The 144,179-nt window shown below is 47.4% G+C and overlaps 1 protein-coding gene across 2 annotated transcripts; it reads left to right on the top strand.

The window, feature by feature from the left end:
• The first annotated feature begins 36,258 nt into the window (after window positions 1–36,258).
• On the top strand, window positions 36,259–117,737 carry PTGES (prostaglandin E synthase). 2 transcript variants are annotated; one of them, XM_063936464.1, is made up of 4 exons: window positions 36,259–36,457; window positions 47,549–47,631; window positions 108,075–108,135; window positions 113,244–113,325. In XM_063936464.1, the coding sequence occupies exons 1-4, from the start codon at window positions 36,353–36,355 to the stop codon at window positions 113,256–113,258; spliced, it is 264 nt and encodes an 87-aa protein (XP_063792534.1). In that variant the 5' UTR covers window positions 36,259–36,352; the 3' UTR covers window positions 113,259–113,325. The 2 variants fall into 2 exon arrangements, with proteins under 2 accessions (XP_063792534.1, XP_063792533.1); XM_063936463.1 differs by lacking the exon at window positions 108,075–108,135 and having other exon boundaries at window positions 36,267–36,457; window positions 113,244–117,737.
• Window positions 117,738–144,179: the final 26,442 nt, after the last annotated feature.

The following is a 144,179-nucleotide window of genomic DNA, read 5'->3' on the forward strand; positions in this document are numbered from 1 at the left end:
ATGACGCAAAGAAAAAAAGAGGCGCAATGAGGTAGCTGTGTGAGTAAGATAAGCGACCCTAGTGGCCGACACAAACACCGGGCCCATCTAGGAGTGGCACTGCAGTGTCACGCAGGATGTCCCTTCCAAAAAACCCTCCCCAAACAGCACATGACGCAAAGAAAAAAAGAGGCGCAATGAGGTAGCTGTGTGAGTAAGATAAGCGACCCTAGTGGCCGACACAAACACCGGGCCCATCTAGGAGTGGCACTGCAGTGTCACGCAGGATGTCCCTTCCAAAAAACCCTCCCCAAACAGCATATGACGCAAAGAAAAAAAGAGGCGCAATGAGGTAGCTGTGTGAGTAAGATAAGCGACCCTAGTGGCCGACACAAACACCGGGCCCATCTAGGAGTGGCACTGCAGTGTCACGCAGGATGTCCCTTCCAAAAAACCCTCCCCAAACAGCACATGACGCAAAGAAAAAAAGAGGCGCAATGAGGTAGCTGTGTGAGTAAGATAAGCGACCCTAGTGGCCGACACAAACACCGGGCCCATCTAGGAGTGTCACTGCAGTGTCACGCAGGATGTCCCTTCCAAAAAACCCTCCCCAAACAGCACATGACGCAAAGAAAAAAAGAGGCGCAATGAGGTAGCTGTGTGAGTAAGATAAGCGACCCTAGTGGCCGACACAAACACCGGGCCCATCTAGGAGTGGCACTGCAGTGTCACGCAGGATGTCCCTTCCAAAAAACCCTCCCCAAACAGCACATGACGCAAAGAAAAAAAGAGGCGCAATGAGGTAGCTGTGTGAGTAAGATAAGCGACCCTAGTGGCCGACACAAACACCGGGCCCATCTAGGAGTGGCACTGCAGTGTCACGCAGGATGTCCCTTCCAAAAAACCCTCCCCAAACAGCACATGACGCAAAGAAAAAAAGAGGCGCAATGAGGTAGCTGTGTGAGTAAGATAAGCGACCCTAGTGGCCGACACAAACACCGGGCCCATCTAGGAGTGGCACTGCAGTGTCACGCAGGATGTCCCTTCCAAAAAACCCTCCCCAAACAGCACATGACGCAAAGAAAAAAAGAGGCGCAATGAGGTAGCTGTGTGAGTAAGATAAGCGACCCTAGTGGCCGACACAAACACCGTGCCCATCTAGGAGTGGCACTGCAGTGTCACGCAGGATGGCCCTTCCAAAAAACATTCCCCAAACAGCACATGACGCAAAGAAAAATTAAAGAAAAAAGAGGTGCAAGATGGAATTGTCCTTGGGCCCTCCCACCCACCCTTATGTTGTATAAACAGGACATGCACACTTTAACCAACCCATCATTTCAGTGACAGGGTCTGCCACACGACTGTGACTGAAATGACGGGTTGGTTTGGACCCCCACCAAAAAAGAAGCAATTAATCTCTCCTTGCACAAACTGGCTCTACAGAGGCAAGATGTCCACCTCATCATCATCCTCCGATATATCACCGTGTACATCCCCCTCCTCACAGATTATCAATTCGTCCCCACTGGAATCCACCATCTCAGCTCCCTGTGTACTTTGTGGAGGCAATTGCTGCTGGTCAATGTCTCCACGGAGGAATTGATTATAATTCATTTTAATGAACATCATCTTCTCCACATTTTCTGGATGTAACCTTGTACGCCGATTGCTGACAAGGTGAGCGGCGGCACTAAACACTCTTTCGGAGTACACACTTGTGGGAGGGCAACTTAGGTAGAATAAAGCCAGTTTGTGCAAGGGCCTCCAAATTGCCTCTTTTTCCTGCCAGTATAAGTACGGACTGTGTGACGTGCCTACTTGGATGCGGTCACTCATATAATCCTCCACCATTCTTTCAATGGTGAGAGAATCATATGCAGTGACAGTAGACGACATGTCCGTAATCGTTGTCAGGTCCTTCAGTCCGGACCAGATGTCAGCATCAGCAGTCGCTCCAGACTGCCCTGCATCACCGCCAGCGGGTGGGCTCGGAATTCTGAGCCTTTTCCTCGCACCCCCAGTTGCGGGAGAATGTGAAGGAGGAGATGTTGACAGGTCGCGTTCCGCTTGACTTGACAATTTTCTCACCAGCAGGTCTTTCAACCCCAGCAGACTTGTGTCTGCCGGAAAGAGAGATCCAAGGTAGGCTTTAAATCTAGGATCGAGCACGGTGGCCAAAATGTAGTGCTCTGATTTCAACAGATTGACCACCCGTGAATCCTTGTTAAGCGAATTAAGGGCTCCATCCACAAGTCCCACATGCCTAGCGGAATCGCTCCGTGTTAGCTCCTCCTTCAATGTCTCCGGCTTCTTCTGCAAAAGCCTGATGAGGGGAATGACCTGACTCAGGCTGGCAGTGTCTGAACTGACTTCACGTGTGGCAAGTTCAAAGGGCATCAGAACCTTGCACAACGTTGAAATCATTCTCCACTGCACTTGAGACAGGTGCATTCCACCTCCTATATCGTGCTCAATTGTATAGGCTTGAATGGCCTTTTGCTGCTCCTCCAACCTCTGAAGCATATAGAGGGTTGAATTCCACCTCGTTACCACTTCTTGCTTCAGATGATGGCAGGGCAGGTTCAGTAGTTTTTGGTGGTGCTCCAGTCTTCTGTACGTGGTGCCTGTACGCCGAAAGTGTCCCGCAATTCTTCTGGCCACCGACAGCATCTCTTGCACGCCCCTGTCGTTTTTTAAAAAATTCTGCACCACCAAATTCAAGGTATGTGCAAAACATGGGACGTGCTGGAATTTGCCCATATTTAATGCACACACAATATTGCTGGCGTTGTCCGATGCCACAAATCCACAGGAGAGTCCAATTGGGGTAAGCCATTCCGCGATGATCTTCCTCAGTTGCCGTAAGAGGTTTTCAGCTGTGTGCGTATTCTGGAAAGCGGTGATACAAAGCGTAGCCTGCCTAGGAAAGAGTTGGCGTTTGCGAGATGCTGCTACTGGTGCCGCCGCTGCTGTTCTTGCGGCGGGAGTCCATACATCTACCCAGTGGGCTGTCACAGTCATATAATCCTGACCCTGCCCTGCTCCACTTGTCCACATGTCCGTGGTTAAGTGGACATTGGGTACAGCTGCATTTTTTAGGACACTGGTGAGTCTTTTTCTGAGGTCTGTGTACATTTTCGGTATCGCCTGCCTAGAGAAGTGGAACCTAGATGGTATTTGGTAACGGGGGCACACTACCTCAAGAAATTGTCTAGTTCCCTGTGAACTAACGGCGGATACCGGACGCACGTCTAACACCAACATAGTTGTCAAGGCCTCAGTTATCCGCTTTGCAGCAGGATGACTGCTGTGATATTTCATCTTCCTCGCAAAGGACTGTTGGACAGTCAATTGCTTACTGGAAGTAGTACAAGTGGTCTTCCGACTTCCCCTCTGGGATGACCATCGACTCCCAGCAGCAACAACAGCAGCGCCAGCAGCAGTAGGCGTTACACGCAAGGATACATCGGAGGAATCCCAGGCAGGAGATGACTCGTCAGAATTGCCAGTGACATGGCCTGCAGGACTATTGGCATTCCTGGGGAAGGAGGAAATTGACACTGAGGGAGTTGGTGGGGTGGTTTGCGTGAGCTTGGTTACAAGAGGAAGGGATTTACTGGTCAGTGGACTGCTTCCGCTGTCACCCAAAGTTTTTGAACTTGTCACTGACTTATTATGAATGCGCTGCAGGTGACGTATAAGGGAGGATGTTCCGAGGTGGTTAACGTCCTTACCCCTACTTATTATAGCTTGACAAAGGCAACACACGGCTTGACACCTGTTGTCCGCATTTCTGTTGAAATACCTCCACACTGAAGAGCTGATTTTTTTGGTATTTTCACCAGGCATGTCAACGGCCATATTCCTCCCACGGACAACAGGTGTCTCCCCGGGTGCCTGACTTAAACAAACCACCTCACCATCAGAATCCTCCTGGTCAATTTCCTCCCCAGCGCCAGCAACACCCATATCCTCCTCATCCTGGTGTACTTCAACACTGACATCTTCAATCTGACTATCAGGAACTGGACTGCGGGTGCTCCTTCCAGCACTTGCAGGGGGCGTGCAAATGGTGGAAGGCGCATGCTCTTCACGTCCAGTGTTGGGAAGGTCAGGCATCGCAACCGACACAATTGGACTCTCCTTGTGGATTTGGGATTTCGAAGAACGCACAGTTCTTTGCGGTGCTTTTGCCAGCTTGAGTCTTTTCAGTTTTCTAGCGAGAGGCTGAGTGCTTCCATCCTCATGTGAAGCTGAACCACTAGCCATGAACATAGGCCAGGGCCTCAGCCGTTCCTTGCCACTCCGTGTGGTAAATGGCATATTGGCAAGTTTACGCTTCTCCTCCGACAATTTTATTTTAGGTTTTGGAGTCCTTTTTTTACTGATATTTGGTGTTTTGGATTTGACATGCTCTGTACTATGACATTGGGCATCGGCCTTGGCAGACGACGTTGCTGGCATTTCATCGTCTCGGCCATGACTAGTGGCAGCAGCTTCAGCACGAGGTGGAAGTGGATCTTGATCTTTCCCTAATTTTGGAACCTCAACATTTTTGTTCTCCATATTTTAATAGGCACAACTAAAAGGCACCTCAGGTAAACAATGGAGATGGATGGATACTAGTATACTTATGGATGGACTGCCGAGTGCCGACACAGAGGTAGCTACAGCCGTGGACTACCGTACTGTGTCTGCTGCTAATATAGACTGGATGATAATGAGATGAAATCAATATATATATGTATGTATATATAATATCACTAGTACTGCAGCCGGACAGGTAGATAATATATTTATTAGGTAATGATGACTGATGACGGACCTGCTGGACACTGTCAGCTCAGCAGCACCGCAGACTGCTACAGTAAGCTACTATACTATAGTAGTATGTACAAAGAAGAAAGAAAAAAAAAACCACGGGTAGGTGGTATACAATTATGGATGGACTGCCGAGTGCCGACACAGAGGTAGCTACAGCCGTGGACTACCGTACTGTGTCTACTGCTAATATAGACTGGATGATAATGAGATGAAATCAATATATATATGTATGTATATATAATATCACTAGTACTGCAGCCGGACAGGTAGATAATATATTTATTAGGTAATGATGACTGATGACGGACCTGCTGGACACTGTCAGCTCAGCAGCACCGCAGACTGCTACAGTAAGCTACTATACTATAGTAGTATGTACAAAGAAGAAAGAAAAGAAAAAAACCACGGGTAGGTGGTATACAATTATGGATGGACTGCCGAGTGCCGACACAGAGGTAGCTACAGCCGTGGACTACCGTACTGTGTCTGCTGCTAATATAGACTGGATGATAATGAGATGAAATCAATATATATATGTATGTATATATAATATCACTAGTACTGCAGCCGGACAGGTAGATAATATATTTATTAGGTAATGATGACTGATGACGGACCTGCTGGACACTGTCAGCTCAGCAGCACCGCAGACTGCTACAGTAAGCTACTATACTATAGTAGTATGTACAAAGAAGAAAGAAAAAAAAAAACCACTGGTAGGTGGTATACAATTATGGATGGACTGCCGAGTGCCGACACAGAGGTAGCTACAGCCGTGGACTAACGTACTGTGTCTGCTGCTAATATAGACTGGATGATTGATAATGAGATGAAATCAATATATATATGTATGTATATATAATATCACTAGTACTGCAGCCGGACAGGTAGATAATATATTTATTAGGTAATGATGACTGATGACGGACCTGCTGGACACTGTCAGCTCAGCAGCACCGCAGACTGCTACAGTAAGCTACTATACTATAGTAGTATGTACAAAGAAGAAAGAAAAAAAAAAACCACGGGTAGGTGGTATACAATTATGGATGGACTGCCGAGTGCCGACACAGAGGTAGCTACAGCCGTGGACTACCGTACTGTGTCTACTGCTAATATAGACTGGATGATAATGAGATGAAATCAATATATATATGTATGTATATATAATATCACTAGTACTGCAGCCGGACAGGTAGATAATATATTTATTAGGTAATGATGACTGATGACGGACCTGCTGGACACTGTCAGCTCAGCAGCACCGCAGACTGCTACAGTAAGCTACTATACTATAGTAGTATGTACAAAGAAGAAAGAAAAAAAAAAAAACACGGGTAGGTGGTATACAATTATGGATGGACTGCCGAGTGCCGACACAGAGGTAGCTACAGCCGTGGACTAACGTACTGTGTCTGCTGCTAATATAGAGTGTAGACTGGATGATAAATTATTGATAATGAGATGAAATCAATATAATATCACTAGTACTGCAGCCGGACAGGTACTATATATATTTATTATGTAATGACTGATGACGGACCTGCTGGACACTGTCAGGTCAGCAGCACCGCAGACTGCTACAGTAAGCTACTATAGTAGTATGTATAAAGAAGAATGAAAAAAAAAACCACGGGTAGGTGGTATACAATATTATATATAAACAGAGGTCCAACGATGTGGAGGTGCACTCTTCCAGTTCAATGATTTGTCACACGTTCATCTTTCACAATAGCTTTATTGCAGTCAAATCTAGGCTTATTTAATCGACGTTTCGATCCTCAATTTAGGATCTTTATCAAGATAAGCTTCCAGTTTATGAGAGCATCATATATTGATTACTGGAAAAACATAAAATAAAATATACACACATATTAAACAAACACAATACAACAAGAGAACAAACAAATAGAACATTAGTGGACCACCACGCCCTTTTTGGTCGATTATAGAAAAGATTCATTAATCACCAGCGTGAATCGTGTGTATTGACCAGTGTCTATATAGGTTATAGTCGTGTGTGGGCAAATCTAGACCGCAGATATATATCACACCATATGTGGATACCAGGTGCCACCAACCTATAAGATAGGAAAACACTAGCTTCAAAATGTCGCTAGCCCTGGACACTTACTCACACTAATCAATATGTCAGGTTCAGACAATGCCAGGTCTGTAGGGTTAATAAGGTCATATTCAAGCAGAATTTCTGTAGATAAATAAACCAATACATATAACTGAAAAAACACTCAAACTAATTAACATGTGTATAATACACATTTTCACCTGTTCAGTGAACGCACACCCAGGTACTTACTATTAGGTTCATTAGAGTTCACTTCTTATGGGACGACTGAGACAACCAAAGTAATCACTGTAAGCAAATACACAATAGGCCAACCTCTTAGTCCTAAAAACCTCCAGTGCAATTGCTGTCATACCACACATACATAAAAAAGCTGCAATACTCACGAAGGGTGTTCGCGTCCTCACCACCTCTACAGCCACACAGCTGAGGGGCTGATGGGCTGTCCTTAAATACCATTCAGACCGGAAGTGTATGGTGCACCCTATCTAATCCATCCCTGGACGCTCTCATGGTGCACAAAAGTCATACCCGCGGAGGCCGCCGTCCTCACTGGCGTCCATCCAATACCCCCACCACCTGGGGGCCGTCCCGCTACCGAGCACGCCACCGCACAGGGGAAAAGCAACAGTCGCGACTTCAGTGGAACGCAAATGCGTTCCACGACCCGGAAGTCGGAAACCGGAAGCGTCGTACGCTCCGGTCTCTACGATGGCCTAATAGGTTCAGACAGCTGATTCACAATACTGACAGGCGAAACTTCAGTTTGCAGAAGGGAAACATACACACTGGAGGGGGGAATACACACAATCCACTAGGGAATCTAAACATGGATCTAAGACATGCTCACAACTTAAATCATCAAAGAGACGCAGTGGTCACTGTGTACAGACATATTACGAAAATCATATACATCCAATAAAAGCTCGATGTGCTACAGTGTGAGACCGTAAACAGAAACCTCCAAAACTAATTATCATGCATCAGAGTAATCTTTCTCAGTAATTAATACCATCAATGTTTATTAAACACGTAATTAGTTAATACATGTGAAGAAACTCAATTTTATTTATATCTAAAAAAATGTTTTAAAAAAATGTTTTCAACAGAGGTTTACAGGTTATGTCTCAAACCATAGCACTCGCATTAAACATTTTTTCATGGTCAGGTTAACTCATAAATGCCACAGAATCCCTCAGGTTTATACCCATGTTGACATCTATAGGAGTATCTGCTAATTAATTCACAAGAAAACATTCATAGCGGCATGTTCATTTAGGCCTTTGGGTGAGACCGTGTTGAGGTGAGCAATCCAGAAGCTCTCCCTTTGGCGTAAAACTTGGGTGCGGTCCCCACCGTGACTCAACGGTGGAACCCAATCGATGAGTCTGCATTTCAAATTTGCTACCTGATGTCCTCGTTGCAGGTAATGTCTGGCAACAGGCTTATCACTGGTACCTGTTTGTAATGCAGTCCTAATAGATAACCGATGGTTTGCCATCCGTTCCCTAAAACAACGGGTGGTAAGCCCCACGTAACATAAACCGCAGGGGCATGTTAAGGTATACACCACAAAGTCGAGTCTACAATGTAGATGGTACCTGATTTTGATATTCCTACCGGAATGTGGATGGGGAAAGGTAGAACCAGTCTGCAGGGATCTGCACGTTGTGCATTTCCCACATGAAAAGCAGCCAGGCTTTTTACTCATAATCTGAAGAAAATTCAATTTAGTCTCAGGTACTGATGTAGGCCTCATCAGCATCTGTCGTAGGTTAGGCCCTCGTTTGTAAGCCATCATCGGTGGGTTTGTGTGTGTAAATGGTAACCCTTGATCAGATTTTAGGATTGGCCAATGCTTCCGCAGTGTTTTACATGTAAAATGTGCATAATTGTCAAACTTCGTAGTGTAGATCATACGATTATCATTAGCAACAACCTTAGGTAATTTTTTGCTGAATAAGTTCCTGGCTCTACGCAAACTATTACTGATCACTTTGGTAGAGTAACCTCTTTCTCTAAACCTTTGTTTCATTTCCACCAATTGTTTCTCCCTAATTTCTTCGTCGTTATTGATTCGCATTACTCGTAGAAATTGTGAGATGGGTAGATTGTTTTTTAACGAGGGGGGATGGAAACTACTGGTCAATAAGGTGGTGTTTCTATCTGTGGACTTCCTGTATAGGGAAGTAACAAAAGCTCCATTTTGTATGGACACATTCACATCTAAAAAATGCACTGAATGTTGTGAGCTCTCGTGTGTAAATTTAACCGGGCTATTAAGCATGTTGATATTGTTAACCATTTCAATAAAGGATTCCTGTGTGTCCTCCCACAGTAGGAAGACATCGTCAATGAATCGTTTATAGAAGGAGATTTTCGATCCATAGATGGGCAAAATATGCGTTTCCTCGAAGTTCGACATATACAAATTAGCATATGCAGGCGCCAGATTGGAGCCCATGGCTGTCCCTGAACATTGGAGGAAATATGAATCCTTGTATTTGAAGTGGTTTAAACTCAAAACTAGATTGGTTAGTTCTAGAATAAATTCAGTAGGTACATTACCAACTATATTACCAGTGAGTACATCCCTTATTGTTTCCAATCCTTCATTGTGTGGTATAATGGTGTACAATGATTGTACATCCATAGTACATAAGAGGCAATTGCCCCTCGGTACCTCAATCAGTCCTAATTGATGAAGAAAATCGCTAGTGTCGCGTATGTAGCTGCGGCACTTGTTAACATGCGGCTGTAGTATAGAATCCACCCACCTAGCTATCGGTTGTAGTAATGAGCCTTCGGCTGCGATGATCGGTCGCCCAGGCGGATTAGTCATCGTTTTATGAATTTTAGGGAGTGTATAGATAATGGGACATTTTGGCTCATCTACACTCAAAAAATCAAAAAGATCCTGATCTATCCAATTACTTTCTAGTCCTCTCCTCAAACTTAGATCAATGGTCTTTTTAATGGAGGGTATAGGATTGGTCGCTACCCTTCGGTATGTGTTGGTGTCCGCCAATTGGCGACTCACCTCTGAATCGTAATCAGTCCAGTCCTGGACTACCACGGCGCCACCTTTGTCGGCTGGTCTTATAACGACTGAGGTATCATCCCTCAGCCTCTTGAGTGCCTTTCTTTCACCCGGAGTGAGATTATCAAAAATACGTGGTGGCTTGAAATGTTGTATATCGTCATTGACCAGTCGGAGGAATGTCTTCATGCTAGGATTGTATGAAACAGGATCAAATTTAGAACTTTTTCTGAAAAACTTTTTTTCGGCCTGCTTGGGCTGACCCGAAAAGTATTCCCTAAGTCTGAGATTTCTCCCAAACCGGTACTGATCAACTGTGCCCTGGAAGACTTGATGAGGAAAAGTGGGTACAAATGACAATCCTCTCGCAAGAAGACTCAATTCAGACTGATCAAGACTACGTTCAGATAGATTGAATACTAAATCTAGTTTTGTTTCCTGCGACCCCTCCTTTTTATAACCACCTCTCCTGGTGGTTGTTCGGTGTTTCGCGAGTCTCCGCGGGCCGGTGGAAGGCCCTTGGGTCCAGTTGTTTTTTCTAAAAAACGGGCAGTATTGCCCCGCTGAGCGTCGGATAAATCAGTATCAGACGTGGATATAGATGAAGCAGTCTCACGTGGAAAGGGGTTATGTCTATGCTTCCTAAAAAATCGTCCGGTCCGATTGCCTTGATGCGGATTACTGTTGCCCAACAGCCATCGGTATACGGTGTGATTTTGATAGTCCGCTGTTACAGTGGACAATTTTTTTCTTTTAAATGAGGTTAATTCATTCCTGTATGTGTCCACCTGCGTCTGCAATCTATCTACCCAGTTATTGTTCTTATCGTCCCGTAGGGTGGACAACGAACTGGCCTCCAATTGCTCAATCTCTACCTTGACCTTCTTCAGTTCACTTCCTACTTCCTCTACAACCAATATCAACAGATCAAGCGAACATTTGTTGAGAATGGAGCACCATCTACTACAGAAAACTGGGTTATTTCGGCCCAGGGTTGGTACATTATTGACCCTAAAGCCACGAGGTATCAGTTTCCGTCTGTGATATTCAGACAGAAACTGTCCATGTAATAATAGATCCACCTCTCTGCGTTTTAGTCTCAATATCTTGTAAAATATGTCTGCAGATGATTCAGCAGGCAAGGTGTCGAAATCTAATTTATCGAACAGGACTTTTTCAATATCGTCGTCAGTAAATGAAATAATACCTTGCTCGGCTCTGGATAACAACCCTTCATCAAATGGACATGTGCCTCCCTGGGCCATGTTATGGCGATATCTGTGGTATATGAGGAAAACCTACCCAACAGTCTACAAACAACAACAACAGAAAAACATACAGTTGTATCACAAATTAAAAGGTAATAAAAACAGTCTGACCACTTGAGTATTCTATTTTTTGTAACTCAATTAATACACAATATAGTGATGGGTGTCAGAAAATATGGAGGTTCACAACCAACCATAAAACATAACAAGTATATTCCTGCACTCGCATCAGAATGTTATAACAACAATGGGGTGCTCCTAGTGGAAGTCTCCATATACATGGGAGACCCACAATATTTAAACAGAGGTCCAACGATGTGGAGGTGCACTCTTCCAGTTCAATGATTTGTCACACGTTCATCTTTCACAATAGCTTTATTGCAGTCAAATCTAGGCTTATTTAATCGACGTTTCGATCCTCAATTTAGGATCTTTATCAAGATAAGCTTCCAGTTTATGAGAGCATCATATATTGATTACTGGAAAAACATAAAATAAAATATACACACATATTAAACAAATATATATATAAACATATATACAATTTTATATATATATATATATATATATATATATATTAAACTGGTGGTGATTGATTATTAAACTGGTGGTCAGGTCACGTTGCAACTTGCAACTAGTACTCCGAGTCCTAAGCAGATAATCACAAAATATATTATTATACTGGTGGTCAGTGTGGTCACAACAATGGCAGTGTGGCACTGACTCTGGCAGCAAAAGTGTGCACTGTACGTTATATGTACTCCTGAGTCCTGCTCTCAGACTCTAACTGCTCCCCACTGTCAGTGTCTCCCCCACAAGTCAGATAATTAATACAATACACAGTCACACTATCTAATCTATATCACTTCAGCAAATAGTATAGTAGTATAGTAGTACTCCTCCTAATAGTAATAATGCTCCCCAAAATACTGTGTCTCTCTCGTCTCTACTGTGTCTCTCTCTTCTCTAAACGGAGAGGACGCCAGCCACGTCCTCTCCCTATGACTCTCAATGCACGTGTGAAAATGGCGGCGACGCGCGGCTCCTTATATAGAATCCGAGTCTCGCGAGAATCCGACAGCGGGATGATGACGTTCGGGCGCGCTCGGGTTAACCGAGCAAGGCGGGAAGATCCGAGTCGCTCGGACCCGTGAAGAAAAAACTGAAGTTCGGGCGGGTTCGGATTCAGAGGAACCGAACCCGCTCATCACTAGTAATAAGCCCGTGGTATGACGTGTGAGTAGAGATAGGTAAGTATGATGGTGAATATTCCAAAACACTTCAGTATAAATACTAAAAAGGAGGAAACATTTTACAAAAGCAACTTAACTCCCAAACAGCCTATCAACAGATTGCTGTGGAAAGTATATAGTCCAATATCTCAGCCCTGAATTCCATAATAATAACAGTTAGGAGCTGATTGCTTGGTACTTTATCTCTCTCCATGTTATCTCTCGCCAAGGCTTGATACATTTCGTCCTAACTCCCTTAGAAACAAGTAGTAAAGGGATAAAGCTTTCTTATCAGGCTTTGGGGTTAAAAGGAGATGATCAAGTGAGTTGCACCAGTCCAGGGACAGAATGTAATGCTGTACGAGTTGGCCGGAGTTGCGGGTTGCCGAACGAACTCGGATGGTTTTTTAAAGCGGCAATCATTTACAAGGCATGGTTTTGCCTTGTAAATGATTGACGCTTTAAAAATATTCTGACTTTGGCCAGCAACCCGCACTTCCGGTCAACATGGATGGCGTTACATCCGGCCCCAGATCAGCGAATTGTGCCACAACAGTGCAGGCATAGCACTGTGCTTGCAAAAAGGCCACTGGAGATGAATACTGCCATTACAGTAGAGCAGCCATAGTTTATCCATGCCAATACGTGCTTGTGTCGCATTGCAAATAAACCGTTGGAAAAGAAAATCAATGTTTTTCATTCCTCTGTGATTAAAGTAAAGTAAGCAATTGCAGGAGGTACAAAGGGTGAGGGAAAGATACAATTTTTAGTAAATTGGCACTATCTGTATAGAATACCTTCTACCGCATCTGGTGAACTCCAGTTCCAAAGAAGACCGATATTAAAAGCATATAACCAAACAGACAGAGAGGGGGGTTGCAAATCCCACCCCTAAATTTCCATTCGGCACACTAAAAATTACCTGTAACCATACCTGAACCTATCTGGTAATAGAAATTCAGAGAATTAGTCACACATGTTTGCAAACGCATGTTTAAGCTGCTGAGCCACTTCACGGATTCTCTGATATCAGCAGTCCTAACACTACATAATAGCAGTGCCCACATAGGGCCATGTAATTTGTCACAGTAGGCCTCATGATAAAGGCTATTACTAAAACACATCCAGACAGAGAGCTAACTTACCCAGGGGCCACCCCCAGGATCTCCCATTGGCACTACAAGGAACAGCAGCCTTCCAAATACTGCTCCCATTCAATGCCTCTTGCACACAAGCAGACAAACAATGGTAGTTGCTCGATCATTCGTGGAGATAATATAACCAACACAGAATTTTAGGAATCTGAGATCCTAAATTAGAAAATTGCTTCCAGGCCCACTGTAGTTGAATATTCATCAGCAACGGTAATAAAGTCACCACAATAATGGGTCCTGAACATTACTGCGCCAATGTCTGATTCAATTCTCTCCTACAATTCTAGGGATGGCCATCGGTGTGTTCGCCATCGATGGTAAAAACTGAGAGTGGCCATCGATAGTCACTAACTATGCTATGGGAGACCATCAATGGTTTCTCTAATCGATGGCCATTCCTCTTATATCTATTTAGACCTGCGGGCCAATTGCAGCCCAGGGGCGGGGCTTCACTGGTGCCAGGGGTGGAGCTATGCTCCGTGTCCCAGCATCTTGTAAAAAAAAAATATATATATACTCATCTAGGCCTAGCCATCTTTGGAGGGAAACCATCTGGTTCTCCCTCATCGATGGTAAAAGTATGCAACATCGGCCACAGACCATGATTTTGAATCATCGATGGTCGATGGCCATCCCTATACAATTCCCTCTGTTGGGGGCAAAGTTCTTATGAAATCACAAGATTTTACCTTCACATGAGAAAGCATCACATAGAATTCACTTTGGAATATTACTGAGCCCCTCCCCTTTCTGCATTCTGAGAGCAGGACTGCCCCATTGAGCATAGGGTAATGGTTGGTTCTAAGGGGGTTAATTCCGAGTTGATCATAGCTGACATGCGGGGAGACGCCCAGCACAGGGCTAGTCCACCCCGCATGTCAGTCCGGCCTCTTCTTCCCCCCCGTACAAGTACAAGAGCATCGCACAGCGGCGATGCTTTTGTACTTGTGGAGTAACTCCCGGCCATTGCAGCTCCTGCGGCTGGCCGGGAGATGGTCGGCGCGGCCCCTGGTCGCAGCAGCTGCGTGTGATGTCACGCAGCTGCTGCGGCCCGCCCCCCGCACGGTCCGGCCACGCCTGCGTTGGCCGGTCCGCGCCCCCATAACGGTGGCCAAACGTCGCCGTGCCGCCCCCTCCCACCCAGCGATCGCCCCTGCCTGTCAATCAGGCAGAGGCGATCGCTATGGAACAACTGCCTTCGGCCGTCCGGCATGCGCCGGCGCACTGCGGCACCGGTATATGCGCAGTTCCAACCAGGTCGCTGCACTGCGATAAACCGCAGCGAGCGATCGGGTCGGAATGACCCCCTAAATCCGAGTGGGAGAAGGGACCTTCTGATGTAACTAGGGGAGGAAACACCAGGACGTCACCAGGGGGAGGAGCTACGGCCGAACAGGATACCCGAAAAGTACCCTTGCGGGCTCGCTTCGCTCGCCACACTTCGGGCTCTGTGGCTCGCTTTGCTCCCCGCCGGGTTACTAGAGGTAATAGTTGGTGCCGTGGATAGTAGAGGAACTATCCCGCTGTCCTAGCTCTTCCCCCTTCTGTTGTGGCTCCTCCCCCTGACGTAAAAAGTCCCTTAGGCCACTTAGATCTAACATCTACCGTAGGGTAATGCATAATGTAAACCTTGTGGGAACCACCTGTCTTCCAAACACAGTGGATCTAGGAACTAGTACCTGCAACTTGAGATATAGGAGCTGAGGAGGGGCGGACATCTTTATTCTGTCACAGCATGTTTAATGTGTTGGTGTCAGTTCTGCTTTAAATAATATTATCTTAACCTAAATGCTTAATTATTCTACTCGTATTGGTGTGTGTGTGAACATACAATTATCAGATTTCATACAGAAAAGAAATACAAGATGCTCCCATCTTCTGCATAAAATTGTGCCACCCTTTTAATGGGAACTGTGTAAATTCAATGCAACATTTCCCAATTAAAATGCAATTATTTCCCAGCCTGATTCGGAGTTGAGAATAAAGGGCCTAACTCAGACCTGATCACAAAGGCAAAATCTTTCTCTAATGGCCAAAACCATGTGCACTGCAGGGGGGGCAGATGTAACATGTGCAGAGAGAGTTAGATTTGGGTGGGTTATTTAGTTTCTGTGCAGGGTAAATACTGGCTACTTTATTTTTACACTGCAATTTAGATTTCAGTTTGAACACACCACACCCAAATCTAAATCTCTCTGCACATGTTATATCTGCCCCACCTGCAGTGCACATAGGGGGTCATTTAGATCTGACCGCTGCTGTGTATTCTCGCACAGCTGGCGATAAGATCCGAACTACGCATGCGTATGCACCAGACTGTGCCGGCGTGTCACACGGCTGCAACAGGCATCGGCGCCCTGCGGCGGGATTGTACGAAGGATCTATTCACACGTTCATTCGCAAGGAGATTGACAGGAAGAGGCCGTTTATGAGTGGCAACTGACCGTTTTCAGGAAGTGTCCAGAAAAACGCTGGCGGGCTCAGTCATTTTCAGGGAGGGTGTCTGATGTCAGCTCTGGCCCCAATCAGCAGGATTACATTGAACAGGAAGAGTAAGTCCTGGGCTGCACAGAGACTGCACAAAATCAGTTTGTGCAGCTCTGCTACACATGCCATCGCACACTTGCACGACGAAAATACACTCCCCCTGATCACAGAACTGCAAAAATCGCTGCCCAGGGATCAGATCTGAATGACCCCCCATGGTTTTCCATTAGGGAAAAAGTTTGCTGTTGCGATCAGGTCTGAATTAGGCCCAAAGTACGAAAGAGCAAGTAACACATACAAACACTGTGATGCACTGATAAAGGGGGAGTGTCATATTCCACCCAAGGGGCGTGCTACACACTGACATCACAGCTACATTACGCGGCAGTGCTACACACTGACATCACAGCTACATTACGCGGCAGTGCTACACACTGACATCACAGCTATATTACACGGCAGGGCTACACACTGACATCACAGCTACATTACGCGGCAGTGCTACACACTGACATCACAGCTACATTACGCGGCAGTGCTACACACTGACATCACAGCTACATTACGCGGCAGGGCTACACACTGACATCACAGCTACATTAAGCGGCAGTGCTACGCACTGACATCACAGCTACATTACGCGGCAGTGCTACACACTGACATCACAGCTACATTACGCGGCAGTGCTACACACTGACCTCACAGCTATATTACACGGCAGGGCTACACACTGACATCACAGCTACATTACGCGGCAGTGCTACACACTGACATCACAGCTACATTACGCGGCAGTGCTACACAATGACATCACAGTTACATTACGCTGCAGTGTTATACACTGACATCACATCTACATTACGCGACAGTGCTACACACTGACACCACAGGTACATTATGCGGCAGTGCTACACACTGACATCACAGCTACATTACGCGGCAGTGCTACACAATGACATCACAGTTACATTACGCTGCAGTGTTATACACTGACATCACATCTACATTACGCGACAGTGCTACACACTGACACCACAGGTACATTATGCGGCAGTGCTACACACTGACATCACAGCTACATTACGCTGCAGTGTTATACACTGACATCACATCTACATTACGCGGCAGGGCTACAAACTGACATCACAGCTATATTACACAGCAGGGCTACACACTGACATCACAGCTATATTACACAGCAGGGCTACACACTGACATCACAGCTATATTACACAGCAGTGCTACACACTGACATCACAGCTACATTACGCGGCAGTGCTACACACTGACATCACAGCTACATTACGCGGCAGGGCTACACACTGACATCACAGCTACATTACGCGGCAGTGCTACAAACTGACATCACAGCTATATTACACAGCAGGGCTACACACTGACATCACAGCTATATTACACAGCAGGGCTACACACTGACATCACAGCTATATTACGCAGCAGGGCTACACACACACATCACAGCTATATTACCGGCAGGGCTACACACTGATATCACATCTACATTATGCGGCAGTGTTATACACTGACATCACAGCTTTATTATGCAGCAGTGCTACACACTGGCATCACAGCTATATTACGCATCAGGGCTACACACTGACATCACATCTACATTACACGGCAGGGCTACACACTGACATTACATCTACATTACACGGCAGGGCTACACACTGACATCACAGCTATATTACGCAGCAGGGCTACACACTGATATCACATCTACATCATGCGGCAGTTCTACACACTGACATCACAGCTACATTACGTGACAGTGCTACACACTGACATCACATCTACATTACGCGGCAGGGCTACACACTGACATCACAGCTAAATTACGTGGCAGGGCTACACACTGACATCACAGCTATATTACGCGGCAGGGCTACAAACTGACATTACAGCTATATTACACGGCAGGGCTACACACTGATATTACAGCTATATTACGCGGCAGGGCTACACACAAACATCACAGCTATATTACGCAGCAGGGCTACACACTGACATCACAGCTATATTATGCGGCAGGGCAACACACTGACATCCCAACTATATTACGCGGCAGGGCTACACACTGACATCACAGCTATATGACGCGGCAGTGCTACATACCGACATCACAGAGAGAGATTTAGGGACGGGGCGTGTTCAAATTCAAATCTGAATTGCTGTGTTTTATAATTTGTGGGCTACATGCAAAAGCAGGCCATATTTATCCAGCATGCAAAAATATTGTATGGATTTTCACCCCTTAACATGGTGTGGCAAGATGCAACGTTACTTGTTCTTTCTTACTTTACTCCCAGCTCAGAATCAAGGCCTCAATGTGGAGAATATGTTTGTCCAACTATTTGCTTTTTATCCTTCATTCAGTGGTAGTGCAGACTTACCTGTCTAAGGGCTGTATTTATTATTGGTCATGATGGGGAGATAATACCCGGAATCGCAGGTCTGTATGGAGCGGGGCATCATGAGTTCCACTCCCGGAAAGGAGCAACAAAAAGTAGGCAAGTATTCCAAAAGGTGAATTCTCTCACCAACAGGGGCGCATCCACAATTTACTAATAAATCACATAACGGTCATAAAAATATTTAACATTTATTCAAGCATATTCAAGACATAAATAAACATATATTACAATAAAACAAATTAATTAAAAAAATCATTAAAATTGTAAAAAAGTGTAATTAATCAATCCCAATAAGGTATATATGTCACAACATTATAATTATAGCTATAATCCCTTCTTGAGTACAATATATCACTTTTACGAAAGCTCTCAATCACAGGAGGCATTCAGTGTGCAGAAATGGTGCTAATATTCTATTTCCAGATCCACTTGGGGGGTAATTCAGACCTGATTGCTCGCTAGCGTTTTTTGCAGCACTGCAATCAGGTCAGAACTGCGCATGCCTATGCACCGCAATGCACAGGCGCGTCACACAGGTACAAAGCAGATCCGTGCTGTGCGATGGGTTTATGAAGAATCCAATCACACACCCGATCGCAAGGTGATTGACAGGAAGAAGGCATTTGTGGGGGGCAACTGACCGTTTTCTGGGAGTGGTTGGGGAAACGCAGGTGTGTCCAAGCGTTTGCAGGGCGGGTGTCTGACGTCAGTTCCAGCCCCGGACAGGCTGAAGTGATCGCATCGGCTGAGTAAGTCCTGGGCAACTCAGAAAGTGCACAAAGTTTTTTTGTACCGCTCGGCTGCACATGCGATCGCACACTTGCACAGCTAAAATACAGTGGGACGTGCGGTGAGCTAAATGGCTAAGGAGGCAATGGCTATCCCCAGAGCCAGATTTACATGCAATATATGAGCCAAAGGGTACATCTGGGCATTATACATAAGTGCAGCATTATAAACTCCTGGAAATCTGGAGAGTTTTGACTAGAGATGTGTGGAAAGGATACACAGGTGAGGCACTGCCACACCTGCCATAGACTTTTTACTCCAGAGTTTGGGCTATAAAAATTATTAGAATAATGCAAAGAAAATATTTCAAACAAATTATCAGTATTTTTCATATATTTTATTCAGTCAAAACTCTGGTTTATACGTAAGTATGACAGGAAAGGCTCTGCCTCACCTGCCTCACCCCACCGCACGTCACTGGGTGGCGACTATCTGATCGCTAGACTGCAAAAAAAACCCTAGCGAGCGATCAACTTTGAATGAGGGCCTGGGTCCACAATCTCCAGCCTGATCGTGAGTAAACGTTACCAAGAGGCAGGCAACGTTAAAATGACACCAAAGTGTCTACGGCCACTTCACACATGTAAAAACATGGAACTTAACAGTAGGAAAAGATTTACAATCGCTGGTCTAGTCTGGAAATTGTTCAATTGTTTTTTTTTTCTATTGTGTGTTTATGTATTTTAGGTTGTTTTGTGTCTTTTTAGAAGTGATAACAACAGCCTGATATTTTTTTTCTTAAGGGGCAATCATTTACAAGGCTAAACCATGCCTTGTAAATTATTGCCCCTTTAAAATAAAAATGTCCAAGTTCAACCGGCGTCCTGCATGGCAGCTGAATTCGGACTTTATTACATCCTGGCCTTATTCTACAAGTAAATGGATAGCGCTAAATGGTCATAGATGAGATGATGAGCAAGTCAATATCAAACATATTTAATTCAACATGTAAAACAATAAAACATCCATATGAATATAGATAAAATGAATTAAGAAACCCTTAAAAAGGGTGAAAAGCATTACTCCCAATCACATAAATCTGAAACTGGAGAGGATGATAGGACCTGTTCCTAGAATACAGTCCCCTTCTGGGTCCAGATGGACCAAATTTGTAATCAAACGTAGGCAATAATTACCACAGATGTACCCAAGGTTTGTTAAGCGGCTCAGCACTCCGCAATATTGCAGTTCCTTGGTGAGGTGATGAAGCAACAATGTCCTCAGTTCAAGTGGTGTACCTCCAGCAAAGGTCCATGAAGTTCAGTAGTGGGGGCTTGGTTCAGGTCCTCAAATCTCCAAATAATGTGTCCAGGGAGTGAAGCAGGGGAGCAGCTCACACCAACGCGTTTCGTTGTGTTCACACAACCTTGAAAAAGTTAATAAACATTGGTTAAACATCAATGGTCGAAAAATATTGGTCCAGTGGATTCTCCCAGCAGCTGCTTCTCTCTGCGCCCCTGGTGTACACAAGCAAGGTAAGGGGGGCTCTATTACATTTCCCCAGTGGCTACTAATGCCTGCAGCCGCTGCGTGGGGGGTGCCTCAGGGCTGCCCGATCAGCAGTGGGAAGGTACTGGGGGAGGGAACCAGGAAGCAGGGGGGTCGGGAGGTCCCTCTGATATCGGCAGCTGCTGGAAGATTCTCTTCCACCAGCTGCACTCTGGGCATTTCTGAATAGTCGCATCTGATGTGACCACACCAGGCAAGTGGTTAATGATAAGATGTTCCTGAAACCACAGAACAACTAACAGTCCTTGTGGTTTTGTCAACGTTTGTTGCTGATTGAAACTGCTCTAACCTTAGAATATTAATATTAATGCTGTGGAAGGGGTGCGGTCAAAATACCAGCAGATCTGAGACCGACAGTGGAATCCTGATGGCCAGAATCCCAACACATCCCACAGGTAAGTACTGGGGTTGGGGTTAGGCACTAGGGGGGTTACGTTTAGGCTGAAAAAGGGGGAGGAGGTGGTTAGGGTTATAGGCTGCAGGATGGGGAGGTTAGGGCTAGGCTGCTGGAGGGGTCGGTTAGTTTTAGGAGTAGGGTAAAAATGGTTACCGGAATGTGTCGGGATTCTGGCCATTGGGATCCCGCTGTCAGTCTTCTGCCTGTCCATGGGGATCCTGACTGCTGGGATTTCCCAACCCCTGTGGAAACAGAACTGCTGTGCGGGAAATTGATTTTGTTTGTATATGGCAAAACTATGCATGTATTCAGAACATCAAATAAAGTTTAGTCTAGATTTGTTTGTTTTGCAAAGACATTAATGGGGCTGTCCACCTTCTCAGATCTTTAATTTATTGGTTTATACATGTTCTAAGTACCTATGCGTCATGTTTCTGGTTCCTGGTGCATTCATAGGATGGATTCCAATGCATCTTTTGTTTAACCCAACAAATGTCTAACATCCCTCATTGCAGGCAAAACAAAAAAACTAAAATAAAAAACCTGACTTAAATTGTAATATAATAATACAACATATATTTAAACTCTACACATCCTTATAAGTGACAAAAGCCTGGTTTTCAATTAAATGTAAAAATTAACTATTGCATGCATGTAAAAGTACATCTGTATACTTCCCACTGCTGGATCCCTTACTCAACATTTGGTAGATGTGTCTGTTAGCCTGCAGGCAGACAGAGGATACTGACTGAATGCCAGGGCTGTTTCTAGCCAATTTGGCTCCCAGTGCGAGATTTAAAAATGCGCCCCCCCATGACATAAAAAATGTGCCCCCCACAGACACACCTAGATAAAAAACAACAACGTGCGCCCGCGCCTGGCAAGGGGGCGTGGCCTCATCTAAATGGGTGTGGTCTCATTTAAATGGGCATGGCCTCGTCTGAAAAGACTACCTCACAATCCAGTTTTTGACCCTGCTCCAACAGATCACGACCACCACAGGAAAAACAAATCTACCATATTAAGCCCCACACAGTAATGCCCCCTGCACCATATTATGCCACACACCTCAATGCCCTTGATACATTAAATCCCCACACTACGGCAGGCAAAAGTCCCCATTTCACACATTACGGCAGGTCTCCCCATTTTACACATTGAGAGGGAGAGAGAGAATACTTACAGAGGCGATTACCGCTCTTCGGCTCGCCTCACCAGTCGCTCCTCGCGCCGGCCTTTCCCTCTTCCTAACCTGGATCCCCTCTGTACTCCGCTCGGGGAGGGGGGGGGGGGGGGGGGAGTTTCACGGAGTGACGGGGGTTGCTTCGTGACGTAACGACGAGGGTTACTCGGGGAGAAATAGGAGGGGGAAGCAGGGAGCCACAGTTAGTGCCGCGGCGGGCGCCCAGTGCGGTTGCACTGCTCGCCTGCCCCAAGAATCGGCCCTGCTGAATGCATGATACTCCGTCTGACTCACATGCATGCAGTGTGCAGTCCCAACAGCTCACTGATTTGTGGGTGGTGATTGTCATTCACGAATCAGAGTAAAACTGTCCCCCATCATCCATCATCCCTTCTTAATCTGCCACTGTCACATTTCTGTCACATTGGTTGAATTTTGAAATGCACAGTGTCACAACTGAGGGCCTGAGCTGACGGGAGGCAGCCTCAGTTGTAGGGGCTGAGATGTAACGGAACCTGGGAGGTTGTATCAGACCCCTAGACATGTAAGTAACATGTAGAATAACTGCCCGAAGGCGTGACCACGACAACCAGGATAAAAGTCAATGATGTTTATTATGACAAACTCCGTAACACAGCAGCAGTAAAAGGAAACATAAAAGTCAACAGAGGATAAATACAATTCCTGGGTACTACAGGGTGGCAAGGGCCACAGGCACTGGTAGTGTGAGACAGTTCTTATAATCTTCTAGTTGGAAAGTCCTTACCAGGCCTGACTGTAGCAATGGAGAGAACCCAGGATCGTACCAGCTGATGTTCCAGGAAAGGCTGGGCTGCTGAAGGTAAAACGGCTGCTGTGGATACTGGCTGGAACCAGACTGTTGTTGGTACGGAGTGGATACTGGCTGGAACCAGTTAAATAATAAACGAACTTGAGAGCGATGAAATAATAATGAAGTTTGGAGTTTGAGAACGGTGAAATAATAATACCGGTGGAGAGTGGTAAACTGCAGAAAAGGACACCGGCCCTTTAAGAGAAGCTGTACACTGATGGAAGCTGGGCTGGAAGCAGGTGATTGTTTGAGAGCGGTGAAATAATAATACCGGTGGAGAGTGGTAAACTGCAGAAAAGGACACCGGCCCTTTAAGAGAAGCTGTACACTGCTGGAAGCTGGGCTGGAAGCAGGTGATTGTTGTAGCTGGAAACAGGTGAGTCCAGAATGGATCGGAGAGTCAGGCTACACCGCAGATGGAATGCTGGTGCGGGTCTCTATAGCAGAAGTCTGGAGACAGGAGTTGGAACCTGGAAGACAACCACAGGAGAGAGACAAACTGGAACTAGGTTAGACAACCAAAGCACTGACGCCTTCCTTGCTCAGGCACAGCATACTTATACCTGCAGCAAGGAAGGGGTTGGCTAGGCAATTATGCAAATCAACAATACAGACAGCAGATTGGTGGAAATAATCAGATGACAAAATCCAAGATGGCTGCGCCCATGCAGACACTTGGAGGGAAGTTTGGTTTGTAATCCATGTGAGAATTGAAACAGTAATGGCGACGCCGGCCACAGGAGACAGGAGACGCCAGACTGACAAGCGCACATTTAACCACGCGGGCACAGCGGAGGCCGCGGCTGATGAAATTACCACTCTGACATTCTGCATGTGGAAACTCAGGAACAGCGGGATCCGGTCCTGGAACGCTGAGCCAGCCTTAGGAGGCATCTGAAGGGTAAGTAATGGCGTCCAGATACCCGGATCGTGACAGCACCCCCCCCTTTAGGAGTGGCCCCAGGACACTTCTTAGGCTTTAAAGGAAACTTTGCGTGGAAATTTCGGACCAAGGCAGGAGCATGGACGTCTGAGGCATTGGTCCAAGAGCGTTCTTCAGGACCATAGCCCTTCCAGTCAATGAGGTATTGTAACTGACCGTAACGGAAACGTGAGTCCAAAATCTTGGCCACCTCGTACTCGACTCCCCGTTGAGTCTGAACTTTGGGAGCTGGAGGAAGTGCGGAATGAAACCGATTCAGGATCAGCGGTTTCAACAAAGAAACATGAAATGTCCAGGGTATTTTCAAGAAGGATGGTAACTGTAACCTGTAGGCAACAGGATTGATGACTTGTTCAATCTTGAAGGGTCCGATGTAGCGAGGTGCAAATTTCATGCTGGGAACTCTCAACCTCAAATTCTTCGTGGACAGCCACACACGATCACCCACCTTGAGAGCAGGAACCGCTCTACGCTTCCTATCGGCAAACTTCTTATACCTGAATGAGGCTTTAAGCAGGGCTGCGCGGACGTTCCTCCAGTTATTTGAAAACTGACGCAAGGTGACATCCACTGCTGGAACAGAAGTTGCGGGAAGCGGTTGGAATTCTGGGACTTTAGGGTGGAATCCATAATTAATGAAGAATGGTGTAGAAGAAGATGAGGAATGGTATTGATTGTTGTGGCTGAACTCGGCCCAAGGAAGGAGTTGAACCCAGTCATCTTGAGAGGAAGACACATATATACGGAGGAAGGCCTCCAAGTCCTGATTCACCCTCTCGGTTTGACCATTGGTCTGAGGATGGTAAGCCGTGGAAAACTTTAACTTGACTTGGAGGGCTTGACACAAACTTCGCCAAAATTTGGCTACAAATTGTACTCCACGATCCGAGATGATCTCTTCAGGAAGACCGTGAAGTCGGAAGATCTCTTGTATAAACACTTGAGCCAACTTGGAAGCTGACGGAAGACCGGTGAGAGGGATGAAATGTGCCATCTTGGTGAACCGGTCAACTACCACCCAGATGGTATTAAACTTGTTGCAGATAGGTAAATCGGAAACGAAGTCCATCGACAAATGGGTCCAAGGTCGACGGGGAACAGATAATGGAACCAGTTGCCCCGCAGGCGACTGGCGGGAGACTTTGTGTTGGGCACACTTTGGGCAGGAGGCAATAAATTCCATAACGTCCTTCTTCAGAGTTGGCCACCAGTAGGACCTAGAAATAAATTCAAGGGTTTTCTGAATGCCTGTATGTCCAGCAAAACGGGAAGCATGGGCCCAATGCATGAGCTTCTTCCTTAGAACTGGCTTAACAAAACTTTTCCCTGGTGGAGGCGTAGAGTCCATCCCTACCGTGGAGAATGCCAACGGATTAATAATAGGATGCTTGTCTGCAGACTCGGACTCATTTTCTTGCTCCCATGAGCGGGAAAGGGCATCGGCCTTACGATTCTGAGAACCCGGACAGAACTGGAGTTTAAAGTCAAACCTAGAGAAGAAAAGTGCCCATCTGGCTTGACGAGGATTCAGACATTGTGCGCCTTTGAGATATAAAAGATTTTTGTGGTCGGTAAGTATGGTGATTGAGTGGGAAGCTCCCTCCAACAGGTATCTCCACTCCTCCAGAGCGAGCTTGATGGCTAGCAACTCCTGATCGCCAATGGCATAGTTGCGCTCAGCTGGGGAGAACTTCCAGGAGAAGAAACTGCAAGGATGTAGATGTCCATCTTTGGCCCTCTGGGATAACACTGCTCCTACTCCAACGGAGGAGGCATCTACCTCTAAGATAAAAGGAGAGTCGGTGTCGGGCTGTTTCAGAACTGGTGCAGAGATGAACCGTTGCTTCAGAAGGTGAAAGGCCTGTGTAGCTTCCTCGGACCACTTGGACGGATTAGCACCTTTCTTGGTTAATGCAGTGATAGGCGCCACAATGGTGGAAAAGTCTCGTATAAATTTTCTATAATAATTGGCGAACCCTAAGAACCTCTGGACCTCTTTGAGGCTTAAGGGTATAGGCCAATTCTGGATTGCTTGGAGTTTCTCAGGATCCATCTCTAGTCCGGAACCGGACACAATGTAACCTAGAAACGGAATGGTTTTAACTTCAAACACACACTTCTCCAATTTACAATAGAGGTGATTGACACGGAGACGGGAAAGAACCTCTTTTACCCAGAAACGATGATCTTCGAGATTATTAGCAAAGATGAGGATGTCGTCTAGATAAACCACGACATGGCGGTACAAGATGTCCCTGAAAATCTCATTCACGAAGTGCTGGAAGACTGCTGGAGCGTTGCTCAATCCGAAGGGCATGACGAGGTACTCATAATGTCCGTCACGGGTGTTAAAGGCGGTCTTCCACTCGTCACCCTCACGGATTCGGATGAGATTGTAGGCACCCCTCAAGTCCAGCTTTGTGAAAATAGTTGCACCACTAACTCTATCAAAGAGCTCGGTAATCAGGGGTAAAGGGTATCGGTTCTTGACGGTAATGTCGTTCAGACCTCTGTAGTCGATGCACGGACGCAGACCACCGTCTTTCTTCTTAACGAAGAAGAAGCCTGCGCCGGCTGGAGAAGAAGATGGTCGGATGAAACCCTTCGCCAGGTTCTCTTTGATGTACTCTTCCATGGAGTGTGTCTCAGGCAGAGACAACGGATAAGTTCGGCCTCGCGGTGGAACCTTCCCTGGAATGAGGTCGATTGGGCAGTCCCATTCTCTATGAGGAGGAAGGATATCAGCAGAGGCTTTACTGAACACGTCCGTGAAGTCTTGATATGGAGGAGGCGGAACATCAGATGACCTGGGGAAGGAAGAACAAACAGGAAGAACTTTGGCTAAACAAGTCTCAGCACAGGAGGGACCCCATGCCAGTATTTGCGTAGTCGTCCAGTCAATTGATGGGTTGTGGAGACGGAGCCATGGAAGGCCTAAAACCACTGGATGTGTGGCTCTTGGAATCACTAAAAAAGAAATATACTCAGAATGAAGAACTCCCACTCTCAGACGAACTGGAAGAGTCCTTAAGGAAATGACTGCGTCAAAAATCTTGCTGCCATCCACGGCAGTCAAAGAGATGGACGAGGACAGTCTCTCGGTGGGTAGGGACCACCGTTTAACATAAGCTTCGGTTATGAAATTCCCAGCTGCTCCGGAATCAAGGAGGGCAATGACGTTCCTGTAACGTTGAGCAATTTGGAGCGACACTGGGAGGTTACAGTCATGAGGAGATGGAGAGGAGATCATTACTCCTAGCCGGCCCTCTCCTTGGCGAGCTAGGATCTGGAGTTTCCCGGACGTTTGGGACAGGCATTGATAGTGTGCGACGGAGCTGCACAGTAGAGACAGAGAGACTCAGAGAGACGTCTTCGGCGCTCAGCGGGAGATAGACGGGAACGACTAATTTGCATAGGCTCATCCTTGGATGGAGATGGTTGACGAGGAGGAGGAGCAGAAGATTTAGGAGTAGATGATCTTCCTCGCTCGGTTGCTCTCTCTCTGAAACGTAGATCAACCTTCGTGCAAAGAGAAATTAGCTCATCCAACTTAGAGGGCAAGTCTCTGGTAGCTAACTCATCCTTGATGCGTTCTGATAAGCCATGCCAGAATGCAGCATACAGGGCCTCGTCGTTCCATGCCAGTTCGGATGCCAGGATTTTAAACTGTATAAGATACTGTCCCACAGTACGTGTTCCCTGGCGTAAACGGAGAATCTCAGATGAAGCAGATGTTATCCGGCCTGGCTCGTCGAAGATGCGCCTGAATGTAGCTACAAAGTCAGTATAGGAGGATAGCAGGGGATCAGACTTCTCCCATAAAGGTGATGCCCAGTCAAGGGCCGAGCCACTGAGAAGGGAGATGATATAGGCAATTTTGGTACGGTCACTGAAGAAATTGCCAGGTAGAAGCTCAAAGTGGATTTCACATTGATTGAGAAATCCCCTGCAGAACCTTGGAGATCCATCAAATTTTGCTGGCGTTGGAAGATGAAGATGTGGACTGGAAATGGGTAAGGTGGGTGGGGTTACAGCTGGTGTCACTGTAGTGGACGCACCGGACGTGCCAGGTCCACGGAGGGTCGTTTGAATCCCATCCAGCCGTGTAGAGAGATCCTGGAGACAGCGGATGATGTGGCCCTGTGCAGCCTCCTGATGTTCAAGTCGGGCTGCCAGTTCTTGCATCGGCCTGGCCGCTTGATCCTGGTCTCCGGCTGGATTCATTAGGTCAGTGCTTACTGTCACAACTGAGGGCCTGAGCTGACGGGAGGCAGCCTCAGTTGTAAGGGCTGAGATGTAACGGAACCTGGGAGGTTGTATCAGACCCCTAGACATGTAAGTAACATGTAGAATAACTGCCCGAAGGCGTGACCACGACAACCAGGATAAAAGTCAATGATGTTTATTATGACAAACTCCGTAACACAGCAGCAGTAAAAGGAAACATAAAAGTCAACAGAGGATAAATACAATTCCTGGGTACTACAGGGTGACAAGGGCCACAGGCACTGGTAGTGTGAGACAGTTCTTATAATCTTCTAGTTGGAAAGTCCTTACCAGGCCTGACTGTAGCAATGGAGAGAACCCAGGATCGTACCAGCTGATGTTCCAGGAAAGGCTGGGCTGCTGAAGGTAAAACGGCTGCTGTGGATACTGGCTGGAACCAGACTGTTGTTGGTACGGAGTGGATACTGGCTGGAACCAGTTAAATAATAAACGAACTTGAGAGCGATGAAATAATAATGAAGTTTGGAGTTTGAGAGCGGTGAAATAATAATACCGGTGGAGAGTGGTAAACTGCAGAAAAGGACACCGGCCCTTTAAGAGAAGCTGTACACTGCTGGAAGCTGGGCTGGAAGCAGGTGATTGTTTGAGAGCGGTGAAATAATAATACCGGTGGAGAGTGGTAAACTGCAGAAAAGGACACCGGCCCTTTAAGAGAAGCTGTACACTGCTGGAAGCTGGGCTGGAAGCAGGTGATTGTTGTAGCTGGAAACAGGTGAGTCCAGAATGGATCGGAGAGTCAGGCTACACCGCAGATGGAATGCTGGTGCGGGTCTCTATAGCAGAAGTCTGGAGACAGGAGTTGGAACCTGGAAGACAACCACAGGAGAGAGACAAACTGGAACTAGGTTAGACAACCAAAGCACTGACGCCTTCCTTGCTCAGGCACAGCATACTTATACCTGCAGCAAGGAAGGGGTTGGCTAGGCAATTATGCAAATCAACAATACAGACAGCAGATTGGTGGAAATAATCAGATGACAAAATCCAAGATGGCTGCGCCCATGCAGACACTTGGAGGGAAGTTTGGTTTGTAATCCATGTGAGAATTGAAACAGTAATGGCGACGCCGGCCACAGGAGACAGGAGACGCCAGACTGACAAGCGCACATTTAACCACACGGGCACAGCGGAGGCCGCGGCTGATGAAATCACCACTCTGACATTCTGCATGTGGAAACTCAGGAACAGCGGGATCCGGTCCTGGAACGCTGAGCCAGCCTTAGGAGGCATCTGAAGGGTAAGTAATGGCGTCCAGATACCCGGATCGTGACACACAGATCTTAAGATGTGTGTAACTTTAAATCTAGTTTATGTGACAAGATCACTTGAATAGTGATGGAAGGCAGGTATATTTGCCCCAGGTTTCTTACCTATATGTTTTAAATCCCCAGGAATATTGTGGTGGTTCTGTTGAGAGCTTTTGGTAAGAACCGGATAAGGGGTCCTGGGGTTGGATGTGAGAAGAGAGGGCGGGTCTCCGTCCATTTAGGCCCAGTTTGGGTCATAGGGGTTCGAACCTTACAGAAGGCTAATTAGGGCTTTCATTTGTATGGGTCTGTTAAAATGGCTGTTAGCCTGATCATCTGTCTCTCACACTGTATTTTACTAGAAGTATGGTGCGAATCACCTCAAGTATGCCCTGGGGCAAGGGCGTATCTACCATAGGTGCATGGGGTGCAGCTGCTATGGGGCCCAGTGTTTAGAGGGGCCCACATTCCCTTTCAAAGTTACACGTGTTATATACAAGGGCGTTGCTACCATAGGTGCAGGGAGTGCAGCTGATAAAGGGGCCCAGAGCTGATAGTGGGCCACCATCCCTGTCAATGTAAAATTTCTTAGGGATGCGGTTATGTGACCGGCGAGTCACAATACCGACGTCGGGATACCCGAACGCTAAATAGCCCACTGGTTGGCATGCCGACCAACAGGGATTATTCCACAAGCCCAGCGAGCCACAAGCCTGCTGTGTGGTGAGCACAGCACAGAAAATAAATGAGGGCACAGTTATGGGTCATAACATGAACAACTGCTGCGGAGAGGTGTCTCTTTAGAACCATTGGGAAAGAGGATCCTTCAAAATGTTGCTAATGGACCCACAAAATCCTGGCTACACCTGAGCACAGCACAGCATATAACGTTGTGTGCCCTAATAATATCACTGCTTGTAGAGTCAGCTTTACAGCAATACATTCTATTACACCAGGGGTGGGGAACCTTTTTTCTACCGAGGGCCATTTGGATATTTATAAAATCCTTCGGGGGCCATACAAAAATTCTCAACTTAAAAAATTACCCTGCCCCCCAGTAGGTCTGCCCCTCAGAGGTACTGTGTGTGCGCGCCGGAGGCGCGCACGTGCCAAAAAAATGGGTGTGGCCAGTTAAAATGGGACGTGATACACATATGCCCCCAATAGTGCGGTGCCAGATCCACAATTGCCCCCACAGTGCCAGGTATACAAATGCCCCCACAGTGCCAGGTATACAAATGCCCCTCACAGTGCCAGGTATACAAATGCCCCTCACAGTGCCAGGTATACAGATGCCCCCACAGTGCCAGGTATACAAATGCCCCTCACAGTGCCAGTTATACAGATGCCCCCACAGTGCCAGGTATACAAATGCCCCCCACAGTGCCAGGTATACAAATGCCCCCCACAGTGCCAGGTATACAGATGTCCCCACAGTGCCAGGTATACAAATGCCCCCCACAGTGCCAGGTATACAGATGCCCCCACAGTGCCAGGTATACAAATGCCCCCCACAGTGCCAGGTATACAGATGTCCCCACAGTGCCAGGTATACAAATGCCCCCCACAGTGCCAGGTATACAGATGCCCCCACAGTGCCAGGTATACAGATGCCCCCACAGTGCCAGGTATACAAATGCCCCCCACAGTGCCAGGTATACAGATGCCCCCACAGTGCCAGGTATACAGATGCCCTCCCCTCTCCCCTCCGTGCTGCTTACCGTGGGACACGGAGGAGAGCGCGGCTGTCGGGTGGGAGCGGCGGCATGTAGTACTTCAAACCAGCCGCCGGTTCGAGAGCCAATCAGAGCTCGCGGACCGGCAGCCGCGGCTCCTGATTGGCTGCCGGTCCGCGAGCTCTGATTGGCTCACGGACCGGCGGCTGGTTTGCAGTGCTACACGCCGCCGCTCCCACTCGACAGCCGCGCTCTCCTCCGTGTCTCCCTGTTCTGACAGCTGAGACGCTGCCGCCGGACTGAGCGGCAGCGTGTCTCACTGACACAAGCTGGTGGGCCGGACCAAACGGCTTTGCGGGCCGTATACGGCCCGCTGGCCGGAGGTTCCCCACCCCTGTATTACACCATCACACTGACAGCAACGGGTTTACAACACACAATTTACCACAATACCCCCCCCCCCTCAGATCACTTCCTTTAAATTTTCAGTAATTCCTTTCATAATTTTGCACCTCTCATTCCTCAGTTTATTTTATTGACTTTTCCACACATTAAAAATACTGGCTAAATTTGTAATTAAGATGGATAACATTGTGTATACTACTGAGATCTATCATTTTACTGATATCAAAGTAAACCTTGAGCTTGCTGGAGTTGCAATCTCATACACCTGGACACTTTTTAAATTGAGACATCGCACACACAAAAAAAAAAAATATCATATGGTCACCGTATCATACTAGGCCCAGATTTATCAAGTGCAGAGTGTTAAATTGCAGGTGATAAAGTACCAATCAATCATGTCCTAACTGCCATGTTTTTGAAAAATGACAGGTAGGAGCTGATTGGTTGGTACTTTATCACCGTGCTATTTATCACTCTCCAAGGCTTAGTAAATCTCGGCCTAATGAACAGAAAATAATGAATGATAAAGGCTTTATTATTTCAATAAAACATTTTTTCACATGGAAATAATGGCCCAGATTTATCAAGCCTTGGAGAGTGATAAATAGCACAGTGATAAAATTCCAGCCAATCAGCTCCTAACGGTCATTTTTCAAACACAGCCTGTGACATGGTAGTTAGGAGCTGACTGGTTGGTACTTTATCACCGTGCTATTTATCACTCTCCAAGGCTTGATAATTGGGGGCCAATATTAAATTGTTAATTTCATTTCAAGTGGAAGTGAAAGCCAAATGTTTCCAGTTTTACTGTACACGTGTGAGCGGCTAGCCTGGCCACATAGTGTGTATTCCCAGGCCCTCCAACATGACCCGCCCCACTAGGTACAAAATGCTTTATTTCTGGTCTTCCCTCTTAATTTATGATTTCCATCACCTGTGTTGAACTAGTTAAATGATAAGAAAGCTGTTTCTTCACAGGTGATGGCAATAATAAATTAAGAGGGAAGTCCAGAAACAGAGCATTTTGTACCTAGTGGGGCGGGTCATGTTGGAGGGTATGTATTCCTGGAGACTGGCCCTTGCTTCTGCTGGTCAGAATCACTCACCTGCTCTATCAACATTTCATAGATACATTTTGGCAATAACCAGGGCCGTCTTAACAGTAGTGTAGGCCCTTGGGCACAGCAATGCACTGGGCCCCTTACCCATCCTCCAGCGGTAGGGGTGGAGGGTACTATTAGCGACAGCTTTGATGTCCTGTGGGCGGTAGGGGAGTTCTATCTTCCGCTCAGCATTTAGGACCTGGAGCAGTAATTTCTGCTAATTACTCCTTTACTACACAGATGGGGTGGGAGGGAGAACACTAAACTGTAGAAGGGGCATTGGGCTGAATGAAGGGGCCCTGGTACATGACTTCCAGGGTGCTATGGGGTGTTTAATACGTAGGGTAGGATAGTGGAATGGCTTAATATTTATCATTTTCTGGTTGGTGGGCATCTTGTTTGACTGCAGACTCATATCTCAAGTTCCTGGAAATTGATTTCGTAGCTTTGAATGGGATAAAAAAAAAAGCTATAGAGCTCCCCTTTCAGGAGGTACTGGGGACTTGGGGATCAGAGTTCAGGAGCCAGAGCAATCCACCAATAAAAATATAAAACTGCATACCAGGCGTGTGGATCTGGGGCAGTGTCCACCTGCTTGATTGCTGATATCTCTGGTTCTAGGCATAGTAGAGACAAGCTGCCAGTGTCCACTGAAAGAGGAGAGCCCCAACTTTTGCAGTATACCATCAGAAACACTCAAAGTTAGACAGAACCTGAGATATCTGGCTGGGAAGAGCAATTAACAGTCTTGGATGGGGACCACTGCTTTGAAGTCAGATATCTCCGGTTCCCCAGGGCCGATTTTCAAAAATCTGGTACCCCTGGAAAGAGGGGACCCTCAGCTATCAGCCTAGGGCCCTTATACTCCTGGGGCCCTTGGGCAAGAGCCCATTGAGCCCATACGAAAAGACGGCCCTGGCAATAACAGGTTTTCTATTGCTATATAAGCGGTGATATGAAACACATGTACCATCTATTGTTAATAAATAAGTCGTAAAACTCAATATTGACAGCAAAACTCCTGAGGGCATAATGTTGAATTGGAGCTTAAGATGGCTTGTGTAGCATAAATCATGCATGTAGGATGCAGTTAATTTGCCGGCTGTCGGGATCCTGGCAGTTAGGATACCAACGCCGGAATCCTGACCACCAACAATGCCGACAGACGGAATTCCGGCAAACAGGGGCTATTCCCACTCGTGGATGTCCACGACACCGGTAGAGTGGGAATAGAACCTGTGGTGAGCGCAGCGAGCCACTGGGCCCACAAGGGGCTCTTTGCGCTCACCCCGCTGCCTGCATATTGGCTGCCAGGATGCTGATGTCGGTATACTGACGGCCGGCATCCCGGCCGCCGGCAAATCATACTGAACCCATGCATGCTTACTTTTTTTATCCCTTCTCCAGGAAATCTTGGTCCAAATCCATGCGGGAAGTGTGGTAGCGTCATCATGTATATTATTAATATTTACTTACATAGCATCAGCATATTTGCATATTCCATCGAGCTTTACAAATAGGAACAAAGAGTAATAAACAAGACTGGCTAATAACAGACAGACATAGAGGTAGGAGGGCCCTGCTCGCAAGCTTACACTCTATAGGGAAATAGGCACAAGGATAAGTGCGCTATATTGGATACTGGCCCAGACAGATTGCAGAGGTTCTAGTATGATCCAGTCACACAGCAACGTTGGCCTGAGGTCAGTGGGACGTGTGATTGTAGAAAGAGAAAATAGGTAAAGTGTGGTCTGTGTAAAAGTAACTGGGTAGACTAGCTCATGGAGGTTATGTGGGCGGGTCTGGAATGTGATGAGCTTGCCTGAAGCAATGAGTTTTCAGGGAACGCTTGAAGGTTTGAAGACTAGAGGAAACTCGCTCTCACCCGCTGCTCTGCTTAGTAACGCAAGTAGTGAATAAATTCCATGCGCATGTGCGTGGTGTCTGCTTGTGGGACTGGGCGCATTGCCAGCAGCTCCCACAGTGACGAAAACAGAAGGTGTGGCTCACGGGCACAGCATTTCCCACAAAGCCATACCCCCTTTGCAGGCGCAGTGGTGCCGATTTCAATTATCAAGAAGGCGGAAGGTAGGCCAATGCAGACTTGTGTGTATCCCGCATTTACACCTCCTTATAACTGAAAAGATGGAACCCTGGAGATATAGGGGGTTATTCCGAGTTGATCGCACGTAGCAACTTTTTGCTGCTCATGCAATCAACTTGACGCCGCCTATGGGGGAGTGTATTTTAGCATAGCAGGGCTGCGATCGCTTGTGCAGCCCTGCTATGCTAAAAAAGTTTCCTACAAAACAAGACCAGCCCTGCAGCTACTTACCAATGTTGACGGATCCAGCGATGAAGGTCCCGGCTGTGACGTCAGACATCCGCCCTCCAAACACCTGGACACGCCTGCGTTCGCCTTACCACATCCAGGAAACAGTGAGTAGACGCCCCGATCCTCCTTCCCGCTATCAATCTTCTTGCGAACGGGCCTGCGATCGCTTTCTACTGTACTGGCGTCATTGCCCGGCAACTGCCGTCGCTGGGCAATGACGCATGTGCACAATGAGAGCACCGAGCAGCCGCGGTTCCAACCCGTTCGCACCGCAGCGAAGAACCGGAATGACCCCCAAAGTGCATGTAAATACAGCATGAGCACAGTAGGTGTGTGTTCATGCAAATGCAGGTAAGGGTGGGTTCATGCAAAGGAGACGCCTGTATACCTGCAGAAACGTGTATACGGCTGTAAGGCACCATATCTATTGCACCTGCTACAGGGCAGGCACAAATACAAGCTAATGTTGATAACTTTGAGTAAACCGAGCATAAATGTGCTGCAGAAGTGGCGTCAGACCCATCTCGGGTGTAAAGTAAACCGTTCTGCATACGGGCGACAGGAAATATGCTATTTTTAAATGACGTGCATTTTTCTGAGCAGTTTAAGCCCATCTGTGACTAACTCAGCATAGATCGTAAGAGAAATGCTGAGTACTGCTAAAGAGAAGTTGTACTGTGCTCGTGTTATTTGAAAACTAACGGGCATTCTCCGGAACAGATCTTTAGCTATCAGACTCCCCAGGAAATCAAGGGCAGATGGATAATACTGAGAGATGCCGGATGATCAGGCACCTGGCTGCTGTTTGTATAAGTGCTGCTGACATCAGGAATTCCTGGAAAACTTAGCATAGCACATTACAGCGGGGATGTCTCATATACTACTGAATGGTAACTTGAAAATGTGAATTTATTCCGATAGGTCGACTTGTAATCAGTAATATTTCCAGCCTACAGTAGATTAGTTTATAGATCTTTTTTTTAGACATAATCTTGGTTTGTTCTGTGGTCACAGCTGAATTTACTCTTTTTCTTTGGTCAATAAACCACTCCTTCTGTTTCCTCTCTTCCCTCCCTCTACTGCTGTCTGAGATTCACATTCACACTACTGTGTGGCTGCTGCACTCATTCCGGCTAGCAAGATGGAAAATGAGGTCTTTCTGTCCTTCGTGTTCTACAGTACTCTCCTGATCCTGAAAATGTACATCTTGGCTATAATCACTGGTCAGATCCGGCTGCGGAAAAAAGTAAGTGGCACATTCTTTTTCATGATCCAAATGTAGTGTCGTGTGTCTGTGGTGAGGCAGGTAACTGAGAACCGCTTCATCGCAAGGGGTTAAACTTTCTCTGAAAAGTTTATAACACTTGTAATTCCCCCAGGGCTGACACTGAAGCCAGGACTGCATAGTTCTAGTTGATCAGCTTAGTCTCAGGAGTTAAAACATTCCTTACTGTGACTATCTTTCTTATGGTAAAAATAAAAGTTAATATAATGCCCACCAATACATAGTGTTCTATGTGACCGTTTCCCTTGGAAAGCAATTGGTTAAAAATATATCAACAACAAATTGGTGAAACCGTGAGGTGTGTATGTGTGGGCTGAATTGTGGAAATTATACAGGTGTTAACTCTTTAGTAACCAGCCGTCTACAAATCATTTAATTCGGAGATGCCTGTGGTACCCAATGTATGACGATTATATTGTCTGTGTGCTGATTCTGAAACGATTGCAACATAAGTGACAAGCAGATATTGCTGCCTGCTGTACCACATGCATGACCTAGATCTTTATTGCAACTGTCCTTGAGGAGATGTCAGTTTTGCAGCCATCCTCTACTGCAATCTTGGTACTCTGAAACGTTCTCCAATCCTGTGCGCTGCTGTGTGATATGTATGTACCGTAAGTGTCCTTGATTCGTCCCACTTCCAGTAAGCCACAGCATGTTTTCTGGATACACTTGTTTATTGCCTCACGATTTAATCTTGGAAACAGGAATATGCAGGATATCTTAAATTTAATTGGCATTTGAGTGCCTACATGTAGAAATACTAGCCTACATAGCTTCTGCCACAAATCTCTGACCCCAGATAACTTGAGAATTCCACAATCAGATGATCAAATGAAAGCACCTATGCAGGTCACTCGCTCACCTGTGTTATACTGTGCTCACTCCTGTGGGTTCCCCAAGAGCTGGATGTGATCGTAGCTTGCAGAAGACGGTGCTGACTCTGTGCAGGTGATAGAGAGGCGGGGGACATGTTGGTGGCTGCAGGCTCTTCATGCATCACCTGTTGTCATGCGTTATTCCGCCTCTCATGTGCTGACATTCTAATCTCTGGCTCCCAGGCCTTTGGTTCACATATTACAACAAAAGGTCAGATTACATTCTCTGGGAGGTAAAGTGGGGCGTAGTGTATGGAGTTATGGGGTTGAGACGGGAGATTCTATTCAGCCTTAAGCAAGGTCATAGCAACATCCAGTGCTGTAACTAAGCATTTTAGCGCTGTGTGCAAGAAACAACATTGGCGCCCCCCCCCCCCCCCCCCCCCCATGGAAGATAGGAGCAGTGCGCGCGGAAAATATATAGGGGCGTGGCTTCATGGGGAAGGGGCGTGGCCACAAATGAATAGCAATTCATACTACGGTGCACAGTAGTCTCCATTATTCAAATTACGCTGCACAGTAGCGCCACTACACCAGGTAGAGCCCCTTTTATACATTACAGCAGACAGCGTCCCCCTTTTTACACATTACAGCAGACAGTCCCCCTTTTTACACATTGCGGCAGATGGTCCCCCTTTTTACACATTGCGGCAGATGGTCCCCCTTTTTACACATTGCGGCAGCCGGTCCCCCTTTTTACACATTGCGGCAGCTAGGCCCCCTTTTTACACATTGCGGCAGCCTGTCCCCCTTTTTACACATTGCAGCAGCCAGGCCCCCTTTTTACACATTGCGGCAGCCAGTCCTCCTTTTTACACATTGCGGCAGCCAGGCCCCCTTTTTACACATTGCGGCAGACGGTGTCCCCCAGAGAGAGAGAGAGAGAGAGAGAGAGAGAGATATACTTACCTTCTCCCCGCTGACAGGCTCCTCGTGCTGCATCTCCCTCTGTGCAGTGTGCAGGCATCGGACAAGGAGGAGGAGGAGGGAGGGGGGCTGGAGCCGCAGCAGCGATATGTCATTGGTAGTAAGCGCCGCTGCAGCATCCCCCTCTCCTTCCGTATTGGTTGGCTGGCGCTGCTGTGGATGCTGGGATGGAGGAACCGCATCCCAGCATCCACAGCAGCGCCGGGCAGCCTATACGGAAGGAGAGGGGGATGCTGCAGCGGCGCTTACTACCAATGAAATAGCGCTGCTGCGGCTCCAGTCCCCCTCCCTCCTCCTCCTTCTCACCTGCCTCCGGCGCTGCTCTCTCCTCCAGCTGCGCTGTGTGCCAAGCCCACTTGGCACACACGTAGTTACGGCCCTGGCAACATCTCTCACAGACTAGTATAACTAAAGAGGAATCAATCACAATCTAGTTATTTGTCTAACGTGTGTTTAAGTATACATATAGCGCCTCTCAGATAATATGCCCTTTTGTAGTTAATAATAATAAATAAAATTATTATTATTAGGCGCTTATCTTCAGGAGGACTCTTGATCGACCTTTTCTGGACTGACTGAATCCATTTTTGGTCTCCGTTATATTAATTCACTGTCAAAAAGTGATCTACAAATAGCTGTGCATTGGCTCCTGCCTTTCTGCACCAGTCCAGCATACAGATGGTATCTTATATATGATTTATTATTACATCACATGTATGATGACTGGTTACATACTCACTGGTCGTAAGATGAGACCGCTGTTCTCGCTACCAGCTACGGGTCATACTCTATACTTGATGACTTTCTGCCTGCTCCCTTCCCCGCTAAACAATGCCCACATTGTAAAGTGACGATTCTGCGCGAATCTTGTCATCACCCTGACTAATTTTGATCTGGTGGCCGGCGGCCGCAGAAGCGAGTGGGGAACATCATGGGGGGTTTGTGGTAGGGTGGGTGTAGGCTGACTGCAGGAGACTTGCACACTTTTCCGGAGGGCTGGGAGTGGCACCTGATTTTCATGGATGTGTATGAAATTTGGGTTCTTTGAACACTTTGATGAAAATCGAGACTTTGGTTTTCACAGGTTGTGGCGTAACCAGGGCCGGCGACAGGAGCGGCCCCAAGGATATGCCGCTTAGTGCCCGGCATTTATGCGAGCTGTCTTGTCCAAATAGGGCAGTGAGCTGTAGGTGGTGTGGGTCTAGCCTCAGAGTGACGGTAACCTCTCACACAAAGTGACTCTGGCCAGGATTCCCGTGCCCTGTGACGGCTTCTTCAGAGGGGTTATGAGGGCCACATGGTTCCTGTTGTGCGGTGTTCAGGTTTGGATACTTTGGAGCGCAGCGCAAGTGAGTCTCTCCTCAGGGAAAGTGTATGGGTGAGGGGATACAGGCCTTTGGGATAGGATGGGGAGCTGGGAATGCAGCATGGAGTCATTGGGGAGAGACAAACTGTGGGGTGTATATAAGGAAGGAGAGAGGGAGCCACATATATATTTATATATGTGTGTGTGTGTGTGTGTGTGTGTGTGTGTGTGTGTGTGTGTGTATGTATGTGTATATGTATGTATATATATATATATATATATATATATATATATATATATATACACACACACATTTATTTATTAACAGTATCTTTTATAGTGCAGCAAATTCCATTGCGCATTTATATATACAGATATATATATAGCGTTTGCCTCTGGGGCACCAGCAAGTGATGACATCTAAAGTATACCGTGGACCAGGGCCGGATTGCCTATCTGGCACCATCTTCCCGGTGATCTCTTTGGGAAGATAGTGCCGCGCATACTGTAGAAAGGAAAGACTCTGGCACTGTGCTCCTTGCTCTCTAGTGGCCAGAGTCATCTTCCCAAATATCACTAGGAAGACGGCACTGGCCGGGGAGGAGGGACCGCCTTCCTGTTCAAGTATGGTAGAAAGTGGTGGAATCCCCCCCCCCCCCTTCCCCCCGTGTTAAAATGATTGCACCCCCCTGGCCCCACAATTATTTTATTTATAGAAGTATTTTTATAGTGGGTGTGGTATGGTATGCCGGCGGTCGGGCTCCCGGCGACCAGCATACCGGCGCCGGGAGCCCAACCGCCGGCTTACCAACAGTGTGGCGAGCGCAAATGAGCCCCTTGCGGGCTCGCTACGCTCGCCACGCTGCGGGCACAGTTATTTTATTCTCTCTCCAGGGGGGTCGTGGACCCCCACAAGGGAGAATAAGTGTTGGTATGCCGGCTGTCAGGATTCCAGCGCCGGTATACTGTGCGCCGGAATCCCGACAGCCGGCTTACTGAAGACCACCCTTTATAGTAACAGACATTGGTGCAGATGTATTAAGCCTGGAGAAGTGATAAGTGCAAGGTGATAATGCACCAGCCAATCAGCTCCAATATGTAAATTAACCGTTAGGAGGTGATTGGCTGGTGCATTATCATCTTCCACTTATCACTGCTTTATCACTACTCCAGGCTTAATACATCTGTCCCCCTTTTTAATAGTGATGAGCGGATTCGGTTTTTAAGACACCCCCCCTTTACAGGGTCCCGGCGTGGATCTCTACGCCCCTGCCTGCAGTAGCACAAATAACCATCAGGTTAGTCTGGCATGCATAGTAACCAAAGGGCTGGGGTATCTATTAGAGATCATGTGCCACAGATGACATCCCACCACTGTATGCTTAAGTGATCTCTGAGACTCCAAGGCATTCTTTGGGCGCAAGGCTGCATGACGTTAGGACAGGGCTGCATGTGACAAGGACAGTATTATAATATGAGGAGACAAGCAGAAGGCCAGTGACTGAGAACTGAGATCATGGAAAGCGCAGGGTCCTCCAACAGCACAAAGTTATGATACTGTCTAATCTATATATAACACTTGTTCGAAAAACAGTTGCAAGCTGTAATTTGTGTCTCCTGGGAAGTCCCAGAAATAGACTTTCAGAGCTTCCTTCCACATATACCAGGCTGTGGTTGTCCCTTATTGCCGCAACGAATGCAGGTTTTAAAGATTTGTCCCTGAAAATTGTTATCTCTGGATAAGTCCCAATTTTTAGTCATGACCATCTGCATGGTCCAATGTTCCCGTATTTGTACATCAGATTATATTCTCACTCTTGCTGTTCACCTTTGTATGGGATTCACAAGTTTATATACTGTACTGTATATTTACAATGTGATATTATAACCAAATTCAGTTTTGTGATCTCCATAGACCGCAAAGTGTCTTTGGGAACTATAATAATTTATTTATATAATAATGTTATTTATATAGCGCTCTTTCTCCAATAAGACTCAAGGCGCTTAACAGATCCATAGCATAATATAGTACAGAAAATAATAAAGTACATTTTCATAAAATACAGAAGCATGAAGATACTAAAAGGGACACTATGGAAATGCTTGAGTAAACAGGAAAGTCTTGAGTCTACTTTTGAAGGATTCTATAGTTGGCGCCTCTCGCACTGTGCGGGGAAGTGAGTTCCATAGAGTCGGAGCCGCATGACTAAAAGCTCGACCCCCAGATGAATTATGGGAGATTCTAGGTACTGCTAAAAGTCCTTCATCTACAGATCGCAGTAATCGAGTGGGGCAGTATGGGGTCAGAAGCTGCTTCAAGTACTTTGTGCCCTGGTTATGTAATGCTTTGAAGCTCAATAAGCCAATCTTGAAGATGATTCGCCATCTTACAGGCAGCCAGTGAAGGGAGTAGAGGATGGGTGTTATGTGGCTAGAACGGGGCTGGTCGGTTCACAGCCTGGCAGCTGCATTTTGTAACATCAGCAGGTGGTGTCATTCTTTTGCTGGGAGACCAAGGTAGAGGGCATTACAGTAGTCTAATCGAGATGATACAAATGCATGGATGACTTTTGGCAGATCATTTGAGGGAATTAAGTACTTTGGGGGTGATTCTGACCTGATCGTAGATGTGCTAAATTTAGCACATCTACAATCAGTTTCACTGACATGCGGGGGGCCGCCCAGCACAGGGCAAGTCTGCCTCACATGTCAGGCCATAACACCCCCCCTTTCCCGGACGGATACGAAAGCAATGCTTTTGCACCCGCCAAGTAACTCCCTACCTGCGGCAGGTGGCTACCCACCGCGTTCTGGGTCACAGCAACTGCGTGACTTCATGCTGCCGCCACGGCCCACCCCCGCTACAGTCCGGACACACCTGTGTTGTCCGGACCGCGGCCAACCAACGGCGTTCTAACCAGTGGCTTCACAAGGTAGGTGCGGGGGGTGTGGCCCGCACCCAGGTATCACCCTCCGAGGGGTGACACCAAAGTGCCAGCTCCTGCTCAGTGACAGAAGCCGGGCGCTGCACTGTAACATTACGTGCAGCAACCCAGCTTCTGTCACCGTGTATGAGCAGGCAACAGAGACACGCTAGTCTTCGGGGGCAGCACACAACTCCCGGAGTGACGAAAACGCGGGTTGGGGTGCTTAGCCACGCCCCTCCAGTGAAGTCACACCCCTCACACGGGTCACCCATTTAACCACACCCCATTTTGTGAAGCCACACTCCTTTCACGGCCGCACCAGGTGAAAAAAGAGGTGAGTGACGCCTCTGGTTCTAATGCTGTTGGCACGCCCCCTCCCGCCCCATGACTCTGCCTGCCAATCAGCAATTAGCAACCGGATGTGAATGCGCAGTGTGGTCACTGCGTGTACGCACAACGCTTAGGGATTCAGAGTGCGATCGCTGTCAGTGCAGCGATCGGCTCTGAATTAGGTCCTATATTTAGTTGTTTGCAACTGTTGACACTGATGCATTTACTACATGTGCCTATTTGAGCAGATCCAGAAAACATGTACTGTTTGCAAAGGAGTGGGGATCACTTCGGGCAGATTTGAGAACCCCCGTGTGAGGGCAAGTTATATTTGTGATGTTATTATCATGCATGGACAATGCTGTAGAAAATTATAGAAAATAGGTAGATTGGTCGTTCCTACCTATCCTGATGTTTCTGGTTTATTGCACATTCCAAATGTTGCCGGTGTTTGCAAGGTTGTCCTAATTTATGTCCCCCGATAGGTCTTGGTGTGTGGCTTGGTCACATACGGGATATCTGGGCAGATTACAGACATGTGGTGTTCAGATTGGGCCCATCCAAATTTTGTAATAACATAATTACTCACAGAGCAGTAATACTTTGTTCCTGTCCTGCAGATGACCCCTTCTATCTGCAGGATTAGGCACAGGGGAATTTTTGGTTAATTAAAGTGATTATTTTATCGTGGAAAAAAAAAACTGCAGTGAAGCTTTGTGTACTGAATCAAAAGCTATTACGTTTGCATGATAACACAAGCAGTGCAAGTAAGCTGTGTTTAATGTTATCTGCAAGAGAACTGATTAGAAATTGTGTGTGGCTGTGATGAAGTGAAAGAAAACAGATGTGCAGGGAGGACTGGATTTTCCTCACACCCTCTACGCTCATAAAAAAATAAAAAAAATAAAACACTGGTGGCCAATCTCCACACCTTCTCCATCTTTGCTGGTTTCCAGTTACTGATGTGCCATGGTCTTGTGTAAGGGAAGCTCCACAGGAAGCTGAACTGTGGGGGATCCCGTCTGAAGATCGACACTGCCTAGGCCGACAATGTGTAGGTCAACCACTATAGGTCGACAGTCACTAGGTCATCAGGGTTTCTAGGTCGACAGGTCAAAAGGTCGACATGAGTTTTTCACGTTTTTCCCCCCCTTTTTTTTAACTTTTTCATACTTAACGATCCACGTGGACTACGATTGGAACGGTAATCTGTGCCGAGCGAAGCGGTAGCGATGCGAGGCTCCTTGCCCAAAGCATGGCGAGCGAAGCGGTGCACTAATTGGGGTTCGTCACCGTACACAGAAAACGACGCAAAAAAACAAACAAACAAAACCCCTTATGTCGACATTTTAACCTGTCGACCTAGAAACCCTGTCGACCTTCAAACCCTGTCGACCTATAGTGGTCGACCTAAACATTGTCGACCTGATGATCCACATCCCCCCTAGAAGGCTCATTGCAATGCAGACAGTGGTGTGTCTGTATCTTATGGAGGGTATCCGGTCTCTAGGTCAACCACTATTGGTCGACATGCATTAGGTTGACATGGTTACTAGGTCTTCATGTTCCAGGTTGACATGACAAAAGGTTGACATGAGTTTTTTTTTCAATTTTTTTTTTTTTTACTTTTTCATACTTTACGATCCACGTGGACTACAATTGGGAACGATAACCTGTGCCGAGCGCAGTGGTAGTGGAGCGAGCGCACCTTGCCCGAAAGCGAGCCATGCAAGGGGACACAATGTACTAATTCGGGTTCCCCGTCACTCTACGAAGAAAACGACACCAAATGCCCCCCCCCCCCCCCCCAAAAAAAAACCATGACGACCTTTTGTCATGTCGACATTGTTCATGTCGACCTAATGCGTGCGTCGACATATCTCAGGTGCCGACCTAGTTACTGTCGACCAATAGTGGTTGACCCTATAATCCACACCCCTTATGGAGATGCGTAGGGGTGACAGCATCACACAGTTTCTGAGAATATTAGGTATCTAGTTATGCAGATGATGCGCTAAAACCGGTATTGTCACTTATTGGCTGCTGGCAATGGGTTGTAGCAGAGCCATAGAGAGGAACGCAGGGCTCGGTACTGCATGTGGGCGTGGTCTAAATAAGGGGTATGTCCACATCCCCTAGACTTGGTCCCACCGAAGTTGTCAGTGGAAAGATGTGGAGGAGGAGCAGTTACCTGCTTCCTAGATCAAGGTAAGGTGGACACTGGCCCCCACCAGGCCCCTCCAGAAAGCCCGGGTAATCAGTACCTCCTCCCTCAGCCACCCCCTCCCAGTGCCAATGTGTTGTAGTAAAATCTATTGGCTACACATGCACACCATAGTTGGAACCAGTAAGAACAGAGGAAAGCTGGCCTGGTGCTGTGAATGAGTCACAATTCTGGAAAACTTGGTTGAATATCTGTGTTATTATGCGTCTCAAAATATGATTGCCCACTACCAGGGCCGCCAAGAACAGCCACGGGTCTCGGTACTGACGGGGCATGGCCAAATCAGGTAGAGGTGGGCCACGCCCCCTAAAAATGCAGAAATAGTTTTTGCTGTGCTGGGGGCCACACAGGTGGACTATGTCCCCCTTAGCAGCTAACGGGTAGGGCCCCCACCTGACCCTCCAACAAGCCTAGGCATGGATAATTAGTACCTCCCCCCTCGTGGTATCCCAGACGGCTATATCCTGCATTTTTTCATATAGCAGAAAATTGTTAGTAGAACTCATTATTCTGTTCCATGTGTCTGCATGAATTAATAACTCATAAACTCAGAAAACTGGGTATGTTAGGAAATAAAGGCTTGATGGTGCGTGAAAATGACATTACAGAGTTACTGTATAATACCTAGTAAATCTTTACTCATATCCTGGAGGTATTACAAAACAGTTAATTGCTTTAGTCAATTTATTTACCTGGATATAGAAAGGCAATATCAACGGAAATATTTGACACTTATATCCCCCAGTTAGCAATGTGATTTTGCAATCAGTTTTATTTGTTGTTGTTTTTTTTTTTATAACTTGTGGTTATATCATTGAAATCTGTCATCATCTCTGTAGCACTATTGCAAACTGCAGCAACACTGTTTCAACAAAGTTATTATTATTTATAATGTAGGGGATAGTGAAAGGATGTGTATTCAGAGTTCACATCATTCTCAACCTGTTTTTGTTTCAGCAGAAGGCACAAAAAACGTAATCCTAATTTGCAAGTAATTTTATTATTGACTCGGGCATTTTAATCATTACAAAACAAAATGTGTAGGGTTCCCTTTTAGACAATTTCAATGCAGCTGTGCTTACGGCTTTTAAACTGTATATGTGTGTGTGTGTGTGTGTGTGTGTGTGTGTGTGTGTGTGTATGTATGTGTGTATATATATATATATATATATATATATATTCAGAAGAAATTAACCTGTCATTGCTAAACATCCACCATGTTGTCTTTCCATAGACCCTCCCAGGGGCAAACGCAGGATTTACTGGGAGAGGTTTCTGCATGGCTGGGAACCCAGAAACCCCCTCTGCGTGCGCTAATGCCTCCAAATAAAAAGGGTATCCGGATGATAGGTAGACACCATATGGCAAACCTGCATTAGGTCAAGAGGTACAAATTGTCAACATGCATTAAGGTTGACAGGTACAAAAGGCCAACGCGACAATGGTCAACACAAACGGTCAACACAAGTTTTTGGGATTTTTATGTACATGCTTTACATGTTTTCCCAATGTTTGACTTGTATACAGAACAAGGGCAAGGTGAATAAACATTGCTGCATTAGGAGTCCTAAGCACCAAATCAGCAGCGGGACGGCTGAACCCAAAGGTTTTGTGCTGTTGCTGGAAGTGGGAAGGTGATACTATAAGTGTAGGAAGGAAAAGCCCAAGAGGGAAAGGGCCCTGCTCGTGAGAGCTTACAATCTATAGTCCAATGGTAAGTGAGTTAGGAGCTAGCTATCAAGCTCTATGCTGTACAAGGTCCTGACATAATTTCTGGTTTGCTAAAAAGTCATACGGGGTCATTCCGAGTTGCTCGCTGGCTAGTTTTAGCAGCCGTGCAAACGCTATGCCGCCGCCCACTGGGGAGTGTACTTTAGCTTAGCAGAAGTGCGAACGCATGTGCAGCCGAGCTCTGCAAAAACAGTTTGTGCGGTTTCAGAGTAACTCTGAACCTACTCAGCGCTTGCGATCACTTCAGCCTATTCGTGTCTGGATTTGACGTCATACACCCTCCCAGCCACGCCTGCATTTTTTTCAGACACGCCTGTGTTTTTCCAAACCCTCCCTGAACATGGTCAGTTGACACCCAGAAACGCCCCCTACCTGTCAATCTTCTTGCGGCCGTCAGTGCAACTGAAAACTTTGCTAGAACCTGTGCACAACCACAACGGGCTTTGTACCCAAATGTGTCGCTCGTGCGCATTGCGGGGCATACGCAGAAATGCCATTTTTTAGCCTGATCGCTGCGCTGTGAACAACGGCAGCTAGCGATCAACTCGGAATGACCCCAATAGTTGTAACAACCTAAAACAAGAAGCGGAACTTTGAGGTTATGTGGTGTATGAGCTCACTCAGTAATGGCTGCAAGACACACATGTGCCAACAACCTGTATCTGATAAGGATGGAGTCCTAAATTCTGTCATAACTAATCTGTTGTATCGCAACGTTCTCTTCAACAGGCTTTTGCCAACCCGGAAGATGCTCTGAGACATGGAAGCATTGAATACTTCCGCGAGGATCCAGACGTAGAGCGATATCGGAGGTATGTCCGTCACACACCGGTTATATATTATAGATTTACCATCTTCTGCAATGTTTTGTTATTTTTTTATATATATATATATATATATATATATATATATATACACACACAGACGCTCACTTTTGCAAAAGAAAAGAGACCAGCACTCACGTTTTGATGATGAAAAGAAAAAAGGGGTTTATTCCTTACAGAAGAAACATCTGGACATGATCTTAGTACTAGTGCAAAAGTGAGTGTCTGTCTGTATCAATTTCCAGGACCCTGCACCACCAACATTTCAATTTTATTTTATTTTTACTGAGTGCTGTCATTCTGCTGTTTTAGATTTATTTATATATATATATATATATATATATATATAATATATATATATATAAAATATTAGTCTTTTTTCTTTTTTTTATAATCCTCTGAATTTATTGAGATTTCACTTATAAATTAGGGCACAAAATGGATAAGTGGAAGAGAACATACTGGTAAGGGGTGGGCAAACATGGGAGGCGTGGTCACGGGGTGGTCTTCAGGTTGCCGACTGTCGGGATCCCGGCGTACAGTATACCGGCGCCGGAATCCCGACAGCCGGCATACCGACAGATATTCTCCCTCGTGGGGGTCCACGACCCCCCTGGAGGGAGAATAAATAGCGTAGTGCGCCACCGTGCCCGCAGCGCGGCGAGTGCAGCGAGCCTGCAAGGGGCTCATTTGCGCTCGCCACGCTGTCGGTATGCCGGCATTCGGGCTCCCGGCGCCGGTATGCTGGTCGCTGGGAGCCCGGTCGCCGACATACCATACTACACCCGTGGTCACGTCCTTTCAGAAAAATGTATGATAAATTCTAAGTGCAAAGGGGGGCTTTTATCCCCCCCCCCCAATAAATGGCTCAGGATCCTGTTGGTCCCCTCAAAGAAGTCCAGGCCCAAGTAATTAATGTCAATTGCCTCCCCCCACCCGTGGTACAAAAGTGTCTCAGGTGACATCAATCACAACTGGGCGACAAATTGTGATGTCTGGCCCGACATATCGAGCAGCCGATTAGTACAGTAATTGTGTATAGCTTACTGAAGGGGACATGTACTAAGCAGTGATAAAAGTGGAAAAGTGAGCCAGTGGAGATGTTGCCCATGGCAACCAATCAGCACTGGCGTAACATTTATAATTTGCATACTATAAAAGTATACAGAGCAGCTGATTGGTTCCCTTTTGCAGCTTCTCCACTGGCTCACTTCTCCACTTTTATCACTGCTTAGTACATGTCCCCCTTATAATCGGCTCCTCGGATAGATGTTTTAAGTGTGTACCCAGGTGAGAGACTTGCAGTGAGGGAGACTGCTTACAAACTCTGAAGCATCATGGGTTGAATGCGAATGAGCGTAACAGAAGACTGTGTGGAAGGAAGGGATCTAAATAACAATAGGTGACGGTGTGACTAATACCCCTTTTCCACTTACGAGCACGGGTCGCAGCCGGGAGCCTGACACGGGAGCTGCCCCCTGCTGCGACCCGTGCTCGGCCCCTTTCCCATCAGCAGTCACAACCCGGCATATGCCGGGTTGGTGACGCGGCAGGGGTGGCGCAGGGAGATCACATGATCTCCCAGCGCCGCCCTTCCATACAGTGTAAACGGGAGCCGTGTCGCATCGACACGGCTCCCGTTTACACTACAACCCTACCCGGATCATTCCCGTGTCCTACCCAGGTAAATAGCCGGGTAGGATTCACGGGTCACTTGATCCGGGTTTACCCTTTTCCACTTGCAAAAAACACGGATAAATGCGCGCCCCCGTGCATTTACCCGTGTTTTTTGAGCTAGTGGAAAAGGGGTATTGGCACTATTTATGTCCAGCTGTAATACTCCATTGTTTAGGAATACAATAACTGCCAAAGTATCTAATTCTTCCTGTAAATTTATATTCATTTATAATTATTGCAATTTTTTTTGCTTTTTGGTGCTTGCCTTTAAAAATATTGAGATATTTTATCCCCTCTGTACAGTGCAGTGGCTTATCTACAATGGGTGCAATGCACCATTGGCATTTTTATAATGGGTGCAGTGGGTGCTGTGCACACGGGCCCCTGGGGGGGTTCCAGGGGGGCCCACACCGCACCTTTTGCACCCATTTTAATACTTACCTTTCCGGAGTCCAGCGCCGGGAGCTGCGATCGCGGTGAAAATCGTCGCCAAAATTGCTACAGCGCCGTGCAGAGGAGGGGGCCCACCCGGAGGTGCACACGGGCCCCCTCCTCTGTAGAAACGCCCCTGCAATGCACCCATCTTTTTAATATTCCTGCATGTGGCGGCTGCCATTTTCCTGGTGTCTTGTGCTTGTGCAGTAGAAAAATCTCAGGGAAAATGGCCACCGAAGACGGGTGGCACTGTTTATTAGTTCTCCTAGCGCTGAGTCTTTTGCACTGCCTACTACAGAGGAGGGGGTACGGTCGGAGACTGAACACAGGCCCCTTCCTTTATTAGTACGCCCCTGGTGCAGCGTGTGTTTTGTTAAGGCACATGGGGGAGTAAAAGGTATAAACTGTTGCCTACTTTTTCAATCTATGCCAGCCAGCAGGCCATTCTTATTTAATCCTCCAATCATCTAGTCAAATTGTTCCCTCCCCCAGAACACAGAGCACTTAGACCATAGTACTTCATTACACAGAGAAACTCAATATCCCACCATGTCTGAGAAGAATTACTTCCTGGCAAGCATAAATGTTAAACGCAATGCCAACACCCACAGCATGAAGCAATCTGCAGTGAAATGTTATTTTTCCAAAAGCTATAGTGTAATCTAATATTCCACTCCCCTGGCTTCATTGTTACACTTACTGGCATTACTGTAATATTAACAGCAGACTAGTGCATCTTAATTGTAACAAACTTGGTGACTCTCTGGACAATGGTCAGTATTACACTATGGGGGGTATTCAATTAGTAACGTTTCTTCGATCAGTTGAAAAAACTGCACTTTCCGCCCGTTTGTAGGTGGTCTAATTCACATTCAACCTATTCAAAGCCTGTTCTGATTTTTTCGACTTGTTGAAAAATTTGGCCGGGCGATAAACCATGTGGATCGGCAAATTTGCCGCCAATCCACGTGCTTTGATGAAATTGCAGGTGTTTTCGGCAATTTATTTTTTTTGTCCATTTTCGCCCATGCCGATTTCGGAAAAAAAAATCAAAAAGGCATGGCGAAACGGAGCACAAAACTGTTGAAAACGCCCGCTATTGAATACGATACATTCAAATTAGTACCGATTTTCCGACTGTCGGAAAACTCGGCACTGATTGAATATCCCCCTATGTGCTTATATTAGCAGGTATTTTTTGTTTTTATTTAATTAAGGCAGTGTAAACTTTGCAAGGGAACATGTGAGAGACATCAAAGTCCTCTGAATACGTTTACATCTCTCTTATTGAAAAGCCACCTATACCTAATGTAAAAGCAGTTGACTATCAGAGATGCTGACCACGCCCCTGCCAGGCAGCACCATAGGTTCACACTGAATCAGAGGATGTAGTCGTGCCCCCTCCTGTGCCACACACCCAGCACCAAGGGCCGCATCACTGATCTGCCACCTCCACAGAGCACCTTTTTCCCAGCGCCCAACGTTTATGTCTCAGCTGTGGTGTATTATTTCATGGCGGTTATGGTGTTAGTCTCCTTAGCAGTATTATATAACATATTATTGCTGGCTCAGGTGTGATTCACTGTGTAGTATTGCAAGGTAGAATAGAGCTATATTTGATATGATTTCTCTCTGTAGTATTACAAGGCAAGGTATTGCTTGCATTGGTGTGATTCACTCTATAGTATAACAAGGCAGGGTACCACTGGTATTGGTGTGATTCACTTTATAGTATAACAAGGTAGGGTACTGCTGGTATTGGTGTGATTCACTCTATAGTATAACAAGGCAGGGTACCACTGGTATTGGTGTGATTCACTTTATAGTATAACAAGGCAGGGTACCGCTGGCATTGGTGTGATTCACTCTATAGTATACCAAGGCAGGGTACCACTGGTATTGGTGTGATTCACTTTATAGTATAACAAGGTAGGGTACTGCTGGTATTGGTGTGATTCACTCTATAGTATAACAAGGCAGGGTACCACTGGTATTGGTGTGATTCACTTTATAGTATAACAAGGCAGGGTACCGCTGGCATTGGTGTGATTCACTCTATAGTATACCAAGGCAGGGTACTGCTGGTATTGGTGTGATTCACTCTATAGTATAACAAGGCAGGGTATTGCTTGCATTGGTGTGATTCACTCTATAGTATAACAAGGCAGGGTACCACTGGTATTGGTGTGATTCAGTTTATAGTATAACAAGGCAGGGTACAGAGGCAGAACTCTGGGAGGCAACGGAGTCATCTGCCGCCGGGCTCCTGCTCTGAAGGGGGGCACCTCTCCTCCCATTCTGTGACACCATTGAATTAAGTTAATTGATAGCGGTCGCTGTCTTTTCAGTGGCCGACTTCCTCACTGGTCCCTGCACCTTGCAAATCACACCCTCTTTATTATACTGAATATACACATTTTACAAGTGTCATACCCAGGATTAGAAACCACAACCTATTATACTGGAAGCAGACGCCTTGCTGATGAAGCTGTTTGCTCCTGTGTAGGAAATATGAGAATTTTAACTATATGAAGATACTTCTCTGACAATTACACGTAACTTCATATAGTTAGAATTCTCATGCTTCCTCTACAGGAGCAAATACCTCCATCAGTAAAGGGTCTGCTGTCAGTGTAACAGGTCATGGGATCTAATCCTGGGTATGACTGCTAAGAAATGTGTGATTTAAAATAAAAGACAATCAAATGTTTAAATACAGTATATACATTTTTTTTTCAGAACACTCCATACACACACTATTTATATATGTATGTGTGTGTGTGTGTGTGTGTGTGTGTATATATATATATATATATATATATATATATATATATATATATATATATATAAAGAATTTACTTACCGATAATTCTATTTCTCATAGTCCGTAGTGGATGCTGGGGACTCCGAAAAGACCATGGGGAATAGCGGCTCCGCAGGAGACTGGGCACAAAAGTAAAAAGCTTTAGGACTACCTGGTGTGCACTGGCTCCTCCCCCTATGACCCTCCTCCAAGCCTCAGTTAGGATACTGTGCCCGGACGAGCGTACACAATAAGGAAGGATTTTGAATCCCGGGTAAGACTCATACCAGCCACACCAATCACACCGTACAACTTGTGATCTGAACCCAGTTAACAGCATGATAACAGAAGGAGCCTCTGAAAAGATGGCTCACAACAACAATAACCCGATTTTTGTAACAATAACTATGTACAAGTAATGCAGACAATCCGCACTTGGGATGGGCGCCCAGCATCCACTACGGACTATGAGAAATAGAATTATCGGTAAGTAAATTCTTATTTTCTCTAACGTCCTAGTGGATGCTGGGGACTCCGAAAGGACCATGGGGATTATACCAAAGCTCCCAAACGGGCGGGAGAGTGCGGATGACTCTGCAGCACCGAATGAGAGAACTCCAGGTCCTCCTCAGCCAGGGTATCAAATTTGTAGAATTTAGCAAACGTGTTTGCCCCTGACCAAGTAGCTGCTCGGCAAAGTTGTAAAGCCGAGACCCCTCGGGCAGCCGCCCAAGATGAGCCCACCTTCCTTGTGGAATGGGCTTTTACAGATTTTGGCTGTGGCAGGCCTGCCACAGAATGTGCAAGCTGAATTGTACTACAAATCCAACGAGCAATCGTCTGCTTAGAAGCAGGAGCACCCAGCTTGTTGGGTGCATACAGGATAAACAGCGAGTCAGATTTTCTGACTCCAGCCGTCCTGGAAACATATATTTTCAGGGCCCTGACTACGTCCAGCAACTTGGAATCCTCCAAGTCCCTAGTAGCCGCAGGCACCACAATAGGCTGGTTTAAGTGAAATGCTGAAACCACCTTAGGGAGAAATTGAGGACGAGTCCTCAATTCTGCCCTGTCCGTATGAAAGATTAGGTAAGGGCTTTTATAGGATAAAGCCGCCAATTCTGAGACACGCCTGGCTGAAGCCAGGGCTAACAGCATTACCACTTTCCATGTGAGATATTTTAAGTCCACAGTGGTGAGTGGTTCAAACCAATGTGATTTTAGGAATCCCAAAACTACATTGAGATCCCAAGGTGCCACTGGAGGCACAAAAGGAGGCTGTATATGCAGTACTCCCTTGACAAACGTCTGAACTTCAGGAACTGAAGCTAGTTCTTTTTGGAAGAATATTGACAGGGCCGAAATTTGAACCTTAATGGACCCTAATTTTAGGCCCATAGACAGTCCTGTTTGCAGGAAATGCAGGAATCGACCCAGTTGAAATTCCTCTGTAGGGGCCTTCCTGGCCTCGCACCACGCAACATATTTACGCCAAATACGGTGATAATGTTGTACGGTTACATCCTTCCTGGCTTTGATCAGGGTAGGGATGACTTCATCCGGAATGCCTTTTTCCTTCAGGATCCGGCGTTCAACCGCCATGCCGTCAAACGCAGCCGCGGTAAGTCTTGGAACAGACATGGTCCCTGCTGGAGCAGGTCCTTTCTTAGAGGTAGAGGCCACGGGTCTTCCGTGAGCATCTCTTGAATTTCCGGGTACCAAGTCCTTCTTGGCCAATCCGGAGCCACGAGTATAGTCTTTACTCCTCTCCTTCTTATGATTCTCAGTACCTTGGGTATGAGAGGCAGAGGAGGGAACACATACACTGACTGGTACACCCACGGTGTTACCAGAGCGTCCACAGCTATTGCCTGAGGGTCCCTTGACCTGGCGCAATATCTGTCCAGTTTTTTGTTGAGGCGGGACGCCATCATGTCCACCTTTTGGTTTTTCCCAACGGTTCACAATCATGTGGAAGACTTCTGGGTGAAGTCCCCACTCCCCCGGGTGAAGATCGTGCCTGCTGAGGAAGTCTGCTTCCCAGTTGTCCACTCCCGGAATGAACACTGCTGACAGTGCTATCACATGATTTTCCGCCCAGCGAAGAATCCTTGCCACTTCCGTCATTGCCCTCCTGCTTCTTGTGCCGCCCTGTCTGTTTACGTGGGCGACTGCCGTGATGTTGTCCGACTGGATCAACACCGGCTGACCCTGAAGCAGAGGCCTTGCCTGACTTAGGGCATTGTAAATGGCCCTTAGTTCCAGGATATTTATGTGAAGTGACGTTTCCATGCTTGACCACAAGCCCTGGAAATTTCTTCCCTGTATGACTGCTCCCCAGCCTCTCAGGCTGGCATCCGTGGTCACCAGGACCCAATCCTGAATGCCGAATCTGCGGCCCTCTAGGAGATGAGCACTCTGTAACCACCACAGGAGAGACACCCTTGTCCTTGGGGACAGGGTTATCCGCTGATGCATTTGAAGATGCGATCCGGACCATTTGTCCAGCAGATCCCACTGAAAAGTTCTTGCGTGGAATCTGCCGAATGGAATCGCTTCGTAAGAAGCCACCATCTTTCCCAGGACCCTTGTGCATTGATGTACTGACACTTGGCCTGGTCTTAGGAGGTTCCTGACTAGGTAGGATAACTCCCTGGCTTTCTCTTCCGGGAGAAACACCTTTTTCTGTACTGTGTCCAGAATCATTTCTAGGAACAGCAGACGTGTCGTCGGAATCAGCTGCGATTTTGGAATATTTAGAATCCATCCGTGCTGTCGTAGTACTACTTGAGATAGTGCTACTCCGACCTCTAACTGTTCTCTGGACCTTGCCCTTATCAGGAGATCGTCCAAGTAAGGGATAATTAAGACGCCTTTTCTTCGAAGAATCATCATCATTTCGGCCATTACCTTGGTAAAGACCCGGGGTGCCGTGGACAATCCAAACGGCAGCGTCTGAAACTGATAGTGACAGTTCTGTACCACAAACCTGAGGTACCCTTGGTGAGAAGGGCAAATTGGGACATGGGAGGTAAGCATCCTTGATGTCCAGAGATACCATATAGTCCCCTTCTTCCAGGTTCGCTATCACTGCTCTGAGTGACTCCATCTTGAACTTGAACCTTTTTATGTAAGTGTTCAAGGATTTCAGATTTAAAATGGGTCTCACCGAGCCGTCCGGCTTCGGTACCACAAACAGCGTGGAATAATACCCCTTTCCCTGTTGTAGGAGGGGTACCTTGATTATCACTTGCTGGGAATACAGCTTGTGAATGGCTTCCAATACCGCCTCCCTGTCGGGGGGCGATGTTGGTAAAGCAGACTTCAGGAACCGGCGAGGGGGAGACGTCTCGAATTCCAATTTGTACCCCTGAGATACTACCTGCAGGATCCAGGGGTCCACTTGCGAGTGAGCCCACTGCGCGCTGAAATTCTTGAGACGGGCCCCCACCGTGCCTGAGTCCGCTTGTACGGCCCCAGCGTCATGCTGAGGACTTGGCAGAAGCGGGGGAGGGCTTCTGTTTGTGGGAAGAGGCTGTCTGCTGCAGTCTTTTTCCCCTTCCTCTGCCCCGGGGCAGATATGAGTGGCCTTTTGCCCGCTTGCCCTTATGGGGACGAAAGGACTGAGCCTGAAAAGACGGTATCTTTTTCTGCTGCGAGGTGACTTGGGGTAAAAAGGTGGATTTCCCAGCCGTTGCCGTGGCCACCAGGTCCGATAGACCGACCCCAAATAACTCCTCCCCTTTATACGGCAATACTTCCATATGCCGTTTGGAATCCGCATCCCCTGACCACTGTCGCGTCCATAATCCTCTTCTGGCAGAAATGGACATCGCACTTACTCTTGATGCCAGAGTGCAAATATCCCTCTGTGCATCTCGCATATATAGAAATGCATCCTTTAAATGCTCTATAGTCAATAATATATTGTCCAAAGGGAGAGAATAAGGAATATATATTCCTATATATCGGGCGCTAGGATTATCAAGAGTTTAAAAAGCACACCTGATTAACAATTAATTAATAAAATATGATAGCAGCTCCTAAAGGGCACCTGGATGCCAATTACAAGAATATACTAATTAATGTTCTATACAAACCATTAAAGGAGCGCTGTTTACAGATAAAAAATCATTTATTAATAGATATGGTGGAAAAACCACCTAGATAATAAAAGTGAATTTAGGAAAAACACACAGTGCAAATATAGTTGCATATACGATAATCACATACACAATTGGCAGTAAATTAGCTATGATCGGCCTAAACGCCAAATTGATGTAAAAGTCCACAGTATGTTAGGCTGGTATCATCCGTACTGATAAGGCGTATGAAAAAATGTTTCAGCAGGTTAAAAAACTGTTGCTAGAATTTATAGGCAGTGAGGTTTTAGTGTTTGCTATATCTCACCCCTCACATTCAGGACCGTTCTCACCCGTAGTAGTAATGCTGATTCCCGTCTATAGCAATTAGCGGAGGTGACTCACGGCAGCCGTCAGCGGCTATAACAGATTGTCCAGCAGCGGAATCGTGGTTACTGCATAACACCTCAGCAGAACGGGGCTTTTCAAGCACAGCAAGAGGAGTGTGATTGCGGTGTGTCCGGTTAATGGAGGTGGTGAAAAAAGCGTCTCAATCGCTCAATATCATTAGCGGAAGGTCCATAAAGTCTCCAGCAGTGGACAAGTTTGTACGGTGACCCTCTACGCGTTTCTCCGCCCACAACACCGGCGGTTTCTTCAGGAAGTGTGAATACCCATTTTGGCAGGTGTGGGTGTATTTAAATGGACAGCAGCCAATCAGCTATCAGGTCTCTCTCTTCACACCTGAGAGTTGTAATTAGGTTTTCACACTATGATAGGTCCTTTGCACATGTGTCCTTCACTTGTTTTTGATCTTTAATCAGGTGTATAGGCTACTTAGATTACAAGTAATAATACAGATACAAAAATATATAAAAAATAATAAGATATAAAAAACAAACACATTATATTGCCGCAATCGGTAAAAAGAATGCCGAATAAATAGATATAGGTGATCCCGTAATTTACATGGTATATATAAAGATACAATGCATAATAAGATCTAATTCGAATAAATGAATTTAGATCACCTGCAGTATAAATTATAATAAGTTTAGCATCAAGCATAATATATCCTTGATACTTAACCACATTCGGTGTATCATTATTAGAATTATTTAAATATTTTTATTTTTATTTATATTTTCATTATATAGTGATCAACATTATTTCACCATTCTTCTACCTAGAGCGGCAATTAACATATCTATGTTAATGGATATGTTAATTGCCGCTCTTGGTAGAAGAATGGTGAAATAATGTTGATCACTATATAATGAAAATATAAATAAAAATAAAAATATTTAAATAATTCTAATAATGATACACCGAATGTGGTTAAGTATCAAGGATATATTATGCTTGATGCTAAACTTATTATAATTTATACTGCAGGTGATCTAAATTCATTTATTCGAATTAGATCTTATTATGCATTGTATCTTTATATATACCATGTAAATTACGGGATCACCTATATCTATTTATTCGGCATTCTTTTTACCGATTGCGGCAATATAATGTGTTTGTTTTTTATATCTTATTATTTTTTATATATTTTTGTATCTGTATTATTACTTGTAATCTAAGTAGCCTATACACCTGATTAAAGATCAAAAACAAGTGAAGGACACATGTGCAAAGGACCTATCATAGTGTGAAAACCTAATTACAACTCTCAGGTGTGAAGAGAGAGACCTGATAGCTGATTGGCTGCTGTCCATTTAAATACACCCACACCTGCCAAAATGGATATTCACACTTCCTGAAGAAACCGCCGGTGTTGTGGGCGGAGAAACGCGTAGAGGGTCACCGTACAAACTTGTCCACTGCTGGAGACTTTATGGACCTTCCGCTAATGATATTGAGCGATTGAGACGCTTTTTTCACCACCTCCATTAACCGGACACACCGCAATCACACTCCTCTTGCTGTGCTTGAAAAGCCCCGTTCTGCTGAGGTGTTATGCAGTAACCACGATTCCGCTGCTGGACAATCTGTTATAGCCGCTGACGGCTGCCGTGAGTCACCTCCGCTAATTGCTATAGACGGGAATCAGCATTACTACTACGGGTGAGAACGGTCCTGAATGTGAGGGGTGAGATATAGCAAACACTAAAACCTCACTGCCTATAAATTCTAGCAACAGTTTTTTAACCTGCTGAAACATTTTTTCATACGCCTTATCAGTACGGATGATACCAGCCTAACATACTGTGGACTTTTACATCAATTTGGCGTTTAGGCCGATCATAGCTAATTTACTGCCAATTGTGTATGTGATTATCGTATATGCAACTATATTTGCACTGTGTGTTTTTCCTAAATTCACTTTTATTATCTAGGTGGTTTTTCCACCATATCTATTAATAAATGATTTTTTATCTGTAAACAGCGCTCCTTTAATGGTTTGTATAGAACATTAATAATATATTGTCCCTGCCCAGGGTATCAATATTTTCAGTCAGGGAATCCGACCAAGCCACCCCAGCACTGCACATCCAGGCTGAGGCGATTGCTGGTCGCAGTATAATACCAGTATGTGTGTATATACTTTTTAGGATATTTTCCAGCTTCCTATCAGCTGGTTCCTTGAGGGCGGCCGTATCAGGAGACGGTAACGCCACTTGTTTTGATAAGCGTGTGAGCGCCTTATCTACCCTAGGGGGTGTTTCCCAACGTGCCCTAACCTCTGGCGGGAAAGGGTATAATGCCAATAATTTTTTAGAAATTAGCAGTTTTTTTATCGGGGGAAACCCACGCTTCATCACACACCTCATTTAATTCATCTGATTCGGGAAAAACTACGGGTAGTTTTTTCACACCCCACATAATACCCTTTTTTGTGGTACTTGTAGTATCAGAAATGTTCAAAACCTCCTTCATTGCCGTGATCATGTAACGTGTGGCCCTACTGGAAAATACGTTTGTTTCCTCACCGTCGACACTGGAGTCAGTGTCCGTGTCTGTGTCTGTATCGACCTGAGGTAACGGGCGCTTTAGAGCCCCTGACGGTGTTTGAGACGCCTGTACAGGTATTAACTGATTTGCCAGCTGTCTCATGTCGTCAACAGTCTTTTGTAAAGTGCTGACACTATCACGTAATTCTTTCCATAAGACCATCCAGTCAGGTGTCGACTCCCTAGGGGGTGACATCACTAACACAGGCAATTGCTCCGCCTCCACACCATTTTCCTCCTCATACATGTCGACACAACGTACCGACACACAGCACACACACAGGGAATGCTCTGATAGAGGACAGGACCCCACTAGCCCTTTGGGGAGACAGAGGGAGAGTTTGCCAGCACACACCAGAGCGCTATATATATATATATAGGGATAACCTTATATAAGTGTTTTTCCCTAATATAGCTGCTGTATATATTTATATGCCAATTTAGTGCCCCCCCTCTCTTGTTTTACCCTGTTTCTGTAGTGCAGGACTGCAGGGGAGAGTCAGGGAGCCTTCCTCCAACGGAGCTGTGAGGAAAAAATGGCGCCAGTGTGCTGAGGAGATAGGCTCCGCCCCCTTCTCGGCTGCCTTTCTCCCGCTTTTTTATGGAAAAATTGGCAGGGGTTTAATGCATCCATATAGCCCAGGAGCTATATGTGATGTATTTTTTGCCAAAAAGGTGTTTTTATTGCGTCTCAGGGCGCCCCCCCCAGCGCCCTGCACCCTCAGTGACCGGAGTGTGAAGTGTGCTGAGAGCAATACCTTATTGAAGACAGGACGTCTTCTGCCGCCGATTTTCCGGACCTCTTCAGTCTTCTGGCTCTGTAAGGGGGCCGGCGGCGCGGCTCTGGGACCCATCCATGGCTGGGCCTGTGATCGTCCCTCTGGAGCTAATGTCCAGTAGCCTAAGAAGCCCAATCCACTCTGCACGCAGGTGAGTTCGCTTCTTCTCCCCTTAGTCCCTCGGTGCAGTGAGCCTGTTGCCAGCAGGTCTCACTGAAAATAAAAAACCTACTTTAAACTTTTACACTAAGCAGCTCAGGAGAGCCCCTTAGCCTGCACCCGTCTCGTTCGGGCACAAAAATCTAACTGAGGCTTGGAGGAGGGTCATAGGGGGAGGAGCCAGTGCACACCAGGTAGTCCTAAAGCTTTTTACTTTTGTGCCCAGTCTCCTGCGGAGCCGCTATTCCCCATGGTCCTTTCGGAGTCCCCAGCATCCACTAGGACGTTATATATATATATATATATATATATATATATATATATATATATATATATATATATATATATTTCTCTATGTGTGTGTGTGTGTGTATATATATATATATATATATATATATATATATATATATACACACATACACACATACACATACACACACACACATTTATCTTAATATAGGAAATGGGGGTGGGGGGCACCAATATTTATCTTGCCTCCGGGCAACTGTGACGAACTTACGCCACTGGCAGGGTACCGCTGGTATTGGTGTGATTCACTTTATAGTATAACAAGGCAGGGTACCGCTGGTATTGGTGTGATTCACTCTATAGTATAACAAGGCAGGGTACTGCTGGTATTGGTGTGATTCACTCTATAGTATAACAAGGCAGGGTACCACTGGTATTGGTGTGATTCACTCTATAGTATAACAAGGCAGGGTACCACTGGTATTGGTGTGATTCACTTTATAGTATAACAAGGCAGGGTACCGCTGGTATTGGTGTGATTCACTCTATAGTATAACAAGGCAGGGTACTGCTGGTATTGGTGTGATTCACTCTATAGTATAACAAGGCAGGGTACCACTGGTATTGGTGTGATTCACTTTATAGTATAACAAGGCAGGGTACCGCTGGCATTGGTGTGATTCACTCTATAGTATAACAAGGCAGGGTACCGCTGGTATTGGTGTGATTCACTCTATAGTATAACAAGGCAGGGTATTGCTTGCATTGGTGTGATTCCCTCTATAGTGTAACAAGGCAGGGTACTGCTGGTATTGGTGTTGTTCACTCTATAGTATAACAAGGTAGGGTGTTGTTGCCTCTGGTATGATTTACTCTAGGGATGGCCATCGGTGTGTTTGCCATTGATGGCGAAACTGAGAGTGGCCATCTATGGTCACTAACTATGCTATGGGAGACCATCGATGGTTTCTCTCATCGATGGCCATCCCTCTTATTTCTGTGAAAGACCCACGGGCCAATCACAGCCCGGGGGTGAGTCTTCGTGGGTGTCAGGGGCGGAGCTATGCTCTGTGTCCTGGCATCTTGTAAAAAAAAAAATTAGTTTAGGCCTAGCCATCGATGGAGAGAAACCATTTGGTTCTCCCCCATCGATGCTAAAAGTATGCAACATCGGTCACAGACCATCAATGTTTTTGAATCATCGATGGTCGATGGCCATCCCTAATTTACTCTATAGTATTACAAGGCAGAGTATTGCTATATTTGGTATGAATCCTTCAGTAGTATAACAAGGCAGAGTATTGTTATATTTGGTGTAATTGCCATCTGCAGTATTATATGCAGAGTATTGCTATTTTTGGTGTGATTCTTTATGGTGGTATTACAGGGCAGGGTAATGCTATCTTTGGTGTGATTCCCCTCTGTAGTATAATAATGCAGGGTAATGCTATCTTTGGTGTGATTCTCCTCTGTAGTATAATAATGCAGGTAATGCTATCTTTGGTGTGATTCCCCTCTGTAGTATTACAAGGGAGAGTATTGCTATCTTTGGTGTGATTCCCCTCTGTAGTATAATAATGCAGGGTAATGCTATCTTTGGTGTGATTCTCCTCTGTAGTATAATAGTGCAGGAAATGCTATCTTTGGTGTGATTCCCCTCTGTAGTATTACAAGGGAGAGTATTGCTATCTTTGGTGTGATTCCCCTCAATAACATCACACAAACATTTATGCACTGGTTCAGTACGTATAATTTATAATAATCAAACAATATTATAGGCTTGTGAATTTTATATTGCATTAGAGAGGAAGATGGAATAATCAGCCTGTTCTTGGTCAGGCCGTATAAGGGTTTATGACTGGAAGGAGAGATCGCAGATGGCTCTGTGGAATGGAACCATTAGCATTGGCTGTTGCCTCGTCTCGTTACTCATCTGCTGTAAGTCTTGCAGCATCAGTGAAAGCTGTTTTTCCTCAGCTGTAGCCATTGCAGGCCCAGCCAAGTTTAACCACATTATTGCTCTTTGCCTGTAACAAAAGCAAACGTCTGGCGTAAACAGGAGAGTTAACTCCCCATCTTCTTCACACTTAAAGAAAACAGAAGTCACATGAAACATTTTGATATAACAGTGAGTAAGTCTCATTTTCAAAAGTAAAAAAATATCTACTCCACAGGAGTTGGAAAATGACTATCAATAACTAAGGGTCTAGCAAAACCATCCAGAGGGAGAGTATAGCAAAACCATCCAGAGGGAGAGTATAGTAAAACCCTCCAGAGGGAGAGTATAGTAAAACCCTCCAGAGGGAGAGTATAGTAAAACCCTCCAGAGGGAGAGTATAGTAAAACCCTCCAGAGGGAGAGTATAGTAAAACCCTCCAGAGGGAGAGTATAGCAAAACCCTCCAGAGGGAGAGTATAGCAAAACCCTCCAGAGGGAGAGTATAGCAAAACCCTCCAGAGGGAGAGTATAGCAAAACCCTCCAGAGGGAGAGTATAGCAAAACCCTCCAGAGGGAGAGTATAGCAAAACCCTCCAGAGGGAGAGTATAGCAAAACCCTCCAGAGGGAGAGTATAGTAAAACCCCCCAGAGGGAGAGTATAGTAAAACCCTCCAGAGGGAGAGTATAGTAAAACCCTCCAGAGGGAGAGTATAGTAAAACCCTCCAGAGGGAGAGTATAGTAAAACCCTCCAGAGGGAGAGTATAGTAAAACCCTCCAGAGGGAGAGTATAGCAAAACCCTCCAGAGGGAGAGTATAGCAAAACCCTCCAGAGGGAGAGTATAGCAAAACCCTCCAGAGGGAGAGTATAGCAAAACCCTCCAGAGGGAGAGTATAGCAAAACCCTCCAGAGGGAGAGTATAGCAAAACCCTCCAGAGGGAGAGTATAGCAAAACCCTCCAATTACAACAGTCCACAGATCCGGGTGGGATCAATCTTCCCTGTATCCAGGATTATTGCTATGGCTGCGAATTACCGCGATGCCCTGGATTGGATTGGTGGAAGTGACGATTTTGTTACTAGGGCTATTGAACAAGAGTTTAGTCCTCTAATTCATTTAGTCAGTTTACTCCATAAACAACCCCCCAAATTTCCATCCGGTTTAGCTCATGATCCCTTAATCCCTACAGGTTGCAGTGTGTGGCTAATGTTATGCCAAATACTTCATTTTACCATGGCTCACAATCTTTTCCTTCCAATAATTGCTAACCCAAATTTCCAAGAAGGTGATGTATCTAATACTATGCAGTCTTACATGTCCTTCCCCATGTTCTCTTACTTTCAGGTTCGTAGCTATGCCACCCAGGAGTAATCCCGACTGACACTTTAAGATAAAACATGTTTCCTGTACAATACAGTATTTTCCACAAAACATTACATGGGTCCCATTCTACCGCTTTCATTTATACGCACACTAGAGGGAAACTAGAGTTGGCCACCTTATGTAGTGGCATGAAAAAGTGGCACACCAACTTTCCAAAAACTGAAATACAGAATATACTCCAGTCCTGTGTATGTCTGAACAGGCAGCTGGTTTCCTGCTCGTATACTAGGATGCACGTCAGATTAGTACACAGGGTGTATTACACCCTGAAGTTGAGATGCGTGATGGGCGCCTCCTCAGATTCAAATTGTTTCAAATGGGCTCGGCCTGATGCAGACCTCCTGCATTGCAAATGGTCATGCGCTGTGGTTCTGTCTGGTTGTTCGGACCTATTTAACCCAGGACATGAATATCCTTTTTTGAACAGGAGATGGGTTGGGCAATGTGAGCTCTCCACTCTTCTTCCCATCCATGATCCTACTTGAAGGGCACTGCAGTACCTTTAGCTAAAATACCAATCCTATCTCAGTGGATATTTAGGGATAATATCCCATTAGCTTTGCTATTGCCTAGGTTAACGTATCTTTATCAAATGGACTAGATGGAATGTTCCCTAGACGTAGTCAACAGCCAGCACATTTTTCTTGATCTGGCTTCCATCCTTCCATACATTACCTCTCCATGTGAAGGAATTAATGAGAAAAATCATAACTTCCTGGTTCAATTTAGAGGTGTTATCCAAAGTCTCCCTTTTAAGGTTAAACATGTTTAATGACCGTCTTTGTTCTTGTCACTGGTTGTGTCTTCCTTTTCCTGTCGTTACACTTGGGCCATTTCCTGAAACTAATTTAGGTGCTTTTGAGCCCCAAATGGCAGAGAGCCTCCCTTTGTTTCTATTCCCTACAGGCTGTTCTGTTATGGGTCACAGCCATGGCACATTGTTACCGTCAACGTTAACGGTTTTCTTCATTCTATCTTAATTATACCACATGACCTTTAACCTTGGCTGTTGGATTGATTAGCATGCCTGGTTTGTTACTTGATTTCACTATGCTCGTGTGCTTGTATGGCATGACACTCTTCTCAATAAAAATATATAAAAAAAAAAAAAACAGAAGTGGAAAAGCACAGAGAGTGGTTAGAGGAGTTATGGAAACAGTAGGTTTGGAATAATACAGACGAAGCCTCGCTCATCTAGCCTTCTCTGCTGCGCCTAGGTGCACCAAGGCTTATTAGCATAAGTATTTCATCTATTGTTCTCAGCTGCAGTACAATACAGAGAGATCAATACAGCAGGGGATTAAGTCTGACAGCACTGGCTCAACTAATCCTATTATAGGGACAGATGAACAGGGCTCCATCAGTAGGTCCAGGAATTGGTTGTATCTTGACAGATGGTGTTGATTCTTGTCTTTTATGTTGAAAGTGGAGTTATCTACCATGTTGCTACTCCAGGGCAGCTTCATTCCCTGTACCAAAATGGCCACCAAGGCTACTGCTGAGCATTAGCGGAGCCATCTTGGGACAGTATGAGAGTACCACAGTGGAAGACATTACCCTTCCACTTACAGGCTGGTGAGCGGTATGACAACCCGCTCGTCTCCATCTATCAGTGAATATAACCGTGAGTACGGCTATACCTGCTTTCTCTTCAATAAAACCACTCTACTGTTTAAGTAACTGGGCTATTCATAGTTGTAAGGCATCCGCTGGTGTGTACAGATACTCTGCTACATCATTAAGCCTGTACACCCATATCTCCAACATTTTACGTAATTGTCAAGTCCTAAACATGAATGAAAGAGGTGGGTGGTGGGAATACATAGAGAAGTGAATGACGATAGCAAAGAGACAACAAGGCTTGGTAAACTACATATGTATTAGGGCCTTAATGTAGGTGTGCTTGGTGAGAGAGGGCCGTACATATGGGAAGTAGTGGCCATCCCAGCGGATGAGATCCCGGTGGACAGATGCCGGAATCCCGAATGTAAGTATTACTTAGGATGAGGGTAAGCTGCAGGTGGGGGGGTTAGAGTTAGGCTGTGGGGGAGGGTAAGGGTTCAGCGCACTAGATGGGATTTTAGGCAGTCAGAATGCCGGTGTCACAGAAAATTGGATAGACATTTATTTCTAGAATCCATTACAAAAGTGTATCCAGTGGTGCCGAGAGAGGTGGCTAGAGGGTACAAATTACCCAGGCCCAGGTCTGATGGAGGGGCTCAGGCCATACTTGCCTACCCTCCCGGAATGGGCGGGAGGCTCCTGAGAATCAGTTGACCCTCCCGGCCCCCCGGAAGAGCAGGCAAGTCTCCCGATTTCAGGGGTCACCCCCTGCCCGGCCGCCCACTTAGCGAGTAAAGTGGGCGGTCCGAGCAGGCGATGACGCGATTCTTGTTGAATCGCATCATCATAGCCACGCCCCCTGCTGTATAATGCCGGTAATAGCGGCATTACACAGTGGGGGGCATGGCTTACATGACTCTATCCAGCAGCCACACCCTCGTTCCGCCTCTGGCCCGCCCCGTTCCGCCTCTGCCCCCTCCCTCCCCCCTCTGGACGTCACCTCACTGCCCGCCTGCACTGATGAGCCGACCGGCTGCTCTCTCCCGGAGAGATCAGCACAGAAGTCGGCAAGTATGGCCCAGGCCCCCTCCCCCTATCCTGGCAGCAGCTGCAGCTCTTCTCCTCAGCCCAGCACTCTCTGCTGTATACTGGCTGCAGTGTGGCCATGGAGGTGCTTAAAATACAATTTATTTTTTTCAGTATTTTTTTCTAAGGGTACTTGACACCTCCTATGATTAGGCCACGGCCCTTGAAAAGTACCTGGGCCCATCCCGGCTCTCGACTGCCCTGAGTGTATCCATGAACATGTTGAGCATATTAGACTTGCTATGCCTGCTATTTTAAACTGACAACAGTATACAGGCAATGCGGTCAGTAAGTACTGGCTTGGGGTTAGGGTTGGGCACCAAGGGGTGGTTTAGGGTTACGCTGTGTGGGTGGTTGGAGGTTAGGGTCAGGCTGCGGAGGCTATGAGAGGGGATGGTTAGGATGAGGCTACAGGAGTGGGAAGGTTAGGGTTAGACTTCGGAAGGGGTGGGTAGGGAATAGTTAGTATTCTAAATGTTGGGATCCTGACTGCCAGGAATCTCGTACCCAACCCATATACAGTACTGGTGTCTGTGTACTTTATATGCCATTGTATTTTCAAACTTAGCCTAAGGGGTCTAGTTAACAAATATTGCCTCCAAGCCCCAGTGTGATTTGGAATTTACTTTCGGGGCTATGTTTGATGGTTGACATGCCAGACTGAATGCTAAAAACTAAAGTGAAGACTTAAGTGATTACTCCGGGTTTGGACCTGGCCTAGCTACTGCACAAGCACAACTATCTGGCTGCACATGTGAAAGCAAACAAATTGGGAAGGTGAAGCCCATGGGCTACGATGGCCTAACGCCAACTAAAGCTGAGAACAGGCCAAGCCTTGAAATCTGGGTGAATAGACGGCGATGGGGACTGCTTTTTTTGTGTGTATTACCTAGGGGGACTGCAGAAGATATTGTAGATATTTGCTGCAGTACTCCCTGATTAAATAACCCTAATACTAGAATATTTTCTAATCTTGCTTACACACAAGTACCCACTGCTATAACAATACAAACAGACAGTCACACAAAATTACACATTGGGGGTCATTCTGACCCGATTGCACGCTGCAGTTTATCGCAGCGCAGCGATCAGGTCAGAACTGCGCATGCGGCGGCACCGCAGTGCGCTGGCGCATGTCAGACGGCTGACGGCCGTCGCTGAGCTACGATCGCCTCTGCCTGATTGACATGCAGAGGTGGTCGCTGGGCGGGGGTGCGGAACGGTGGCATTTGGCCGCCGTTTCGTGGGTGCAGTCCGGCCAACACAGGCGTTGCCGGACCATGTGGGGGGCGGGCCGCAGCGGCTGCGTGACGTCACACGCAGCCGTTGCGGACGGAGAGCGACGAGTAGCTCCCGGCCAGCACGCTAAAGCTGTGCTGGCCGGGAACTACTCCTAAAGTGCAAAGGCATTGCCGCTGTGCGATGCTTTTGCACTTCTGCAGGGGGGGCGGCACTGACATGCGGGGCAGGATAACCCTTTGCTGGGCGTCCCACCGCATGTCTATGGACATGATCGTAGCCCTGCAAAATTTTGCAGGGCTACGATCAACTCGAAATTACCCCCATTATCTGTATCCATTAGACTGCATCCATTGAGGAGTTTGGTTGCCTTTCCACCTGTCCATTCCCATGTTATCAAGATGTGCTTATTATTATTTATTATTATTATTATTTATTATTATAATTGTTTAATTAGTTCTTTTATGTTGCTTGTTCGGTTATGTTTTATGTATTATTTATAAACCCAATACACAGCTCTGTGGAATATTGTGTCGCCCTAAAAATAAGCAATAATAGCAATACGACAGACACATGTACGGGATGCGTTCAGCATCTCGGCGGTCGGGACTGACGCCGGAATCCCGACAACACTCAGGAGACCGGCTCTGAAACACCAACAGCCGACATCCCTAAGGTAAGTATCTGAGAATTAACCCTAGCTGCCACCCCTGGAGGGTTATGGTTAGGGTAGTGGAAGGTAAAAATACTTACCCCCTGCAATGTCAGTATCCTCATTGTCGTGATGCCACTGTCGGTCATGTGACTGCCGGGATGTCATACCGAAATGGCACGTGTACTGTACAAAAAGAAAAATGCTGATATGAATGTGCATTTAACTTTTAAATACAAGAAAATAAAAATTGGGCAACAGAAGGTCACTTTTGTCAGTACTAAATGATAACATGTCTGTAACAGATTATCATACACTGAACACACATCTGGTAAAGCTGAGCTATACGTGTAGTATTGTATATAGATTACTGCGTGAATATTAATTAAGAGGAGCTGTCATTAATAATAATAATAATAATAATAATAATAATAATAATAATAATAATGTCCTTTATTTATATGGCGCCACAAGGGTTCCACAGCACCCAATTACAGAGTACATATGCACATAATCAAAACAGGAAAACAGTGACTTACAGTTGAAGACAATATAGGACAAGAACATGGTAACTAAGAATAACTACACCAGTAGACGACATAGAGATAAGTATTAAGGTGGCCAAAAAACTGCAGGATTTGGGCAGTTGAGGATTATTAAAGTAAGAAAAGGATAAGCACAAGGGAAGAGAGCCCTGCTCGTGAGAGCTTACATTCTAATCTAAAGGGGACGGTCAGACAGACAGGGGTGACACAGAAGGGGTAGACTGAGCATGGGATAGAGGGTTAGGATGAGAGTTGGCTGGGTTTGGTAAAGAAGTGGGTCTTGAGAGCCCGTTTGAAGTTTTGTAGAAAGGTGGAGAGTCTGAGAGGGAGAGGTAGAGTATTCCGGGGTAAGGGAGCAGCACGTGAAAAATCTTGGCGATAGGAGTGGGAGGAATTAATCAGAAGACAGGAGAGTCGGCGTGCATTAGCAGAGCGAAGAGGACGTGTGGGAGTGTAAAGGGAGATAAGATCAGAGATGTAAATGGGAGAGGAGTGGGTGAGGGCTTTGTAAGTGAGTGTGAGAAGTTTGAAATGAATTCTGAAAGGGAAGGGAAGCCAGTGAAGGGCTTGTAGGAGAGGGGAGGTGGACGTAGTGCGTTTGGTGAGGAAGATGAGCCGGGCAGCAGCATTGAGGATAGATTGGAGTGGAGAGAGGTATTTGTCAGGAATGCCAGTCAGGAGGAGATTACAGTAATCCAGTCTGGAAATAATCAGTGAGTGAATAATGATTTTAGTGGTATCCTGGGTGAGAAAGGGTCTGATCCTGGAAATGTTTTAGAGATGAAAATGACAAGTTTGTGCGATGTGCTGAATGTGTGGTTTGAAGGAGAGGGAGGAGTCAAGGATTACGCCAAGACAGCATACTTGGGGGCTAGAGGAGATAGTCGTGCCATCAATGGATAATGAGATTGTGGGAGGTGAGGTTGTGCGGGAGGGTGGGAAGATGATCAGCTCGGTCTTGGACATGTTGAGTTATTATATTAGAATAGTCATTTATAAAATCTCATATCCTCCAATTTGTACTGAAATGACCCCATCCCCCTTATATGTAGTTGTTTATGTGAATTTTGTCAAAACTGTGCATCAGGGCCATTTTATTAAAGCAGTTTCCTCATAATAATAGAGACCAATTAGAGTGGCCCTAAAAGGGCTTCTGCCAGTTCCACTGGCGTAAGCGAGATGAGAATTACATTGTTTTACTATTCTGCTTTAAGGAGAGACTTACAAATATAAAGGCCGGGATGTAATGAAGTCTGAATTCGGCAGCAGTGCGAAATGCTAAATCATGCCCCTTTAAAAAAAATGTCAGAGTTTGGCCAGCATCATGCACGGCCACCGAATTCGGACTTCATTACATCCCGGCCAAGAAGCCAGTTGTGTGTGATACCCCTATCACACAGAGCTGAGAATCCAGGTTATTGCCAGCACAGCCTGGGTCTAAGCCCTGTGTGAAAGGGTCAACCCAGCTCATGCATCCCAGGTCTCCTACCCAGGCCGTGATCGGGGTTATTCCCTGGTCCGGCCCAGGTCAGCTGCAGTGTGAAAGGCAGACTCGGGTCATTAATGAATGCTGCAGCTGTGAATCTGTACGCTTCGGCTGTGCGAAAATATGCAAATGCTGCAGCCGCTGGGATATGCATTGAATCGCCACTTGTGTACAAAGACGCAACCACCAGACGTACATCAGTCTAACAGGCCTTCTGAATAAACCTAAGGTTGGCCGCTGGCAGTAGACATCGGAGCACTTGTAAGTTGTAACTATGTATGGGATCGCAGGTGCAAGCTGTGACGCCTCAGAAACATTTGAGACGCGCCTGCGTTCAAGTCGCCACTCCAATGTTAATTCCCACAAAACGCTTCCTGAATGTCAATCACTTTGCGACTAAATCGTCACTACATGCCCCTTTCCAAGACCATTGCAGCACATGTCCAGTGTGACTTGTACTCATGCACAGTTCCAAAAAATCGCTCCACTGCATCTGACATTGACGTTGCGTTCATCTCTGAATCAGGCCCTACAGTATGCACGTAATACAGTCGCAAGCTATCAGTCACGCTGTGGAAATGAATTGGGGGAACACTAGTGTCCTAATGCATCTTTAGCATCTGCCGTTGCGGTGATAGTGTGCCGAGTGGCTTTTCTAAGGCCATTTTAAATGACGTAAGGTTGAAAGTCAGAACCTCCAGCTGTTATGAGATATTATCAGGATTTCCTGTTTTCTCCTGTTCCTTTGTTTGAAGTTGCTTTGGAATCTGATTTTCCATATTATTCATATCCTGCAGTCTACCAATTTACTGACCCCTATTGCAACACTTTACACATCTACTGAGCACTCTAATATATACTAGAACAGAAACAGACCCTTGAGCATAATTTGACATGGACCAGGCGTCTGAGTAACTTCATTTAGGCATTGCAAGATCTGCCTCTCCCTTCTGTTGTTGGACTACAGCTCCAAGCATGGTGTGAGGCAGGTCTACAACGGTTACCAGTGGTCGTCACATTAAGTACTGTTCTTGTGGTTCCAAGTCAATATAATGTAACACAAGTAAGGAACAAACAGAAACAAGAGAAGAATTCTTTTTTTTTTTTTTTTTCAATAACTTCGCTAAGAATTTTTTTTTTTTTTTTTTTTTTTTATCCCTTTTCAAGAAATCCAAAACCCATGATTTAGATTTGAAATCCGAATTCTGAACCAAAACACTTGTGGTTGGTTTTGCAAAACTGAAACCAAATCACGACAATGAAATTAGAACCAAAACCAGAATACAAGACTCAGTCCACATCTGTAATAAATGTACATGGTAGATATAGACCATTTCTAAAGACCCAATTCCCTAGAACACTTTCCCGTTCGCAGTATCCTCTCTCATTATCATTCCACCCATAGTGGAGAATTGCTTTAACTCTCATAGCATAAGAATTCTTTGTGTTAAAGCAAGGTCACTATTTATGGTCAGTCATCCTTCATCCCAATGTCTCTACACCCACTTGCCTCCAGTCACCCTCCATCCCACTGCCCTTTAACCCACACACCTCCAACAAACCCCGCAAGCTCAGCTGGTTAAAAAAAAAGTAAACTTAAAACAATATTGTGACCATCGCCATGAATAACCAAAGATGGTGAAGAACCATCAATAGTCGACGGACAACTCTAATCCAGTGTTAGCTCAAAACAAAGCAGTGACTCATGCAACTAGGGACACATGACCATCCTTCCTCTAAATCTACAACACATAGTCCCCTGCCTGCTGCTCCTTGTACCTCCCAATAGTAGCTCCCCAGCATTGCTGCTGGAAGTAAGACCTCCCACACTTGTGGCTCTACCTCCAATCCCCATACAGTGGACTATGCCCTGTAAACAGGGAGCAACAATGGCTCTGATCCCAGTAATGATGGCGGTTAGGTGAGTGGGCCTGATCATGGCCACTCAGAGCATAGTGTCCAGGGGCCTTTTACATCATGAGAATGAAAAGAGCAAGATCATAGGGTGAGACCGACTTTCCTTGTGCAAGATTGTGCATCTTCCTTGATCTTTTCAGTTGCATAATTTTCTTAAGTATTGCTACAGACGGGGGTAAATTTACTAAGGTGGGAGATTTTTAGAACTGGTGATGTTGCCCATAGCAACCATTCAGATTGTATCTATTATCTTCTAGAAGCAGTTAGACAAATGTTAAGTAGAATCTGATTGGTTGCTATGGGCAACATCACCAGTTCTAAAAAAACTCCCACCTTAGTAAATTTACCCCCGGGTTTCTGTTCTCTGATGGGAGGGGAGATGTATCAAATCTTCAATCAGGTTCTAGCTATCGTTTCATAAAATGTACTTGATAAATGCTATCTAGATGCTGCTTGCTTGCAATGGGAAACTCGCCCTACTGTCCTGTTGAGAAGGTTTGAACCATCCCTCTCCCCCCCTTCCCCCACCACCACTACCATCACCACCACCACCACCACCATTACTAAAAGGACAGCAGTCATGAGGGTCTTTGCTCTCCTGAGGCCCTTACTCATGTATTTATTTTTTATTAAATCTCCAATGGTATCTGTGCCTGTATGCATCTTATGGTGCCTGTCATAGGTGTGCGCAGGGGGGGTGCCTGGTGTGCACAGGCACCCCCTAATGTCCAGCAATCCGATCTCACATGCCTGATGCAGTGATCGCCGAGCAGGCTGATTACTGTCCCCTCTGCACTGCACCATGTCAGGACTGCATTACTGACTGGACGCTTGGGTTAATCAAGGGTGCCACTGCCACCGGCTTTCAAACTCCCGGCTCCACCTCAATGTACAAAAACAGTGTGATGTGATGTGATGACATCATGCTACTCGCACGCCCACCCGTCACACGCCCACCTCTCACCTTCTAATTTATGCCAACGCCAGCCACTGATGAGGATCAGCATGCAGCCAACGTTCCTCTTAGGGAGACAAATTCAATACTGGCAGGCGGTCGGCAGCAGCATTGACACGTAACGCGTTTTTTCCAGCAGCAGCAGTAACTAGTCTGCGAGTGTCAGTGAGTGACTGCAGCTTGCAGGGGAAAGAGAGGGGGAGCCAGACCAGGCTGAGGAGGAGCAGTGTAATTGCAGTGAGTGCCATCAGGGGTGTATGTTTGGTGCACACCACAACATCTGACAATGCATCTGCATTATTAGGATTGGTACAAGGGTGGATATTTTATATTACGTTGACCGTCAATAGATGGTGTTAGACACGCCCAAAAGGCAGTGCTAGACACACCCCTCTAACAGTGCACCCCCTAATAAAATGTGCTGCGCACTCCTATGGTGCCTGTATGTTCTTCTTACTGTGCCAGCTGTGGTTTCCCGTGTTCCCCTGTGGGCCAGTCCAACCCTGGTTAAGTTATGATTTCCTTTTATCTTTTTGTTAAGGCTTTGGTGTAATTTTAGAAAACTCTATCTTCTACATAATAGCCCAGATCTGTGACTTTGTGACTCATTTGCTAACGCTGGGCGGAGTCACAACACTGGGCGGAGTTGGTCAAATGAGTCACAGATCTGGGCAAATCTATAGGAGACTAGGAGCAGAAGCCGATAGTATGGGTATGGCACAGGCAGGGGTGCATACATCCCAGCTTTCTTAAGGCAGACAGGGGTGCATACCTCCCAGCTTTCTTCAGGCAGAAGGAGGGACACACGCTCAGCGAAAAAGGGGCGTGACCAACGAAAAGGGGCGTGGCTTCATGGGAGGGCCCCCGTTTTTGTCAGTGAGGGGGCATGCCCAGCGCTCTGTGAGCTGCTGGCATGCCTCCAGGGGCGGATTATGAGTCCGGGGGGCCCAGGGCACTTGAGACAGGGGAGCCCTATCTCATTGCTGTGCCTGCTGTGGGGTTGGGGGCGTGGCCTAATCACGATCTGTGTGGCCACGCCCCTTATGCAAATTGCCGTTTGTTTTTTTTTTTTTTAATGGAATTTTGGCCCCTCAGCTAGGGCTAAATCCAGAGGAGGTGGTCGCTCCCCCCTACACACCCGCACAGGCAGAAGAAAGCAGGGAGGCTGCTACCTCCCTGCAACACCACAGACCTGCCAACACGCAGCAGTGTGTGCTGACTGTAGCACAATGCTGCCGCTGTTGCTGGCAGGACGGGGGAGCTTCAGAGCTGGGACAAAGCTACTCCAGCCGGGGGGCCCCCTAAAACTGTGGGGCCCACGGTACGTACCCCCTGGCCCCCCCTTAATCCGGCACTGCTGCCGGAACCCTCCCTTAATCCGTACCATCTGATGCCCCCTCTCCCTCTTCCTCCACTAAATAGACGCTGTGCGCATGCGCACAGCGTCTATTCACCGCTGCCCTGCTAAGCAGAACAGCGAGTACAGGAGCTACCCAACTGCCCTCCCCCCCCTCCCCACCGCGGGACACTGCGACCCGCGGGTGGGACAGCGGGACAGACCCCCAAAGATGGGACTATCCCGCGAAAATCGGGACAGTTGGGAGGTATGGGGGTGTGTGAGGGGGTATGCCATACAGACAGACGGGCACCGGCTCACTGTGTGCTAGACCCCCACACATCAGCATACTCAGCAGGGTCACTCTGGCGTGGAGGAGCGTCACTTTCTAGCACACTCCACGCTTCTTAGCTGCAGTTTTGTGGGGCACCTGCCGCTGTGCAGGTTCCGTACTGCCTCTGTTATCTCCAGCCCCTGCAACCCCACCGCTAGCTGCAGCGCTGCCGCCCACAGTGAGGTGCGCCCAGCTCCTTCACACACTTTAGCCAGCGGGTAGCGCTGCAGAAGTCCGAGCTGCTTGCAGGCTCCGACCCCCTCCTCCCTCCAGCCACAGCATCTCCTGGGAGCTAACCAGTCACTCCCAGTCTCCCCTTACCACAGTGCCCAGAGGCCGCGAGGTCTGCACCGCGTGCATACTATGACCCCCTCCTTCCTCCAGCCGCAGCGTCTCCTGGGGGCTAACCAGTCACTCCCAGTCTCCCCTTACCACAGTGCCCGGCAGCCGCACAAGGTCCGCTGTGTGTGACTGAGGAGGGGTGGAGGGATGCGGATGGGCAGAGGAAGAAGGACTCCAGCCTGAGTCAGCCATGCCAAGTCTCCACCAGCAGCAGATCCCAACAGGTTGGAGTGGAACAGCAGCAGCCAGCAGCAGTGACTCCGGTAAGACACATCTGTCTGTCACCACTGTTTTGTCCCTAATATCAATCTCTCCTGTGCCCTGTCATGTCCCTGTCACCCCTGGCCTTGCCCTGTCACCCATATCCTGGCCCTTTCACCCTTATGCTGGCCCTGTTACCCCTATCCTGGCCCTGTCACCACTGTGCTTGCCCTGTCACCCCTGTCCTGGTCCTGCCGCCCCTACCCTGGCCCTGTCACCCCTGTCCTGGCCCTGTCACCCCTGTCCTGGCCCTGTCACCCCTGTCCTGGCCCCGTCACCCCTTTTCTGACCCCGTCACCCCTGTCCTGGCCCTGTTACTGCATACCCTCCAACTACCTTTTTGGCAGGTACAGTACCCGCAGCGCCTCCAGATCCCTCCCCAATGCACCACACCTCCGCACCTTCCCCTCCACCACATGCGGCACTCCACCCCTCCCTCACACGCTGTGCCTCCAGACCCCCTACACCACCCGCGGCTCCCACTCCTCCGCCCCTCCACCACCCACAGCACCTCCAGACCCCCTCCAGCCCCCATATATGTCTCCTCCCACACCTGCCCCCCTCCACCCGCAGCATCTGCAGACACCCTCCTCCATCCGCGGTCCCCCCCCTCACTTACCCCTTCCCCACCCATGGCACCCCCGCACCTGCCCCTCCACCACCTGCAGCGCCTCCGGACCCCCTTCCCCATCCGCCGCACCACCCGTACCTGCCCCTCCCCTACCAACGACGCCTCTGGACCCCCTACCCCGCCCCCCTTCCCATCCCACAGCACCTACAGAACCCTTCACCCATCTGCAACATGCCCGCACCTGCCCCTTTCCCACCCATGGCACCCCTGCCCCTCCCCCACCTACAGTGCCTCTGGACCCCTCCCCCATCTGCAGCCCCACTCCTCTGCCCCTCCCCCACCCGCAGCACCTCCCGACCCTTCCCCATCTGGGCTCCCCCGCTTCCGCCCCCCCCCCCCCCCTCTACCCACAGCATCTACAGACACCCTCCCCCATTCGCAGTCCCCCTCGCACCCGCTACATTCTGTACATCGTGCCCCGGAGGTGCTGTTCAAACCGTCGCAAGGGGCTGCGCCTCCTTCACCATCGCACGCCCTTTCATTGTGCAATATTTAACCACTAACAAAGGAATGCAGGTAATACTCCATATAATACAAATATTGAACCCCAGAAAGGCATGCAAGGGTTAAGGGGGCGTAGCCCCTTGCGACGGTGTGAAGAGCGCCCGTATGGCGCGATGAAGCACCTAGTACTATATATTGACTATGGGCCTGATGCAGATGTGGTTGTATTGGCAGTTTGTACACAGCTGAGTGATTATCGTCTAATAACGCTGCATGTGTAGCGTTCGCATTGTGCGTGCCCCAAGGTACTTGTGCAATGCCGCTCACCGTGAGGAGGTAACTGCAAAGTGATTGACAGGAAGGGAATGTTTGGGGGAGGTGAAGGAGGAGTAGTGGCACAAATGCAGACATACAGCAACTGTTTGGGGGGAGGGCATGTCTCGGCGTCCAACTGCAATCTCATACACAGAAAATATGGCACCAGCGTCAGAGCTCCCGTGCCCATTCTGCCACACCATAGACACACTCAGGGAGTCAATGTTCTTAACATCTATGTGGCAGTTACAATATAATACGCAGTTGCTGAGATGTTGCGATGACTCCGGTGTTCTTTTCTGGGCGGCTGATACACTTGCGTTGCCTCGTGGTTCCGTCGTTATAAAAATCACATCATCGAAGGCATTAGCGCCTGCATCAGTTTCAGGGCCCTCTGCAAATAAAATACATGAAACAAACAAGATTTAACTATACAGTTAACAAAATCTTGCTTTTAATTCATGTATTCCCACATGGATGTATGGCAGATACGTTTCGGTGGAAGGAATTTCCTATCCATCTCTGAGGTTGATTTTGTCTGTCCGGGAACTTTGCCAGAGACCTTCAGGAAGTGACAATTAAGGACCATAATCCATGTTTAACTCTAGTTCTTCCCGTAGTAAACATTCTAAAACTGTCCCAAATATATGTACAGTGTGTAATATTTTTGCAGAAAGATGTTGACTCTACCTTTGAAGAAATACAGAGCTGTTTGTTTTGGGGATTTTTTTTTTTTTTTTTTCATTTTATTTTTGCTTTTTATTTATATTTCGAAATCTTGCATTACAGGGGTTCACTACGATCTGCCGGCGGTTGGCCTCCCGGCGACCAGCATACCAGCGCCGGGAGGCCGGCCGCCGGCTTACCGACAGTGTGGCGAGCGCAAATGAGCCCCTTGCGGGCTCGTTGCGCTCGCCACGCTACGGGCACGGTGGCGCGCTACGCGCGCCACACTATTTTATTCCCCTTCCAGGGGGGTCGTGGACCCCCACGAGGGAGAATAAGTGTCGGTATGCCGGCTGTCGGGCTCCCGGCGCCGGTATGCTGGTCGCCGGGATCCGACCGCCGGCATACTGAAGACCACCCCATTACAGACATGAGTGGAAGTTAGAAAGCATTAAACAAAATCGCTCAGATAAGCATGGTAAATGAAACAATGATGCAAATACACTGAGGCAGAGAATGGGGTGGTCTCCAAGTAGAGGGAATATAATTTTATTGAAGCCAAAGGAGGTGAAGCTACATATATAGCCGCCGGGGAGCCCACATCTGGTGGAATACAGTGACGTGCGCTAATGTCAATGGCTGGCGAGGCACCACTTCTGCACTACATCCCCAGCACCACAAGTCACTTCCCACCCAGCCCAGCTGCCCCCGCTCTCACCGGGTATCCTGGGCAGACGTGACCTGTGTGGAGCCCACCGTTCCAGGACAGTGCACAGTGCAGGCACTGGTGTTGCTACCGCTGCTGGCTGGGAGGGCGGAGGAGGAGGAAGTGGAAGAGTGCCGTCCACAGCCGCAGGCACTCCCAGCTCTGGTCTTCCTGCCGGCTAAGCTGCACTTGGCTCTGCCCCCTCCCTGGTGTCAGCTGCGGCATGGTAACGAAAGGAGATCACCAGGCTGCGCTGTTATTATCAGGCTCCGCTCCCCCTACCACCAGGCGAGTCAGGGGCATGAGAAGGAGAGGGGAGATGATGGAAATCACTGTAATGTGATCCTGGTGTGTGACTCTGAAATGCGTCCGGTCCCACTGCTGCTTCCCCCAACCCCCATCCCCGCCACGTAGGGGTGATTGGACAGCGGATCCAGCACTGGATTCCCCTGTCCAATCACATCTGCCTCGCTGACAAGGGCGTGCTTTGATGTGTGCTGAAGGCACATCCCTGTCAACGAGGCACTTGTATAGTTGCCGCATTCTCCACTTTATTTAATGGGCTTTTACAGCCCAGTGCTTGATCCCGCCCCCCGCTTTATCCCCGTTCCAATTGTCAACAGGAGCCACTGATATCAGTGCCTCCCAAACTAATTTACCGTATTAAAATTATTAGAATAATATAAAGAAAATATGTATGACACAGAATGTGTCATAAGTATCTTCTTTGTATTATTGTAATAATTAATGACAGGGGAGGCACTGCCTCCTACCTCCCCTGCCTCCCCTGACTGTCTGTGTATCACGTCCCATTTTAATTGGCCACACCCATTTTTTTTTGGCGCGCGCGCACACAGTACCTCTATGGGGCACTCTCTGTCTGATTGGTCGCCGCTTAGCCCCGCCGGGAGTGCACACAGACGCTCTCATTCTAGTGAATGGGGCGCGTGCGTGTCACGGACACGTGCGCACCCCAGACGCGGTGATAGGCCCAGGCACAGACTGAACTCCATCTGTAATGTAAGGGGGCATAAGTCAGAACAAAAATATAGTGCTATGGATTGTTTGAGGTAGGGGGGCCCCAAATCGGTATTTAGCTTAGGGCCCTATGAGATCTAAATCCGCCTCTGGTTACACATACTGTATAATGTGGCACTATGACAAATACTTATCTAGGAGCCTACTCTGTGGTTAGTAAGGTGCTGTACTACATGTAATCTGCTCCAGCTATAGTTTCCTGTCTGTGTCATATCTGTGTGGGAGTAATTCACATGTATATTAATGGCCCATTCACACAGTATTATTGCAGGATTTCCTATTGCGGCTCCCAGTCTCCTAAACTGACAACCACTATACAGGCTGCAGGACCACCTCCCCTCCCCCCCCCCCCCCCCCCCCCCCCCCCAATCAGATTTGCTCATAGATGGAGAAAACAGAAGGGGCGGGACTTAATGAGTTCGGCGGCCGTGCGAGATGGCGGCTGAACTTGGACGTTTTTTAAAGGGGCAGTTATTTACAAGCAGGGCCGCCATCAAGGGGGGACTGCGGGTACAGCAGTCCCGGGCCCAGACAGAGTGGGAGGGCCCAAGGCCCGCCCAACCATACCTGCAGCAACGCTTTGCATACCTGCCGCTCCTGCAGGTATTCAACCTCTCAGCAGTTCAGCACTGGCTGGAGGGGTCAGCTTGCAGGCGCTAAGCAGGGTAACAGGTGGAGCGGGAGAAGCAGGCTTCTGTTGGAAGATCTGGTCTTCCAGCTCCCGCACGTCTGTCCCGGCTCTCCCTCCGCAGTCAGGTCCGGCGCCTTCCAGCTCCTGCACGTATGTTCCAGCTCTGCCTCCGCAGTCAGCGTCAGAGCCTTCCAGCTCTCACACGTGTGTCTCAGCCCTGCCTCCGCAGTCAGATCCGGCGCCTTCCAGCTCCTGCACGTATGTTCCAGCTCTGCCTCCGCAGTCAGCGTCGGAGCCTTCCAGCTCTCACACGTGTGTCTCAGCCCTGCCTCCTCAGTCAGGTCCGGCGCCTTCCAGCTCCGGCATGTTTGTCCCGGCTCTCTCTCCACAGTCTGCGCCTGCGCCTTCAAGCTCCCGCATGTGTGTCTCAGCCCTGCCTACGCAGTCCGCCCCGGCTCCTTCGAGCTCCCGCATGACTCAGACTCTCCTATATAATAGCCCAGATCTGTGACTTTGTGCCTCATTTGCTAACACTGGGCGGAGTCACAACACTGGGCGGAGTTAGTCAAATGAGTCACAGATCTGTGCAAATCTATAGGAGCAGAAGCAGAAGGTATGGGCATGGCACAGGCAGGGGTGCAATGTGCATACCTCCCAGCTTTCTTCAGGCAGACAGGGGTGCATACCTCCCAGCTTTCTTCAGGCAGAAAAAGGGACACACGCACGGCGAAAAGGGGCGGGTCAACTATAAGGGGCGTGGCTTCACGCCCCCGTTTTCATCAGTGAGGGGGCATGCCCAGCGCTCTGTGGCGGATTATGAGTACGGGGGGCCCTGGGCACTTGAGACAGAGGAGCCCTATCTCATTGCTGGGCCTGCTGTGGGTTTGGGGGCGTGACCTAATCGCAGGACGCGTGGCCACGCCCCTTATGCAAATTCCGGGATTTATTTTTAAAATATTTTTTTAATGGGACTTTGGCCCCTCAGCTAGGGGTAAATCCAGAGGGGGTGGTCGCTCCCCCCTACACACCTGCACAGGCAGAAGAAAGCAGGGAGGCTGCTGCCTCCCTGCAACACCACAGACCTGCCAACACGCAGCAGTGTGTGCTGACTTTAGCACAATGCTGCAGCTGTTGCTGGCAGGACGGGGGAGCTTCAGAGCTGGGATAGAGCTACTCCAGCCGGGGGGGCCCCTAAAACTTAATCCGGCTCTGCTGCCAGACCCCCCCTTAATCCGTACCCCCTGATGCCCCCTCTCCCTCTGTCTTCACTAAATAGACGCTGTGCGCATGCATACAGCGTCTATTCACCGCTGCTCTGCTAAGCAGAACAGCGAGTACAGGAGTTTCCCAACTGCCCCCCCCCCCCCCCACACACACACACACCTCGGGACACTGCGGCCCGTGGGTGGGACAGCGGGACAGACCCCAAAAAATGGGACTGTCCCGCAAAAATCGGGACAGTTGGGAGGTATGGGGGGGTGTGAGGGGGTATGCCGTACACACAGACGGGCACCGGCTCACTGTGTGCTTGACCCCCCCCCATTCAGCAAACTCAGCAGGGTCTTTCTGGCGCGGAGGAGCGTCACTTTCTAGCACACTCCACGCTTCTTAGCTTCAGTTTCGTGGGGCACTTGCCGTTGTGCAGGTTCCGTACTACCTCTGTAATCTCCAGCTCCGGCAACCGCACCTCTAGCTACAGCGCTGCCGCCAGCAGTGAGGTGCACCTAGCTCCTTCACACATTTTAGCCAGCGGGCAGCGCTGCAGAAGTCCGTGCTGCTTGCAGGCTCCGACCCCCTCCTCCCTCCAGCCGCAGCATCTCCTGGGGGTTAACCAGTCACTCCCAGTCTCCCCTTACCACAGTGCCCGGCAGCCGCAAGGTCCGCGCCGTGTGCATGCTATGACTCACTCCAGCGTCTCCTGGGGGCTAACCAGTCACTCCTTACCACAGTGCCCGGCAGCCGCGCGAGGTCCGCGGTGTGTGACTGAGGAGTGGGGGGAGGGATTCGGACGGGCAGAGGAAGCAGGACTCCAGCCTGAGAGAGTCAGCTATGCCATGTCTCCACCAGCAGCAGATCCCAACAGGTTGGAGTGGAACAGCAGCAGCCAGCAGCAGTGACTCCGGTAACACACATCTGTCTGTCACCACTGTTCTGTCCCTAATACCAATCTCTCCCGTGCCCTGTGTTCTGTCATGTCCCTGACACCCCTGGCCTTGCCCTTTCACCCTTATCCTGGCCCTTTCACCCTTATCCTGGCCCTTTCACCCTTATCCTGGCCCTTTCACCCCTATCCTGGCCCTGTCACCCCTGTGCTTGCCCTGTCAACCCTATCCTGGCCCTGTCACCCCTGTCCTGGTCCTGCCGCCCCTACCCTTGCCCTGTCACCCCTACCCTGGCCCTGTCACCCCTATCCTGTCCCTGTCATTTCTGTCCTGGCGACATCGCCCCTGTTCTGGCCCCGTCACCCCTGTTCTGACCCTGTTACCCCTGTCCTGGCCCCGTCACCCCTGATTTGACCCTGTCACCCCTGTCCTGGCCCTGTTACTGCATACCCTCCAACTACCTTTTTGGCAGGTACAGTACCCGCAGCGTCTCCAGACCCCTCCACAATGCACCACACCTCCGCACCTTCCCCTCCACCACATGCAGCACTCCACCCCTCCCCCACACACTGTGCCTCCAGACCCCCTACACCACCCTCGGCTCCCACTCCCCTGCCCCTCCACCACCCACAGCACCTCCAGGCCCCCTCCACCATCCACCCCCCATATATGTCTCCCCCAACACCTGGAGTGGGGCTCCACCCGCAGCATCTGCAGACACCCTCCTCCATCTGCGGTCCCCCCCTCACCCACCCCTCCCCCACCCACGGCACCCCCGCACCTGCCCCTCCACCACCTGCAGTGCCTCCGGACCCCCTTCCCCATCTGCCCGCACCTGCCCCTCCCCCACCCGTGGCGCCTCCGGACCCCCTACCCCACCCCCGCCCCTTCCCATCCCACAGCACCTCCGGAACCTGCCCCTCTCCCACCTGCAGTGCCTCTGGACCCCTCCCCCATCTGCAGCCCCCACTCCTCTGCCCCTCCCCCACCCGCAGCACCTCCCGACCCTTCCCCATCTGGCCACACCCCCCCCGCACATCCGCCCCCCCTCCACCCGCAGCATCTACAGACACCCTCCCCCATCCGCATTCTGTACATCATGCCCTGCAGGTGCTGTTCATGCCGTCGCAAGGGACTGCGCCTCCTTCACCATAGCACGCCCCTTTAATTGTGCAATATTTAACCACTAACAAAGGAATGCAGGTAATACTCCATGTAATACAAATATTGAACCCCAGATAGGCATGCAAGGGTTAAGGGGGCGTAGCCCCTTGCGACGGTGTGAAGAGCGCCCGTAGGGCGCTATGAACCACCTAGTATATATATAGTAAGAACCTGCCAGGGAGGGACAGGGCTGTAGGGGGTCGGTGAGGGGAGTTGTGGTGGAAATGGACTGTTACTAGAGCTTATAAAAAAGACTAATAAAAATGATTTGTCCTGCATTTAGTTCAGGCTAAGGTGAAGGGGGGAGGGGGATATTAGGATTTAACTATTAAAGACATAATTAGTTGTTATGTGACATACAGTAATAGTTGAATTCTAATGTGTGCCCCCCACCACTTCTCCCCTCTACCTAAGCCTGACCTAGTTGCTGGACTAGTGATTTTTATTATCAATAAGGTGCCGAAATTTGTATAAGGTGTACTACTGACTGGCATATTGTGTATAAGGTGTACTACTGACTGGCATATTGTGTATAAGGTGTACTACTGACTGGCATATTGTGTATAAGGTGTACTACTGACTGGCATATTGTGTAAAATGGGTACTACTGTGTGGCATATTGCGTGTAAGGGTACTACTGTGTGGCATACTGTGTATAAGGGGTGCTACTGTGTGACATAACATGTCTAAAGCGTACTGCTGTAGCATAATTTGAATTAAAGGTATTATCATGTGACCATGTCCCTTCCACAAGAGAACATGCCCCTTTTGGGGGCATGCACTGTCCCTACTCAATATATAGGGGGGCACTAGTGTTTATTCTGTCAGAGCACCAAAATATCTAGTTATGGCTCTGCCAGAGGCCTTACCAGGCACATCGGGGGTTCGAGACTGGGGGCCCTGCCAATTTTGTCAGTCCCGGGCCCCACAATTTCTGATGGCAGCCCTGTTTGTTTACAAGGCTAAACTATGCCTTGTAAATGATTGCCTCTTTAAAAAATCCGGATCCATGCCAAAGACTGCAACACTTTCTACAATGTCAGAGACATCTGGTGATGCTGTTGCTGTAGATTTTAACTGGGGGTTTGTCATCTTCTGGATTCTTAAAGTGTTTTCTACTGTATATAACTAAATGGCGCCTGAAAGCAGCATTTATGTGGTTAAAGTAAATGTTCTAAGATTCTATATTATTAGTTACTTCTGAAATGTTTCATTCAGAACATTGCTGCATGCACACATCAGTGAGTGAAATTTTATCCAATCAGAAGACAAGCCTAGGCAGAAACCGCAACGTTGTATAGCATTTAGCATCAGTCTACTCAGCCAGATGGCACCTTGCCTGCAATCTCCTATATAATAGCCCTATTCTGTGACCTTGTGATTCATTTGCTAACGCTGGGCGGAGTTACAACACTGGGCGGAGTTATTCAAATGAGTCACAGAGATCTGGCCAAATCTACAGGAGACTAGGAGCAGAAGCAGATAGCATGGGCATTGGGCATGGCACAGGCAGGGGTGCAGACCTCCCAGCTTTCTGCAGGAGCTTTATCCAGGCAGAAGGAGGGAAACACACTCGGCGAAAAGGGGGCGTGGCTTCACGGGAGGGCCCCCGTTTTCGTCAGTGAGGGGGCATGCCCAGCGCTCTGTGAGCTGCTGGCATGCCCCCAGGGGCTGATTATGAGTCCGGGGGGCACAGGGTACTTGAGACAGGGGAGCCCTATCTCATTGCTGTGCCTGGTGTGGGTTGGGGGCGTGGCCTAATCGCGGCCCGCGCGGCCACGCCCCCTTATGCAAATTTCGGTTTTTATTTTTATTTTTTTATGGGATTTTGGCCCCTCAGCTAGGGCTAAATCCAGAGGACGTGGTCGCTCCCCCTACACACCCGCACAGGGAGAAGAAAGCAGGGAGACTGCTGCCTCCCTGCAACACCACAGACCTGCCAATATGCAGCAGCGTGTGCTGACTGTAGCACAATGCTGCCGCTGTTGCTGGCAGGACGGGGGGAGCTTCTGAGCTGGGACAGAGCTACTCCAGCCGGGGGGCCCCCTAAAACTGTGGGGCCAACGATACGTATCCCCTGGCCACCCCCCCCCCCTTAATCCGGCTCTGCTGCTGGAACCCCCCCCCCGTAATCCGTACCCCCTGATGCCCCCTCTCCCTCTGTCTCCACTATTCACCGCTGCTCTGCTAAGCAGAACAGCGAGTACAGGAGCTTTCCAACTGCACCCCCCCCCACCGCCGGACACTGCGACCCGCGGGTGGGACAGCGGGACAGACCCCAAAAAATGGGACTGTCCCGCGAAAATCGGGACATTTGGGAGGTATGGGGGTGTGTGAGGGGTATATCATACAGACAGACGGGCACCGGCTCACTGTGTGCTTGACCCCCCACATCGGCATACTCAGCAGGGTCTCTCTGGTGCGGAGGAGCGTCACTTTCTGGCACACTCCACGCTTCTTAGCTGCAGTTTAGTGGGGCACCTGCCGCTGTGCAGGTTCCATACTGCCTCTGTTATCTCCAGCCCCGGCAACCCCACCGCTAGCTGCAGCGCTCAGCTCATTCACACACTTTAGCTGGCGGGTAGTGCTGCAGAAATCTGAGCTGCTTGCAGGCTCTGACCCACTCCTCCCTCCAGCCGCAGCGTCTCCTGGGAGCTAACCAGTCACTCCCAGTCTCCCCTTACCACAGTGCCCGGAAGCCGTGAGGTCCGCGCCACGTGCATGCTATGACCCCCTCCTCCCTCCAGCCGCAGCATCTCCTGGGGGCTAACCAGTCATTTCCAGTCTCACCTTACCACAGTGCCCGGCAGCTGCGCGAGGTCTGCGGTGTGTGACTGAGGAGGGGGGGAGGGATGCGGACTGGCAGAGAAAGCAGGACTCCAGCCTGAGAGAGTCAGCCATGCCAAGTCTCCAGCAGCAGCAGATCCCAACAGGTTGGAATGGAACAGCAGCAGCCAGCAGCAGTGACTCCGGTAAGACACATCTGTCTGTCACCACTGTTTTGTCCCTAATACCAATCTCTCCCGTGCCCTGTGTTCTGTCATGTCCCTGTCACCCCTGGCCTTGCCCTGCCACCCTTATCCTGGCCCTGTCACCCTTATCCTGGCCCTGTCACCCTTATCCTGGCCCTGTCACCCTTATGCTGGCCCTGTTACCCCTATCCTGGCCCTGTCACCCCTGTGCTTGCCCTGTTACCCCTATCCTGGCCCTGTCACCCCTGTGCTTGCCCTGTCAACCCTATACTGGCCCCGTCACCCCTGTCCTGGTCCTGCCGTGCCCCTACCCTGGTCCTGTCACCCCTATCCTGTCCCTATCATTTCTGTCCTGGCCCCGTCACCCCTGTCCTGGCCCCGTCACCCCTGTCCTGGCCCCGTCAACCCTGTCCTGGCCCCGTCAACCCTGTACTGACCCTGTCACCCCTGTCCTGGCCCTGTTACTGCATACCCTCCAACTACCTTTTATGGCATGTACAGTACCCGCAGCGCCTCCAGACCTCTCCCCAATGCACTACACCTCCGCACCTTCCCCTCCACCACATGCGGCACTCCACCCCTCCCCCACATGCTGTGCCTCCAGACCCCTACACCACCCGTGGCTCCCACTCCTCCACCCCTTCACCACCCACAGCACCTCCAGGCCCCTTCCACCATTCACCCCCCTTATACGTCTCCCCCCACACCTGCCCCCCTCCACCCGCAGCATCTGCAGACACCCTCCTCCATCAGTGGTCCCCCCCTCACCCACCCCTCCCCCACCAATGGCACCCCCGCACCTGCCCCTCCACCACCTGCAGCACCTCCGGACCTCCTTTCCCATCCGCCGCAACACCCGTACCTGCCCCTACCCTACCCATGGTGCCTGCGGTCCCCTACCCAACCCCCGGCACACCCATCCCACAGCACCTCCGGAACCCTTCACCCATCCACAACATCCCCACACCTGCCCCTCTCCCACCCGTGGCACCCCTGCCCCTCCCCCACCTGCAGTGCCTCCGGACCCCTCCCCCATCTGCATCCCCCACTCCTCTGCCCCTCCCCCACGCGCAGCACCTCCCGAACCTTCCCCATCCGGGCCCCACCCCCACTTCTGCCTCCCCTCCACCCGCAGCATCTACAGACACCATCCGCAGTCCCCCCCGCACCCGCTACATTCTGTACATCGTGCCCTGCAGGTGCTGTTCACGCCGTCGCAAGGGGCTGCGCCTCCTTCACCATCGCACGCCCTTTCATTGTGCAATATTTAACCACTAACAAAGGAATGCAGGTAATACTCCATATAATACAAATATTAAACCCCAGAAAGGCATGCAAGGGTTAAGGGGGCGTAGCCGCTTGCGACGGTGTGAAGAGCGCCCGTAGGGCGCGATGAAGCACCTAGTATCTCATATGCACCATATTATGCAGGGTTTTATCTCCCTGTAGCACACTGCAGTAACTGCCATACACTACTGTATAATAACATACACATATACGCACTAATATGTATATGGAGGTGACACGTGCCACATCATTACATAGACTGTGCAGAGTGGCCTATGTAATGTGACTGCAAGTGTGGTCTGTGCACACTGGGGTGTGATCCCGGCAGCTGGAGACTGTGCACTGTTGTTGGCATGATATCTACACAATAGGTCTTGTGTAACGTGGCATAGAACTGCACAGTGTGGCCCAGGCAGTGTGGCTGGTAATACAGTTTGTGCAAAGTGTGGGCAGTGTGATCTGTGTAATGTGTTTGTTAACAGCAACAGGCTACGTGGTTGACAGTTGGGCCAGTGTCATTTGTCTGACAATGCAGTGTGTAATGAAGTCAGATTACGTGGCTCAGATAAGATGAATAGTTAAGGACATTTGTGGCTGTAGCCTGTTAGCGTCTGATGGATTTAAGATTTCTGCAAAGTTTCATTTCTAGAGGTTGATTCAGTTAGATGTGGATTGCATTCCAATAGAGATGGGCACAAAAATCGGAGATTGTGCCATGACTCCAGGGGTACTATATATTGTAAATATATGTGCACACCTGCATCATGACCAGTGGCAGATTTAGGTGTGGGCTAGCAGGGCAGGTGCCCGGGGCACTGTTGCCTGAGGGCGTGGCCGCAGTCACCCCCGCCAGCGCCATCTAAATTGTGTGTACCAGCCTGCTACCCGCACCTAAAACCGCCAATAGTTCCAGTTGTCTCCATGTCTGTTCCATAGCAATGCCACACCCCCACCTCCCACTGTCCGCCCTTCCGCTGACAGGGTCGTGCTGCTCACACTCCGACCCCCCCTTCCCCTCTCGCCGAGTGGGTAGGGCCCATAAGTCACATTTATTTATTTATTTTGTGTTCATACTATTCCAGTTTATGTAGACTGTAATGCATTGCTGATCCCTGGTAGCACCAGTTAAATAAAGGACAATAATAAAATAATAATAAACTTTAGCTAAATATCCGGTGATTGGTTACCGACAAAAATGAACCCTAGTGTGTGCTTGTACATGTGTTTAGGGCAAACCTATATGGGCCAAGTGGTTCTATTAGCGGCTGTCAAATTCTGTGTTCTCTCTCTACTGGTCCACTGTTCCACTCTTTTGATTCCTGGAAACTTCTTCGCCAAGGGTATCCGGTCTTTAGGTCGACCACTGTTGGTTGACATGCATTAGGTCGACATGGGCATATGTCGGCATGGCAAATGTCGACACATGAAAATGTCGACATGCATTTTTCACATTCTATATAATTTTTTTATACTTTTTCATACTTTATGATCCACGTGGACTATGACTGGGAATAGTAACCTTGCCCGAAGCATGGCGAGCTATGGGAGGGGACACGGTGCACTAATTGGGTTTCCCGTTCACTTTATGAAGAAAACGACAACCAAAAAATAATAAAAAAAACCCTCATGTCGACCTTTTTCCGCGTCAACATAAAGACCGCGTCGACATTGTAGGTGTCGACCTAGTCACTGTCGATCAATAGTGGTCGACCTAATGACTGTCGGCCTAGTTACTGTCAACCCTGTGATCCACACCCTTCCCCAAGGCAAGTGCTGTACAGCCAGCTGCTGTATGATAATGTGTTGCTCCCACCTAATGATTGGGTTAGTAGTACAACAAAGTAGGCATACGCTGTGTGTCTTGCAGCGTCTACCTTCTTTTTTTTTTTTTCTTTTTTTTTTATTAAATACACAGTTCCTTATTATTGTTTGTAAGATAACAACACGGTCTTTATACCCCCATGCTGAGCTGCGATGTATATGAAGTCAGGGCCTCAATTCATAAACTTGGAAGTCAGTCGCTTTACACAAATATGGTTTAGATTGTTTGAGGAAGAACGTACTGTGGCCAGCTGTAAGGAATTCAGCCTGTGGAATGTGCAGTCATAAACATCATCTGGAGCGTTACGTTTCCAGACAGTGTGTTACAGGCTGTCAGAGAGTAAAATAAAAATTTGTTTTGTGTTACAGACACAAAGTTCACTTCTGTCACTCAGTGTATTGAATTACCCACACTCCTCCCGTTCTAGATTGTTCGGGTATATACATATATACAAGTCGAAGTGGAAATTTTAAAGTGGAGGTAAGGAGCTATCGGGGGGATTTTACTTAGGTAGGTCCAAGGCCTGAGCCCCCACAAAATTATCATACCTCTACTTCATAATAATGTCACAATGACCTGGCCCAGGGGGGAAAAGCTCTCTGCCCGCCTAACATGCACCACAGGTCTGATGCCTGACTGTGCCCACAGGCCTAGTGCCTCACAAACCTGGTGGTCTAGGGAGGGTTAAATAAGTGAAGGTGATCAAAGCCATTTACCATGCTGTCGGGAGAGGCTCCAAGTTAAGCTCTTTTACTTTCCACCACTGCAGCACTCCACGGTTCTTTTACTTTCCACCACAGCTTCTTACTTTGGTCTCTGGCCTGTCATGGCTAGAGGCGCCTCTTCATTCTTCCTACGGGGCTTCTTCTGTGGCCGGCTCTTCCTCCTTCTTTTCTTTGGGAGGTCTTCTTTCCTCCTTTTCTGATCCTCTCCAGCACAGCACCCTGCACCCATCACCGCACCACACTCCCAGCACAGCACCCGTCACAGCACAGCACCCCACTCCCATGAAAGCACAGCACTCCTCACAGCAAACCTCCCCTCACAGCACATCTCCCTGCATAGAGTGCTTGGCGACATTGTGATTTGGCCAATTACGGATCGCGTTCCGGCAGCCATTTAGGCGCTATAGCTGTAGAGGGCATGGTTTAATTTTTTAAGTGTGGCCACACCCCTGTGCAATTTTTGTTGTTGTTGTAAAAAACGTATATGGCGCATGCAGCACAGGGGGGACGCCATGTTCCCCTCAGCCAGTGGTATACCCCTTCTGCACATCATGAAGGCAGAGGAGACTGCTGCTGGGCAGCAGCATTCCTGGACCCACCACATCCTTGCACTCAGCCAGGGTCCGCCAAGGTCGGCATGAGTTTTTTATGGGTTTTTTTTGTGTCGGCACGCGGACACCCAATTAGTGCATCTCGCATGGAGAGCGATCTTCAAGCAAGGTGCCTCGCTCCACTTATCTCGGCACAGGTTGCTATTCCCAATTGTAGTCCACGTGGATGGTAAAGCATGGAAAAGTCCTAAAGGGAAAAAAAACAAACTCATGTCAATCATATGCTGAGTCGACCACTGTCTTGTAGACCATTTGAAACTGTCGACCTTTTGATCATGTCAACCATATGCATGTTGACCATTTGGTGTCGACCTTTTAACTGTCGACCTATCATCTGAATACCATTTGCTTTACTTGGAAATTGTGCCTATAGGATATGACACAGAGAGTCGACACATCTGTTATGGAATATTCTGAAGCATGTGCATTGTACCAGATTTTGCTATGGGACCCCCACCGATATAGTTACGCTCCTGATTGTGGGGACATATCTACATAAATTCGGTAAAAGTATGACAATCTGTGTACCTTGAGCACATTTTATAACAAGTAACGGAATCAGCAGGGTAATGAGCATGGTAAACATTAATACAAAACTGAATTTTGAGGTAATTGAGGTTGAGTATCCCATATCCAAATATTCCGAAATACGGAATATTCCGAAATACAGACTTTTTTCAGTGAGAGTGAGATAGTGAAAACTTTGTTTTCTGATGACTCAATGTACACAAACTATGTTTAATACACAAAGTTATTAAAAATATTGTATTAAATGACCTTCAGGCTGTGTGTATAAGGTGTATATGAAACATAAATGAATTGTGTGAATGTACACACTTTGTTTGATGCACAAAATTATAAAAAAATATTGGCTAAAATGACCTTCAGGCTGTGTGTATAAGCAGGGTCGGTTCTAAGACTTGTGGCACCCCGGGCAAAATATGGGGGCATGGCTTCAATTGGGGGCGTGATCACGACGCTGAAAGAAAATAAATAAATAAATAAATAAAAAGTATACTTACCAACCCCGTTCCTGATCCAGACCCCCTCCGCCGGCGGCGCCGCTCTTCTCCTCTCCTCTCTTCTCTTCGATCTATGGGAGAGACGTTATTACGTCTCTCCCATAGAACAGCATAGACACTAGAGGTCAATTATGACCCCTAGTGTCTGTGCCACTATGCTGTGCGGTGCGCGATGACGGCATCGCGCATCGCACAGCAAAGGTCCTCTACACGAAGGGAAACTAGACCGTAGCGTTAGTTTCCCTTCATGGAGAGGACCTTTGCTGTGCGGTGCGCGATGACGTCATCGCGCACCGCACAACTAAGGTCCTCTCAATGAAGGGAAACTAGACGCTACGCGTCTGGTTCCCTTCAAAGCGGGGGGGGCACAGCAGGGCACTGCGGGGGGCACAGTGGCGGATCTTGCCCTGGTGCGGCGCCCTCCGGATGGCGCCGGCGCCCTCCGGAAGGCAGCGCCCCGGGCAAAAGTACCGCTTGCCCGTGGCAAGAACCGCCACTGTGTATAAGGTGTATACGAAACAAATGCATTCTGTGCTTAGACTTGGGTCCCATCGCCATGATATCTCATTATGGTATGCAATTATTCCAAACTACGGAAAAATCCCATGTTCAAAATCCCTCTGGTCCCAAGCATTTTGGATAAGGGATACTCAACCTGTAGCTGTAGAAATAATCAAACTTTTTTTTTTTTTTACCTTTTTCAATAATGGAATCAACTTTACTGTTGTACGTTTTAATTTAATCATATCATGGAGAGAGAATTACTTATGGCTAATAAATTGGCTAATTTCCATTATATTAGCCCTGATATTGAGATATTATGTGATCATTTAATCAAACACGTTTTTATTGCTTTATATACAAATGAATGAAAGCCTGCACATAGGTGGTCATTCCGAGTTGATCGCTCGCTAGCAGTTTTTAGCAGCCGTGCACACGCTATGCCGCCTCCCACTGGGAGTGTACTTTAGCTTAGCAGAAGTGCGAACGAAAGGATCGCAGAGCGGCGGCAAAGTTTTTTGTGCAGTTTAGAGCAGCTCAAAACCTACTCGCCACTTGCGATCACTTCAGACTGTTTAGTTCCTGTTTTGGCGTCACAAACACGCCCTGCGTTCGCCCAGCCACGCCTGCATTTTTCCTGGCACGCCTGCTTTTTTCCGAACACTCCCTGAAAACGGTCAGTTGACACCCAGAAACGCCCACTTCATGTCAATCACTCCGCGGCCAGCAGTGCGACTGAAAAGCTTCGCTAGACCTTGTGTAAAACTACATCGTTCGTTGGAATAGTACGTCGCACGTGCGCATTGCGCTGCATACGCATGTGCAGAAGTGCCGTTTTTTGCCTCATCGCTGCACAGCGAACGAAAGCAGCTAGCGATCAACTCGGAATGACCACCATAATACTGTTTTCTTTCAGTGAACACTGATGGATGGCAAATGAACAAAATGATCATAGCCCAAGGCGCAAACACACTATGCAGCCACTTGAGGATGATAGGGCCACTCCACCCTTATACAAATGCAATACAGACAAAAAATCCACAAGTAAAGGCGCTCAGTGTTGTCTCACTTACACCAAAATGACAAAATATATATACTTAATGTCCAAATAAGGATAAAGTCAGTCCCACAGTTGAGAAAGTCCTTTCTTAAATTCTCTGTTCGCGCTCCCACCGTGAAGACCTCTGTTCCCAGTCGTCACTCAAAAAGATATAAAATGGAAACAACACAAAATCATGGTGTAGTACGTCTCAAGCTGCTTTCACACAGTTGTAAACAGAAATGCTAGAGAACCAATGCGTACCCCACTCACAATGTGTAAGGTAGCTGTCCTCATATAAAGGTATCTTTAGTGATGGTGCAGATGTAACAATTCTTGTCAAATTATGCGTACCATACTCACTCTTCCTACGCATTTCTACCCTCTGGGGGTCTTTATCGTTCCTTGATAAAGACCCCCAGAGGGTAGAAACGCGTAGGAAGAGTGTTCTATAGGCCTATCCATTTTTTCCCCTCTATAATCTCCTATATATTAGCCCAACTCTGTGATTCTGTGCCTGGCCGTAACGCTAGGCAGAGTCACAGGCACAGATCTGGGCAGGAACAGTCCCCTCCCTCTCTCCGCCCCGTCCCCTGTCTCCCTTCTCCCCGTACACTCCCTGCCCCTGGTGACATCGCAGCCGCTGACTGTGAGCAGAACTCACACTACCCGCCTCACAGTCTTGCGGCTGCCGCTGAGTCAGGGGGACAAGCTGAGCACTCGCAGCCGCACTCGCCCCCCCTCCCACCCGCGGCAACCACCCGCATCTGCCCCCCACCCGCGGCACTCCCGCCCTCTCCCCCTCCCACAGCACCAACATCCGCGGCATCCACCCGTCACTTACTTTTATAAGCCCCGGTGCGGTCGCGGGTGAAAAGGGGGCGTGGCTTTGCGAAAGGGGCGTGGCTTCGCGTCCCGACCCCCCGTTTTCGGCACATTGTGGGTCGGGGGATACGGCCTTCACCCTGACACTGCTGAATCTGCAGTGCTGGCTTCTGCACTGTGACAGGAGCCGGCACTTTGTTGTCACTCCTTAGAGGGTAACACCCGGGTGCGGCCCGCACCCATGTTGTGGCGCCACTGCTCCCGCCCCCTCCCCCACCCGTAGCACAAACACCCGCCGCATCCACCCACCACCCGCGGCACTCCCGTCCCCTCCCCCACCCAGAGCACAAACACCCGCGCCACCCACCCGCGGAACTGCCGCCCCCTCCCCCACCCGTAGCACCAACACCTGCGGAAACCAACCGCATTCGCCCCCCACCCGCGGCACTCCCACCCTCTCCCCCACCCGCAGCACCAACACCCGCGCCACCTACCCGCGGTACCCACCGCATCCACCCACCACCCGTGGCACTCCACCCCCTCCCCCACCCGCAGCACCAACACCCGCACCACCCGTGGCACTCTGCCCCCTCCCCCACCCACAGCACCAACACCCGCTGCCCCCCCCTGCGGCACCCAACGCATCCCCCACATCCGCTCCCACCCGCGGCACTCACGCCCCCACCCGTAGCTCCCACACCTGCCCCTCCCCCATACCCACCTCTTCCCCCCCCCCCCCCCCCGCTGCACTCTTCACCCAACCCGCACCACCACCGCATCTGCCCCTCCTGCACCCACCCCTCCCACACCCGCACCACCGCCCCAACCCTCGGAACCCCAGCAGCTGCCTCCCACCACCCAACTGCACCACCACTGCTCCAGCCCCTGCCCCCCCTCCGCACCTGTCCCCCCACCCATGGCACCACGCCCCCACCCCCAGCACCCCCCCTCCCCCATCCACGGCACTCCCACACCAGCTTCTCCCACAGCCCTCCCACACCCACATCACTCCTGCTCCCAACCCCCCACCGATGGCACCCCCGCCCCTCTCCTACGCACAGCACCCCTGCTCCCGCACCCCCACCCCTCCCCTACCTGTAGCACCCGCCCCTGCAACCGTGGCACCCTCAAACCCCCCCCCCCCAAATGCACCACACCGGCAAACCGCCCCCTCCCCCACCCGTGGAACCCCCCCACTCCACCACCATACCCACCTCTCCCCCCGCTACACCCCTGCATCCTCCACTCCACCCGCACCACCACCGCATCTGCCCCTCCTGCACCCACCCCTCCCCCATCCGCAACACCCCTGCTCCTGCACCCCCTCCCCCACCCACGCCACACCCCCAACCCTCGGAACCCCCGCAGCCGCCTTTCACCCCCCATCCGCACCACCACTGCACCCGCCACTGCCCCCCCACACCTGTCCCCCACCCATGGCACAACGCCCCCACGCCCAGAACCCACCTCCTCCCCTACCCACGGCACTCCCACACCAGCTTCTCCCACAGCCCCTCCAACCCTCCCAAACCCACATCACCCCTGCTCCCAACTCCCCACCCATGGCGCCCCGACCCTCCACTACGCACAGCACCCCTGCTCCCGCACCCAAACCCCTCCCCTACCTGCAGCACCACCCACCCCCTGCAACCATAGCACCCTCACACCCTCCCACCCCCAACCGCACCACCCCGGCAAACTGCCCCCTCCCCCACCCGCGGCACACCCGCCCCTCCCCCACTCCACCCCCATACCCACCTCTCCCCCGCTACACCCCTCCACCGCACCCGCACCCGCACCACCACCGCATCTGCCCCTTCTGCACCCGCCCCTCCCCCATCCGCAACACCCCTGCTCCCGCACCCCCTCCCGCGCCAACCCTCGGAAACCCCCGCAGCCGCTTCCCACACCCCAACCGCAGCACTACTGCACCCCATCCACACCCCCTCATGCCCCCCCCACCCCTGGCACCCCACCCGCAGCATCCTCACACCCGCCCCTTCCCCACCACCGCACCCCCTCCCCTGCCCCTCCCCTCCCCGCCGCAGCTGCACCAACCGCTCTACCCCAACTGCGGTATCCCTGCACCAGCACCCTCCCCCAACCACCGCAGCAGCACACCTGGCCCACCACAACCGCCGTAACCCCGCACCCACCCCTCACTCATCCACAGCGCCCACGGACCCCCTCCCCCATACAGCACCTACCCGCCCGCATTATCTACAGACACCCTCCACATCTGTGGACCTCCCACACCTGCCCCTCCCCCACCCGCAACACCTCTGGACCACCACCCGAACCACCTACGGACTCCCTCCCCCATCCACAGCTCCCCCGCATCCACCCCTCCCCCATCCACAACATCTACATCCCCATCCGTGCCATCCCACACCTCCCCCACCCACAGCACTTCTGAAACCCATCACCTAAGCTCACCCCCCCTGCACCTCCAAACGCACACCCCTACATCGCCCCTCCCACACACACATCACCTCCATACCCCCTCCTTCATCCACAGTCCCCCGCACCCACCCCTCCCCCAACAACAACTACACTCCCCATCCGCGCCCCCTCTACACCTACCCCTCCCCCACCCACAGCACCTCTGCACCCTTTACGCCATCCGTGCCCCTGCACCCACCCCTCCGCCACCCACAACACCTCTGGACCCCCTCCCACACCCACCCCTCCACCACACGTAGCACCTCGGACACCATCCACAGCCGCTACAAGCGATTCCCTGAATCGGGCTGATCAGCCGCACGGATAGGAACCTCACTGAACCCACCCCCTTTCCAAACCCCCCAAACTTTTGTGAGTATAGTTGCTACCAATGGACATTGGATTAATTAGAAACACTAATACTGTGGCCATTATGTGTATAAGCAACACTGCTACCTGTGCCCATTGTGTATAAGTGGCGCTGCTACCTGTGTTCACTGTGTGTATAAGCGGCTCTGCTACCTGTGGGCACTGTGTGTATGAGCGGCTTTGCTACCTGTGGGTATTGTGTGTATACGCCGCTCTGCTACCTGTGGGTATTGTGTGTACACGTGGCTCTGCTACCTGTGCCCATTGTGTGTATAAGCACCTCTGCTACCTGTGGGCACTGTGTATAAGCGCCTCTGCTACCTGGGGGTATTGTGTGTGTATAAGCGGCTCTGCTAGCTGTGGGCACTGTGTGTATAAGCGTCTCTGCCCCCTGTGGGTATTGTGTGTATAAGCGGTTCTGCTACCTGTGGGTAATGTGTGTACATGTGGCTCTGCTACCTGTGCCCATTGTGTGTATAAGCCCCTCTGCTACATGTGGGCACTGTGTGTATAAGCGCCTCTGCCCCCTGTGGGTATTGTGTGTATAAGCGGTTCTGCTACCTGTGGGTAATGTGTGTATAAGCGGCTCTGCTACCTGTGGCCACTGTGTGTATAAGCGCCTCTGCTACCTGTGGGTATTGTGTGTGTGTATAAGCGGCTCTGCTACCTGTGGCCATTGTGTGTATAAGCGGCTCTGCTACCTGTGGGTATTGTGTGTATAAGCAGCTCTGCTATCTGTGGGCACTGTGTGTATAAGCGCCTCTGCCCCCTGTGGGCACTGTGTGTATAAGCGGCTCTGCTACCTGTGGCCGTTGTGTGTATAAGCGGTTCTGCTACCTGTGGGCGCTGTGTGTATAAGCGGCTCTGCTACCATTGGGTATTGTGTGTATAAGCTGCCCTGCTACCTCTGGCCACTGTGTGGATACGTGGCTCTGATACCTGTGGCCACTGTGTGTATAAGCTGCGCTGCTACCTGTGGGCGCTGTGTGTATAAGCTGCGCTGCTACCTGTGGGTATTGTGTGTATAAGCGGTTCTGCTACCTGTGGGTATTGAGTGTATAAGCGGCTCTGCTACCTGTGGCCATTGTGTGTATAAGCGGCTCTGCTACCTGTGGCCACAGCACCATGGTATCTTATCTACAGTGCATTGCTGTTACTCATCTGGTACTTCATAATGCAGACACTAGCAATATATACTACACTCTACACTATGTTATTCATTGTGCCCTGCGGCCACTCTGCACGCCCTCACAAAGGCCTACGCCCCCTTACAATATTTACCCACTGCCATAAAAAAAAATCAGGTAATACTCCATCTAAAAACAATTATAGCACAGCTGAAGCCTGTGCGGGAGATAACAGGTCGTAGCCTCTTGCAACGGTATTTTCTCTCTAACCCCTTGCCTCTCTTTATCCTCTCCCTACCACCTTGACTCTCCCTATCCTTTACCCATCGCACAGCGTTTCTGCACATTCCCTTTCTCTCCCCCTACGCATCTCTATCATATCTCAACTGGACACCATTTCTGTATGCCCTCTATACTGCCCTGCGTTTCTGATTCTGTTATCTACCGCCCTGCGTATGTTCAAAGGCGTGCAAGGGTTAATGGGGCGTAGCCCCTAACGACGGTGTGAAGAGCGCCCGTAGGGCGCGATGAATCACCTAGTTGATGTTATAAACACCAGACAGGTTATTTGCTGTTATCGGCCGACGGCTATACCTGTCAACAGCATCGTTAATAGTTGTTACATACATATGGTTATTGCCTATATGTTTTAAATAAAACCCTTTTTATCAGTATATACTCCTGTATTTGTATGAGGAGGGATTAGATATAGAACATCTAAAGAAACCATGATGTGAGGAGTACTGCTTTTGGAGAAGTGAGTATGGTACGCATAATTTGACAAGAATTGTTACATCTGCACTATCACTAAAGATACCTTTATATGAGGACAGCTACCTTACACATTGTGAGTGGGGTACGCATTGGTTCTCTAGCATTTCTGTTTACAACTGTGTGAAAGCAGCTTGAGACGTACTACACCATGATTTTGTGTTGTTTCCATTTTATATCTTCTTGAGTGACGACTGGGAACAGAGGTCTTCACGGTGGGAGCGCAAACAGAGAATTTAAGAAAGGACTTTCTCAACTGTGGGACTGACTTTATCCTTATTTGGACATTAAGTATATATATTTTGTCATTTTGGTGTAAGTGAGACAACACTGAGCGCCTTTACTTGTGGATTTTTTGTCTGTACTGATGGATGGCAGTCATTAAGTTGACATGAGTTAGGTCGACCACGTTTGGTTAACATGCATTAGGTCAACATGATCATTAGGTCAACATGTACAAGGTCGACATGGAAAAAGGTTGACATGAGTTTTTAACAATTTCTTTCATTTTTTTTACCTTTTTCATACTTAACGATCCACGTCGACTACAATTGGGAACGGTAACAAAAAAAAAGTAAAAAAACTCCTGTCGACCTTTTTCCATATCAGCCTAGCACATGTCAACCTAATGACCATGTCGACATAGTGATTATGTCGACTAAACGTGGTCGACCCAACTCATGTCGACCTAATGAACCACACCCAACACTGATAGTTTAAAGAGCCCTAATATGAAGAACTCGTTCACAACTCAAAATTATGTATTTTCCTCTATTATCAAAACGGGTTACGTTGTTAGTTCGACACAACTTAGGTCGACACTCATTAGGTCGACTACTGAAGGTCAACAATGCCATTAGGTTGGCATGGCCGTCAGGTCGACAGGTCAAAAGGTCGACATGAGTTTTTCACTTTTTTTATTTTTTGGATTTTTTCATACTTAACAATCCACGTGGACTACGATTGGAACGGTAATCTGTGCCGAGCGAAGCGGTAGTGTAGCGAGGCACCTTCGTGAGCCATGCGAGGTGACACGGTGCACTAATATGGGATCCCCGTCACTTTACGGAGAAAACGACACCAAAAACAGTCAAAAACCTCATGTCGACCTTTTGACCTATCGACATAGTACATGTCGACCTAATGACCATGTCGACCTATTGTCCCTGTCGACCTAATGCATGTCGACCTTCCATGGTCGACCTAATGACTGTCGACCTAAGTTGTGTCTATCCAATGACTTATACCCATCAATACAGCGCACCTCAGCTGATTAATAACACCAACGTCTTGTATCTGTGTTGACCTTTATGTTTTAGTCTCTATGTCCATATTGTTATAGGGGGATTCAGTATGGGGACAGGCGGGATCCTAACTTCGAGCGCAGTGTGCCCCCTTGCGGGCTTGCTTCACTCGCCACGCTTATTGCCCAGTTGCAAGCTTTGCTTGCCACACTAATCTATTCCCCCTCGAGTGGGGAATCCGGGCCCTGGTCAGGATTCTGACCTCTGGGATTCCCTTGACTGTCGGGATTCCGGCGTCTGTATCTTGACCGCCGGGAAACTAACTGCTTCCTTGTCATGGTATTCCACAAAATGCTAGAACAATAATTCCACCTAAAACTGAAAATTCCATTTTGAGGGGAATAAAAGATGGTCGGTCTCAAAAGGTTACTTACCTGGGTTTAGTGTTCACATGATCTGGCTGGTCCACCTACCTCTTGGCAATATGTAGACATGTATCTGGCGTGCAAGTGTTTTATTTCGGCCAGACGGGACAGTCCCAGACTGAGACAACTGGATTGTTTGTCCCCATGTTGGGAAAGCGTGTTGGTAATAGCGGTAGTGAACAGATACTACATGTACCCACCACTGCTGCGCGTTGCCATGAATAGGTTAGACGATGGATAGAGGGTAACTTATTCACAGCCTGAAGATGGAAAATGTTTTGATTTGGTGAAGGGAGTAGGAGCAGGGGCGTAGCCAGAACTTGGTGTGGGCCCCATGCTTCTAGAGAGACAACTGCTGCGGAGAGGTTTATTTCATGTTCCATAGTAGTGCTTTAGTTCACGTTATGTCGCACTGTAGCGCTGCCAGTACTCATTATGCCACACAGTACCCCCAATTCAAATGATGACATAGTGTCCCCAGTTCATACTATGGCACACTATAGTGCCTCCACTTCATATTATGCCACATTACAGTGCCCCAGTTCATATTATGTCACATTACAGTACCCTCAGTTCATATTATGCCACATTACAGTACCCTCAGTTCATATTATGCCACATTACAGTGCCCTGGTTCATATTATGCCACAGTACAGTGCCTCGGATCATATTATGCCACATTACAGTGCCCCACTTCATATTATGCCACAGTACAGTGCCCCGGTTCATATTATGCCACAGTACAGTGCCTCGGTTCATATTATGCCACATTACAGTGCCCCACTTCATATTATGCCACATTATACAGTGCCCCGGTTCATATTATGCCACAGTACAGTGCCTCGGATCATATTATGCCACATTACAGTGCCCCACTTCATATTATGCCACATTACAGTGCCCCAGTTCATATTATGTCACATTACAGTACCCTCAGTTCATATTATGCCACATTACAGTACCCTCAGTTCATATTATGCCACATTACAGTGCCCTGGTTCATATTATGCCACAGTACAGTGCCCCACTTCATATTATGCCACAGTACAGTGCCCCGGTTCATATTATGCCACAGTACAGTGCCTCGGATCATATTATGCCACATTACAGTGCCCCACTTCATATTATGCCACATTACAGTGCCCCAGTTCATATTATGTCACATTACAGTACCCTCAGTTCATATTATGCCACATTACAGCGCCCCGGATCATATTATGCCACATTACAGCGCCCCGGATCATATTATGCCACATTACAGCGCCTCAGTTCATATTATGCCACATTACAGCGCCCCAGTTCATATTATGCCACAGTACAGTGCCTCGGATCATATTATACCACATTACAGTGCCCCACTTCATATTATGCCACAGTACAGTGCCCTGGATCATATTATGCCACATTACAGCGCCCCAGTTCATATTATGCCACATAACAGTACTCTGGTTCATATTATGCCACATTATAGTGCCCCAGTTCATATTATATCACATTATTATGTCCTTCATTTAATTTTATACCAAATTACAGGTCCAGGGGCATAACTTGAGATAATATAAGGGCCCCTATGTACAGTACCACCAAATAGTGAACAATGTATACAACACATGTAACGTATACAGCTCTGGGCCCCACTGCAGCCGCACTCTCTGCACCTATGGTAGCTGTGACCTTGAGTAGGAGGCTGCCATAAAAGTGATGTCAAGTTTTGCACCTTATTTCTCTGACGTCCTAGTGGATGCTGGGAACTCCGTAAGGACCATGGGGAATAGACGGGCTCCGCAGGAGACTGGGCACTCTAAAAGAAAGATTAGGTACTATCTGGTGTGCACTGGCTCCTCCCTCTATGCCCCTCCTCCAGACCCCAGTTAGATTTCTGTGCCCGGCCGAGATGGATGCACACTAGGGGCTCTCCTGAGCTCCTAGAAAGAAAGTATATGTTAGGTTTTTTATTTTACAGTGAGACCTGCTGGCAACAGGCTCACTGCAACGAGGGACTAAGGGGAGAAGAAGCGAACTTACCTGCTTGCAGCTAGCTTGGGCTTCTTAGGCTACTGGACACCATTAGCTCCAGAGGGATCGACCGCAGAACCCGTCCTTGGTGTTCGTTCCCGGAGCCGCGCCGCCGTCCCCCTTACAGAGCCAGAAGCATGAAGATGGTCCGGAAAATCGGCGGCAGAAGACTTCAGTCTTCACCAAGGTAGCGCACAGCACTGCAGCTGTGCGCCATTGCTCCTCATACACACTTCACACTCCGGTCACTGAAGGTGCAGGGCGCTGGGGGGGGGGCGCCCTGAGCAGCAATAAAAACACCTTGGCTGGCAAAATAATCACAATATATAGCCCCAGAGGCTATATATGTGATAATTACCCCTGCCAGAATCCATAAAAAAGCGGGAGAAAAGTCCGCGAAAAAGGGGCGGAGCTATCTCCCTCGGCACACTGGCGCCATTTTCTCTTCACAGTGTAGCTGGAAGACAGCTCCCCAGGCTCTCCCCTGTAGTTTTCAGGCTCAAAGGGTTAAAAAGAGAGGGGGGGCACTAAATTTAGGCGCAATATTGTTTATACAAGCAGCTATTGGGGAAAATTCACTCAGTGATAGTGTTTATCCCTACATTATATAGCGCTCTGGTGTGTGCTGGCATACTCTCTCTCTGTCTCCCCAAAGGGCTGTGTGGGGTCCTGTCCTCAGTCAGAGCATTCCCTGTGTGTGTGCGGTGTGTCGGTACGGCTGTGTCGACATGTTTGATGAGGCTTATGTGGAGGCGGAGCAGATGCCGATAAATGGGATGTCGCCCCCTGTGGACCGACACCAGAGTGGATGGATAGGTGGAAGGTATTAACCGACAGTGTCAACTCCTTACATAAAAGGCTGGATGACGTAACAGCTATGGGACAGCCGGCTTCTCAGCCCGCGCCTGCCCAGGCGTCTCAAAGGCCATCAGGGGCTCAAAAACGCCCGCTCCCTCAGATGGCAGACACAGATGTCGACGCGGAGTCTGACTCCAGTGTCGACGAGGTTGAGACATATACACAATCCACTAGGAACATCCGTTACATGATCCCGGCAATAAAAAATGTGTTACACATTTCTGACATTAACCCAAGTACCACTAAAAAAGGGTTTTATGTTTGGGGAGAAAAAGCAGGCAGTGTTTTGTTCCCCCATCAAATGAGTGAATGAAGTGTGAAAAAGCGTGGGTTCCCCCGATAAGAAACTGGTAATTTCTAAAAAGTTACTGATGGCGTACCTTTTGCCGCCAGAGGATAAGTTACGCTGGGAGATATCCCCTAGGGTGGATAAGGCGCTCACACGTTTGTCAAAATAGGTGGCACTGCCGTCTTAGGATACGGCCACTTTGAAGGTACCTGCTGATAAAAAGCAGGAGGCTATCCTGAAGTCTGTATTTACACACTCAGGTACTAGACTGAGACCTGCAGATAGTGCTGCTGCAGCGTGGTCTGTAACCCTGTCAAACAGGGATACTATTTTGCGAACATAAGACGTCGTCTTATATATGAGGGATGCACAGAGGGATATTTTGTCGGCTGGCATCCTGAATTAATGCAATGTCCATTCTGTCAGGAGGGTATTAGAGACCCGACACTGGACAGGTGATGCTGACTTTAAAAGGCACATAGAGCCTTATAAGGGTGAGGAATTGTTTGGGGATGGTCTCTGGGACCTCGTATCCACAGCAACAGCTGGGAAGAAAAATTTTTACCTCAGGTTTCCTCACAGCCTAAGAAAGCACTGTATTATCAGCTACAGTCCTTTTGGCTTCAGAAAAGCAAGCGGGTCAAAGGCGCTTCCTTTCTGCACAGAGACGAGGGAAGAGGGAAAAAGCTGCACCAGTCAGCCAGTTCCCAGAATCAAAATTCTTCCCCCGCTTCCTCTGAGTCCACCGCAAGACGCGGGGGCTCCACAGGCGTAGCCAGGTACGGTGGGGGGCCGCCTCAAAAATTTCAGCGATCAGTGGGCTCGCTCACAGGTGGATCCCTGGATCCTTCAAGTAGTATCTCAGGGGTACAGGCTGGAATTCGAGGCGTCTCCCCCCCGCCGTTTCCTCAAATCTGCCTTGCCGACAACTCCCTCAGGCAGGGAGGCTGTGCTAGAGGCAATTCACAAGCTGTATTCCCAGCAGGTGATAGTCAAGGTGCCCCTACTTCAACAAGGACGGGGTTACTATTCCACACTGTTTGTGGTACCGAAACCGGACGGTTCGGTGAGACCCATTTTAAATTTGAAGTCCTTGAACACATACATAAAAAAATTCAAGTTCAAGATGGAATCGCTCAGGGCGGTTATTGCAAGCCTGGAGGAGGGGGATTACATGGTATCCCTGGACATCAAGGATGCTTACCTACATGTCCCCATTTACCATCCTCACCAGGAGTACCTCAGATTTGTGGTACAGGATTGCCATTACCAATTCCAAACACTGCCGTTTGGACTGTCCACGGCACCGAGGGTCTTTACCAAGGTAATGGCAGAAATGATGATACTCCTTCGAAAAAAGGGAGTTTTTAATTATCCCGTACTTGGACGATCTCCTTATAAAGGCGAGGTCCATGGAGCAGTTGTTGGTCGGAGTAGCACTATCTCGGGAAGTGCTACAACAGCACGGATGGATTCTATACATTCCAAAGTCACAGCTGGTTCCTACCACACGCCTGCTGTTCCTGGGGATGGTTCTGGACACAGAACAGAAAAAAGTGTTTCTCCCGCAGGAGAAAGCCAAGGAGCTGTCATCTCTAGTCAGAGACCTCCTGAAACCAAAACAGGTATCGGTGCATCACTGCACACGAGTCCTGGGAAAAATGGTAGCTTCTTACGAAGCAAAATTCCATTTGGCAGGTTCCATGCAAGAACCTTTCAGTGGGACCTCTTGGACAAGTGGTCGGAATCGCATCTTCAGATGCATCGGCTGATAACCCTGTCTCCAAGGACCAGGGTATCTCTACTGTGGTGGCTGCAGAGTGCTCATCTTCAAGAGGGCCGCAGATTCGGCATACAGGACTGGGTCCTGGTAACCACGGATGCCAGCCTTCGAGGCTGGGGGGCAGTCACACAGGGAAGAAATTTCCAAGGACTTTGGTCAAGTCAGGAGTCGTCCCTACACGTAAATATTCTGGAACTGAGGGCCATTTACAATGCCCTAAGTCTGGCAAGGCCTCTGCTTCAAAACCAGCCGGTACTGATCCAATCAGACAACATTACGGCAGTCGCCCATGTAAACCGACAGGGCGGCACAAGAAGCAGGATGTCGATGGCAGAAGCCACAAGGATTCTCCGATGGGCGGAAAATCACGTCTTAGCACTGTCAGCAGTGTTCATTCCGGGAGCGACCGACACCCGGGAGAGTGGGGACTTCATCCAGAAGTCTTCCAACTGTTGGTAAACCGTTGGGAAAGGCCACAGGTGGACATGATGGCGTCCCGCCTAAACAAAAAAACTAGATATTGCGCCAGGTCAAGGGACCCTCAGGCAATAGCTGTGGACGCTCTAGTGACACCGTGGGTGTACCAGTCGGTTTATGTATTCCCTCCTCTGCCTCTCATACCAAAGGTACTGAGAATAATAAGAAAACGAGGAGTAAGAACGATACTCGTGGTTCCGGATGGGCCAAGAAGAGCTTGGTACCCAGAACTTCAAGAAATAATATCAGAGGACCCATGGCCTCTACCGCTCAGACAGGATCTGCTACAGCAGGGGCCCTGTCTGTTCCAAGACTTACCGCGGCTGCGTTGGACGGCATGGCGGTTGAATTCCGGATCCTAAAGCAAAAGGGCATTTTGGAGGAAGTCATTCCTACGCTGATAAAAGCCAGGAAAGAAGTAACCGCAAACCATTATCATCGTATTTGGCGAAAATATGTTGCATGGTGTGAGGCCAGGAAGGCCCCAACAGAGGAATTTCAGCTGGGTCGTTTTCTGCACTTCCTACAGTCAGGAGTGACTATGGGCCTAAATTTGGGTTCCATTAAGGTCCAGATTTCGGCTCTGTCGATTTTCTTCCAGAAAGAACTGGCTTCACTGCCTGGAGTTCAGACATTTGTAAAGGGAGTGCTATCAGCCCCTTTTTTGTGCCTTCTGTGGCACCTTGGGATCTCAACGTGGTGTTGAGTTTCTTAAAATCACATTGGTTTGAGCCACTTAAAACTGTGGATTTGAAATATCTCACGTGGAAAGTGGTCATGTTATTGGCCTTGGCTTCGGCCAGGCGTGTGTCAGAATTGGCGGCTTTGTCATGTAAAAGCCCTTATCTGATTTTCCATATGGATAGGGCAGAATTGAGGACTCGTCCCCAGTTTCTCCCTAAGATGGTATCAGCTTTTCACTTGAACCAACCTATTATAGTGCCTGCGGCTACTAGGGACTTGGAAGATTCCAAGTTACTGGACGTAGTCAGGGCCTTAAAAATTTATATTTCCAGGACGGCTGGAGTCAGGAAAACTGACTTGTTTTTTATCCTGTAGGCACCCAACAAAATAGGTGCTCCTGCTTCTAAGCAGACTATTGCTCGCTGAATTTGTAGCACAATTCAGCTGGAGCATTCTGCGGCTGGATTGCCGCATCCTAAATCAGTAACAGCCCATTCCACGAGGAAAGTGGGCTCATCTTGGGCGGCTGCCCGAGGGGTCTCGGCTTTGCAACTTTGCCGAGCTGCAACTTGGTCAGGGGCAAACACGTTTGCTAAATTCTACAAATTTGATACCCTGGCTGAGGAGGACCTTGAGTTCTCTCATTCGGTGCTGCAGAGTCATCCGCACTCTCCCGCCCGTTTGGGAGCTTTGGTATAATCCCCATGGTCCTTACGGAGTTCCCAGCATCCACTAGGACGTCAGAGAAAATAAGATTTTACTCACCGGTAAATCTATTTCTCGTAGTCCGTAGTGGATGCTGGGCGCCCATCCCAAGTGCGGATTGTCTGCAATACTTGTATATAGTTATTGCCTAACTAAAGGGTTATTGTTGAGCCATCTGTTGAGAGGCTCAGTTATATTTCATACTGTTAACTGGGTATAGTATCACGAGTTATACGGTGTGATTGGTGTGGCTGGTATGAGTCTTACCCGGGATTCAAAATCCTTCCTTATTGTGTCAGCTCTTCCGGGCACAGTATCCTAACTGAGGTCTGGAGGAGGGGCATAGAGGGAGGAGCCAGTGCACACCAGATAGTACCTAATCTTTCTTTTAGAGTGCCCAGTCTCCTGCGGAGCCCGTCTATTCCCCATGGTCCTTACGGAGTTCCCAGCATCCACTACGGACTACGAGAAATAGATTTACCGGTGAGTAAAATCTTATTTTAACACTTATCTTTCAATTTTCTGTTAATAGTCTAATTATATTCACATTGAATTTGCAGTAAACCACAGCAACCAACAGCAATTCGTTTCCGTCTCTGTCTAGTGCACGCTAGTATGGAAGTAAGTGTCTGCTTTTGATGCAATGTTAAAAGTAAATGGGTACAATATTTCTCAGTTCTGTTTATTAAAGGGCAAAAACTCCTATCTCCGGCAACAAAAGGTGTTTCTGCCAGAGATAGAGCATATCTATCAAATGCGGTCCTCAAGGCACCCCAACGGTCCAGGTTTTAAGTTTAACCATGCTTGGCCACAGGTGACTTAATTAGCACCTCAGTCAATTTGATTTACTCATCTGTGCTGAGCCATGGATATAGCTAAATCCTGGACCGTTGAGGTGTCTTGAGGATCGCGTATGGGAACCTCTGCCTTAGACTAAACAGGCTTGGGGGTTGTTGTGTATGTGAGTGTTTATGGTAGAAAAATGATTGCTAGCGCCAATGTGGTTGGGACTATTACACCCTATACAGACATAGGGGGTAATTCTGAGTTGATCGCAGCAGCAAGTTTGTTAGCAATTAGGCAAAACCATGTGCACTGCAGGGGGGACAGATATAACATGTGCAGAGAGAGTTAGATTTGGGTGGGTTATTTTGTTTCTGTGCAGGGTAAATACTGGCTGCTTTATTTTTATACTGCAATTTAAATTTCAGTTTGAACACACCCCACCCAAATCTAACTCTATCTGCACATGTTATATCTGCCCCCCTGCACTGGACATGGTTTTGCCCAACTGCTAACAAATTTGATGCTGCGATCAACTTAAAATTAGGCCCATAGGACACTACACCCCCAACATGACCTGACCACTAGACATGACCATAATACATCTATTACACTCTATACAGACATAGGACACTACACCCCCAACACGACCTGACTGCTGGACATGACTATAATACAATTCTATTACACTCTGTACAGACATAGGACACTACACCCCCAACATGACCTGATTGCTGGACATGACCATAATACAATTTTATTACACTCTGTACAGACATAGTACACTACACCCCCAATATTTTTAGGGTACAAACATTTTAGCTGGCTATGCATGAACAGGACTTGTAATAATGGTGCGTGTTTGCAAACTTAATTGACCTGACCTAAAACACCTAACATCCTTTGACACAGCTCTCTAAGCAATGAACGGACATGCTGCAAGCCAGATTTCATGGTAAACTAGTAAGGATCATTTTGAGGTTATGATGCAGTATTCATCTTCCGGAGAATGCAGCTCACATGGGTAGACCAAGGGCTGATATATATCATACGTACATACATATTCTGGTTTTCCTCATTGGCTATTTCAAATAAGGGCAAATTTAGCTTATTTGAACCCATCCTCAGGCTTGGTGTACACCGTGAATGCCGTACATTTGGAGATTTTGACCTTGAATATGCAGATATAGCGCAAACTTCAGCGTATTCCTTCTATGTTCTGTATATACACAGATGAGATTTGTGTATACATAGCCTGTGCTTTGTTGCCAGCGAAAGGGAACTCCCCAGCTAATGTTTGTACAATTCTGTTTATATAATGTCTCCCTTGTCGGTCTGAGTCTGAGTCAGAGAAAGTGGAGAAGGGACACATCTTGTATGAAATCTGCACTTAATTACCATACAGGGAGAAGTGTCTATTTAAAAGACGCCATTCCCCTCCCTGTGATGTTTCCTGGCTCAGATCTCGAGCTCAAGGCTGGATGGGAGAATGGAGGGCGAGACAGGATGGAAAGACTCCGCCGCTGTAAATCCTTTTGAGAACCTGCCATCAATCAAGGTTCTGATTCTTGAATTCTCCTGGTGTTTATAAAACAGATAATACTATAATACTGTAGAAAAGAGCAGCTGATTTTATTCTTATAAAAGGGCCTATTTATGAAAAAGAAACTTACAGGATATCCCCTGAAAACACCTGTTTTCAGTATGAGATCCAGAAATTTTAGGCATCACTTGAGTGATCTAAGGGATGACTGCAGCGGATATTATGAAGGGTAGCAGTTGATTTACCGACGGACACAATACCGACAGTCATAATCCCGACAGCCATTGACAGACAGTCAAAATACCGTCATTCATTATGCCGACATGTTCAAAATGCATACGTAGAATGCTGACATTTGAAATGCCGACATGCATTTTTAAGGAATTTTTGGCCAAAAACAGACTCGTTCATACTTTACCATCCAAGTATAGTACTTTACCAACCCAGGGACACGGTACACATAGACGGCGTCCATGTCGACCTTGGTCGACATTGCAATAAAACCCCAAAGAAAAAAATCATGTTGGAATTTGCACGTCGGCATTTCAAATGTCGGTATTCTGACTATGTCAGCATTTTGAACATGTCAGCACAATGAACGTCGGTATTTTGACCGTATCGGTATTTTGACTGTCTATCAATAACTGTCGGTATAGTGTCCGACGGTAAATCATACTGAAGGTTTCTATGGGAACTGCTTTAAAGCTGAATTTACCATTCCGAAGTTTGGCATCGGTAGATATTGCCAGATGGAGTTAGCCGTTGTAGGCTATATGCTGCATTCCGCAGAGATTACCAGGAGGGGCTCTCTACCTGGCAATGTCCGCTGCCACATGCAGGGTGTAATGACCTCTCATGCACAGTAGTGCACCAGGGTTCCGAAGCAGAAAGTAAAGGGATCACATTAGCCCCTGTCCCTGCATTTGTTTAATGGTAATTCCCGGTGATACATAGGGGGAGATGTACAGTATGAAAAACATCCTAACAGACGTTATGTGACTGGGGGCGTATCACCACAATACACCTGTACCCGCCGCCACAATGTATGATATGTTTGCCGATGTGGGAGGGCGTTATTTCACCTGTCCCGCCATAGGGTTCTTCCACATCGGCAAGGCTGTTATTGGCGCTGCAGTCTGTGCGCATTCGCCCTTCTCCCCTCCTTCCAGCAGGCGCTGCTGGCGGCCTCCGGCGGTTTGAGGAAGTGTTTGTCCGGGAACAATAAAGTTTGTTTGTCTCAATTTCATGATACATTGCCTCTGCCCTTCGTCTCTCATTCAACACAGCGGGGAAGCGGGAAGCGGCGGGGGCAAGCGGCTGGCATTGCACACTGCGTTAACTTAACACGCCGTTCATACATTATAGTGAAGCACTGAATGCAGGCTTTATGTGCGCTGTGGTCAACAGAAACCACAGCACACTTTCATACATCTGCCCCATAGTTTTTTCTAGATAAGAAATTATAATTATCTGCTCTAAACACCCATAGTAAATATGCCCCAAAGTCTTTAGGGGACTATTTGTCAGGCTTGGGCGAGCAGATTGTCTATCGCAGTTATATAAAATCTTTTTTTTCTGACACTTTTTCATTAACAGACTGCTGGGGTACCGGCTATTCAGCACCGTTACGGCACTGGCTGGCAGCTGTCCAGTCCTGGTCCCCTTTGGGTATGCGTTACCCGCATCACACATGCAAGTTATGTTACTGGGTAACCCTCCTATTATTATTTAAAACTTACAGGAACTCTCTCATTGGCATGGTTGAAGTTTGCTAATAAACAATTTCCCAGAAAAGCACGGTTACCGTAGGTGCAAGAGACGGACAGTTTTTAACTTTATTTTATTTTTTTGCTTTTAGTTTGTAGCATGTTCTGTTGAAAAGGAAATACAGGTTGAGTATCCCTTATCCAAAATGCTTGGGCCCAGAGGAATTTTGGATATCAGATTTTTCCGTATTTTGGAATAATTGCATACCATAATGAGATACCATGTTGATGGGACCTAAATCTAAGCACAGAATGCATTTATGTTACATATACACCTTATACACACAGCCTGAAGGTCATTTTATCCAATATTTTTTATAACTTTGTGCGTTAAACAAAGTGCGTCTACATTCACACAATTAATTTATGTTTCATATACACCTTATACACACAGCCTGAAGGTTATTTAATACAATATTTTTAATAACTTTGAGTATTAAATAAAGTTTGTGTACATTGAGCCATCAAAAAACAAAGGTTTAACTATCTCAGTCTCACTCAAAAAAGTCTGTATTTCGGAATATTTGGATATGGGATACTCAACCTGTACACAGTTTTTTTTAAATGTTTCAGCAATTTTCTACATTACTTGTATTATATAATATAATTTTTCTTTTACTATTTACGTATGTATATATGTATAATGTATGTATTTATTTTAAAATCACTGCAATTATTCCAAATTAATACTGATCATGATACTTGAGAAATGCTTTTCTTAACTTCAAGCTATAATGAAATCTTGTAATCCCACCAGTGATGCTGGTAAAAGTGGTACAATTCTCATATTCAGTAGTGCCCACGCAGAAAGTTTGCTCAGGAAAATCTGAGTGGGTAATTCATAGTTATCCTGACTAAAGTGTGACACTAAGGGTGTGTACACACGGTGAGATCCTTGCTATGCCCGATTTTCACTTTGCGATTTCCCCTGAACTCCCCGGAGCCCAGCACCACCGATTTTGACTAACTTTTCTTGAGATATGGACTATGTGTGCTTACGATTTTGGCTTATGTGAGATTTTGGCTTATGTGAGATGTCATTGACATGTGAGATGAACTAGATAGTACACCGATCTAGCAAGGATTGACTTGCCTGCACAGTCTATCTTTTCTTGCAATACTGACCTGGCGGGACCGCACATCGGGATCGAATCGGGATCGCAAGTGGCATAACGCCTTGCAATTTGCACTAACTTTTCTTGCGATTTTGACTATATAGTCAAAATCGAAAGAAAAAATCTCACCTGTGTGTACACACCATTACCCAGCACCTGAAACACCTGGATCCCGTCACATTCTGTTTTGGTGATACACCCTCTCTTCATTGTTTAGAATTCTATAAATGGTCAAGATGGTCAGCGCTTGTAACACTAGATCTCCTCCTCCTCCTGTGATTTGGTGTTTTTTTGAGCAGCACAATCCATGACATAAGTGATTTATCATCACAATTTTAAGGTGTATGTGATACAAGACTCCTACACATGTTGAAGTATACATTTTTTATTCTGAGATTTTTATTCTTATTTTCAATTAGTTTTTTGTTATCAACTTGCTGATACAAAGCATGATGTATGTGGTATATTACATCCGCAGATAAAGTGACCGACCTCTATGCTTTTCTTTCTTCATTCCCCTAGAGCTCATCGCAATGACATGGAGAATATCTTCCCGTTCCTGTTCCTTGGTGCCATCTACTCCTTACTGGAGCCGAACCCCAGCATCGCCAGGATTCACTTCCTCGTCTTTTTCCTGGGTCGCCTGATTCATACAGCGGCCTATGTGCTACCCCTGAAAGCACCAACGCGCTCTGTAGCCTACAGCATCGCTCAGCTGCCCTGCTTCTCTATAGCGCTGCAAATTCTCTTCTCTGTGGCCTCCTATTGGTAAACAAGAGTGCAGCGTTACCCCTTTGCTATAAGGCCACTCTAAAGGGCATCATTTCCTTGCTGTGGCTGGGACACGCTATAAAGGTCATTTGCAAAACTGAAAAACTGGGCCTGCTGCCTCACAAGTGCAACATGCATAATCCACACTTTTTCATTGTTACAGATATCACAAAGTTAGATTAGCTAGATACAACCTATCTGTCCAGATTCAGTATGGTATCCCGGCTGACGGGATGTCGGCAGTCAGCGTCCCGATAATGTAAATCCCAACAGGGGGGGGGGGTAAGACTGTTCCCCCCTCTCACCTACCCCTAACCCTTCCTTTCCGCAGCCTAACCCTAACCTCCTCCACTTAGTGCCTGACCCTAACCTCCCCCTGAATTGTGCCTAAATCTAACACCCCCTCCCCCGCTGCCTAACCCTATCCTCCCCCATCCTTAGTGCCTGACCCTAAAAAGGTAGATGGATCAAAAGGTCAACATGGAAATGGTTGACCCAACGGTACTATTTTTTACAAAAATTTTGGTGTAAGTTTGTATGTTTCATCACCTGTTACCCTAATTAGTGATAACGTAGACCCTTGCGGGCTCGCTATGCTTCGGGCAAGGTGCCTCACTCCACTAACGCTGCTCTCAGCACAGGTTACTATTCACAATCGTAGTCCACATAGATGAGGAACCAAGCAAAAATGGTAAAAAAAAAAGGGTGAAAGCCCCCCCAAAAAATCTTGTCGACCATTGCCATGTCGATATTTTTGTATCTGTCTACCTTTTGCCTGTCAACCTTTTGACCTGGTCGACCTAATTCATGTCAATCATATGGTGTCGACCTACTCACTATCTATCTAGACAATGTCTATCCCTAGTCTGGAACCCTTTCATAACAATGTGTCTCTGTTTTCAACAGACAATTTCATGCAGAAGCCCCATTTAAAGACTAAGGAGTTATTCCGGCAAGTTGTACAGCCCAACATAATAATACTTCTTAGTCGTATTTTAAGTGGAGTCAACGTAAATGTAATGAAACTAAACAATATTTTATAACAAAAGCGGAAAGTTTAAACCAGTGAAAGTGGTCCTCCTATGGAGGTTGTAGTCAGCACTTTCATGGGACAGTTGTACACTTTATACATTATGCATTTCCTCTTAAGCCTGCACTCCTGCAGAACTAAGGGCAGGATCATTTTTAGGGTGACCGCTTCAAAAACCATAATACAGACTGCTACATTTGAAAGAGGCGGGTAACTAGGTTATTTGTGTGCAGTGAAATGTTCTACGCACATACACAAACAAACACACAAACAAACACACACACACACACACACACACACACACACAAACACACACAATTGTGCACTTTTGTAAATTACCTTTGTTATGTAACTACTGACAGCAAATAGTTACAGAATTTTGACAGTACATTATTTCAGTGTTAAGACTTTCAGAAGTCGCTTTTATATTGTATTAAAACGATGAAGAATTTTTTTTTTACATAGTGTTTTGAAACTGACTTGTTTGATTTCATATGTGTTGTCTTGCGATGTGTACGTCCCCCCTGTACAGCGGGCTTAGCGCACAGCCACGCAGCCTGTCCATCAGGAGCCGGTAACCTGTTTACAGAATGGCGGCAGTCACTGTATCTAGTGCATTTTGAACCTATACAATAAGGGGGGTATATTCATGAAACGGTGATAAGAGTGGAGAAGTGAGCCAGTGGAGAACTAGCCCATGGCAACCAATCAGCTTTGAAGTAACATTTATAATTTGCATACTGTACAATTGTACAGAGCAGCTGATTGGTTGCCATGGGCAACTTCTCCACAGGCTCGCTTCTCCCCACTTTTCACTGCTTCATGAATAGACCGCTTGTCACTTTCCCAAGGATGCCACCTTCAGGGCTATATCTTAGCTGTATGATCAGCACACAACCCCCCCAAAAACAGGTGAATAAGGGATTCTTACAGTTAGGAAGCCTGGTGAGAAATGTTGTGTAAAAGTAGCGATCACTTTAATTTGCCGTCAGCCGCTACAATACTGCACATGTGGTGCATGTGCCAGGTGTCCCTCTCCTGGTACTTACAGCCATCTGTAGCCTATAGGCTACAACAGCTATGCCATCTTCAGTTCGCATTAACTATCGGGGGTCAAGTCTGGGAAATTTGGCAAGAAGCTGCAGATCTCTCCAGTAACCGCTGCAGCCCCCTGTGGATACATTTGGGAGATACTTATTATTGCAGGAATTCCCTTCAAAGTTGGGTGTGGTATGGTCAACATGCATTAAGTCGACAAGGGTAAAAGGTGGACAGTGGGTAATAGCGACAGGTATAAAAGGTAGACAGTGAATAGGTTAACATGACAACGGTAGACAAAAAAAAAAGTTGACCCAAGTTTTTTGGGTGACCGTTTGGACGTTCAACCATATCTAAGCACATTCGGTGGAAACATGTACCCTTGCTGGCTTGCTTTGGGCGAGGGGGCTCGCCCCACTACCACTGCGCTCGCCACAGGTTACTATTTCCAATCGCAGTCCGTGTGGATAGTAAACAAAGCAAAAGTTTGAAGGACATGAATTCCCCCCAAAAAACGTGTATTGACCATTTGTGTGTCGAGCTTTGTCATGTCGACCTTTTGACCATGGTGACATTTTGTACCTGTCGACCTTTAACCTTTTGACCATGTTGACCTTTTGTACCGGTCGATCTAAGGCATGTCGACCATATGGAGTCGACATACACACTGTCAACCTATACATTGGAACCCCTAAAATGGGTGTTTAGGGGGATAGCCAGCAAACAATAATTGATAAATAGGCCCTTAAGTATGAAATGAACAAAAGACACTATTACATATCAATATACAATACAGTCAGCATTTCTGTATATGCAGGCCAGTGCGTTAATACACCATATACAAAAAGCAGCTTGTGACCTACTCTCAATGGTAAGCCCTGTAGTAAATACTAAGGAGAAGTTACCTATAGCAAGCTGACATAAGGCACACTTCTTGTCTGTAGGCCAAAAGTCATAAATGAATACCACAGCGGGCCACGCATTTCGTTATTTGAAAGGCCTGGAAATGGACAATTATCAGGTGGCTCTGGTTTGAAATGCCACCCATTATTCTGCCACTGCAGCGCTGTGGCCTGACGGCTACACTGTTCCTCATTCACGTCTATGTTAATAGATTATGGGCTCTATCTTTGAGAGAAAGGCCCTAAATCTGTCAAAAACAGGTGTTCTTGCTAGAGATAGAGCCTCTCCCTATATGAGGACTCCCTCAGAGCATTCGCCTTCCGTAGGTCTCCTCACGGGAGCAGAAGTATTGGCTTATCGAGACACTAATTACTGCACCAGTAGGCCTGTGAGGAGATCCATACACGATTGCGTCCAGATAAGTCTCTCGCTTATGTTGTTGCCTATGAGCATTTTCGTGCAGAACCTTTGTGATGCTACACGACTGTGGGAAATGACTCCTTTTATGATGCTGCTAATGCAGCCTAGCTTACTAGGTTACAGCCTAGTATTATCACACACTTAGAGAGGATGTGAGAAATATCTTTATAGACTGATTTACAATAAAATCGTTGTACAAGAGAAAGAGCTGAAGGATTATTTGCTTTTAGTTGTCAAACTCTTCTAGACCAGTATTTCCCAACTACAGTCATCAGGTACCTCATCAGTGCATGTTTTCCAGATCTCCTTGTTGGTGCACAGGTGTATTCATTACTGGCTAACACATTTCCACATTTTCACTTGTGACTTGTAAAACATTGTTAGGTGTCCTGGAGGACTGGAGTTGGGAAACACTGGTCCAGACAACTAAAGAATAGGATTTCTTGATGAGATGGGTAATACCATTGTTTTTTTTTTTTTTTTTTTTGTGCACTATTTTTCCTAAAGTACCAGCAAATGGGCAACGTTTTAAAAACAACATTTGCCCTGTAATATAGTCAGCATTACTGTTTATCTGAACTAAGAAAGAGGGAAGCAAAGCAGAGTACAGTGGTTTCCAAACTCGGTCCTCAAGGCACCCTAACAATCCAGGTTTTAAGGATATCCATGTTTGACCACAGATGGTTGACTGTTTTTTACTTATTAAGCATGTTTTGAGGAGCAGGTTTAGGATCAACAGGTTAGTGTAGGAAATTTAATGTCTATTTGAATTGTTAATGTTTGTTTTAAAATGTTCCATGTTTTCTATCTGTATTGTATTTTATTGTCATTAATAAATATGCATCAAATTGCAACCTAAGTACTATTCTTTCAGCTTGCGAATATCGCCCCCATGTGGATAATGGTGTAATAACAGCTTTTATACGTAGAGCCTGATGAAGAGATAGCAGCATTATCTAGTTAATGGCAAAAAATGAACATGGGGAACATCATTTGCACTGCAGGGTATGATGGGGAAAAAGACAGAAGGGGTGCAGCTTAGCCATATGGTAAAATACAGTTTAAAAAATTGAGCCGGCCAGCACAGGTATTTTTTTACCTGCAAGCACATACATTAATGCTGCTTTCACATCGCAAAACCTGCTTTTGAAATGGTATTTGAAACGGTTTTTAAAACGGGTCTGAGCAGTTAAACCCCTTTCACATCTCATGTTGTAACCAGTAAATTACCATTTCATTACCGTTTTGGTACCTTTCACACTGAACCCGTTTCACCCATAGAAAACAGTGGTTGTCATTATAAATGGACTTTTCTGGCCCACACATTATTAATAATTATTAATTAATTAATTATTAATAATTTGGATAGTCGTACGATGGAACCCAGCAGCTTGAAGCATTTTTGCTATGATTTTATATATGAGGGTATCCTTGACTGTCCCAGTAATTTGGCAGCAGATTTCCTCATCCCCTCTGATCCTAAAGCAGCTCCCTCACCTCTTCATCACTCCAATTAGACATTTTATAATGGCTTTGCAGTCTAAACGTTTATAAAGCCACTCTCACATGTGTCTCCTGTGTTTTCCAAGCTGTTTCCTGGTTGTGGCTGCTGACATCACACATGGAGACAGCCTATGACCTGCTGGGGCTTGCAAATACTGTTTCAGACCCTTTCACACTGCACAGTGAAATGGGACTGAAACGGGTAGGACCCTTCTTTTTTACCGTTTCAAAATACAGGTATTTTGAAAACGGTAAATTGAAGGGGACCCTTTCACATCGCAGCTTGACCCGTTTAGGAAGCCAGTTAAAACGGCAAAATACCGGGTATAAGCTGCGGTGTGAAAGGGGTATAATTCTGCAACTTGGCAGAACATTCATCTATAATCATTACAGATTTTGGTTCAGTTTTCACAAGAGATCTTGCAACTTTAGGTAGAATTAAGCAGTAAGGCTACACACCCATAATAATAATAATCATCAACAGTGGCGTAAGTTCGTCACAGTGGCCCGGAGGCAAGACAAATATTGGTGCCCCCCTATTTCCTATATTAAGATAAATATATGTATGTACAGTGGCGGAAGTGCCGGAGTCAATGGAGTCAGCTGCCGCCGGGCTCTAGCAGCGTAGGGGGCACTTCCTCCATTGTCTCTGGTGCACTTCCATCACTGTGTGCTCCTCCAGAGTCCACACACTTGCAGCCAAATTAGTTGAGAAAGGGGAGGTGGGGTTTGTCGGCAGTGTGTCCGCCCCCAGACACCCTGGCTGCCCGACTCCCTCACACTGACATCATCAGAGAAGGCCCGCCACCCTGACTGCCTGGCTCCCGCATGCTAACTCCATCACTAAAGGGGATGTGGTGCTTTCCGGCAGTGTGCCCGCCCCCGTGGCTGCACGGCTCCCACAAGCTGACAGCAGCAGGGAAGGGTAGGCGGGGCTTTCTGGCAGTGTGCCCGTCCCCCTGGCTCCTGCACGCTGAAGGGAAAGTGGTGCTTTGGTTCCGGTAGTGTACCGACACCCCTGACTCCCTCGCTCCCCGGCTCCCGCACGCTGACATCGGCAGAGAAAGGGAGACTGAGTAACTGGTGAGTAGAGGGACTGAAGGTGGGGAGAGTGCTGAGACGGGGCAATGGCTTGGTGTGTGTTATGTTTGTTTATATGTTGCTGTGTGTATATGTGATTGTGTGTGTGTGTGAGTTAATATGTGGCTATGTGTGTAAATATGTGTATGTATACGTGGCTGAGTGGGTATATGTGGTTATGTGTGCATACTGTGGGGGGAATTCAATTGTCATCACGGGTCCCCACACCCACACCTGTTGGCAACTATCCAAAAGTTTCTGACGGCGGGCGCAAGACCGTAATTGAATATCGTCCCGCTATCTCCTGTCAATTTAAAATTGAATTCCCCCTGTATGTGTGAATATGTGTGTTTAACAGCTGTAGGTTTTATACCTCAATAATCAGTACACAATCACAAAGCAATGTCCATAGCTCCTCTGCTAGTCACGATAGGCCCTTTATCACTGTCTGCCCCAGGCCCATGTGACACTGCGGAAATCCGACCATGGATGCTGGGGTGGTGAAAGTAGGGGGGAGGGGGGGGGGCACCATCGCCTATCTCGCCTCCGGGTATCTAGTGCAAACTTACGCCCCTGTGTATGTATGTGTGCGTGTGTGTATATGGAGTGTTCTGAAAGAAATGTATAAACTGTATTTGTACATTTAATTGTCTTTTATTTTAAATCACACATTTCTTAGCAGTCATACCCAGGATTAGAACCCATAACCTGTTACACTAACAGCAGACACCTTACTGATGGAGTTATTTGCTCCTGTACAGGAAGCATGAGAATTCTAACTATATGAAGTTACGTGTAATTGTCAGAGAAGTATCTTCATATAGTTAAAATTCTCATATTTCCTATACAGGACAAACAGCTTCATCAGTAAGGTGTCTGCTTCCAGTGTAATAGGTTGTGGTTTCTAATCCTGGGTGTGATAATTGTAAAATGTGTATATTCAGTATAATAAAGTGGGTGTGAATTGTAAGGTGCAGGGACCAGTGAGGAAGTCACCCACTGAAAAGACAGCGGCAGCTATCAATTAACTTAATTCAATGGTGTCACAGAATGGGAGGAGAGGTGCCCCCCTTCAGAGCAGGAGCCCGGCGGCAGATGACTCCGTTGCCTCCCAGAGTTCTGCCTCTGATCATCAAAGATTGCTACAGTGTAAGTGATGGCACTATACTGGTAACTACTGAGGAGGAAAGGGATCTAGGAGTCACTTTCAGGTGACTTAAAGGCAGGTAAGCAGTGGTGCAAGTAGAAAGAATGTCTTACAGGTACTGTGTGCACGCAAAAAAATTGGGTGTGGCCAAATGCCACATGGGGCGTGGCCAATGAAAATGGGGGCGTGATACACATATGGGGGGGGGGGGGGGGCAGATACACATATGACCCCAATAGTGCCAGATACACGTTGCCCCACAGTGCCAGATATACATTGCCCCACAGTGCAAGATACACAAATGCCCCCACTGTGTCAGATATACATTGCCCCCAGTGCCAGATACAGAAATGCCCCCACAGTGCCAGATATGCCCCCCAGTGCCAGATACATATTTGCCCCTAGTGCCAGATACAGAAATGCCCCCAGTGCCAGATACACATGTCCCCACAGTGCCAGATATGCCCCCAGTGCCAGATACAGAAATGCCCCCAGTGCCAGATACACATGTCCCCCCAGTGCCAGATACAGAAATGCCCCCACAGTGCCAGATATGCCCCCAGTGCCAGATACAGAGATGCCCCCAGTGCCAGATACACATGTCCCCACAGTGCCAGATATGCCCCCAGTGCCAGATACAGAAATGCCCCCAGTGCCAGATATGCCCCCAGTGCCAGATATGCTCCCAGTGCCAGATACAGAGATGCCCCCAGTGCCAGATATGCCCCCAGTGCAAGATACAGAAATGCCCCCAGTGCCAGATACACATGTCCCCCCAGTGCCAGATATGCCCCCAGTGCCAGATATGCCCCCAGTGCCAGATACAGAGATGCCCCCAGTGCCAGATACAGAAATGCCCCCCAGTGCCAGATATGCCCCCAGTGCCAGATACACATGTCCCCCCAGTGCCAGATACACATGTCCCCCCAGTGCTAGATACAGAAATGCTCCCCAGTGCCAGATACAGAGATGCCCCCAGTGCCAGATACACATGTCCCCCCAGTGCCAGATACACATGTCCCCCCAGTGCTAGATACAGAAATGCTCCCCAGTGCCAGATACAGAGATGCCCCCAGTGCCAGATACACATGTCCCCCCAGTGCCAGATACAGAGATGCCCCCAGTGCCAGATATGCCCCCAGTGCCAGATACACATGCCCAAATGAAGAAAAGTAATAGGACACGAGTACATACACTAAGACTGGAGGGAGGTAGGTTCAGGGGAAATTTTGAGCAAAAATGACTTCACAGTAAGGGTACTGGACATAGCCTCCCATCAGAGGTGGTAGAGGCCAAGACAGTACAGCAATTTAAATATGCATGGGATAGACATACGGATATCCTTACAAAGAAATAAGGATCAAATAAGGTTTGAGATTAAAAAAAATATGATAAAAAAGGGGCAGACTAGATGGGCCAAGTAGTTCTTATCTGCCGTCAAATTCTCTGTTTCTATGTCTAAGCTGAAATACAAAAGTTTCCAAAGAAGGCGAAATGCGTTGTTTTGCCCAGAAACAAGTCACTTTGTGCCAAAATTTCAAATAAATGTAATTTGCAGAGGTGCAACTTTTGGTGGCACAATCTTTGAGCCCCGCGTTTGCTGCACTCTAACTTGTCAAATTTGTTGCATTTAGTTTTTTGTCTATGATTAAAGCTGGGATGATGACAATTAGTAAATTCTGCCCGTGATGTGAGTGGGGTCTGACTGGGAACACTGAAGGGCACACAGTTAACCAATGTCATGGCCAAATGCAGAATGAGGGGTGACTGTTTTACTGGACAGGCTTCAAAATCTCACCGATCACTTGTTTTGCCTTTCATTGTATGTTAGAACAGATCTCGGAGATCAGGACTGGCTACCTGCAGCGTTCTAAGCAGCATGGCTTGTGTACTTGCCGTTTTGAATAAATTAAGATGGTCGGTTCAAACCAAAATAGCACATACAATCACCAAAACAGGTGCGTTTTACTTTCATTTATGTCCCCCTTTGGGGATAATAATAATAATAATAATAATAATAATAATAAGGATGAGACTCTATACTCTGTCAAAGGTAATGTCACCTGAACAGGGCCAGCAGTTGCCTAGGGAACTATTGGTTAGGGGACGGGTTGCCTAAAAGGCTAAATAAGTGTCTTAATGTCACTCATACAGGAATTGTAATGCCCCCACATGAGGCACCGGTGATCTAGATCACATGTTCTCAAACTCGGTCCTCATTACCCCACACGGTGCATGTTTTGTAGGTTATCTGGATAACGGTTATATGAGGGACTGCGCCAACCGCTCTATGTAGCTCCTATAAGTCGGTAGCTGCTATTGAACAGTTAGGGGTGCACTATAACCACCCACTTTTATGGTACAAACAGAAAAAAGGTTGTGTTCAGCGCTTACCAGGCCTATAGTAGAAATTCTATAACTAATGCTGACTACAGTAGCTCCAAATGAAATCACATCAAAATAATTTCATTAATATTGAAATCGTTTATTAAAAATATATATTCTGTGAGGATACCTGCAAAACATGCACTGTTTGGGGTCCTGAGGACCGAGTTTGAGAACCTGTGATCTAGATAGACTAGTTCTCAAACTGTGTGCCGTAACACCCTGGGGTGCCCCAGGACACTTGCAGGGGTGCCTTGGATTGGTGGTCTAGGACCAATTCAAATTATTTATGGTCAATGTAATAGGCAAACCTAGTGCTGGTGGCTGACAAAAAATATGTGGACAAACAGAAGCAAATCTTGCCCCTCACCACACAATTGAACCTAAGAGTGACAGATAAATACAATTTTACTTAATTTAATAGTTCTTTCTAAATTTTTCATTAAGAAACTTTTGGCTTAGGGGTGTCGTGAAATTTTTTTTGATGCTCTAGGGCGCCGTGATTCAAAATCGTTTGGGAATCGTTGGACTAGAGCAGGAGTTCTCAAACTCGGTCATCAGGACCCCACACAGTGCATGTTTTGCAGGTAACCCAGCAGGTGCACAGGTGTATTAATTACTCACTGACACATTTTAAAAGGTCCACAGGTGGAGCTAATTATTTCACTTGCAATTCCGTGAGACCTGCAAAACATGTACTGTGTGGGGTCCTGAGGACAGAGTTTGAGAACCTGTTGACTAGAGGAATGGTCAAGAGCAATGCTGGCCAAACCGGTCCTCAAGATCTACCAACAGTTCATGTTTTCTAGGCCTCCTGGAGATCTGTAGAATTGTCCGTTAGGAATGAATGCAGCACATCTTAATTAGTAATGACTACACCTGTGCACCAGCTAGGTGGTCTGGAAAATGTGAACTGTTGGTAGATCTCGAGGACTGGTTTGGCCATCCCTGGTCAAAAGCGTGACAACTACAGTTGTCACTGTATAGGTAATTGGTATGAATTCATCTAGAATGCTGTATTCAGTTCTGTAGGCTATATCTTCAGAAGGATATTAATACATTAGAGACTCTTCAAAGAAGGGCAACTAAAATGGTGCATGGCCTACATCACATAACTTACCTGGAAAGGCTAAAATGTCTTAATATGTATAGTATGGAAAAGGGGAGACATGATAGAGACTTTCAAATATATCAAGGGTTGTAACAAGGTACAGGAGGGAGACATTCTTGAAGGAAGAGAAGTATTAGAAGATGAGGACATGCATTGAGACTAGGGAGTGGTAGGTTCAAATAAAACTTGAGGAAAAATTACTTCACAGAAAGGAGGTTATTTCACTTGTCCCCTACCCTATCAGAGGTGGTAGAGGCTAAGACAGTAGAGCAATTTAAACATGCATGGGATAGACATAAGGGTATCCTTACAAAGAACTAATGAACAAATAAGGTTTAAGGTAACAATATTGTTAAAAATGGGCAAGCTAGATGGGCCAAGTGGTTTTTATCTGCTGTCAAATTCTATTTTTCAAATATGAAGGAGAAGCATCTAGTAGCTTCTTTCATCTCTTTCCTCCATGTAAGCGTTATACTGGGAATTGGACCATGACACAACAGCCAAGCACCACACTACCAGTACAAAAGGAGAGGATGCACAATGTGAGGGGTGTCTGCTCTGAAAGGAGGGAGGTGCCACCTAGGATTCGGCACTGTACATGGAAATAAATCCAGTATCAGGCTTAGAAACACCTGTTGCTCTCCAGCTGTTGTAGAACTGTTGGTCCCAATGCTTCCTATCAGCTGCAGACAGGGCAGTTGAGAGCCTGGCCGGGCCCAGGTACTTTTCAGGGTGTGTGGCCTACTCATGGGAGGCGTGGCCCTGCACACTTAGAAACAAATACAGAAGAGGAGAATAGCTGCAAGTGCTGCTGCCAGGTAAGTGGGTACAGGACCAGTGCTACCCGCTCAGCAAAGGGATGCAGTGCAGGGAGGCGCTGGGACGGAGAGGCACTCCCCCTGCTCTGCATCCCTTCCCTACTGCGCCGTCCTGTCCCCCCTGCTGCTGCTGCCAGCTGCTGTGACTGTCACTGTATGACAGGCAGCTGCGCTGGCAGCATGAAAAGCCTCCTCCCCCCCACTCCCTTCACAGTTGCTGTGTGGCAGCAACTGTATGGATCAGAGGAGGGGGCGGAGCTACACGGAATGGAAGGGGTGGGGCTAAACGGGACGGAAGGGGGCTGCTGTAGAGAGAGGGACAGCCAGACTTAGGTAAGTGGAGGGTGAGAAAAGAATGTATGGGTGGGTGTGTATGGTGTGTGTGTGTGTGTGTGTGTGTGTGTGTGTGTGTGTGTGTGTGTGTATGGTGGGTGTGTATATATGTGTTAATTGTGTGTGTGAGGTATGTCTGTGTGCGCTGTGCGCACGCATTATGGACGCTACTACTGGGGGGGCATTACATGTAAGGACGCTACTACTACTGGGCAAGGGGCATTACGTATAACGACGCTACTACTGGGGGGGGCATTACATATAAGGACGCTACTACTACTTGGGGGGGGGGGTATTAGGTATAACAACGCTACTACTGGGGGGGAGCATTACATGTAAGGACACTACTACTACTTGGGGGGGGCATTAGGTATAACGACGCTACTACTGGGGGGGCATTACATGTAAGGATGCTACTACTACTGGCGGTGCACTACGTATAAGGACGCTACTACTGGGGGTGCATTACGTATAAGAATGCTACTACTGGGGGTGCACTACGTATAAGGACACTACTACTACTGGGGGGGCATTACGTATAAGAATGCTGCTACTACTACTGGGGGTGCACTACGTATAAGGACGCTACTACTGGGGGTGCATTACATATAAGAATGCTACTACTACTCGGGGTGCACAACATATAAGGATGCTACTACTACTGGGGGGGGCATTACGTATAAGAATGCTACTACTACTGGTGGTGCACTACGTATAAGGACGCTACTACTACTGGGGGGGGGCATTACGTATAAGAATGCTACTACTACTGGGGGTGCACTACATATAAGAACGCTACTACTACTGGGGGTGCACTACGTATAAGGATGCTACTACTACTGGGGGGGCATTATATACAAGGATGCTACTACTACTGGGGGGGCATTATATACAAGGATGCTACTACTATGGGTGGGGCATTACGTATAAGATGAATAAGATTTTGCTACTGTGTGGGGTAAATTTAAATGAGGTTACTATTGTGTGGCCATGCCCCTTACTTGTGAGACCACACCCCTTTTCCTGGCGTGCGCCAAAGGCGCGCACTGACCCTTTGTCGAATATGGGAGGGTGCAAATGTATAGTTTGCAGGGGGGCGCCGAACACCCTAGCACCGGCCCTGAGTGGGTATGAGGACTTGAGCCCCCTCTTTGCCCCCCAACAGGCCTGGGCCAGGGTAAGTAGTACTGCTCCCACTGCCTCTCGGCATCACTGGCTGCAGTAGCTGAAGAGGCACAGGTTACTTATCCCTGTACTAAAGTCTCTCTCAGCCCTTTAGTTGTTCAGTGTCAGATGATTATTTGGCAATTTTACTGTTTTCATACTGTGGGTTTTCCGAAGCATCCGCCAAGCAGCAAAAATAGGGAATTGGCATTTTCCATAAGTGCTTCTAAGGCTGCACAGGTTGAGATGCTATGTGGACAAAGAGCAGATTGGGGCATAAGGGAGGAATGCAGGACCTCAGAATGTGCAGCCTTTCCGGGTCAGGCTGCCTGAGAATCCTACGCAGGGAATAACATACAGACGATGTCTGCCCCTCAGATATAGTAATATGCACCTGATAACTGTGGATTGTTTTTTGTTTGTTTTTTGGGTTGTTTGGGTTTTTTTTTTTAAAGAGGAACTTTACCCAAAGCTTACATTGTTGTAATGAGAGGAGTTAATAGAGAATCCAACATTCCAAAGTCTCGAACACTCCTGTGCCATAGAATAATGTTGTCGATGCCTCTTCTCTGAGTACCTCCAACTCACATGAGCCATAACATACCTCCCAACTGTCCCGATTTTCGCGGGACAGTCCCGTTTTTATAGGACTGTCCCGCTGTCCCTAAACTGCAGGCCGCAGTGTCCCGCGGTGGGGGTGGGGCAGTTGGGAGCCTACTGTCACTGCTGCTCTGCTTAGAAGAGCAGCGGAGGATAGACGCTGTGCGCATGAGCACAGCGTCTATTCACGAGAGACGGAGGGAGAGGGGGCATGACCCCCAGTGACGGCAAACGGGGCATGGCTCGTGGTTGCGGCACTTCTGCAAAACAATGCCCCCTTTCCCTATAGACCACGCCCCTTTCAAAAATCCACGCAAAATCCTTTGCCGCTCAATTGTCCCTCTTTGCCTGTTCCAAATGTTGCAGGTATGCCATAACACTAGAGACTACTTGTTGCTTCTGACACCCACTGGAGCAGGAGAAAAATGCACTTCATATCAGCTTGGTGAATGCCACCCCAATAGCAGCAGCAGCAACAACAACATGTCACCCCAATATTCTATAAGGGTTCAAGGAAAACCAGTCAGCTTAGAGCTATCATGTTATACAATGTACTTTAGAAATGATTGGTTGCTATAGGCAACTTCTCCAACTGTCATGTTGAGACTTTTTGATACATTTCCCACTATGTGACTGTGAAAGAACCAGTAGGACGTGGTTAACAACTGTAAGAGGGAGTGCTGTGCGCTGGGAGCAGTGCAGAGCATTTCAGCAAACCTTTAGAATGAGAAATTCTCCGACCTCTACCAGTGGGCTGTTCTGTTGCTTGCAGCTGTCATCGGGGCTCAGGGTTTGCCGCTAGCACCAGGTGGCATTAGTTATACACCACACCTCATCCAGTACACATTGTCCAACTGGCTGGTTGCTAGTCCTGACAAAGGGCTTTATAGAGCAAATCTTTCTCTCTAGCAACTTATGGCATGGGGAAGACCAATGCTGGGGTATAATACACCTACAGGAAATAGACAGTCAGTCGGTCGGCACCATATGGTCGACAGCGTCAAAAGGTCAACAGTGAAAAGGTTGACTGTGTCTAAAGTTGACAGGTACAAACAGGGCCTGATTAAGGGTTCCAGCCGCCCTAGGCTAATACAGAAGGGGCCGCTCACCCCCCACCACCAATTTTTCCTCATATTTAGCTAAAAATCTGCCACCCCTTACACATTATGTCACAAACCGTAACGCCCCTTACACATTATGCACCACACACACACATACTTACACATACACAAGCACACATATGTACGTATGTATATATAATATATATACATGTATGTATGTGTGTGCATATATATATATATATATATATATACACAGTATATACACACACACACAAACATCATAGCAGCATTCACCGTTGTGCCAGTCGGTCTTACTGGCTGGTGGCTGCAGTGTTGGGGCTGGCGTGGCTGGGTCTGGCTGGGGCTTGCTAGAGCTGTGCGCGCCAGCAGATGCTGTCACTCCTCAGCCTCCCCACTTGGTGTTGGCCTGGCTGGGGCTGGGTGCATCAGCAGACATTGTCACTCCCAGGCTTCTCCCCTCAGTGTCTGCAGGCTCTGAGACCACAGTGCTCCTCTGGGAACGGAACCAGGGCAAATTTTGGGGGTGAGTCCGCAGGCGAGGTTGCCTTTGCGGGAAATCCATCCTTAGTGCTGATAAAGCTGATTATCTTTACAGGAATGAAAGCTAAACCTTAAACATATCTTAAATATACTTTAAACCTTTAGCCGCTGCGGCCGCTATACTTAATTCACACTCTACGCACCTTTTACGCTATTGGCGTACAGAGTCCCGTACAGGGTGCAGACTTTGCGTACACACGCCGCGCTGACGGTACAAAGTACTCCCAGCGGATACACTTTAAACCTTCTACAGCAATGCAATGCAATAACAATACACTTTAAACCTTAGCAGGGCAATGAGGACACGACACCAATTGTGATTTTACCGCTGGGTTCCGACACCACAGTGGATTATTTCTGAAAGGGGGTTTACAATACAAATTATACACTACAATACAAGACAATATAACAGAATAATGGCTACAGTCAATGTACATACGTGAGTATATTCGCATGCGCTTCCAGGTCCGGTCCTCCGTCATCAAATAGATAACGTTGTGAGTCTTGTGTGTGGCCAGGCTGCAGCAAGCTTTAATTATACAATTCTTCCAAAAGCAATACAATGGATACTGTAATCCCTTTGTACATTGGACACAGGAATGCACTTTTACAGAACAGGAGATGTCATAGGTTGATTTGAAAAGGTAGACTATGTCTTTGTCAACTGCTCTTGTGGGTGGTCTCCTCTGGATTCCCGCCGCATACATAATATACAGTAAATACAGTTTATATCTATATTCTGCTTCTGCACATAACTATCCGCAGGAACATGCGATCTTCCGCAGACCAACACCGGAATGTTACCCTTAAAATACCCTACAGTTGGATACCAAATACCGCCTTATAACCTTAGTCTGTCCCCTCTTATCCTGTAAAGGTGAATCCCTTTGTTCTGCAACCATTTAAACAGCTATAACTTTCTGATGTGGTGCAAGGAGACTATGTGTACATTGTGCACTATTTGGATTAAATATGTAATGTGTTTTGATGGCTCTCCATGCGTACACAAACTCTGCCATAAATACCCATACCACGCGCAGGACCACGGGAGCGACCATACGCAAATTGCGGATATGTGCACGCACGGCAGAACAAGTGCACGCGCAGTGGGCATGTGTGTGCAGTTTGTACGTGATGTGTGTTCTGCAATATTTTTCGACTTTGACAGTCCACCCTTTGGCAGTCACCAATAACTGCCACTATCTAATCACTAAACAGAAAAATATCAATACAATATCTACAGACGATTGGATGGTCGGAGGAGAGTTGTAGGCGGGAAATGTATGACCTAGTGGGATAGTTAAAAGCATGTATGTATGAATCCATGTCTGAGGGGCATGTATCATCGTGCCGTATATGTTTTAGATAAGCTTCGAGGTATTGCGAAGTATACATTAAATCCTTCTTATCCCGTATTAAGGGTCTGTAAGTGGGCCGACAAACACTACCGAGCTCTTTTCGGCTTCTTGTTCCAACAAATGGGGTGCACATTTAGTTGATGATACATGGAGGGGGAACATATGTGAGTGCTAGTATATGTGGATATCACCTGTCGACTATGTGTGTCATTAACTGAAGGTTGTAGAGATGAAGATAAGACACATATCTAAAATACATTCACATAACATTTACATAAACATTCTTGGGTAGGGCTGATGTCTTTTCCGGATGGGTGTATCTGGGCAGAGGGGGAGACAAAGGAAAAACGGGTGAAAGAAACAGGCCATGGTATTCATTTGCAATCCTTATCATAACACTGTCTCTATGGATGGGTCGTAAATTAAATCTGCTGCTATGACAATGCCCTCGCTCCTTAAACTCATCAAATTTGTGCCGTGTTTGGGCCGCATCAGAATTCAGGCACACCTAAATATCAAGCCAATAATTATGACGACTCCCAGGATACAAAGGAGAAACTTCCCTACACTCATAATAACATTTTGAGCCCACTCTCCTAATCCTGAGAACCAATTTCGTGGGTTCAACCATGAGACCCAGCCGGTCAGCTCATTACCCACAGCCGAAAGGGTAAGGTTGTGTCTCTTCCGGAACTCCCACTTCAACTGCAAGATATCGTTCATCTTTTGATCGATAATCTCTGTGGGGTCGTCAGTGTTGTTTGTAATATACGTACAGCACTTCACACCATATTGAGTTGTCAAAGTGACACAGTACCCACCTGTCACGGCTGTGATATAATTAAGGACCATCCTGTGCTGGATCAGTTCCGTCTTGTAAGCTTGTAACTCCCTTCCCGTATACCTGAAGGTGTCGTCATACATCTCAGTGATATTATCTATCAAGTTCGCTAGCGCATGGATATACCTATAATTTATAATTCCTCTGGCAGTACGGGTGATGTCTAATGCGAGAAGGAATTGAATCCCGGTGGATTCGTGGATCAAATCAGAGGCTACGTGCTCTGTCCTCTCTATGAGGTGTCTCTTGATGATGTGTTCATAGTGAGTATGAGTATAAGGAGCCTGAGCACTGCGGTGAACATCTTTCATCTTATCATGGGTTATGGTCATGACCTCTGGCAACACTCTTCCAACATAACACAATCCCTCTGAGCTCGGGGCAAGCCACTTGTACGCCTTCCTCCCACATATGAAATAGGCATCATCAGGGAGAACATAGGGGACAGAATATGACATTACCATATTACATACTTTCCAAGTGAAAAACCCAATCCCTAGTTCTCCCATCTGCTCAGTACAAGTATCGGGCTGGATGATATGAGCACAGTACCCTGGTGATACTTCTCCAACCCACATGGTCTTGATTCCTCGAGTATACCTATACCGGAAATACCTTCCACTGTTGGCTATTTGGCGTACAAGTTCAGAGTCTATGGGTATCCTATCAGCTCTGTGCAAGAAGGTAATTGTCTGGTTATTCCACGTCACTTCCCAATTTCCCGGTTTTCGGTAATTGGAAATATTGAAACATAATAAGGATCTATCTACATGATACTGGTGGAGCTTCAAACTAGGGGGCCTAGAAATATTGAATTTCTTGTCCACCGGTCTCGCACCCCGTAATTCAAAGTACCTCATCTATTGCTAAAGGATACGGTACTAATCCTGACTTGCTCTGACCTTGAGGTACTTGTGAGCACACCCAGCATTCTGTCTGGTTTAAGACCTTACCCACTAGTGAGTGGTAATCACTCAATGGATGACGGTCCATGTTGATATTAAGGCTGGACTGACATCTCTGGATGCACCCATCCTCGACTATGTTCTCACAATTCCTACAAATGCAATTTTCCTCAGACAATAACCCTTCACAGTGCCTCCGAGCTCCCTGACTACCAGAGCGCTTTCTGATACTCGCCTTTGCTCAGTGATGTGTTGCTCTTGAGATTCTACAAATCCATCCTCGCCATCAGAACCCATTCCAGATCCTTTCTCGACCTCTCTGGGACCCTCACCGAAACAGACTGTCCTGGTCAACAACAGGATTAACAGGAAAACCCGGAACGCAGTCTCTTGGGGTAAGTCCATCTTGTTAAGGGAAGAGAAGGGAAACAAGAAGGGGGAGAAAGAGAAGGAGAGAAGGAGGGTAGTGGGGGATGGAGAAAATAAAAAAAACTGGTGCGACAACTGCCTCTGGTCTTGTTGTTCTCCGCGCTCAGGTGCCGTCTCAACAGTACTGCCTCTCAACCTTCCCGGAACAGACACTCCAGTGATACGATGTTCTCTACACTCTGCTCTTTGTCATGGGTTCTCTCCGGGTCAGCGACCTTCTTACAGTGGGACGAGTGGACCCAAGTCTCTCTTTCGGCAACCTTTAATGCTGTCGTGCCGGTTAGTAAGACTTGGTACGGTCCTTCCCACCTGTCAATGAGGCAACCTGAGCGTAGAAAATTTTGAATCATTACATAATCCCCAGGTTCAATGTCATGGCAATTACTGTTCGGTAGGTCAGGAATCACCAGCTTTAGATTCCTATTTTGATTCCTCAGCTGCTGGCTCATCCTAACCAAATATTTCACAGTCACTTCGTTATTGCATTTCAAATCATCCTGGGGGTCTATCATTACATGAGGTTGTCGGCCAAAAAGAATCTCAAAGGGTGATAGGTTAAGGGGGGACCTGGGAGTGGTTCTGATGCTGTACAATACTAGTGACAAAGCTTCTGGCCACAACAACCCAGTCTCAGCCATCACTTTGCTCAGCTTGTTCTTAATAGTGCTGTTCATTCTCTCCACCTTCGCCCTCGCCTGTGGTCGGTACGGAGTATGCAGCTTGCTATTAATTCCCATCAGTTTGCACATTACCTGAAAGACTTCACCTGTAAAATGGGTACCCCTATCGCTTTCAATTATTCTAGGGATACCATATCTACACACAAATTCCTGCACAATTTTCTTTGCAGTGAACGTAGCAGTATTTGTGGCGGCAGGGAACGCTTCTACCCAATTGGAAAATACATCAATACAGACTAACACATATTTTAAATTCCTACAGGGTGGTAACTGTATGAAATCAATTTGTATTACCTGAAAAGGGCCGTCTGTCGGAGGGATATGGGATGGTTCTGTTGGTATTGACTTTCCAATATTCTTCCTCAAGCAAGTAAGACATGTCATTGCTCTCTTACCCGCATGAGAAGAGAATCCTGGCGCACACCAGTAGGCTCTCACCAGCTTACACATACCCTCTTTACCCAGATGAGTCAGACCGTGTGCCACCTCAGCTAAGCTTGGAAGATATGCTCTGGGGGCCACTGGCTTACCATGTCCACCTGTCCAGAGTCCTGAGGACTCCTGGTCATACCCCTTTGACCTCCAGACCGCCTTTTCCTGGAGAGAACACAAATTTTGCATTTCAATTAATTTTTGTGTGTTGATTGTGTTGAATGTCATCAGTGATGTGATGTTTGTTTGTATGGGGGTGCTGGCTGCTGATTTAGCAGCTTCGTCTGCCCGGCTGTTACCAAGTGAGATTGGGTCTAGGTTGTAAGTGTGTGCTTTGCACTTGATAACAGCCACTCTGTCTGGTTCTTGTATCGCTGTTAGAAGCCTTTTTATGTGGGATGCATGTGCTACAGGTGTGCCAGCTGCCGTCATGAAATTTCTGAGGCGCCATAGGGCCCCGAAATCATGCACTACTCCAAAGGCATACCTAGAATCTGTGTATATATTGGCTGACTTACCCTTGGCCAATTCACACGCTCTGGTTAGGGCGACCAGCTCAGCAACTTGTGCTGAGTGCGGTGGGCCCAGGGGTTCAGCTTCTATGATACCTCTGTCGTCTACAACTGCGTATCCAGTACACAAGTCTCCCGAGTCCGTCTGTCTGTGGCAACTACCGTCAGTGTAAAAGGTAAAGTCTACGCCTTCCAGTGGGTTGTCACTGATGTCAGGTCTCGCAGTGAAAGTCTGATTCAGGTATTCCATACAATCATGCGTATCAGTATCTGCACTAAATCCTCCTTCACCATCATTCTCATCCTCCACCCATTGTGCCTGTCCAGGCACACTTGGCAGATAAGTTGCAGGATTTAGTGCGCTGCATCTTTTGATGGTGATGTTTACAGGGGCCATCAGTGATAATTCCCACTTTGTAAACCGTGCCGATGAGACATGTCTGGTTTGGGCGGAGTTCAGTAAGGTTGATACTGCATGAGGTGTATGGATGGTCAGGTTGTGTCCTAACACTACGTCTTCGCTTTTACTTACTAGCAAAGCTATCGCTGCAACACTTCGCAAGCATGTGGGAAGAGACCGCGCTACGGTGTCCAACTGTGCACTGTAGTAAGCTACCGGCCTGCTGGCATCACCATGTCTCTGGGTTAAAACTCCTGCTGCGCACCCTGCACTTTCTGTACCGTATAATTCAAAAGGCTTCCCATAATCTGGCATACCTAATGCAGGTGCCTGTACATTCCAAGGAAAGTGCGGATCTGTTGCTGGGTTTGTGGCAGGGTCATGTCGCGAATCGCCTGTATTCTATCAGCGGTGAGATGTCTAAGTCCTTGAGTCAAGCAATGTCCCAAATATTTTACCCTGGTCTGGCACAGCTGCAACTTATCCTTTGAAACCTTGTGTCCCGTATTGGAAAGGTGAAACAGAAGCTGTTTCATGTCTTTCAAGGACGATTCGAGTGAATCAGAACACAGCAATAAGTCATCGACATACTGTATTAATACTGTCCCGCTCTCAGGTTGAAAGGATAGTAAACAGTCATGCAAAGCCTGGGAGAAAATACTTGGACTGTCAATGAAACCTTGGGGAAGTGGAGTCCAGGTGTACTGTACTCCCCTGTATGTAAATGCAAAGAGGTTTTGGCTGTCAGGGTGCAGAGGGACAGAAAAGAAGGCAGAACAGAGGTCAATGACAGTAAAAATTTTTGCAGTAGGGGGAATTTGCATGAGGATGACAGCTGGATTGGGCACTACGGGGAATTGGCTCTCAACTATCTTGTTTATCCCCCTTAGATCCTGCACTAGCCTGTAACCCCTCCCCCACTCTTTTTCACAGGGAAGATGGGACTATTGGCAGTGCTGGACGTCCTGACTAGTATGCCCTGTTGTAGCAACCGCTTTATGACAGGGTACACTCCTAATTCTACCTCTGGCTTCAGAGGATACTGAGGGATTTTTGGAGCTATCCTACCGTCTTTTACTTGCACTACTACCGGAGCTACATTCGCCATCAATCCAGTGTCTTGTCCATCTTTGGTCCAAAGGGAACCCGGTATTTGTGAGATCATTTCCTCTACCTTTGATGGACACTTGTCTATAACGGCAGAATGCGACATTAGCCTTTGAGGGGTGTCTAATATATCTTGTACTTCCTGAACGTGATTCTCCGGTATATCCAAGAAGACACCCTCAGGAGTACAGTATATGACACACCGCATTTTACACAATAAATCTCTTCCAAGCAGGTTAGTCGGAGCCGCTGCAGCCAGCAAAAAAGAATGCTTGGTTTGCAAGGGCCCTATCGTAATCTCTGCAGGTCTACTCAAAGGGTAGTGTTGCACTATTCCTGTTACTCCCATTGCCGAAATTGTTTTACCCGTGGTTTTTATGCCTACAGTTGAATTTAACACTGACCTGGCCGCCCCTGTGTTTACAAGAAAAGGTAATGGTACACCAGCTACAAGTTCACCACCAAGGCTAGCAATCAACTTCACTGGCTGCAGACTACAGGTGTGGCCCAACCCCTATTGTGTGGCGAGACCCTCCCGCAGCGCGTTGGCAGCTACGATATGTGGGGGAGGTAGCTGAGAATTTCCGGAGGTCTGCCCATCTCTCCTTGGGGGGTACCTCCTTGTTTCCCCTGCATGTGGCTCGTAACTTCTCCTATGTGGTCCCTGATCCCAATTATGTGAGTAGTAGTGTGGTTCGTATTCTCTGTCTAGGGTTCTATCTTGGCTATGCGCTCTACCACTCCTACAGTCTTTGGCAAAATGCCCTTCCTTCCTACAAATGAAACATGTTCTAGGTCTGTCCCAAACAACAGGGGTCCGGGTTTTCGGCTGATGGGGTTTTGCCATAAGGGCCTGTATACTTACCGTCATCAGTTTTTTCCCCTGTGACTCCCTGTGCTTAATGATGTTCCTATCATGCTCGACAGCGGACTCTCTCAATGCAGCCACTGAGATACCTCTCCAGTTTGGTAGACTTGTTCTGAGGGCCTCCTTCAACCCGTCCATTAATACTGAAACAGCTACCTCCCTATGATGTGCATTGTCTCTAATGTCCTCGATCCCAGTGTATCTAGCCATTTCCTGCAGTGCTCGATGGAAATATTCGGATGCCGTTTCACCTTCCCTTTGTCTTATGGAAAAGATTTTATTCCATTTGACAACAGTAGGGAAATATATTCCTAATTGCAGATTGATTTGTCGTACCTTCTCCTGAGTGTACTCATCAGTGATAGGTACTTCTTCGTCTAAATTGCAATCAGTTATGAACTTCGCGGGGTCAGTATTGGAGGGTAAACATACCCGTAGCACTGTTCGCCAATCTTTGTTTGTGGGTTCGGTGGCGTTACCTAACTCTTTAATGAACCTCTGGCATGCGACTAGATCCTTTCTGGGATCGGGAAATTCTGACATAACTGACCTCAATTATGTCCGGGACCAGGAACAATGCATGCCAATGTTCCTGATGGGAGTGACTCCCTGAGCGTCAGTCTTCCCATTGGGGACTGCAATCACCCTGACAGGATTTAATTCAATTACATAATTCTGGTTTGATTCTACAATGTGGGGTGCTATGGTTTCTGCATAATGTACGGTACCGTACTTACCTGTGGACACGACCTCACTTATCCCTCTGCTAGGGGGCCTGACTACTGCTCTTGTTGGTTGGGCCTTGCCCACCTGAGTGTCTTCTATGGTGGCTGCTAGAGAGAGTGCCGATATCGTGCTGGGCTCATCTTCTTGTTCGCAGTCCTGGGGAAAATTTAAAACAGGGTACAACTGGCAAGGGTTAGGGTTAGTACATTTTGCAATTACACTCTTATTCAGTACCAATGTATCATTGCCTGTAGCCATTTTCTCCCCAACAACATATGGTGGTGCCGTCGCCATTGTTTTCCCGCTAGGTTTGGAACCTGCTGCGCAAGCTAATTCCTTTTGCATATCCCCCTCCTGTTGCCATAAATTTAAACAGTCTGTATGTTTAATCCTTTGTTTCTTGGATTTTATCAGACATATCCTTAACCTTAAATTCTGTAATACCTCTGGTTCAAAGCTGCCCACTCTAGGGAATGGTACCCTATCATAGTTGGTCATACATATCCACTCATTACATAAACCTTCTGTGTGTGAACCATATTTTTCACACATGATAAACCTTGCTGAGCCTTTTGGCCACAATTCTGCCTGAATCCTGTCTAAACGTCTCCTACTTGAGCAACTGGCTCCCATATTTGTGGGTCTCTTCTAATACCTTTAAAAAATTCCCACAATCACCAAAATACTCAATATAAGTAGACGGTGGAAGTATACCTGAGCGCCTTCCACTCGCTCGCGCCCCCGCTGGCCAATACAACGATACGCTGTTGATAGCGGATCGCAATGTACCCAACTTAGGGCTCCTATCAGACCTTACACCGTAATTTCTTTCGGTGGAAGTTCTGTTTGGAATATTTTCCTGAGAGAGGCAGTGAAAATTTCCTTTTCGGTATCTTTCAACTGGAATTGTTTGTAGGGTGAAAAACAGAGAAATTAGATAACTATCCTTCACCCTTTCCAGTGAAGCCCACCAGGGAGATTTCCCGAAGTTATCAAAGAAAAACCCCTTTGTCTATACAATTACGTCTGCGTATGCTCTTCCACAGCAAATGTGACACAATAATATCACATTGCGCTATGCAGAACAAATGGACATGTGATGCAATAGCACAGCCTATAGATACTAGTTATCTATATGCCCTACAATTGCTGTAGACCACCTAGTAGACCACCTAGAGTTGTATGGGATACCACTCAGTCCACCAAGACCACCTAGTCCACTTAGTTAATAACGCAAGGTTGCGAACCCTTCGCCACCGGGCCTCTACTAACCCAGTGTGTCCACCTAGACCACCTAGCAATCCACCTAGTCCACCTAGTTCTTGGGTTCAGTATCCACTCACTCCTGCACTCGCTCACTCAAATACACTTTATTTTTCTGTACAGAAAATTATCATTCAGACAAGCAGCTTTACTCCCAGAGGCAATACAGTAAATAAGGGTTTTATACTAAACTTTGGAAACTGGGCAATCTTGTGTTATTGTAGCGTGGCTACTATCCCACCTTTAAACTATACGAACTATCGTGTGGTTTTATTATGCGCACACAACGCTACGCAAGCTTGCGTAATTACGCAACTGTGCGTACCTTTATGCCACGTGTGTGGCCTTGCGCTACGTGCACGTTTTGTGTACGCTGTCCTCACGTTCCGTACCACGTGTACCAATGTGTGGACGCAATAAAACAACTCACACAATTTCTATAAATGTGAGCAATATTAACTATAATCGCTCACTTAACACGCCACACAGTTTCTTTTCTGTATAAACCTTTATAACTAGGCCAGACTGCGTTTGTGTTTTACACTTACTTCCTTAATATTTATATTATGAATCTAGTAATCTGAATGTTATGGCAACAATGTGGGAGAGTATGCACAGAGTATGGGTGTACGCTTTTGTTGTGTACGCATTTGGCGGCAAAAATAAATTCACAGATTTTAAATAGCTTTTTTCCTGCTTACGGTACGAGTTCTACCAGCATCCCTACAAACCATACAGAGCAGACACCATCTAATCAGCAATTAAGTAGGGTTTTCAGTGCATCCACCGACCAAGAAAAGGATACGTAGGATCCCTGTCCACCCTTATGCTGATAGATTAAGTCTGCTTGTGACCTGTTAAGCAGTAAAAATGTGGAAAACCGGAGAGCCCCCAATTGATAAAGCTGATTATCTTTACAGGAATGAAAGCTAAACCTTAAACATACCTTAAATATACTTTAAACCTTTAGCCGCTGCGGCCGCTATACTTAATTCACACTCTATGCACCTTTTACGCTATTAGCGTACAGAGTCCCATACAGGGTACGGACTTTGCGTACACACGCCGCGCTGACGATACAAAGTACTCACAGCGCGTACACACCCAGAGATACACTTTAAACCTTCTACAGCAATGCAATGCAATAATAATACACTTTAAACCTTAGCAGGGCAATGAGGACACGACACCAATTGTGATTTTACCGCTGGGTTCCGACACCACAGTGGATTATTTCTGAAAGGGGGTTTACAATACAAATTATACACTACAATACAAGACAATATATAACAGAATAATGGCTACAGTCAATATACATACGTGAGTATATTCGCGTGCGCTTCCCGGTCCGGTCCTCCGTCATCAAATAGATAACGTTGTGAGTCTTGTGTGCGGCCAGGCTGCAGCAGGCTTTATTTATACAATTCTTCCAAAAGCAATACAATGGATACTGTAATCCGTTTGTACATTGGACACAGGAATGCACTTTTACAGTACAGGAGAGGTCATAGGTTGATTTGAAAAGGTAGGCGATGTCTTTCTCAACTGCTCTTGTGGGTGGTCTCCTCTGGATTTCCGCCGCATACATAATATACAGTAAATACAGTTTATATCTATATTCTGCTTCTGCACATAACTATCCGCAGGAACATGCGATCTTCCGCAAACCAACACCGGAATGTTACCCTTAAAATACCCTACAGCTGGATACCAAATACCACCTTATAACCTTAGTCTGTCCCCTCTTATCCTGTAAAGGTGAATCCCTTTGTTCTGCAACCATTTAAACAGCTATAACTTTCTGATGTGGTGCAAGGAGACTATGTGTACATTGTGCGCTATTTGGATTAAATATGTAATGTGTTCTGATAGCTCTCCATGCGTACACAAACTCTGCTGTAAATACCCATACCACGCGCCGATGCGCAGGACCGCGGGAGCGACCATACGCAAATTGCGAGTATGTGCACGCACGGCAGAACAAGTGCACGCGCAGTGGGCATGTGTGTGTAGCTTGTACGTGATGTGTGTTCTGCAATATTTTTCGACTTTGACAGTGCCAGCGCTGCGCCCCCCAGGACCCAGCACTGCAGGCTGCAGCCTGATCAGCCTATTGGTTGATCAGACCCTGGGTAGAAAAGGTCGACAGGGTTACAATGTCGACATGGAAATTGTCGACACAAAAGAAGGTCACATCACACCCTGCAGTGCAAATGAGGTTGCTTTGGCCAATCTGCAAAATTACAGAGATGACAAATGGAGCAATGCAGCACAATTTTCTGCAACAATGCGGCGCTGGATGAAAGTTTTCATTAGATTTTGTGTGAGGGTTATAGCTGTACGGACTTTGTGTGTCCTGCGCAACTCTACAAAAGTGTAAAGGAAAGTAACCTGCTTTCTACAATTTCCTAACTTAAGCACAACTGTTGCTTTGTGTTCTTTTAGACTGCTGGTTACATGACTGTAACTGTAATACGTAACTGTAATAGCCATGCATGCTATGAAGTGAAAATCAGAAATCTATAACAAATGCTGGGACAAAATATGAAAATGATCACATAGCAAAGCGTTCTGCTTGCCCTTGTGTACATAAAGCACAGTCTCCTTTAATATGAAGCATCTTTATGTACCTGATGCATTTGGAACAAAACTTCTGCAGTCTACATTTCCAGCACCTCATTACTGTACACATTGCACATGTGCGTTCATAGGTGTATTTCTTCCCAGTAATAAACAAACATTTTCCAGGCGATCCTGTGGGACTTATGTAACGGTCTGTGAGATGCAGGCTCTGGCGAGATTCCGGCAAGTCTGCACGTATCTTTAAAGCAACAACCATTTAAAAGGTAAATCAATGCTGGTTTTACCTGTGACATAGTTGCACCTTCAAAAATACATACAGTCTCATCATAATCTCTCCAGAGTCTGCATCCTGCAGGTCATTACATCAGCTCCTATAGCTTTACACACTGTGTCATTCCAAGCAGGGCCGGCAACAGAAATCCTGGGGCCCGGTACACGGATATCTCTGGGGCCCACCTCAACCTCCACCCACACATCTCTCCCCTGTGTGTGCCTCCCCTGGAAATAGATAGATAGATAGATAGATAGATAGATAGATAGATAGATAGATAGATAGATAGATAGATAGATACAGACTGATAGAAATATACTGATAGATAGATAGATAGATAGATAGATAGATAGATAGATAGATAGATAGATAGATAGATAGATAGATAGATAGATAGATAGATAGATAGAGATCTATACAGACTGATAGAAATATACTGATAGATAGATAGATAGATAGATAGATAGATAGATAGATAGATAGATAGATAGATAGATAGATAGATACAGATTTATAGAAATATTCTGATAGACAGATAGATAAAAATATACAGATAGTTATTTATAGATAGATAGATAGATAGATAGATAGATAGATAGATAGATTTAAATATAAAGAATAAAGATAGATAAATATTTATATATAGAAGGATTGTCACTTATCACACCACTTAAAATTTGGGGTCTATTTACTAAGTCTTGGATGGAGATAAAGTAGCTGGAGATAAATTACCAGCCAATCAGCTCATAACTGCCATGCCACAGGCTGTGTTTGAAAAATGATAGTTAGGAGCTGATTGGCTGGTCACTTTATCTCCAGCGACTTTATCTCCATCCAAAGCTTAGTAAATAGACCCCACTAGTGTTTCTGCAGGGAGCGGACACTACTGTTGCTGAATGATGTGCCCGGCGTTCCCATTGCCACTTGCCCCTCGCCAGGCTGCCTTTCCTGCTCCTCTTAGGTGAGCGCGGGTCACGGCTTTGGTGAGGTAGTGAGAGCACAGGGTCGGCACTGATGTTACGATGTCATACTAAGCGCTATGCAACACATAACCAGTGACGGAAGTAACTGTGGGGGGTACCCTGGCTGGCACCCTGGCCGGCTTGATTTTATGGGGGGTTTTCTTGTTTAGTTGCGCCGCATCAGACGGGTGGCCACCGCAGACTGTCATTAGATCACAATTAGCCACCGTGAACCCGTTTTGTTTGTGAGTGTGCCATACTTGCCTACATTGAATTTCTCCTCTCCGGGAGAATCCCGGAGAGGAAACGCTGCAGGAGACTTCAGGGGGTGGAGCCGGGCTGTGAAATCAGCAAGCCCTGCCCCCGCATTTGGAAAACACTGCAATTTGTGGGTCCGCGGGAAGGGGGGGGAAGGCTAAAATGACGCGATTCGCATCATTTTAACCCCTTCCCCACTCCACGGACCCGCGAACACGGGAGAGTATCTCTCCATCCTGCCCGCATCACTAGGATGTGAGTAGGATGCGGGAAACCTGCCTACTCTTCCGGGGGTGCGGAGGGCCTCTCGCAGATTCCGGGAGAGTAGGCAAGTATGGAATGTGCCCATCTAAACCTGGGGGCCCCTCTGAATCTCAGGCCTGGTATCAGGGCTGTAGAGAGCCTGGCCAGCGCCAGGTACTTTTCAGGGGGCGTGGCCTAATCACGAGAGGCTTTGCCCTGCTCCCTTAAAAAAATACAGAAAAAACAGCACTTTAAGCACCTAACTGGCCACAGTGCAGCCCAGCACACAGCAGCGTGTGCTGGGCTGAGGAGAAGGGGAGATGACAACTTGGGCCCAGGCTTGGTCCCTCCATCATAAAATGTACCTGCCACCCCCCCCCCCCCTCTTGACACCACACCCCCCTGTCACTGTCGCAGGGCCTGATTCCAAGCACCCCCATTTCCCACCCCAATTTCCTTTTGGCTATGTATTTTAGGCTGTTGGGAGTGTGAATACACCTTGTATATATAGACTAGAGCTATAGTATGTGTAAAGTCACTGTACCATACTGTGCAATGATTCTTTGTGCAAAAGTGGATATGGACTATAATATCCCATTAGTATATTTATAGAGCAAGTAGGCACTACTTGAAAAATATATAGCAAAAAGATGTATAGAAACATAGAATTTGACGGCAGATAAGAATCTCTTGGCCCATTTAGTCTGCCCCTTTTTCATTTATTATTTTGGCAGCTTCAACCCTATTTGTTTCTTAGGTCACTGTAATGATATTCTTGTGCCTAACCCAAGCATGTTTATTGCTCCACTGTATTAGCCTCTAGCACCTCTGATGGGAGGCTATTCCACTTATCCACTACCCTTTCTGTATTCCACAACACTTTGTTTTAATAGTGTTTCCATTATTTTTCCTACTACTGATGTAAGGCTCACTGGTCAGTAGTTGCTTGCCTCTTCCTTGCTTCCACTTTTGTGCAGTGGGACTTTGGGGGTAATTCAGATCTGATCACTGGGCTGTGTTTTTTGCTGTCCTGAGATCAGATAGTTGTCGCCTACAGGGGGAGTGTATTTTTGCTGTGCAAGTGTGCATTTCTATGTGTTAGCGGAGCTGCTAAAAATCCGTTTGTACAGTCTCTGCGCAGCGTAGGACTTACTGTTCCAGTGCGATTGATTCCTGCTGATCAGGGCCGGAGCTGACGTCAGACACTCTCCCTCATAACGCTTGGACACGTCTGCATTTTCCAGACACTCCCTGTAAACGGTCAGTAGCCACCCATGAACGGCCTCTTCCTGTCAATCACCTTGCGTACGCTTGTGCGAATGGATCCTTCGCACCATCCTGTCGCTGACTGGCGATGCCCGTTGTAGCTGCGGTGCATACGCATGCGCACTTTGGACCTGATCGCCCGCTGTGCAAAAACAGCAGCGATCAGATCTGAATTACCCCTAATGTTCGCTCTTGTCCAGTCCTCTGGAATTACCCCTGTAATTAGCGACTGGTTGAATAATTTTGTTAATGGTGTTACCAGAGCTCCTTTAAGTGCTTAAGATGTATCCCATCTTACCCCACTGATGTCTACACTTTCAGTGTTGTTTGAGTATGTACTGAGCTGAATAATATACAATATAAAAAAAAACTTTAGAGTTTTATTTTAACTAACTCTAGTATGTTAGCAGGAAGGCGCATGTCTAATGA

The sequence above is a fragment of the Pseudophryne corroboree genome, chromosome 8 (assembly GCF_028390025.1).
Source record: "Pseudophryne corroboree isolate aPseCor3 chromosome 8, aPseCor3.hap2, whole genome shotgun sequence".
NCBI classification, from domain to species: domain Eukaryota; kingdom Metazoa; phylum Chordata; class Amphibia; order Anura; family Myobatrachidae; genus Pseudophryne; species Pseudophryne corroboree.

Excerpts from the sequence above, each read along its gene's own strand:
- PTGES (XM_063936463.1), top strand. The coding sequence starts at position 36,353 with ATGGAAAATGAGGTCTTTCTGTCCTTCGTGTTCTACAGTACTCTCCTG. Across the intron at positions 36,458-47,548 it reads AGATCCGGCTGCGGAAAAAA|GCTTTTGCCAACCCGGAAGA; the intron begins GTAAGTGGCACA and ends TCTCTTCAACAG. Across the intron at positions 47,632-113,243 it reads GACGTAGAGCGATATCGGAG|AGCTCATCGCAATGACATGG; the intron begins GTATGTCCGTCA and ends TCATTCCCCTAG.